This window comes from Nelumbo lutea, chromosome 5 (genome assembly GCF_056320005.1).
Source record: "Nelumbo lutea isolate HS-2025 chromosome 5, American lotus-T2T, whole genome shotgun sequence".
NCBI lineage: Eukaryota > Viridiplantae > Streptophyta > Magnoliopsida > Proteales > Nelumbonaceae > Nelumbo > Nelumbo lutea.
Window position 1 is genome coordinate 58999745 of NC_142688.1, and position 136972 is coordinate 59136716.

The 136972-nt window shown below is 36.8% G+C and overlaps 3 protein-coding genes across 14 annotated transcripts; all 3 read right to left on the bottom strand.

Annotated features, from left to right (window-relative positions):
• Positions 1-14780: 14780 nt before the first annotated feature.
• Positions 14781-71155, bottom strand: LOC148852625 (ran-binding protein M homolog). Of its 5 annotated transcripts, none has more exons than XM_088944385.1 (11): positions 71029-71155; positions 70272-70913; positions 67321-67467; positions 66982-67068; positions 66633-66678; positions 56847-56923; positions 54077-54239; positions 35816-35884; positions 20697-20756; positions 15890-15976; positions 14781-15372 (listed from the first exon to the last, which is right to left on the bottom strand). In XM_088944385.1, exons 2-11 carry the CDS (start codon positions 70616-70618, stop codon positions 15094-15096), a joined length of 1362 nt encoding a protein of 453 aa, XP_088800511.1. In that variant the 5' UTR covers positions 70619-70913; positions 71029-71155; the 3' UTR covers positions 14781-15093. The 5 variants fall into 5 exon arrangements, with proteins under 5 accessions (XP_088800511.1, XP_088800512.1, XP_088800515.1 ...); XM_088944386.1 differs by having other exon boundaries at positions 71026-71141; XM_088944389.1 differs by lacking the exon at positions 66982-67068.
• Positions 71156-82241: 11086 nt separating this feature from the next.
• LOC148852626 (uncharacterized) lies at positions 82242-83036 on the bottom strand. The gene is made up of 2 exons (XM_088945836.1): positions 82822-83036; positions 82242-82725 (listed from the first exon to the last, which is right to left on the bottom strand). Exons 1-2 carry the CDS (start codon positions 83034-83036, stop codon positions 82242-82244), a joined length of 699 nt encoding a protein of 232 aa, XP_088801962.1.
• A 25679-nt stretch (positions 83037-108715) lies between these two features.
• On the bottom strand, positions 108716-128872 carry LOC148852627 (ylmG homolog protein 1-2, chloroplastic-like). Of its 8 annotated transcripts, none has more exons than XM_088944373.1 (4): positions 127993-128872; positions 125776-125899; positions 125600-125698; positions 108716-109403 (listed from the first exon to the last, which is right to left on the bottom strand). In XM_088944373.1, the coding sequence occupies exon 1, from the start codon at positions 128817-128819 to the stop codon at positions 128052-128054; it is 768 nt and encodes a 255-aa protein (XP_088800499.1). In that variant the 5' UTR covers positions 128820-128872; the 3' UTR covers positions 108716-109403; positions 125600-125698; positions 125776-125899; positions 127993-128051. The 8 variants fall into 8 exon arrangements, with proteins under 8 accessions (XP_088800499.1, XP_088800498.1, XP_088800504.1 ...); XM_088944372.1 differs by having other exon boundaries at positions 125776-125904; XM_088944374.1 differs by lacking the exon at positions 108716-109403 and adding an exon at positions 111027-111714 and having other exon boundaries at positions 125776-125904.
• Between the last annotated feature and the right edge of the window lie 8100 nt (positions 128873-136972).

Here is a 136972-nt window from a genome sequence, read left to right on the forward strand (position 1 = left end):
TTTGCTTGTAATTTTTGTTGTCAGAACGGGCCATCTGTTCGAATTGGACGATCGAACCATTGGTTGTCAAAATGTAATTAACAACATTTATCAATAATAGTAAGTAATTATACTATTTAATTAAATAATCATTAATGATAGTTTTAATAATATTATTTAGTTATTTTTAATAAAATAGTAAATATTAAATTTATGAATAGGATTTATTAACAATATTTATTAAATTAAATTTACAGTATTTATTAGTAATAGTAATTATAATATTTTATTAAATAATCAATAACGATATTTTTAATAACATTCTTAATTATTTTTAATATAACAATAATTACTAAATTTATTAAAATTATATATTTATTAAATTACTGTAATAATCAGCAATTACTGTTATTATAACAATAATTACTGTTATTTATAATAGTAATTAATAACTGTTAGAATAATAATAGTAATTTAAACCCAGCCCAGGACAAAGGGTAGCTTAGCATTGACTGGTGTTGATCATTTTAAGCCTGGCCCGACCTGAAAATTGTGGGCGGGCCCGGGCCAGCAAATTTCAGGGCTGGGTTTAGTGTTGACAACCTTAATCAGGACGCAAACAAAGGCTCCATTAATCTGAGCTAAAGTTGATTCAGCATGGTTGGGCAGGTTTGTCACTTTTAACATGTAAATAGATCGGCTCATATAGTATATTAGAATTTGATTTGACACTGTTTATGTCGGATTTTTGAAATGAAGATCCGACTGGATTTAATTGGATTCGATTTGAATTCAAATACTATCGGTAAATTGGATTTTTGAATCTGATTCGATTAGACTTGTTTTCTTTAAAAATTAATAAACTATTAAAAAATGAAATATATTAATATAAATAAAAGAAAAAAGATACAAATATTTTTTAATTATTTTATCTTATATACATATTTTTTATAAAAAAATAAATAATATAACAAATTTATAAAAAAATATATATAATATATAACAAATACCCGATCCAAAGATCCAAATAAGAGTGATCCAAATTCAACAAAATAGAATCAGATCTCGAATCGGATCATGATCCAATCTATTTACACCCCTAACCTTAACCCTAACCCTATAACACAAAAAATCAAGGGATTCAACTCATTGTCTTTTAATCAACAGGGACCTCCCTTCACAAAGAGGTCGGTGTCTTAGACGTGAATAAGTAATAACCGCCATAAAAAGGCAGCCATTAGTTGTCATTGTCCAAATATGAGATTGGATTCCAACATTTTAGGTAGATCAGTATTATTGTCGTGTTAATCTCGGTTAATTAAATTGTTAACAAAATTCCAGTATATCATTATGCAAAAATTTAAAACAAAAATGAAAAGAAAAATGTGTGTATGAGGTTGATTGGCTCTGCCTCTCACTCTCGTTTGCATACTAACGCCATGAAGTCATCAACACTCATTAGCCTTGACATAGCCAATTTCATCCCCCAATCATGTTCAAACACATGGCACACCCATTGGTATCATACTCATTGTGCAGGCCTCGGAAGACGATTGTGTCATTTCCCATTCAACTTATTGAGGTTTCATTAGGATGTCAATTTCGTGGAAATTTTTGGGTATCCAATCGGTTCTGTCCCTAATAGGACCCAATTATCAAAATCCTATAGGGTTTGGGACGAATTTAGGTTTTAACTTTAGGGTATTCGATACTTGATACCTGGGACGCATATATATGAACCTATTATATTATATATCATGCAAAAATTTATAAATTTTAAGTACTAAGATAATTATTCTATTATTAATATTTTATTTGTATAAATTTTTTGGGATTAAAATAATCATTTGATGTAAATTTGGATTTGATAGATTATTTATTTCATATAGTTATAAAATGCTAATTATAAAATTCTTGGGATTAAAATCATATACATGCATTGATTGCAAGGTTCAAAATATCGGTATGCCCGATCCACCGGTATGGGTGTATCGGGCGAATCAATACAGATTTTTAGTGTTTTTATTTCTTTTTATTTTTTATTTTTTGCAATAGGTTTAGGGGAGCCGGTTTAGGCTGCCTCCACACATTGATCTGGTTAGACCCCCGATACACTCACTATAGGGGCATATCAGAGGGGTCCTGGAACTATATAGGCCAATACGAGTCGGTACGTGTCGATACTTTGAACCTTGATTGATTGTTTTGATGAACACAAAAGTTAATAAAATTTATATTATTTCATTAAATAACACAAAAAAGCAAGATGACTTAATGGCTTAAAGTAGTGTTAAGAGATTTGGTGTTATCATAAATTGATTTGGCTTCAAGTCACACTATTAGCATTAGGGAACTTTTTTTAGTATAAAACATTTGGTCAAGGGGTTTAATAGATGGGGCGGGTCAGGACGGGTTTAACGGGTTTGAGAAATTGAGGGAAAAAGTTAAATGGATTTGAAACGGATTTGGAATTAGGGATAGATAGGTGGATTTGAGAATGGGTAGGGCAATTAATTTTCACGGGTACCCTACCCGTTGCCATTCCTCGGTGCCATTGCACGGGTACAGCAATTAATTTGCACGGCCTTCACCAAGCCTTCCGGTGCATATATGACAGTAACACTTGGCCACGTGGTTATTGTCTTAATGGCACACCACATGTGGAACTATTACAGAGACCTTATGACGTTGCTTTGGGAGAGATCAACTATTACTACGTCACTCCTACTTGCTCTTACTATTCTCTAACATTGGCATCTCGGCTTTCTAAGACCTCAATTAACTTGACCGTCTAAGTCCTTGTCCTTAGGACCACACCTCGTTGTAGAATTTGACAGCATCAATTGGTGTTGTTTATGTAATTGAACTTTCAACTTGGTAGCATCCGAGGTGTGGATTGAATGATTTGATTAAGATCAAGATATTGGTTTATAATTTCTTAATAAATAAGAAGGCTTAAAATGAAAATTTGCTTGTTTAATGGTTAAATAGTGGAATTTTGTCTGAAATTTAACGTATTGGGGGTTTTTTGGGTTTCTAAACACAGTGGTGATGTTTAATTGGTCAAATAAGGATAGAATAATGGAGATACATGGCTGATAAACTCTAGTCAATGAAATTTGCTAAAATAAAATCTTGTTTGATGAAAGGTTATAAATGAGGGAATTTGTAGATGAAATTTGGTGGGTAATCATTTTTAAATGTCTTGAATTTGATGAAAAAGTTTGATATTTGATCAGAGGCATGATTGAAAGATTTAGTTCAGATCAAGATTTTGGCTTATGATTCGTCAGTTAATGAGAAGACTCAAAGTGAAATCTTATTTGTTTTGGAGTATATTGGATGAATTTAATAGAATAAGAGAGTGATGATTTGATTAAATGGCCAATGATCTATTTGGTTCTTTCTTACTATTTAAATAGGATACAAGAGATCAGATTTACAAGCTTGATTCTTATCTAATCTAGGATAGGATTAGATTGATTCCTATCTATGATAAGACTTATCTTATTAGGATAAGAGCTATCTTACAAAGATAAGTAATACAACATTAGAGAACTTAGGACTCTTGAGTTGGATATGTGCATGGCTCATTCACGTTTGTTGTGCATTATCGCTTACACCCCCCCTCAATCGTAGCTGTAGGAGAGACAATGAGCTTGGTGCAAAGTAGTTCAAATTGAGATTGACCAAGAGGCTTCGTGAGAATGTCTGCTAGTTGGCCAGCCAAGAGAATGAATCATACATTAATGGGCTTGGCTGCTACTTTCTTGCAAATAAAATGAATGCCTAACTCGATGTGCTTAGAATGAGAGTGAAGTATAGGATTAGTAGCAAGGAATTTCACTCCCATATTGTCACACCATAGCAGAGGAGGCACAGAGAGGGAGAGGTACCTAACTCTTGAAGAAGCATACAAAGCCATAGAACTTCAATAGCTATAGAAGCCAAACTTCAATATTAAGATTCAGTGCTAGGCTGAGCCATAGTCGGCTACTTTTTGGAACTCCAAGAAATTAGATTTGGTCTAAAGAACACACAATAGCCACTTTGAAAGTGACGATCCATGAGACAACTCCCCCAATCAGCATCAGAATAGGCAATGAGAAAGGATGCGCGACTTGGTCAAAGAAGCAAACCATAACTAATTGTACCTTTTAGGTATCGAAGTATTCTATTGGCAGCAACCTAGTGGACAGTAGTGGGAATTTGCATGAACTAACAAACTTTGTTGACTTCAAAGGAGATTTTCGGGCAAGTAATAGTCACGTACTAGAGAGCACCCACAATACTACGATAGAGGGTGGGGTCGGTGAGAGGTTCTCCTTTCGAATTCGTGAGCCGAGTGGAAGCAGACATAGGAGTGGAGAGATGCTTTGCATCATGAAGCTGAGCGCGATGAAGAAGATCATCAATATACTTGTGTTGAGATAGGTGAAATTTAGTCGATGATCTATAAAGTTCAATGCCAAGAAAGTAATGTGCGGGACCCAAATCTCAAAGAGAAAACTAAGAAGCAAGGCGCTGATTCAGAGAGCTGATGGTTGTGGAAGAAGATCCGGTGATGATGATATCATCCACATAGACAAGAACCATAACAATGCCAGAGGTAGAGGGAGAGATAAATAAGGAGGTGTCGGCTCTGGATTCGAGGAACATTAAGGATAGAAAAGAATCATGCAGGCTTGTAAACCAGGCACGTGGGGCTTGCTTCAAGCCATATAATGATCGATGGAGACGACAAACATGATTTGGAATCTAGGGTCAACAAACCCAACAGGTTGCTTCATATATATTTCCTCTAAAATATTGCCATGTAAGAAGGCATTGCTCACATCCAACTGCCGAACATCCCAATTGAATGAAACTGCAAGAGATAAAACTGTGAGAATAGTAGTTGGTTTCACCACAAAACTAAATGTTTCATCATAATCAAGGCCGGCTTTTTGAGAGTACCCTTTCGCAACAAGACGAGCTTTGAAGCATTCAATTCTTATTAGGAGGATGTGGAACAAGAGACCAAGTATTGTTATGAAGCAAAGCTCGATACTCATTAGTCATAGCAAGGACCCATCAAGTATCCTTGTGAGCCTGAGTATAACATGTTGGTTATGATTCCAAAAGTGGACTAGCAAGTAGAGCATACCTTGGATTGGGTTTAAAAATTCCATGCCAAGCTCGAGTGATCATGGAATATAAGGAGGAGGATGACAACATGATTAAGGAAGTTGAATTCATCTCAAAGTTGGTTGTACATCATACTGAGAGGGAGGCAGTGATAGTGGAAGTAATAAACAGAAAGCAATCCTCATTAAAAACAACATTGCAAGAGATAAAGATCCTTCCCGTGGGGTGATGTAAGCAAACATACCCCTTGTGAGAATTGGAATACCCAAGAAACACATAGGAAAGTGATCAAGGCTGCAACTTGTGTTTATTATATGGTTGGATATGTGGAAAAAGTTTACACCCAAAGGCACGGAGCCTGATGTAGTCAGGTGGATGGCCAAATAACTTCTCAAACGGAGAGCGTGATCCAAGTACCAAAGTAGGGAGCCAATTGATGAGATAGACAACAATAGAGAAAGACTCAAACCAATATTTAGGAGGAACTACAGCATGGGTAATACGTACAAGACCCATTTCGACAACATGTCGATGTTTGCGTTCAGCATGACCATTCTAAGCTTAAGTATGTGGGCATGATATTCACCGATAAATCTTAACATGGTTGAAGTAGCTTTCAACAGTCTTGAATTAGGAAACACCATCACTTTGAAAATATTGAATTTTGACATCAAAGAGTAATTCTACATTGGCTTTAAATTTTAAGAAGATATTGAATGCCTCAGATTTGCAAGTAAACAGAAATATCCAACAATAACGACTGAAACCATCAATAAAAAGAATGCAATAACGATAACCAGAAGCAGATGTTACAGGAAAAGGTCCCCACAAATCACAATGAATAAATTATAAAGGAGAGTTATTAATAGCATGATTATGAGGGAAGAGGAGTACATGACTTTTAGCTATTGAGCAAGTTGAACAAAAAGATAAATCATCACTAGAGACTATTGGTAAGCTATGAGAGGAGATAAGTTTTTGAGTCACTCTAAGAGCAGGGTGACCCAGTCGATGATGCCAAATGTCAGGGCTGGTATAAGTACCCACAAATGCAGTAGGACTAGGAGCCATAGTCAGTAATTTGATTGGAAGATGAGGCTAGTAGAGACCATTCTTATTTGTCCCTTAAAGAAGTATCATCCCGATGCGTCGATCCTTCACAAAGAACTCATGAGGATGAAATTCAAAATAAACATTATTATCGACAAAAAAGTGAGCCACATATAATAGATTGAGGGAAATTTGAGGAACATGAAAAATATCATTCATAACCAAATGATTTGGAAGGTAAAACAGATACAGTAGAAGAGCCATAATGAGTAATTGGAAAACCTAAACTGTCGCTAATGGAGATACGATCAGAACCATCATAGTCAGAGTGAATCTGGAGTTTATTCAAATCAGAAGTGAGATGATGTGTTGCACCAAAATCAGAAAACCAAATATCTAGGTTCGGCTTATCATGACTTGCTGTAGTAGTATAGGCCAGAGGCTATTGACGTTTAGGGTTCTTCAGATTTTCAATGTGTGCAAGAAGTTTCTGACAGTACTTGGCAAAATGATTTCGACCTCCACAAATCTGACAAGGATTATTACTATATTTGGAAGGTTTAGAGGACCCATTACCCGTCTGAGGTAGTTCAAGTTGATTATATTTTGGTTAAGTTTTATAATCTTTGTTTTTGGAGGCAATGTTTGCTGAAGGAGAGCTAGCCTGTGTAGATGAAGGTATGGAATGAAGTAAGCAATTCTCATGAGTTAAAAGCATACCTTGTAAACTGGCAAAGGATATCTCATCTATATGAGTAATAATTTTCATAGAGAATGCATCATAGATTGGTCCAAGCCCATTGAGTGTATGATGAATTAATTGTGAATTATCCAATGGTTCCCCAATTATAGCTAGCTTATCACTAAACATTTTGAGCCTTTGGAGAAATAATTAGACATGCAAAGATCATTCTTTCATAATGCTCCAAGTTCATTCCTGAGACCAACGACACTAGCTATACCTCGACGGGAGTATAGATTCTCAAGGGTTATCCAAACTTCTCTGTCTGCCTTGCTTCCTACGGCCTAGGCTAGTGTTGCTTCTATTAGAGAGGCTAATAGCCAAATGAAAATATAACGATCTTGCTTGACCCACTGCATATAAGGTTCTTCCATTGAAGTAGAAGATCCTGAGGTGGTTGAATTCACCATAGAATGAGGTGGACAAGGAGTTGTCCCATCGACATGCCCAAGGAGCTCATGACTCAGAAGAGCGTTTTCAACCTGAAAATGCCATATGATGTAGTTGGATCCATCCAACCAAACCGAAATCAATTGAGAAATATGATTTCCCGATGCACCAAAGTTTAGTTGGTTGATAGAGTTGGTCGACGTGGTGGAAGACATGGTGGAGGTCTTAAACTGAATGCTTATGGCTCTAATACCATAACATAATAAGAGAGCGATGATTTGATTAAATGACCGATGACTTATTCGGTTCTTTCTTACTATTTAAATAGGATACAAGAGATGAGATTTACAAGCTTGATTCCTATCCAATCTAGGATGGGATTAGATTGACTCCTATCTATGATAAGACTTATCTTATTAGGATAAGAATTATCTTACAAAGATAAGTAATACAGCATTAGAGAGCTTAGGACTCTTGAGTTGGATACGTGCATGGGTCATGCACATTTCTTGTGCATTATCGTTTCTAGAATTTGGATAGGTGGGTTATTTTGAGGATTTTGGACTTAACAAGAGGTGCTTGGTTGCTTGGGATATAATTTCTTGTGCAATTTAATCATAGCCATCAAATTGGTATATTTGTCGATCAGATGGTTGAACAAGGAAAATATTAGTTGAAATTTGGTCTATGGTTGAGATGAGTAGGGTGGATGGTTTAGATATGAGAAGGAATTTGTTAATCTTGGTTGTCTCATTTTATTCATTCAAGGTTGTCGAGGTGATGGAATCTTATCATTTTTTAGGTTAATCGTTGTAGAATTAGGTTAGGAATTGGAGGGTTGATTGTATCTTAATGTCCTTGAAGAAATGAACATGTTAGATTTGATTTTGTGGATTTAAGGTTTTAACATTGTGTGGATTAGGACCATTGGAGGGGAGATTGCTATGAACAATGAATCTTAGGAGTTTGGTTATAAAATTCAACACATAATTGCGGTGCTTACATGTGAAAGGGGACTTTTGTGTTTTGAAAAGTCTCAAGCTGGTCTGATTTTTTCATGTGTTTGGGGTCTAAAAAGATTCTATAAGGAGGTGGTGTGAAGGAATTGGGTAAAAGAATGAGTGCTGACAACTATTCGAGCAAAAATCAAAGAAGTCAAAGAGGATAGAGTTGATGCCTTTTTTAATCACCACAACTCAGCCAATAGGATGGAAGCCTTCATAAACAAGATCATTATGGATCCTCTTCCACCTGATTTCAAGGCTCCTACCTTGGAGACTTATGATGGAACCCCAAACCTAGAGGATCACATAGAAAGTTTTTGTGCAATCATGCTTCTCTACGAGTTCTTTGACACTCTAATGTTCGAGCCTTCTAAGATACATTCAAGGGTGCAACCAAAAGATGGTTGTCAGGTCTCCCTTCATGGTCCATCACTTCATGGGCCCAATTTGTAGACCACTTCATGTCCCAGTTTGCAAGTAGTTGACACTACTAAAAGACCTCAACAATGCTTATGGCCATAAAGCAGAAACCTAAATTACTTTGGAATTACATAAAGTGCTTCAACACCGAGGCACTCAAAGTTAAGGATCTTGATGTGGATATAGCTGTAGTGGTTGCCACCAATGGCCTTATGTCATCGGCCTTTAGTTTTTCTCTTGATAAGAAGCCACCTTAGAACATGGTTAAGTTCCTGACGAAAGATGAGCCAAGCAGGCCCCACCATCATATGACAACTACACTGCTTTGAATGCTAATCGGAGATACATCCTCATATAGGTCAGGAAGCAAGAGTTCATGTGGTGGCTTTCCAAGTTGAAGAAAAACCCCCAATGGGGGAATCAAGACAAGTATTGCCAGTACCACCACAGTGTTGATCATGACATGGATAGGCATCATGAAATAAGGAAGAAGCTTAAGACCCTCATTAGGAAAGGGTATCTGAAGGACTTCATTTCGAAAGATCAACCATCTAGGTCAGCCTCAAAATTAGCCAACCCCTAGCCAAAAGACTCCTAGCTAAGGTCATTAATGTTATTTCTAAAGACACAACATCATGCAGAGAAAGATATTCTGCTAGAAAAGCCTACACTTGAAAAATCTAGATTGGGTACAAGACTTAGAAAGAAAAACCAAAGGAGGTTATCACCTTTATTGAGGTGATTTACAAAGGGTCATCACCCCCATGATGATGCACTGGTGGTCACTCTCCTTTGCTGACATCTTGTTCTACGAGGTCTCTGAGAAGATAAAGTTATCATCGGATTGACATAATCCCACTAACGTTCCCTTAGTCAATTTCTCTAAGGTGACTAATCCAAAAGACAATATCACTTTAATTCTCACAGTGGGAACAAAGCCCCAACACACCACTCTAATGACTGAGTTCCTTGTTGTTGAGGTCAGTTCTCCATATAATGCCAACATTGGTGAGTCAATGTTGCATGCTTTAAAGGTAGCGATATCCTCATACCACCAAGTAATGCTATGGAGTAGCATAGAAAGGAAAGACCAAGGAAGCCTTTCTTATCAAAGGGATCGATGTCAAAGATGAACCAACTAGCCAAGGCTAACCTGTAGAAGACCTTGTGGTTATCCCCTTAGTACAAATTGGGTCCCTTCTCTTAGAGGATATGTGCTCCAAATTGGTAAGCTTCCTCAAAACCAACACTAATGTATTTCCTTGGTCTTCCACTTACATGCCAAGAATTGATCTCTCGGTCATGACTCACAAGCTTAAAGTGGATTCAAGCTATAAGCCAGTTCGACAAAAGAAGGAAAACTTTGCATTAGAGTGATAGGAAGTGATCAGAGATGAGGTGGACAAACTACTTAAGGCTGAATTCATCAGAGAGGTACACTACCCTAAGTGGTTAAATAATGTAGTTATGGTAAGGAAGGCGAATGGTAAATCTACATTGATTTCACAAACCTCAACAAAGCTTTCCCTAAAGACAACTTTCCCTTAACGAGAATTGATTGCCTCGTTGATGCCACCTCAAGGCATGAACTCTTCAGTTTCATGAATGCCTTCTCTGACTACAATCAGATTAGGATGCACCTAGACGATGAGGAGAAAATAAACTTTAATATCGAGTACGGCACCTACTATTACAAGGTGATGTCATTTGGGTTGAAGAATGTTGAAAGAATGCTGAAGCCACCTACTAGAGGTTGGTAAATAAGATATTCAAAGATTAGATCGGTCACAACTTTGAAGCCTATGTTGATGACATGTTAGTGAAGATCTCTAAGCCAACCAACACATCATTGACCTCAACAATATCTTCAATGTCAAGTAGAGATTGGATGAAGTTGAGCCCTACTAAGTATGCCTTTGGGGCGAGCTCGGGAAAGTTCTATGACTTTATTTGTGATACAACAAGGCATTGAAGAAAACCCCAAGAAGATCCAAGCAATCCTCGGCGTGGACCCTCTGAGGTAGACTACATTTGCACTTGCGACCTCAGGCTAAAAGGTAAGGCCTTACCACAAAGCCCAAAGTAGGCTATAGAGCATGGATTTTGTTACTTAAAAATCCATGTGTATCCATGTGTATTGATATGATTGGTACTTTATTTTTCTTTTACTTTTTTTTTGTTTACAATCATTAGAGGATCCCAACCCAACATTTTAATGTTTAAAATGTTTAAAAATGTTTTTGTATCAACGTACTCATTCATACCTGAACACATTGAATGAATACAATATGCCTAATTTGAGGTGTATTGTATCAATTTTTTTAATGATAAGTCAAATCCCTTAATACATCAACAATTTATGTCAAATGATGTTTTTTTTTTAACTTTTGGAAATTAAAATAAATACAAATAATAGAAAAAAGAATAATTATTTTACTAATTAAAATTTATGAAGTGCATTTGTTATATATCTTATAAAATTTAATGGATCTCATTTAAATTATTAATTATACTACAATAAATAATAACATATTTGTGGAAATAAAAAATTTAAACACAATAATAACTTAGTTTACATTAATTTTTTTACTTAGCTATATAACCATTAACTAGCATATTAAAATTTTGAGATTAAATTAACTTTCTTTGGTAATATACAAAAGTAAAAATGATAACACAGAATAATTTGTGTTTTGGATTTTTAGATTTATAAATCTTTTACATTCTCATGGTACTAGTATATTTTTTAGATTTCATTTTTATTAATAAACTAAATTAATTAATTAATAACACATCAATGGATCTTTATATTTAGCAATTTGCTATATAACATGTTCATTGGACACTTGGTTTATGCATTATCATTCAAGTTATTGAATGTTCTTTCCACTGCATGCATACATTCCTAAAGCTGTGTTTGTGGTGCAAAAACAAATATGTTCAGTACAAGCACAATATGCCAGTTCATGAGAATGCAAAGTTGGTTCAATTTTACATTGATAAATTTTGTATTCTTCTCAAGCAGTTTTTATTGTAATAAGTACAAATACAAAGTTCGAAGACTGGAATCCACATTTTCTACATTAACCAACTTTGAGTTTAAAGCTTGTATCCATTTTTTGAATACTAACTTTGCTCTCATTTTAAATATAAACATGTTTTGGAAGTTGTGATAACCATTATTTTCAGTAAACAAATGTATCCTTACAAAATGCTTTCAGAACTGAACCAAAGTACATACATCAAACCAACATTTGCACTGCAAATAAGAATATTACAATACATATCCATTTGCATGCTTACTGTTGTTAAATACACAAAATATTATGAACTATCTAACAATCCAGTATGTTGATTGTAATGTATTTCTTCATATTAAGTATTAAAGTATGTGTTTCTTATAATGTTTATACCTTATTTATAGCTATTTCAACCATAAATTTAATGTCACTAATGTATAGAATTCATGAATTTTCTTTTTATTTCAACGTATAGTTATTGATACATATCATACAGCATGTATTGTACAATACATATTAGTTTTCAAGGTACAAATGTAATATCCAATTTTATATATCTATGTTCATTATCAAAATGAAGGTATGATGTTGAAAACTTTGGATCTATACTTCCAACCATTTTTGGCCTTACTGATGCACTTTGTGATACCAAGTAAGTACAATCTGATACATATCAATACTTTTTATTGAGAGAAGACATCAGACCTTAGTTTCCATATCTTAATTTTTCTATAGTATCCATAGATATCCAAATTCAGATCCGCATCACTTGCAACAAAAGGCGTTCCAATATCCTACCAACATGATTGGACACCATGCATTTCATAGCCAAGGATTTAAATATTAATAGTATCGTATTGGTATTGGCCTATGCCGGTATAGGATACGCTACTAACAGAAGCGTATCCCATGAGTCGTATTGGTATAGGCTTGTATCGCATTGTATCGGTCGACACGAATGGATACAGGTTGATACTCATCGATACACAGTGTTTCTCTATAAAAAGGTGCAGACGTAGTGATTCGAACTCAGATCACCATAGCACGCCCAAAGCTTACACCTTAAATAAAATTCTAAGTTACTATTCCACCTTTGTCCTTGTGATAATAAATAAAATAAAATAGACTTTATTAACTTTTGTCTCTACATGCGATTTTTTCAATCTCTATTACAAAAAAAAAAAATCTCTAACTAAAACTTCAAAAGAATAATATTCAAAAGCAATAATTTATAAACTAATACAATAAATAATCTATCAAATCCATGTTTATATAAAAAGATGTTTTTAATATCAATAAAATTATACAAATAAAATATTAAGAATAGAATAGCTATTTTAATAGTTAAAATTTATAAATTTGCAAATGATATGCATATTTAAATTATTATATATTTTTACAAATTATTAATTAATATTTTAATTTATATTAATAAGTAATAACAAGATATTTATATGCCTTGGACTCTTTGATTGATGCATTATAAATAAAAATATATGATATCCATGCATCCTAATGTATTAAATATAATATATTTTTTCATATATATCACTAAAATACACATCTCCTATGTATTTATATACTATTTGTGATTATTTTGATATTAAATTTAATGATACTATTGTATTTATGGAATTTATATGTATTTTCCTAGCGTAATCATGCATTTTTCATATTTTTCATTCGTATCCAAGCATTTTCAAAGTGTATCCATATTCGTATTCGTATCCAAGTTGCCCGATACAATACCCAATAACGATACTTTAATCTTTATTTTATACATAACAAGTCCCACTTTTATGGTCGGTCCCAATTTCATGGTAAGATGTATGATGTCTGATCATGTTGGGAGAGTGTTGAAAGTCTTTTGTAGCAGGTAATCCCAACTCTCCAAATTCACCTTTTAAAATCACTCTTCTGATGTTATTTATAGTTCCATTACTTCAAGTCTTGTTAAATGTCATCATATGTAACAACGCGCCAAAATACATCAGAATTTAATAGTTTTCGATACTTCAAATCTTGTTAAATGTCATCGTATGCAACAATGTGCCAAAATATATCAGACTTTGGACTCTATTGCATGATGAGCAACCATATTCAAATTAGGATATTAATGACTTGGGGAGACTAAAAGCATGAACCAACCGACTACATACTTCTGACCTCAAAGTAGGAGAGACACGAGTCAAGCTTTTCACAAGCTATTCGAGCTTGGCTCATGAAAAACTCGATTCAATTTGATCTAAACCGAGCTTCATGTCAAGCTCAAGCCCAATAGAGTTCATCTCATAAGGCTTGCAAGCCTAATTGAAATAAAAAATAATATATATATATATATATATATATATATATATATATATATATATATATAATTTTTTATTTTTATAAAATAGTTGACTCACATCCCAACTCGCACTTTCGAGCTTGACCCAAACCGAACTCAAGCTCAAGTCTCAGAATTCACATTGGTGCACCTCACAGCGTATGTCAACCTTGTACTGGGAACATCTCCCAGTGACAAGTACAAAAAGATATTTCCAATGTACGGGGTGCTGATGTGATCTTCTGACCTCACGTCTCAGTTGTGGCGACCCTATATATTTAGGAGTTGGATGATGATAACTCTTGGTTGTCTGAGTTTTACTTGTACGATTAGAACCGACACTCTTTGAAACACTGCTTCAACGGCATACTAGTTCAGTGCGTGCTGTTGTATACTTGTATTAGGTGGAATCATGGAAGATCAATCACAATGCAATCTCATCGAGTAATAAGCGTTTGCAGTTTGCACTGCTCTTTTGTTCCCATTTTTCTTGTTGCCACATTTCTGATCCACAAAGTTGTTCTATGGTTTAATAAACATGTCCTCCCAAGTGCCAACATTTTGCATCCGAGCAATGCAACTAAAACCACTCATCATGGACCGAGCTGGCTACCAAGTCAAATTCAGAACAAAAGGCCACCTGGGGGCTGGGGCTAATCCCAATGGATCCTTTATAGATTGTCGATATTCTGAATGATAGAATGGAAAAGTATTCCAGCAAATAAAGCAATCACATCTACCATATTTAGAGGTTCCATTAACTCCACATCCCTCTTCAGATGTCCAACCAGGAAATGTCAATGGTTGTGACTGGTGTCCAAGGTTACAAGTTCTCAGACAACTACAGAGCACTCCAATTTTCCATGCATATCAGTTACATCCCATGAAGCAGAAACTAGAACATCTGAGGACTCTAGTGCTGTATACCAGAAGCTGAAGCAAATATGATCTATACATGTAGGCCATCATCAGGAAAAAAAAAGTTTGATATGTTAACAAGGAATATAAAGAATTCAGCAAAATAAAATAAAATAATCACTTCTCCCCCTTTCCACTTTGTAGAACTCTGTGCAGATGGAATGCTTCCCCTTGGTCCCCATTCAAGGACCTCCTCTCCAAGCAGCAAGCAGTTAGCTGCCTCAGTAACTTTTCAAGGTACGAATGTAAGCAATTCTGTGAATCTTTCATGTTGGGATTAGTCGACAAAACCATAGCATTGACTGCATCTGCCACAACCTCTCGCTGGGTTGCATCAAGTAGATTTCCAACAGAAGATTTCACAGGTTCTTCATATGCCAGCAAAGCAATGCAATCCTAAGAACAGGCAATTCAATGAGGGATTCCATCATCTGAATCCTACTCCCAAATCATATAGTATGAAAATATACAGCAGTCCAGAGATTAGGAATAAACTTCATTAAGCCCATTTATACGTACACCTTATTCAGAATTAATGCAATGAGAAGATATTTGTAAGTTGAATAGACAGAAATGTGTGTATAAGACATGTCAATGTATACTATAAAAGAATAAATATACAACATGAATACTTTCTTCATATCACCATATCAATGTATCTATAATTTTTGAGTTGTGATTAGAGCACATCATTTTTAATAAGGGGGCACATCCCTAGTGAATAGGCCAAAAGTGATATTCAGAAAGGATGTGCCCTAATTGTCACTCAATCCATATCAATTGCACTATTGCAGTAACTGAAACTCAGTTTTATTTTAATGGAGCTACTTGGTGGAATGCTAAGCTCAGTATGCAAACATCCACAAAGTTCAGATATAAATCAACATTTCTTGAATATGTACAACATTAGTACCTGAAGTAGAGTTGCTAATGGTTTAATCCCGAAAAACTTTGCCAGTTCAGCCCTTGCATATTTCACAGCCTGTTCTAGTTCCCCAGCCTAAGGAGCAAATATATGTCAAAAGACTTCTTGTCATAGTTTTCTTTTGTGATAATACTGACCATGTAAGCTGATAGCAAACATAAAAAATACAACTACATAAAATTTGCAGTTAAGAATGGAATAAAAAGGATGAAGTTAAATCATGTGGTAGAATTCCACATAAGCATTGTTGATGTGGCCTCTAAAATACTCAGGATGGACCATGTGGTAGATTTTCTAATTAAACAACCTAAGGTGAATGACCTTGTAGGTGATAAAATAAAGGTCATGCAATTCATTCACAACTTATCAAAATTTTCAGATCTCAAATTTATAATTGTCACTTAAGGCCTTGTCCCAACTATTTTGATGGTCAGTTGCACATCTTAATAATTAACTCCATAGAGCCATATTTTATCTTTTGTTAATGCATTAAATTTCTGACTTGTATCACCACCATAGTCCATGGATTTCAGGCTTTAGACTTGAAAGCTCTATGATGCTGACTGAAACAATCCTTCATCAGAAAAAAAAAAGAACAAGAATTCCTCCAAATCTTCAAGAGGCTTATGCATCCTTGTGATTGGGAGGCTTCTGTGCCATGCCCCATGCCTCTCAGTAGTGGAACACCTCATGTCATACCTCCGTGTTTTAAAACATTGGTAGTGAGTAGGGGTGTTCAAATTCAGTTCATAAACTGAAAACTGAATCAAACCAAACCGAATAAGCTAGTTTGGTTTCATTTTTTAATTTTAAAAAAATCAGTAATCAGGTTTTGGTTCGGTTTGGCTGAGATTTTCAACTGAACCAAACCAAAAACTGAATTATTAAATACTTAATGTTCTATTTATTACTTTATACTAATTAAGAATTATCTTTCCCAATGACCAATTTGGCAATTCCCCATTGGGCTTTGGGCCAATTCTAACTTTCAATTGATAATAGTTAATTAAAACCTAGACTAATTATAAATTGTTCAGTAATCATTAATTGATTGTAAATAATGGCCAATTTGGCAATTCCCCATTGGCATAGGGCTTTGGGCCTATTCTAACTTTTGATTAATAATAGTTAATTAAAACCTAGACTAGTTATTAATTGTTCATTAATCAATAATTGTTTGTGAATAATGGCCAATTCGGCAATTCCCCATTGGCATAGGGCTTTGGAACCATTCCAACTTTTAATTAATAATAGCTAATTAATTAAAACCATTGGGCTTTGGGGTCATTCTAACTTTTAATTAATAATAGTTAATTAATTAAAACTATTGGTTTTGGGGCCATTTTAACTTTTAATTAATAACACTTATTAGTTATTAATTATTCATTAGTAGTTGAATGTTTATCATTTATGTGGAATCAGGGCCCAACCGAACCAAACAGAACCGAACGTTAGGGTCGGTTCGGTTCTGAACTCTAATTCGATTCAGTTCAGTTGGAGAAAATGCTCAAACTGAATAGTCAGTTAGGTCCTCGGTTGTAACTGAACCTAACCAAACCGACCAATTGTACACCCCTAGTAGCAAGTGCACTTATCTTCCTTTGTTATGGGCCTTCAAATAGGTTTTTGGGCCTTTTTTTTCTAGTTACTGCCTACCTAGGGGCATAATTATATTTTACAGTTCATTTCCAGCAATAGCAATGGGTGGTAGGGGTGAGCAATCGGTTTATTTAGTTTAAACCTGAACTGAATAAACCAAAGCTTTAAATGAAAAAAAATCCAAAACCGAAATTTTCAGTTCAGTTTTTAGTTAAAACTGAATTTCATTAATATATTAAAATATATTAACATATTAATATATATACATATATATATATATATTATACATTTTAGTATATAATATAATATAGTATAATATAATATATATTATAGATAATATATTTATATATATTGTATTCAAATATCCCAGAAGCAATTTTAACTGATTAGTAAACATAAAAAGATTACACATGGCCCACTCCTAGATTCTTCAATATCATCATTGTTCTCCTCATCATCTAAGCAATTGACTTGTAAAGTAGCAATATGGAATGAAAAATGCAGTAGAGTTGAGAGGTAGAAAAAGGTTAAAGAGGAAACCCAAAACCATGGGAGCCACTACTTGATCATTAAATGGATGACCTAGGAAAACAGTAAATTTGTGCATTTTATCAGAATCTCCCATCTCCTGCTGAACCATAAAACTAGTGTTTTAAAAGTGCAAGGCACAAAAAAGGCGCAGGGGCGAATTTGCGCCAGAGGCACAAGCCCAAGGCACAAAAATAGAAAAAAAAATGCTAAGGACAAAAAAAGAAATGTCAAAAAATTCAAAAAAGCCAAAAATAAAAAAAATATTAATAAAAAATATAAACTTAAATTTTAAAAAACCTATTATCTAAAATTAAAATACATAAACATAACATGTAAAGTTTATCCAAATGAAAATTTAAAAATAAAATCAAACATATAAAACATTTTCAAGCATGTAAAACCCTCAATCTCTTTTTTTTCCTCAATTGCATTACTTAAAGTAGTTAATGTGATGTAAAACATATTACATTCCTGATTCTACGGGCTTGCCTTTGTGCCACACCCCTTGAGGCAAGCCCAAACAAATCCATGTTAGAGCCTTAAATTCTTAGTTCTCACACAAAAATAATGATTTTATAATTTTAATTGCTTTTTAAGAAGATATTTTATTAGGATGGATGAATGAACAACATTAGCAAATAGGGGGTTCTTGCAGGGGCGTGGTACGAGGGCCGGCCTAGCCCTAAGGTTCAAAAAAAGCAAAAAGGTGTGGAATTTTCAAAAGGCGCATACCTAGACTGAGGCACAAGGTGCATCAAGCACACGCCTAGGTGCACCAAGCATGCACCTTTTGAAAGGGCTGCGCCTAGGATCTAGGTGAGGTGCATACCCTAAAAATGTGCCTTGCCTGTGCGCCTAGGCGCACCTCTTGAACCACTGCATAAAACATGGCTTTACCACCCTCTAGACCATAGTTTTCAAGGTGCCGAGGCAAGGCTAGGCGACAGGGGGGAGCCTTGTTGCCTAGTCGCCTAAGTGGGTGCCTAGGCAATGGATTTTTTTAAGTAAAAGCATATATCCTAGGGTAGTTCCCTAGGTTCCATAACCATTTTCCTTAATAATTATCCATTATTTTCATAAGAGAAGCATAAATTTCATGTTTAAGTCTAGAAAATCAACATTTTTATGATAAGAAAAAGAACAAAGGAAAGAAAATTCAAAAAATATAGGAGCTGAACCCCTACTTTTGTTATAGGAAAAGAAGAAAAGAAAAAGATGGAAGAAGAAGATATGGAAGAAGAAAATGTGTCAATTAGACAAAATTTTAAGTTCTTCCCTTGCTTATTGGTTTAGGTTTTGAAATCTTTGAGGGTTCAATCAAGGATCAAAATTTCGATACGATACGCCCCATATCGGGTCTATTGTATTGTAACTTTGGGGTCCCGATACACCTGTTTACAGGTGTTTTCAGGGACCCATTTTTTAAAATAATATATATATATAATGAAATTGAAAACTAAAGAATTAAAAAATAGGGGGAGTATTGTTATAAGTACCAATACACCTCTGCAAATACATGAGTTTGAACCATGGGTTCAAAACAACAGTTAGCAATGTTTGTGCTGATTAAACCCTAGCAAATAAGAAATTAATAAAAAGAAATTAGTATATAAACACAAAATGAGTATTCTCGTTTAATAATGTGTATTTTATAATTATAATGTCAAAAAATTAAAAATATAAAAGTATTTTATAACACAATGCACAAAACTGCTTGGCGACTAGGCGAGGCAAGACTCCAAGGGTGCCTTGTCACCTAGGCATCACCTTGACAACTATGCTCCAGACATTAAGTCATTAACCAATGCTGAAAGATCGTCAAAGCCCAAAAAATACAACATTGAAAACACCCTGATTTCCACTCTTACTGTGATAAAATTTACATTGCATGTTATCCTGTTTTAGTCCTACTTATTTTAAAACCTCAACTTCAAAGGTATTCTGTTTTAATCCCCCTACTATTACTAACATGCTATATAATAAAACTATGCAAAAAATATCTATCAATCAGAAAAGCACCACTTCTATCATTGACTAATTACAAAAAAAAGAAAAAAAAAAAGAGTAGGATGTTTCACTCAGAATGTATTGCGATAGACCTCCAGCAATATTCCTTGTTTTCCCAAAGAAGAAAATTTCCATCAAGAAAATAAAATGGTTAAATGACTTTTGATATGTAACTTGACACCCTGGATAAATGAAATAAAATTTTTGATGTAGCGTTCTTTTTGTTTTTAGCCCCAAACTTTACTCCCAATGGAGGGGCACTCACCATAACAATTTATAAATTATAACCCATTGTCAAAATCAAAAGGAAAGCCGTGTAATACAGGGGAGGACTTAGACAGCCTTGCCCCAAAACCCAGATACAAATAACTCACTCTACATCTCAACCCTGCAAAAGACTCTCATGTAGCATTCTTAAGTCCTGTCACATGCCTTAAACGTCTTCTTTCAAGACACTTCAAAGTAAATTTAATATATATAATATGGCTGAATTAATCAATGATTATACCAGGGCAAGGCTGTCTAAGTCATTTCAAAACATTTCCATCCATTTTAAATATGTTAAATGCAAATGGAAATATTCTATAATACAAACATCTAAATTGATAATAATGTCCACTAAATCATTTATTAAACAAAATAAAGAACCAAAACTTACACGAACGAGCTCAATAAATTTTTGACTATGAAGCAGAAAGCAAATAGTTGAGGTGTCATTCTGCAGAAAATAAATATTTCAGTCATTTTACCTCGATTTAAGATATTGTAATGGTAAATGAAAAGAAAGCAACTAATTGTGTTTGTCATTAGTTATGCTGAACAACATTTTAATACGGACATTAACAATGCAAACGATGTTAAATCTCTAAAGAGTGACTGAGAAAGTTGATCAATGTTAGAAGTGCAGCAGAAAACAGTAGAACTATACATGTGAAGTAATAACATAAACATTGCTTCACTACTTTAAAGCCAAGCATGATGAAGCTACAAAGGTAAAATGACTCACAGAGTGATTTTTAATATCATAATTACCAGCCAATTTGTCATTGGATTATAACATTCGTATCACTCAAGGAAATGGACACTTAAATAAGAAAAAAAATGCATAATAATTGAATCAAACAATAAGCCAAAAATTTGAATTAAAAGAAGCTCCTAAATAAACACAATTGCTAAGGCATTTGACAAGCATCAACAAAATGAAAATCCAAAGGCACATAAACTAAATTTAAATGAAACATATATCTTCAATCGTTTTCAAATAAATCAGAAGCACATATGTCGTACTAAATGATAATAGATGCATAGCACTAGTTGATGCAGTATGGAATTTGGCCCAACTGGGTAAACAATTACTAAGTTGGCTTCGACAACCCATCTTAGTTCGTTTTCGCAGAATTTCTATCTTAGTTCGTATTTACCAAGTTAGCGTTACAGCAGGATTTCTGAATTTGTATTCAATTAGGATTTTCTTTTTTGAAGAGATTTAGTAGGATTATAATGAGTTTTTATTAGATTAGGAAACTTCTTGGTAGGAGGCATAAAGGTGTAAAGAAGTCCACATAAAGAGTAGTTAGGGCAAAGTTAGGGCAGTTTTTGGTGATTTTCTCTTAAGTATTCAGTGAAGAGTTGTTCTTCTTGTTTATTTCGGCTTTGGTTCTTTTCTTTGAAGCTTTTCTGAACATGATTTATTTTCCGAACTGTGCCATTTGGTATTAAAGCTTAAGTTTGACATTTCTTCGGAGCATGGCTCCCAAGAAAAAACAAGAGTTGAGATCAACAAAAACAGTGGTTGTAGTTGTCGTTGTGGATGGTGACCAGAAACAATGGAAAACGGCTTTCAAGATTGGGTTCCCAGAGTTTCATGGAGATTTCTCTACTCGACAAGCAATTAAACTGGTTGTAGTTGTGGGTGGTGAACATAAGCAATGGGAAACAGATCTCAAGATTGAATTCCCGAGTTTCATAGAGGTATAGCCTCAAATGAATTCATGGGCTGGAGTTCCATGGAAGAGTTATCCATTTCAGAGTTTAAAGGAAAAGTCAAATCTTATGACTTTATTGATTGTTTTAATATTGATGAGGATTGTAATGAAAATCTTGCATGGCCATTCTCCTCAACAATATCTGTTGAAGAAAAACTTGTTGATTGGAACAAACCTCCCATCTTTGATGAAGAACCAATTGCTAAGGAGGAATCTTCCATCATTCACAATGAATGTCAAAATGATGGAGACAACACTTATTATCTTGGGGGTTATGATCATATTGTCTTCATGCATGTCTACGGAGATCCTTATTGGCAAACAATTTTGCAATACTCTAAATGATTATTAAAGGAAGAATCATCTGATGTGAAGTGCAACAGATATATCTCAAAATATAAGATATGTGGTGAAAAAATCTCAATTCAAATTGGAGGTTTACATCATCAATTATCTATGAGAAGGTTAGAAACAAAAAGTACAATGGAAGTGCAACAACATATGTTGGCAGCCTCTCAAATGGTAACATGAATCCAAGGTTGAATTCTCTCCAACTCGGGGAGGATGATGCAGTATGGGGATTCGGCCCAACTGAGTAAGTAATTACTAAGTTGGCTTCAACAACCCATCTTAGTTCGTTTTTACCAACTTAGCGCAATCACAGAATTTCTATCTTACTTCGTATTTACCAAGTAAGCGTTAAAAACGGGATTTCCGAATTTGTATTGAATTAGGACTTTATTTTTTGAAGAGATTTAATAGGATTATAATAAAAAGTGTTTTATTAGATTAGGAAACTAGCTTCTAGGAGGCATAAGGGTGTAAAGAAGTCTATATACAGAGTAGATAGGGCAGTTTTTGGTGATTTTCTCTTAAGTATTCAATGAAGTCTTGCTCTTCCTGTTTATTTCAGCTTTGGTTCTTTTCTTTGAAGCTTCTCTGAACATGATTTGTTTTCCGGGTTGGCTGGAAGTAGCATCCAAGCCAGATTGTGATGATTGATGCTTCCATTGTTTTCCTAGAAGAATCTACAGTCCTAGAAGTCGAAAGAGGAAAAAGCTTGTTGCTGGTATTTTATGGCCGATGATGCAGAGAAAGAAGGGGGCAGACTGGATATTATATAGATGGGAAATGGGAAAGATGACTTTCACTATCCTCTTCTTTCTCTTGTATTGGTCATAAATAGTGTTAGAGGACTGAGCATGACCTGTGATTAGCATGGTGATCTACATGGGAGCAACAATGTTTCATTAGGGGTTAAGAGAGGCTTCTTCCCTGAAAATTAAGTAGAGGGAGGATGGAAGTGAGAGTACAACGGGTTAAGAGAGGGGATGGGTTTGTGGCTGCAGGACGGTGGAGGAGAATACTGAAGTTCGAAGCCAAGGAGTTTCTACTTGAAGAGCTGAAAAACAAAGGTGGGGCAAGCTTGAAGAATAAGGAAGGGAAGAAGGCCACAGTGCTGCTGCAAGGTATGGAAGTGATTAATTGGTTCAGGGAGTATGTGAATGAAGCATGCCTCAAAGGTAAACAAAGAAACTGGAAGGAATTGAGAACTCAAGAAGGGAAGAGGTATGTTGTAGAATGCAGAAGAAACTGTAAAGGGGGTTACTTAGCTCTCTCTGAATTCTTCGGGAAAGGAAGAAGGCAACTAGTCTGCTTTCCTAAAGGTAGACAGGGTCTTGGATGGAAGAAAATCAATGGAATACTGGAAGAGTTTCATCACTACACGGAAACCTTGCGATTGGATCTACTGAAGGAGAATGGTAAAACCATCAAACTCTCAACTGAAGATGAAGACCAGGTCCAAGAGCTACTAGCCTTTGGACAGAACAAGCTGGTTGGCTATTCCAGGAGAGAGGAGTGGGAAGATAAATATGTGGTTCAAGTTAAAAATCCGGTTAGCAACTGGAGGAGAGTTGCAGACCTGCTCGTATTACAGCTGAAGTTAAAAGGAAAGTTTATTCTAACACCTTTTGAGAACAGTAAAGCTATGCTTGATCTGACTGAAGATAAGTTAGAGCTCTCAGCTATCAGTTTTCAATCTGATTATGGTGTGATTACAATATCTAAGTGGAACTTTTCATCTAACTCTAAAGAGTTCTTCACTGAGGATGGGGTGGTGATACAAGTTCTTGGTCTGCCCTTTCATTTGTGGAAATAGGAAGTGGCCGCATCCATTGCACTGTTATGTGGTGGTAAACTTGCCAGAGCCTTTTGGGGGGACCTTCGATCAGAAGCTCTCCTATTGAACGGAGTGAAACCAGAAGATATACCCAGAAAAGTGGAGATAAACGTAGAAGGTTGCTTCTACTCAGTTTGGCTGGCCTCCTCCATAGAAGCTACACTATGGAGGGAGGCTCGCAAGGAAGGGGATGAGAAGGTAGAAGAATAGGCCCTACATGGAAGAAGCAGAGTGGTAATCTCAAAGGCTGATCAGTCTTTTACCGATTTGGATAAGCAAAAACTGGAGACTTTAAAAGAGAAGGGGCAGATGGGTGGTCAAATATGTGGAATGCAAGCTATCAGTAGGGAGTGCAGTATTTCTTATGCGCAGATGGTTAAAGGCGGTAAGAGGGAGATTTTAAATTCAAGTTATGAAGGAAGATTAAAGGTTTCAGACCAGGTCGAACCAAAAAAGGGTGAACTTGAGTTGGGTGTCCCAGGCACTGAGTGTGAAGTGGTAAAGCCTCACGTGCCAATGCAAGTTAGCACAAGTGGGCCTCAAAAAAGTGTTGGGCCTGTTAAAAAAACCAAGAGTGGGCCGTGTCCTCTTAAGTCGGCCCAGATCAAGCCTCACTTAAAGAGGGCAAGTGACTCACTTAAGTCACATGCACTTGGGAAGGGGGAGCCTCCTAGATGGTGAAAACCATCTATTTTCTTCTCCTTTTAGCCCCTCCTCTCATATCCGCGCACCAGTTGCAGGTTCGGCCACTTCGTCGCTACAGTGGCTTCCGACCAAGAAGGAAAACCATTTACCCTTGGATAGGCGGAATACCAGAAGCAGAAAACGGCAGGATCTAGACCTTGTTGAAGACAGTGCTTACTTAGGTGAAGAAGCTAGTTCAGCGAAGGTCTCCAGCTCGTTACAATGGAGACCGTCGAAGAAGTTGCCGCTTAAGAAACAGGATTGTCGTAATCGCAGGAGTGTGAAGAGCAATGAGGTCTTCGACTCTGATTCGGAAAGATTGACAGACGATGAAGATTTAGCTGTTTCTGGTTCAGATTTTGAAGAAACTGTTAGCTTGGGAAGTATCGATCTCCAAAGCCAAGAGATATATTGGAAGAGGGTAGTCTAAACACCGAACTGTTATTCCTCGAGGAGGATACGGATCCGCAAGATTCTGGTACTATCAAAACGCAAAGAAGAGTGAGCCTTAGCAGCGGAGAACAGACCTCTCCCAATCTGGGTATGCCATACAAAAGACAGGTGGAGTTGGGAACACCGAAAGAGGTAAGGCAGAGTGCATCCCGACCAATAGACGAGTCCATCCCATATGTGCAGCCTAGTCAGGACATCAGGCAAGAGAGACAGGAATCATCCTTGGAGCCTTACAAAAGGAATTACACAGAGGGAAAGAGAAGTGAAGCTTTCTTGACTGTAGAGGGTGAGGAAGTATTGGTTGTACCTAGTCCGCTTACACAGTTGAGTCCAGAAAAGTGGAAGGGCCTAGCCCTGATTTCAAGAATTGATACCCAGCAGCCGGTCCACATGCAACCACCTATGTTAATTCCAGGTAAGCCTGTCCATTTGGGTTTAGATACTAATTTGGGTTCTCTGCCTGTAACAGATGTCCTAGAATCCCGACCAGACCAACTAATTGGTAGTAAGGAAGTGGCCATTGACAATGATGGAGTCCAATCAGAGAAGAGAGTTGGCTTGTTAGAAAGGAAACAAGAGGAGCTAGAATGGATTTGGGAGCAAATTTGTGCCCTGCCAGAGGAATATAAACAGGAGGAGGAAATGTCAGAGGTGGCTCCAAAAAACCCTAAATCAGAGGCAAGAACCAATAGATTGAGGCAGGAATTAGGAAAGTCAGTGGGAAACAAGGGTAGGAAAAAGAACAAACAGTCTAAAGTAGAGAGACTAATTATGGACATCAAAGGGGATATCGAGTTCAGTGGTAGAGGGGAAAGAAAGAGGGGTTCTAAATGAAGGAACACTTTACTAGAGGGCTAAATTGATGAGAGGTAATGAAGATAATAAGCTGGAATGTAAGGGGTTTGGGTAGTGCCAGAAAAAGGAGATCGATTAAGGAGTTACTTATAAGAGAAAGACCTGATATTGTGATGTTATAGGAGACAAAATTAGCTGAATTGGATAGAAGGTGGGTCAGGGAGATCTGGAAAATAAGAGGGGTAAGATGGTGCTCAGCTCCGTCGTGGGGGGCATCGGGGGGAATAGTAACTTTGTGGAGGGAGGACTTCGGAGAACCAGTATAGGAGCTAATAGGAAACTTCACTGTATCCCTAAAATTCAGAATGGTGGAAGATGGTTTTACTTGGGTGCCAACAAATGTGTATGGTCCAAATAATCACAGAGAGAGGAATGAGCTTTGGGAGGAGCTTCATGGGATTCAAGGTCTGTGGGAAGGTCCTTGGTGTTTGGGGGTTGATTTTAATACAATAAGATTCACAAATGAGTCAAATAATCCTAGGCAGGCCATTACAACTAGTATGAGGAAGTTCAATTACTTCATAAATTCCTATGAATTACGGGAGCTTTCTCTACTACAAGCTACCTACACTTGGTCCAACTTCCAAAAAAACCCAATCTGCTCAAAGCTTGACAGGTTCGTATTTAATGAGGGTTGGGAGAGCCACTAGAGAGGTTTGGTGGCTAAGGCTCTACCTAGGATAACCTCTGATCATTACCCTATAGAAGTAGGACAAGAACCTCTTGGCAATGGACCTAGACCATTCAGGTTTGAAAATATGTGGCTGACACACCCGGACTTCTCGCCTAAGGTTAAGGAATGGTGGAGTGAAGAATTGAGAGAAGTGAAATGGGAAGGGGTTAGATTCCACAAAAAACTAAAAAGGTTGAGAGGCAAATTAAAAGAATGGAATAAGGTTCATTTTGGAAGAGTGGAGGAGGTAAAAACTAGATTATTGGTTCAAATTGAGGAGTTAGATGCAAAAGAATCCCGAGGGATGATGGATGAGCAAGACAGAGAAATGAGGAGGAAACTGAAAAAGGAGCTAGAGGAGACTTTGTTGAGGGAGGAGATTTCTTGGAGACAAAAATCCAGACATAAGTGGGTCAAGGAAGGGGATGGGAATACCAAATTTTTTCATGATTTGGCTAATGGGAGAAGAAGGAAAATTTTGATACTAAAGCTTGAGATTGAGGGTGTGGAGATAACCCCTCAAGAGGAGATTGCCAATAGGATTGTGGATCACTTCAAATCCATCTATCAAAGACCATTAGAGAATCGATTAATAGTAGGGGAGGAGAATTGGCCAATTTTGAACCAAACAGATAAGGGATGGCTGGAAAGAATGATTGAGAAAGAGGAAATTAAACAAGCTGTTTTTTCTATGGATAGGGCTAAAAATTTTGTGAGTCCTGAAATTTGAGGATAAAAATTCCAGCCAATGGCTTCAAATTCCATTTACGATGGAATTTTATCAGGACTGTTGGGACATAGTCAAAGAAGACTTAATTGGAGTATTTAGAGAATTTGAGGATAAAAATTTTTTGAGTCCTGGAATCAATGCCACCTTTATAGCCTTAATTCCCAAAAAGAATGATGCCAGACACCCCAAAGATTTTCGGCCAATTAGCCTGGTGATAAGCATTTACAAGATTCTGGCAAAAGTGCTCTCTAGGAGGATCAAAGTTGTTCTCCCCTCTCTCGTTAGCCAAGCACAAGGAGCCTTTATTCAGGATAGACAAATTACAGATCAGATCCTTATTGCAAACGAGAGTGTGGAAGAGAGAAGGAGATTGGGCAGGAAAGGATTTGTTTGCAAATTGGACTTGGAGAAAGCCTATGACTTAGTGGATTGGAATTTCCTGCTAGAGATGTTGAGAAGACGTGGTTTTGGGGATAAATGGTGTAAGTGGATAAGAGGATGCTTACATTCTTGTCGTTATTCAGTGCTGGTGAATGGGATGGTTAAGGACTTTTCTCCAGTCAATAGAGGCTTAAGACAAGGGGATCCACTCTCCCCTTTCCTCTTTACACTTGTTGCTGATGTTTTTAGTAGGATGATTTCCAAAGCAGATGAGGAGGGCCAAATAAAGGGATGGAGAATAGGGAGCGGAGGCATTCCAGTAACTCTTCAGTTTGCTGATGATATTGTTATTTTCTATGAAGGGAATGAGTTAAGCAAAGTGGAGAACCTTAGGATCTTAATAAGTACCTTTGAGAGGGTCTCCAACTTGAAGGTAAATCTTGATAAAAGTTGTGTGGTTGGAGTAAACTTGAAGAATAGGGAGATTGAATCCATTGCAAAATGCTTAGGTTGCAATATTTCTTCTTGGCCTTTGACATACTTAGGACTACCCTTAGGAGCCAACCCTAAAGAAAGTAGTTTATGGGCCCCTATTGTGGAGAAATTTGCTAAGTGCTTGGCGGCTTGGAAAAAGAATTACATTTCAATAGGGGGTAGGCTGACTTTAATTAAGGCTACACTTGCCAACCTTCCAACCTACTTCCTTTCTGTGTTCAGGATTCCTCTAAGGGAGGCTAAGAAACTCGAGAAGAGAATGAGGGACTTTCTATGGGAACCAAGAGAGGTGAAAAAGGATCACTTGATCAGATGGGAGATAGTTAACAAACCAAAGGAAGAAGGGGGTTTAGGGATAGGGAACATAGTGTTGAAGAATGTAGCCCTTCTAGGGAAGTGGCTATGGAGATAGCCCCGAGAGAGAGAGATTATGGCATGAGGTAGTGGCAAGCATTCATGGTTGTGCAGGAAATGGTTGGGATTCCGGGATATCTCGTCAAGCTACCCTTACTACACCTTAGAAGGCTATTCATGGTATTCTCCCTCGCTTCCTCAAATTCATCAGCTATATGGAGGTGGAGCCTTTGTCTATTTGGAGGTAGGTGGTCTCTGCCTTCTGATTTAAGCTTGTTATTCAACCCATCTGTCTTTGTTTGGCACACTAGAAGAGGTAAGGTCACGTGGAGATGTGTCAGGGCAGCCACTCTGTGGACTCTTTGGGAGGAAAGGAATGCAAGAATTTTTTTAGAGAAGGAAAGAGGGTTAGATGAAATGAAGGATTGTATCCTAACAAGAGCAATCCTTTGGCTGAAAACTGTGGATATCTTTGATGACTTCTCCTTTGATGATTTGTGGAGAAATTGGCTAGTAATAGCCAACACTTCAACAAAGAAGGATAGAATTCTGTCAGAATGGGTTCCGCCTTTGGAAGGTGTCATTAAGCTGAACTTTGATGGAAGCAGCCAAGGCAATCCCGAGCCTTTAGGTATAGGGGGTATCCTGAGAAATAAGGACAGCAACATAATTTCCCTATTCTCAGGACCGGTGGGAGTGGGGGATTCCACAAGGTCAGAAATACTTGTTGCAGTACAAGGAATTCAGATCGCCAACCAGCTTGGGGTGGAGCATCTCCTAGTTGAAGGGGACTCTCAGGTGGTAACCAAATGGCTCCTAAACTTGGATACCACCATTTGGGTCTACAAAGATCTCATCAAAAAAGTAGTGTGGTTAACCAGCAATATGAGAGTTGAGGCAAAATGGGTTAGTAGGGCTGCTAATTCTTTGGCTGATGCTCTAGCCAAACAGGGGGTTTCTAGGGAAGATCTTTTTTGTGCTTCTATGTAAGTTGTTACTAATTCGGAAATCTGTACTTAACCAGCCCGGAGAGGTTGCAACTCGTACCTTTCCATGAGGACTTTGTACTATTTTTATTGCTGATTTATAAAATTATTTAAATTATCAAAAAAAAAAACATGATTTGTTTTCCGAACTGCACCACAAACCAAGCTATCCAAATTATGTGAAGCTAAATACAGAGCCAAGACTAGAAGAATCACTAACCTAATGCAACTAAATAGTTAGTTAAAGGGTTGTAATCCTTTAATGATACAATCCAATCATGAAGTCAGTATCTGCAACAAGAAAACTAATCACTAAAAGCCAACTGACAGATATATAATTATACAAGGAAGAAGATTGTAAGGTAGGAGAGAAAGATCATTTGATGAAATGAGAAGTTGTATGCAGACAAAAGGATAAAAGGTGTTTGGGTATTCTCCCTATTCTTCTGAACCTCAGTATGATGTCTACACAGGAAATAAAATCAGATGTTGTGAAGACTTGGTGGAGGATTTGTACTTTGCAAGATTGCCTTCCAACTATCTATCCTCTTTCTTCATACAAGCGCTGTTGTAAAAATTCATTTTGTATTCTTCTAATGGGTTTGTTTCAGTCCTTGGTTTTGGAAGGGCTTCGAGAGATTCAGAAGTTTCTAGTGTCATTTAACTTGTAGAAGGTTTTGGATGATATTTTTCTTGGATCCGTCCATTCCAAATACTCATATTTGGACAACTAATCTCTTGGGGTCTTTCTCATGTGCTCCCTTCTTCCATGCTCTTACCTCTTCCCCTGTGTAATTGTAGACTTTTCCAATTAAAGAGATTTCGAGTGGACCAATGCACCCTAAAATCAGGGTCTTCTGTAGGCAGGTATTTGATGGAAAAATTAATATTTCTAAATCTTCAAAAAGGTGGCAAAATTGGTGGTTATCCCCTTGTGTGTCTTCTTTGCAATGCCATAGAAAGACATCACATCATTTACTAATCTATTGTTCATTTGTTTCTTGTATATGGGAGTAGTTTTTCTAATTCTTTGGTTGCAAATGAACAATGAACACCTCCATCAGACTTGGCCAGTTTATTCTCTTTGACCACCTTCACAAGGCCAAGAAGTAGAATCATGTGGCAATGCACTAGGGCAGTACTTTTCTTGGACAATATGGAAGGAAAGGAATGTAATAGAATGGATCAAAAAGGATGCCCAAGGTACTTGGCAACATAGACATACATTAAGGTAGACTAAGCAGCTAGCTAAATAATTAGATATTGCTTGGAGCTAGACTTACAGATCTACAAACAATGTTGCCAACTCATTTGCAAGGAAAGAAGTTAATAGGGATGCTTTACTTTTGGGAAACATGATGTAATTACAACTGTACAACAAGAGATAGGTAGTTGAGGCAAGCCTATTTATGTAATTATTGTTGGAAATGATATTTCCATGTATTCATTCCAAGCCAAATGTCCTTATTTTTACATTCTCTTTGCTAACCAAAGTTACTTTTTCCCAAGGCAATGTTCTGTAGTTATTTTTTCTCTATAACTATTGTGTCCTTTGGCAGTATTGTAGGGCATCCAAACAATAGATGAGTTCTATCATGGGAGATCCAGATAGCCTGATTCCTTATAGACCTAAAACATCCTAACTATGGGACTATGGATGAGCCTGGACCAATTCTGATATTGATTCATGATAGGGTTCTAGTATCCAATTATGATACACACTGATATGGGTGAGCCTGGACCACTCACTTTAAAAGTTAGCACATGGATAGTTTCTACTAGGTGGAGTGGTGGGATCTTGTCCATTGAAGTGAGACTTTAGACTACCATGTGGGTGTAATCTGGGATACACACTGACATGAGCCAATTCTGATATTAATACATGATGGGATTCTAGTAATCAACTCCCAAAAGCCTCTGAGATGAATATGGGAAGAGTCCTTGTGGCACTAGGACTCTTAGGAAAGTTTCTAGGGCTTGTCTTACAATGTCCTGATTGATCTGGGAATCCCTGATATACCTGAATGATTGATTGCTAGCAGCTACCTTGAAACAGTTTCAAAGCAAGAAACTGAGTTTCAGGTTTCCCAATTAGAGCAGAACTCTTGGTTAAATCCCAACCAAATTTGAACACTGTTGTGCAAAAAGACTGAATTGTTTTTTATCTTTACAATGAATCAAATCAATTTATTTCCTTCAATTTCACTTTCAATTTTTATTGCACATTACTCCATTTTCAATAAATATACTTTACCACTACCATTTAAAAAAAGGAATTCAAGATTTATCAACAAGAATTGTACTAAAGAATCAATCATACAGAAAATTATAATCGAAGTGGTGCATTGGGTAAGGACAATGGACATCTTTGTTCCCTTTTCTATGGCTGGTATTTGAAGATCGCAAATGGTGGCAGACTCAAGCATAAGAAAGTATAAGCAGCAACCATTCAGAGCCACCTGGTAATGACCAAATAAAGCTAAACTTGGATAACAATTGAATTAGGAACCTCAGACCATCTGGGATAGGTGGAGTCTTCCAAAAAGGAGATGGTACCAAACTAGCAATCTATTCAGATCCAACAGGTCATGAATGCTCCTTGGCAACTTAAATGCTAACTGTTTTGCAAGATTGAAACCAGACAGAACACTAAACTTCAGGAAAATAGAGATTGAGATAGATTCAAAAGTAGTGGTGAACTGGATGAGGAATAGCAGCTGGGCTATGTGGCTATATAGAAATGTGATGAGAGAAATTAAATGTCTAGTAATGGACCTTGACACAAGAATCACATGGACTCTAAGGTCAGCAAATACTCACTGACCAATTAGCAAAGCAAGGTTTCTACAGGGAACAACTTTTCAAGGTCCAATTGTAACATATATAGTTTAAAAGGGATAGATGATTTCACTTCCAGCCTATGGAATAAATGTAAAGTAAGATATACTTAATTTACACAAATTAGTCTAAACGGTTGCCAATAAAAAAATAACATATTGTGCTCAAAAATTAAATGGGCATTAAAGATCTCTGCTTATAAAAATAATTAATTCAGTTTTCAAGCTAGCAAGATAACTGGCATCTGTACTAAGATTGGAAGTGCCAAAGAGACTGGTTTGCAAGATTTCTTGTTTGTTAGTGAACATTCATGTTCTATTCCCTTGCTTAAAATGCAACTATGTAAAGCAAAAACTGAGATCTTAACAAATAAGGGAAACAAATCATTTTGATAATTTTTCATCACAATTCTTCTGCATATTCTTCTTGTTGTCTATTTCTTTTCTTTCTTTTTTCCCTCTGGGGGTGTGGAACAATAGGTAACAGCATTTTTATTTCATCCAGATACAAGGCATTATGCAATTTTACCAATTCATGGCAATCTTCAAAGAATATGCTAGCAAATAGGCCATACCACTACCAAATGAAGGTAAATATAACCACAAAGGCATTGATGTAATATTTTTTTTATCAGTAAATATGTATTTTATTAAAATTCAGATTGTAAGCAGTTCATACAACTTGATGATGAGACTAATGATCCCCTTTCATCACTCTATTCACCCCTCATTATAGTGTAGCCCAAAATAATTGCTATCTCAATGCCCCTTGTTTTGCTAATCCATCAGCTAGCCCATTTGCACTTCTTCTGACCCATTTAAATTCCGCCTCAACCTCTTTTGCAATCTTCTCCACTTCCCTAATCACATGTTTAAATGTCCATGAAGACATTGATGTAATATTAAGTAGTTATGTTTGGCTACACAAGACTATAAATGCCGCCAGCCAATACTTTTTGCCTCTCTAATCTCTTTTCTCTTCTTCTTTTCTCCCTCCTCTTCTTTTCTTCTTCTTCTTCTCTGAAATCATGGTATCAGAGTGGGATAGGTCTCTGCAAATCCTTCTTTTCTTTTTGATCAAAGCCCCCTCTACTCTTCTTTGGACTGAGAACGGAAGAACAACCTAGCCCTGAGATCACTTCGGCTGTTTTTTCTCCTTCCACAACTTGATCAGAACTCAGTAAAATTGATCCCAGGAATTAGTGGATGACTGAGATACTTCTAAGAGGTTGGTAATTATTTTTTCCTGGTTTTCTTATTATTCTTGGATTGCAAACTCCAGAAATCTACTCGGGCTGAACAAGGGCAACAATCAAGCCTTTTTTTTCTTTGGTTCTTGGTCTGGTTACCAGGAAGAGGCAGTGGTCTTCCTTGACCGAATGGTATAAGGGGAGTTAGATACTTTCTTGTGGATCTGAAGATCCAGAACTGTATAAATGTGGAACCTCAGTAGGTCATGGGTGACCTGGTTGAGTTTGTAGAAGTACTGCAGCAGCTCTATTGAAGTGTTTGTGGCTCGTAGTAGCTCTGGAGAGGTCTGGTAGACCTGCGAATATTTGCAACAGCAGGTGCTGTCTTTTTTTGAAGTAGTTTTGACACATAAAGTTCTCTAGAAGGAGAGGGCTGTTATCCTGTGTGTGTGGACTGTAAGAACAGAATTGTTGTTCTCTTAGAAGTGATTGCTTATGGCCACTAAAGACTCTAAAACTTCAGGAACTACCTCTAGTCAGGGTACAGTGGTCATGATAGATTAAGCTTCCCAGTGACTATTACTCCCTCGGATGGCAGAAATTACTTGACTTGGTCCAAAGAAATGCGACTGTATATTACAGTCAGGGGTAAGGCAGGATATATCAATGGGAAAGGAACCCAGTTCTGGTACCGCTGAACATGACAAGTGGGACCAAGAGAACTGTATGATTATGTATGTCATGACTTTTGACATCCATATTACCCTCTGTTAAGCATAATTTTATGTGGGCTGACAGCAAAAGAAATATGGGAACAAGCAAAGGCAACATATTCGGAACAAAGACATTATACTAGAATCTATCAACTTCAAGTAGAATCTTCAACATGGAAGCAAGAGGAAAGGAGTCTATCAGCTTATTATTCTGCACTCACTTCAATCTGAAAAGTTGAATTACTACCAAGGTATTGAGTGGGAAAGTGAGAAAGATGCCAAAGCCTATAAACAGTTGGCCTCTCAGCAACATCTCTTTGCTTTTCTATTGGGATTTAATCCCATGTATGAACCCATTCATGTACAGAATTTGGGCAGCAAGGACCTTCCTTCTATCCAAGAGGTGTATTCCCTAGTACAATCAAAGGAAAGTAGGAGGTTGGCTATGAATGCTCCTGAGGGGGAGACTATTGCTTTAGCAGTGAGAAACAACACAAGTTCAGCAAGAAAGGGGGAAGGCCAAAAAAGAGTGGATGATGAAGATAAACTGAGCAAGAAATCAGCACAGGAATAGAGTAAGAAACTAAATCAGAAGAAATTCACCTCAGCAAACTTAGCATCTCATGAGTGTCAAAATGGTCTTTCTACCGTGAGCTCTTCTCAAGATTGCTCCCAAAGTTCTGAAGAACAACTGGCAGATGTTCTGACCAAGGGATTTAACTCCTTGCAGCATTATGATCTTTGTGACAAGTTGAGGATGATTGATATCTATGCCCCAACTTGAGGGGGAGTGATGTAATATTAAGTAGTTATGTGCCTTAAGGGACACTTTTGTCTTTTTATCCTATTTTATTATGTTTAGCTACCCTAGATTATAAATATAAAGTTGGCGCCACCAACCAATACTTCTTCTCTAAAATCAGACATTATTATAAGAGAAGCTAAAAGTGGTTCGGGTTGATGATATGTTGGTCATTAGAGATAGCATAGAACTATCCAGATCCCTCTAGCTCTACCTATAGTATAACACCATGAAATTGCATTTTCCAACTAACAGAGTAAATGCATTCCAATAACAGTCAAGTTCATTATAAACACTGTAAAATAGTTAAATGGAAATAATCAAGAAGATCAAAACCAGATGAATTTTACTATTTGAAATATATATATATATATATATATATATATATATATATATATATATATATATATAAATAAGAGGCAATTAGAATTTACTCTATCAGAATGAGGCAGTCTACCTGCACAATCTGAGGGTACCAATCTCGAAGTTTACCAAATGCAGAATCAACATCTCCACTCCTGATAAGCTTTATTGATAGAGAAAATAGATTAGAGAAAATTAACATCATACACAAAAAAAAAACCTGAAAATATGAGTCTAAGGTAACACTAGTATACAGTTTATCATAAGATGCACAAATTCCAATTAATCCAACAGAAAAGGGTAACATATCAAAGTTTTTTCTTCTGATCAATTAACATATCAAAGTTTTTAGTTGCCATCAGATTGTCAGTGTGTTTCTGTGCTTTCATTGAAGTTTTGTGGTCCTGGACTCCTAGTTTTCTTTCACAAGCAAGTAAATTACAAAGAAACTGCTGGTACTCTTCCCAGAATGCAATCACATCCACTGACAGACCACCCGGCCTCTCCAGAATTTACAACCAAGATCTCACCATCTCATGTCTCATGTGTTGTCAATCTCCAAGTAGCTGCTAATAAGTACTGAATAACATGAACAGTTGGAAATCCCTCCCTCCCTCTTTCTCTACCTACCTACCTACCTGGTCCTGGAGGTTGGCTCCCTCGAAAGAACCCTGAGACAAAGCAGTTTTGCATCACAGAACAAGAAACCTCAGTTACAGTGGTTATGATTTTAGATTATGACTGCTTGGAGGAAGATACTTTCGGTAGAGAGAGAGTTTTTTGTTCGAGTGTCAAGGAGGAAAAGTTCTGAAGTTTGAAGAGAAAGGGAGATCCACGTTTTTCTTGTCTCAAGTTGTGGTGGGTTGAATTAATGGTTTTATTGATGGGGCAATCCATGCAGTTGACAAGACCAGGCTAGTAGAGTGTTTGGATAAAAGATGGGGTTCTCTTTTCAATTGAGAAGAAAGTTAATAGTAAAGGATGTTTTTGAGACTGGATGAAGTGTTGGGAGATGGAAGGAGACAGGATATTTGTTTGCTAGAAGGGAGGAATGGTCAGGGCTGGGCCATAGTTGCTAAGGTGTTGCACGAGTTTGAAGAATAGTGTTGGTTGAAAAAGGAAAATTTGTAGAGTTTGGGGGGTTAAGAAGATGTTTCAGGGAGGTTCCAAGGAGTAGTGTACTACCAGGCTCATGTTGGGAGGTTGCAAGGAGGATTGGAGTAAAACGACGGTTGTGATAGCCAAGAAGAAAGTAGTAGATTGGACAATGATCCTTAATCACGTTATGATCAGAATTCCAACTTTGGAATCGGCTGTGCTCATCCCTTTTGATGACAGTAACGCTGTGCTGGATTTATGGAAGGTTCAGGCAGAATTTATGAATGTTGAAGCATAGGAAGCCATGGTTACCATGGTGAACTGAACACCTTCCTGCAATGAAATTTCAATCCCTGAAGGAAGTGTGATATTGAAGGTTTTTAGACTTCTGTTCAACTAATGGATGGATCACACCTTTGATAAGATAGCAGCAGTGTGCGGAGGAGTTCTGGAAGATGTTTGTACTGCTGATCTTCATGACGCAAAGATTAAAATTGCTGGTGCTAAACTGGAAAGGATCTCCCGTTTGATTGATCTCTTTGTTGAAGGAAGATGGTGGAAGCTCTGGGTGGCATCGGAAGATGAAGTGCTTCTGTGGTCCAGGGGGAGAGAGGTTGAAGATGATACCGATTGGGTTTTGTGGAACCCACGTGATAAAAACAAAGTGGAAGGAACAGAGAAAAAGGAATAAGTTGAAGGGATTGGTGTTAAAAGTTCGATGCTGAATAATTTGCATGTTCAATCTTCAAAAAAAAAAAGGTGATGATGGTGCTGATCTCGAGAAAGGGGAGATTGGAAAGGGAGAAAGAGGGTAACTTACAACTGGTTGGGCCTGTCATTATTTTCCTAACATGTGATTCTCTTGGGGAGCACGTGGGTGAAAAAGAGGGAGATAAGCTGGGCAGGAAACAGATGGGCTTTGGGCAGGATTGTAATGGTGGACCCAACAAAATTAAGTCACTTAGTTCTGGGCGGAAGGGTGGGCCTGTTTACAAAGGCACATTAATCCAAGATTTTAAGAGGCTTTCTGGGGTTGAGCTGGTTGATGAATACAAAATTTTTGAGTTGAGTAGTTCAACATTGAGGCAAGTGACGACGGAAGGTGGTGAGTGCGCTGTTGATCAATCAGATGGTTCAATGTCTAAAGAAGTGTCAATAGAAGAGGTTACAGAGGAAGCGATTTGTGATGCCAAAGGTTTCGTATGGAATATGGCAAATTTTTTCATTAAAAATAACAACAATTCAATGACCTTAGAGAAGGTTGATATGGGTGAAAAGAGGTGTATAAAAGAGAAGGGTGATGGTAAGCTGGATTTTGAAGTCAGTTTTCTTCAAGAGAAAAAAAGGGGAGGATGGGGAAGACATCTTGGACGCCACTGATAATAAGGAAAAAGTTTTGGAAAGGATTGAGGGAGAGGATTGGGGAGGGCAGAGAGTATTGGTGGAAGAAGAGAATGGTGCAGAGTCTATTCTGACTTTTCCGGGAAGTAATGAAAGTAGAATCGCAGAAGAGGGGGAGAGCAGACAGGGAGGTGAGGTGGATAGGATTGAAGGAGCAAAGAAAACGAGAGATGTGGAAGAGTTGTTGGGGAACAGAGAAGGGGATGGAGGATTAAAATGGGGGGGGGGGGGGGGTTAAACCATATAAAGGAAAAAAAAAACATTTCCCTTAGAGAAGAACAGAAAGGAGGGAAATGGAAGCAGAATCAGGGGAGGTAAGTGAGTTTGAACTGATGATTGATGAGACTCGTAAGGTAGAGAAGACTTGTGACATCGAGAAAGTGGTGAATAAGGGAGTGGAAGTCAGCAAAATTCTGGGTCCGCTTTTCCTAGGAGGGGAGGAATTTGCAAAGGAAGCATTAAGATCTGTAGAGGAAAGGATAGAGGAGAATAAAAATACAGTAGCTCCAGTGGTTGACTGCAATTACGATAACTCAATAATTGAAGAGTTGGATGCAGGTGTTGGAGGTTGCGGGGATATCACTACGGAGAGAGAAGAAGAGTTCGAGGGGGTGGTGGTTTCAGATAGGGGTCAGAAGTCTGCAGGGAATTTGGAAGAAGCTGTGGGAACTCTGAATACAGTTAGAAGATTCACAGTTCAAAGGAATAAAAGAAATCAGCAGCAGATCCCAGTTTCTAAGGTTTTTGCGAGGATAAATGGAGGCCTGTTTGGTGTTGGGCCTAACAAGCTTGTCAAAAAACCCAAACGATTAGTCAGAAGACAACAAAAGGATTGCATTCAAAAAACTGAGAAGAAAAGTTAAATGTGTTGGAGTACCATTATGGGGGCAGGGTGTTTTTCTTGGGTATCTTCTAGATGTCAGGGTGGTTTTGGTGGTTTTGGAGTACCGTTTTGTTGCTTTTATGAGGGGTTTTCATTAGTTGGGTTTATCTTTAGCAAGTTTGGAATTGTTTGTTTGGGTTTTATCAGCCTCCTTTTCGTTTAGTCTTTTGTCTCGGCTGATTGCTTATCACCCTCCTTGTATCTTCCTTTTTATTTCAATAAAATTTTCTTTTATCTTCAAAAAAAAAAAAAAAAAAGAGCATCAGCTGAACATATGCTAACCTGATAGCCTAAAGGAAGAATGCAGGCTAAAAGATAAACATCTAGCTACCCAAATATGATGATGAAAATGCAAAAGCCTGTAACTACCCAAATGATGGTTGTATGTAAATGCCCTTACATCACAAGGTTCTTATACCCCATAAAATTTTCCCTCAGCTTTGTAGGTAGCTCATGTATCTTTGTCCCATTTCCTGTCTTGTTGTATATGCTTTTCTTTTTCATAATGAATTGTAATTTGTGTGAATAGTAAACAGTGCAAATTGCAGGTACGACAAAATTTTATTTTTATATAATTTTTGTTACATAATGTACTTGGTAAGAAATAATGCTTTCCATATTCTTACAGAACAAAAAAATCCACTAACAAGAATTTACCATTTTAAGTTTTATCTGAATTGTTTTAATTTATCATTTTATATATTTTATTAGATAAAACATTTTAGATGCCTTGAACAATGCTATTCACACCAATGTTGAAAACAGCTTTCATTCATTTAACCAACTTAACTCTCAGGGAACCTCTCTTTTACTTGTCACCTAGCAAAACATATAGAATAAATTTGAATTATTGATATTATGTCCTTTTAATTATTTAATTGTTTAGATTGCATTGTCATATCTTAAATGCATGAACTAAGCCTCTGACCAATTGAAGTAACAATCTTAATTATCTAATGGGCCTAATAAATCAATTAACTTCATTTGAAATTTTGAATTTCAAGTTCATCTTTTTTAATAAACATAGATGTATTTTCTTGTAATTTTTCTGATTTTTTTTAATTTTTTATACGTATTTTTATATTTTTCTAATCTTTTAATTATTCAAAAGTTTTGTGCACCATTTTCAAAACACCTTAGGCACATTTGGACCCTAGTGCTTTTTGTGCACCTCTTGCACTTAAAACACTAGCACTCACACCAAAAGGACCTAAATTACCCAAACTGCTCCCATCAAAGTTGAACTTTAAGACACCTCTGCAGTTGTTAGTACAATTGAGCCATAGCCCTTTTGGAATAAGTGTTTTCCATTTCTCTCCATCGCCTATAAATGTTATCCATCAAGAAGGCTAAAAATATACCTCCATGGCTCCATGGATTTGATTCAATGCACCCCACTCACTGTAATAAACTCAATTATGGCTGCCTTGGTTTTATTCTGCTACTTCAAAATCTTTGCTTTTCTTTCTTCCCATATTATTCAAATGACTGATGCTCAAGTGTACCTCCACATAATTACTCACTCTTTCTTGGTCACTTAAAAGTTAATGAGCTGAGCCAATATTTGATTGAATACTTCATGCTGCAGCCAGAAAAAAGATAAAATCCAAGCCCAAATGGAGGTAACAAATGGACAGAAGATTAGTGAATGATAAGAAATCTCCCCACTTGATTTGTAAAGACAAATATGTGGGGATAAATACCAATTAGACCTACTCTTTTGGAAAAATCATAAGTATTAATTATCTCATGGAAAACCTACTAGCAAAATGCCTCAACTTTAGGACAAGTTTACTCCACATTTATTTTATAGAAAAAATGCTGCAAAAAGGGGAGGAAGAGAAAAGGATATAGAAGAAGGAAGCACTAGAAAATGAACCAAAGGGGTGGAATGTGACCATCAAATTTATGTTGGTAAAAAAAAAAAAATCCCTTCTAAGACTTGCACAAAAAAATGGCATTGAGGGCTTCTGAGTTTCTAAGACCTCTTTTAAAGCCCAAATCTTAATCAAAACCAAAAGAGAACAGAAGTAAATGAGTTTGGACACAGGCTCCTTCAGGATAAGGAATACAAAGATGGAGTTAGCGTCTTGGAAGAAAAACTACCTATCTTTGGGGGGTAGGATAGCTCTGATTAAGTCCACATTGGCTAATCTCCCTGTTTACTTCTTGTCTGTGTTTAAAATTCCTATGGGAGTGTGCGAAGTTTTGGAAAAATTAATGAGGGACTTCCTATGGGAACCAGGGGAGGAAAAAAGAGATCATAGAGTTAGGTGGGATATTGTTACCAAAGCCAAGAGTGATAGAAGGCTCGGATTGGGTAATTTACAGAAAAAGAATGAAGCCCTATTGGGGAAATGGCTATGGAGATTGACAAAGAAAAGGGATAATATGTGGACTCAAGTAATTCTAAGTATCCATGGACAAGCAGCGGACGGTTGGAACGCGGGAGTCTCATCTAGGGCTACAAGAGCTTCCCCTTGGAAATCCATCCATGCTATTTTACCCTCACTCCTTCCGCTCATCAGGTAAAACGTTTGTTCTGGTAATTCTGTGAAATTTTGGAAACATACGTGGGTAGAAAACTCACCTTTGAAAGAGCAAATTCCAGCTTTGTTCTCTCTCTCGAGTTTTAAAAATGAGCCTATCTCTACCTTTATATCCCCTACCTTGTCTGTTCCTTACTGGAACCTGGGCTTTAGAAGGGCTCTTAGAGACTCCAAGTTGAACACCATTTCAGATTTGCTTAAGATCCTAGATGAGGTGGTTATTGATCCCTCTAGTAGGGATAATAGGATTTGGGTTCCTTCCCCCTCGGTGTCTTTACTTGCTCTTCCTTTTTCAAAGAGTTAACCCAATCCCAATCGGCTTTAGGACACCCTTTCCCAGTCTTGGAAATTTGGGGTAAACCAATTCCTCCCAGAGTGGGTGCTTCTGCTGGGAAGCTTTCTTAGAAAAGTGTAACACTTGCGACTTACTTCAAAGGAAAAGGCCAAATTGGTGTTTGACCCCGCACTGGTGCATCCTATGTAAGGAGAATGGTGAGAGCTGCTATCTCTTAATGGTTTCCTGTCCCTTTGTATCAGAAATCTGGTGCTGGTTTTGTTCTCTCTTTGGTTGTAGGTGGTCCTACCCTCCAAGTGTGCAGAGCTTATTTAACACTACACTAGTGAGAGGGTTAAAAAAAAGAGGTAAATTTCTGTGGAGATGTGTAAGAGCAGCATTATGTTGGACAGTGTGGGAGAAAAGAAATTGAAGAATATTCCTTGAAAAAGAAAGAAATAAGGAAGCTATCATTGAAGTAATTTCCATTAGGGTGGCTCATTGGGTTAAGACCTTGAAGTTTTTTGAAGATTACACAGCAGGAGATATCATTAAGAACTGGAAAGAAATGGCTTGGTTAGCTCCTTTGAAATTTACCCCTTCTCCAGTTTGGGTTCCTCCACCTTTGGGTTACACTAAGCTGAACTTTGATGGAAACAGCGAAGGAAACCCAGGTCCTTCAGGTTTAGGTGGAGCTTTCAGGGATGAAAAAGGCCATATTATTGCAATGTATTTGAGGCCTATTCGTTGGGGGGATTCTCTGAGGGCTGAAATACTGGCAGTGTTGGAAGGAATTAAAACTTAAAAGAGCATGGCAGCTGAATATCAGAAAACTGGTGGCGGAAGGTGACTCGAGCCTGGTTAATAGGTGGCTGCATAAGGAAGACTTCAGTTTGTGGAAATACTTAAATGAGAAAAATAAAATTAAACATTTGACTCAAAATATGGAAGTTCAGTTTCAGTGGACTAAAAGGTGTGCCAATTCCCTGGAAGATTCTTTGGCTAAGCAATGGGTGGGAAGAGCTTTTCTTTTCTGGGGAGTTCTGTAATATGAAGTAAACTTTTAGGGAGGGTTAAGAGATTTTACCCCTCTCTCCCGTTGTATCCTCCTTTTTAATCTTTTTATTAATAAAAGTTTCTGTTATCTATCAAAAAAAATACAAAGATGGAAATCACTCATGAGTCTTCCCAAAAAAGGGCCTTGTAAAGTGAACAAACATCATATCAGAGAAAGTTTAAGAAAAGTGGAATAATGTCATGGATTTCCTTCAAAGGAGAAGCCAAAGTGTCCCTTGAAGATAAGCTAGCATCCCAACCATTATCCATCCATCAATGCTCAACACTATTTTATGCCACAAAATGCCCCTCTCAAGAGGCAATCTCCACAACCACATGCCCAGCAAAGCCATACTCTTATTCCCCAAGTTACCTAAGCCTAACCCTCCTTATTCTCTCCTCCCACTTAACAATTTCCACTTCACCAAATGATCCTGTTTTCATCTTTAGAGTTCCCATAAGAAACCTCTCATTATTTTCTCCATTTTCTTGACCATTAATTATCGAATCTTAAAAAAAAAATGCAAGTATATATAAAGAGATTAGCCATGTTTGGATTTGTGAGAGTAATTTGACCACCCAAAAAAAGAAGTATTTCCTTTTCTACAAAGCTAGCTTCTTCAAGAATCTATTAAGAACAGGGTTCTAGAGCCTACTTTCCTTAAGATTGGCACCTAAAGGGAGGACAAAGAATTTCATTGGCCAAGAGGTAATAATGCAGCCTAGAATTGCAGGAAGAGGCAAATTCATCGGTCCTCATATTGATTCCTACCAAGCATCTCTTATCAAGATTCTTTTTTAGGTTTCATATCACCTTGAACAATTTCATCACTAACCTCGAATTCTTAACATGTTGACCCCCTATCTAGATGTAAACGTGGAAGCAAGGAAAGAGTTCTTGGGTAAACAAATCAATGCTGACCCCCTAAATAGAATTCTTAGCATATTGATTCCTACCAAGCAGCTCTTATTAACATGTTGACCCCCTACCTAGAATATTAACTGTTTCGGTTATTATTTTCTAGTTCAAGGTGCATTAAGAATAACGCTCTATTATTTTAGAACCTTATACATTAAAAACCAAATCTCTAATTTGACACGGATCCACTAACTTGAGTCTATAAATAATCATTGTATTGCAATCTAAGAAGAGTTAATTTGATGAATAAACATTGGTATACTGAATTCTGGTTGTTGCCAGGAATTTTTTTTCTTTTACCTCTCTCTCTCTCTCTCTCTCTCACCTATTTCTTTTTATGACTTATGATTGATCTGTCTCTTTCCTATTTACCTTAACAGCAAGAGTTCTCCTCTTTCTATCTAATCTATTGATCATTCTTTGGTAGAAAGAAAGCTATCTACTTTCTAGGTTCACAAAATATTATAAACCGAGTAAACCAACCAAACCAGACCAATCCAATCATAGATGTCTGGTTTTATAAAAGCTCAGTCAGTTTCCATTTTGATAACAGTAGAAACCGACCATTCGGTTTGGTTACAGTTTATGTTTTCATGACCTGACTTAACACCAACCTGACCTGATAATATATACACACGCAAAATGGCGGATGAGAGAAGGTTCAGAGTAGTAGGAAGGTGGGGTGTTGATCGAAGCCAAGACTTTCAAGTTCGAAGAGGAAAGGATCAAAGGTGAGGATGCAATGAAAATCAGAGAGAATAACAGGGCGACTGTGTTGGTGTCAAAGGAGGTCATTGTCTGGATGAAAGGTTTCATAGATGGGGCTATCAACTCTGGTAAGGTGAATGGCTGGAAAAACTCAATGTCAGTTCTAGGTAAGAAATATGTAACAGAATTAAAAAGAAACAGAAAGGGATGGTTTATCTCTGTGGTGGAGTTTTTTGGAACAAATGGAAAGCAAATGCTATGTGTGCCGGAAGGGGGATTACGGAAAGGGTGGATGGATTTTGTGAAGGTGCTACAGTTTTTCCTTGTAGCCTTGGAAGTTAAGAGAGTGGATGGGGTGAAAAGAACTGGTAAAAAATCCAAAGACCAGGGTCAAAAAGTTCAGGAGGGGGCAGTTTCGATTAGTTCCTCTGGGAGTGTAAAAGTGCAAGGCCTTCCGACTGAAATGGTGGTTGCTTGCGCTTCTATTCATCATAGATTATTGGTAGGAGCAGGGAAGGATGAGTGGAAGAAAAGAAGGGTGCTAGTGGCTGATAAAGGAGTGACAGATTGGAGGAGGGTTCTGAGTACAGTTGCAGGGGAGATAGGTATTGGGAGTGAAGTTATGCTGTTCCCTTTTGCAGAGACGAAAGCCGTGCTTGATGTAGGCGACCAGGATCTAAGTTTTAAAGCAGTTGTGGTGGATGGAGGTCTGATACAGGTTCAGAACTGGAGCCCAATTTGCAATGAAGTTGAAGTCCAAGATGGGTGTGTCCGGCTGAAGCTTGTAGACCTTCCATTTCACCTCTGGCGAGGCTCTGTTCTTGAGCACATTGTGCAAAGTCTGGGAGGCATCTTGGTGAAAGCTGATAAACGAAATCTGGATGCCGTGGAGTTACGGGTAGCTGGTGTAAGGCATGAGAACCTGCCGAGGTTCTTTGAAATCTGCTCGGATAAAGCCTGGTACAAGGTATGGGTGGCTTCCGAAGTTGAACGGTCGTGGTGGGAAGGTGCTCCTAAGGTAGAAGATGATGAGCTGGCTGGGTGGTGGACACGTGGAGGGCAGAGGTTGGGAGATGAAAAGGTGGAGCAGATGAAAGATATTTTTGGGGTTACTGAGCCGGTTAGGGAAAACCAAACGACAAGCAACCTAATTAAGGAAACTAATTCAAATGGGTTTGAATTAAACAAATTAATGGCGGGCTCTTCTTCTTATGCTGATGTAGCAAAGAAGCAGGATGGGTTGGGGAGCAGAAAGGTTTGGTCCGAGCAGTTGAAGGAGGCGGGTGGGTCGGGCGGGACGAAGGTTGAGCCGGGACAGCGATGGAAGGGCCCACGTGACAACTTAAAAGGTCACGCGGGCGGGCCGGGTGGGTGTAACACTGAAAAGAGGCTCCACTTGAAGGACCCACGTGATAACTTAAAATGTCACGTGGTTCGGGGTATGGGGACTCTTCTTGGGTCGCTGATAGACGATGCTAATGGTCTATCATCGTCCCAAGTCGTGAGAAAGGGGGGATTGCATGCAATGGCGAAAAATGGACAAGAAGCGGGATTTGCAGTGGGTTTCCCGACAAAGTCTGGAGAAGCTTAGCCCCCTGTGACACTCCTCAGAGAGGCTGAATCCAAGATACGCTAGGGAAAGAACTGAAGAGAGGGAAGAGAAGGATGAAGGTTGGGTGCAGTGCAGTGAAGGAGATGAAGAATCGGAGGACTTTTCTGTTGTTGGTACTAGCGTGGGCAGTGTAAACGACGAAGGTAGTTGTGCTAGAGGTGACATGGATGGGTGGAATATTGCAAGCTTATTTCAGGATGAAAATTGCAATCGGTTTAACTCATTCCCAAGACTACAAAGTGTGCAAGGATTATCAGAAGGGGCAAACCAGGAGAACCGGAAGCACAGCAGGAACACACCATATGGGGGTGAACCAGGGGTAGAGTGGAAAGATCACCAGGATAACCAAAGGACAGAAGTACTTCCCAACCAACTCAAGCAGATAGATGGTTACCAACCTCTAGAACAAGAGAAGGAGGCCGGGAGCAGTCCTTTTATAGCTTGTCCATCAGTCCCAGGTAACCAAGTGATTTCGGTTTGTGCTAATAATGTGTCTCCTGTGTCTTTGGTTCCAAATTCCGTTTCTGTTCTATGTCCTGTACCCCATGAATATGCAGTCGAGCTAGCAGTCGGGCTCTCCGAGGAGGGGGAGAGGGGAAGGAAGGAAAGTGGGAAGGTGCGAGAAGGAAGGTATAGGAGTGAAAAAGTGTGGGAAATCATTGAAAGAGTGTTTAAGGAAGCGGAAGGGAAGTTGATCTGGAGGAGGGAAGGGGAGGAAGGAAGAGGAGAGGGGTTAGTGGAGAGGAGGGAAAGGAATGAGGGTAGAGATGGAAAGGTTTACGGGGAGAGAACAGGGAAGGAGGGAGGTAACAGGAGAGGGAGGATGGATAGAGAGGAAAGAACAGAGGTGGGACCAGAGGAGTGGAAGAAAGGGCATGTGGAAAGAGATGGAGGGGATTCTGTAGGAAGGGTAAGGGTGGAGGACTCGGTGAGAGAAGACATAATAGCAAAATTTGTAGGGAAGTTGGGTTGTAGGTTGGAAGATTTGAATGTGTTGAAATAAAGCTTACAAAAGAGGAAGAAAGAGATCAGAACAAAGAAGAGGAGATTGAGTGAAGTAGAGAGATTGAAGAGAGATGTAGAAGGAGACAAGAAGCTCGGGGTAAAAGGAGATAGAAGGAAAGGGGAAAAGTAGTGGGTAGGTGGCAAGGGGTTTAAAAAAGAAGCAGAATGAAGATTCTTAGTGGGAATGTGAGGAGAATTGGGAGTGCAAGGAAGAGAGCGACAATAAAAGAGGTAATAAGACTGTATGACCCAGACATTGTGTTGTTGCAAGAGTCTAAGAGAATAGAGTTTAATAACAAATGGGCAAGGAGTGTATGGAAAGCCAGGGGGATTGGCTAGGTGGCTGCTCCCTCATGGGGTGCTTCCGGGGGGATTGTAACAATGTGGAAAAGCGATGTGGTTGAAGGTTTGGAGGAGTTGATCGAAAAGTACACGATGTCCATGAAGTTTAAGCAGCAAGAGGATGATTTTATGTGGGTGCTCACAAATGTTTACGGGCCGAATGACTACAGAGATAGGAAGGAGTTGTGGGAGGAATCGGATGATGTTAGAGGGTTGTGGGATGGGCCCTGGTGCATGGGTGGGGATTTCAATGTGATCATATTCTCGGAGGAATCCAATAAGGTTAATCAGAAGGTGACAAAAAGCATGAGGAAGTTTAACAGTTTTGTGGATGCCTTTGAGCTTAAAGAGATTCCCCTAGCCCATAAGACATTTACATGGTCAAATCTCCAATCTATACCCATTTGCTCTAAGTTGGATAGATTCCTGTTCTCTTTGGATTGGGAAGAACATTGGGGAACCATGGCTTCTAGAGCTCTCCCAAGGGTGACCTCGGATCATTGGCCCATAGTGTTATGTAAGGAGGAAAGAAGGTGCGGAGGTCCTACCCCCTTTAGATTTGAAAATATGTGGTTACTTCATCCAGGGTTTACTAACAAGTGAGGGAGTGGTGGTATGAGTGTAACCCACTGGTGGAATGGGAGGGGATGAGATTCCATAAGAAACTACAATTCTTGAAAGGAAAAATCAAGGAGTGGAATTTGGTGGAGTTTGGGAGGGTAGAAGAAAGAAAGGGAGATCTGATGGATAAGATTGAAAGCCTTGACTCTAAAGAAGAAAAGGGAGAATTTGGAGAGGAAGACGATGATCTCAGGAGAGATTTGAGAAGACAGTTAGAGGACTGCCTACACAAGGAGGAAATTAGCTGGAGGCAAAAATCTCGGTGCAAATGGTTGCGAGAGGGAGACAGAAACACTAGGTATTTCCACTCTCTAGCAGATGGCAGGAGAAGGAAGAACTTTATCTCCAAATTGGTAGTAGATGGAGTTGAGTTAGTACAACAAAAGGAGATTGTCGGGGCTTGTGTGGAACACTTCAAATCTATCCTAAGAAGGCCTATGAGTAGAAGGGTGTGGGTAGAAGGATTGGATTGGCCAGATGTAGGGGTGGAGAATAGGAGAAGGTTGGAAAGAAGCTTTAATTTAGAAGAGATCAAGAAGGTTGTGTTTTCTATGGATATAACAAAAGCTCCAAGGCCAGATGGGTTCACAGTGCCTTTTTATCAAGACTGTTGGGATATCATGAAAGATGATCTTTTGTAGGTGTTTGAGGAGTTTTTCAAGAGAGGAATTGTCAATCCGGGTGTGAACACTACATTTATAGCCTTAATTCCAAAAAAGAAAGATGCATCCCACCCGAAGGATTTTAGGCCAATTAGCTTGGTTAATAGCTTGTATAAGATCATTGCAAAAGTGTTGTCTTTGAGGCTGAAGAAGGTATTGCCAGATATCATTGCACACTATCAAGGAACTTTTGTGAGTGGAAGACAAATTACTGATCGGATTTTAATTGCTAATGAGAGTGTGGAGAACTTTAAGAGGGATAAGAAGAAGGGAGTGGTCTGTAAGTTGGACCTGGAAAAGGCTTATGACTTGGTAGACTGGGATTTCTTGAGGAAAGTTTTGACTAAATTTGGGTTTGGGGCTAGATGGTGTAAGTGGATCATGGGTTGTGTCCGGAATTATCATTATTCAATGCTAGTGAATGGGACAGTGGTAGATTTCTTTCCAGCCAGTAGGGGTATAAGACAAGAAGACCCCCTTTCTCCTTACTTGTTCATTCTAATTGTGGAGGTTTTTGAGAAACTGATTAACAGAGCAGATTCTAGGGGGCTCATTAAAGGCTAGAGAGTTGGGAGGGTGGAAACCTCCCTCACTTACAATTTGCTGATGACACATTTCTGTTTTGTGAAGGCGGTAATGTGAGCTTTATCAGGAACTTGAAGTCGGTGATACAACTGTTTAGGCAAATGTCCAACTTGAAGGTTAACCTAGGGAAAAGTTGTGTAGTGGGGGTGAATTTGGAGGAGGGAGAGATCAGGGAGAGTGCTTAAGTGCTGGGGTGTGAAGTCTCGGGGTGGCCTTTGAACTACTTAGGGTTGCCATTAGGTGATAATCCTATGAGAGAGAGCTTTTGGAACCCGGTGGTGGAAAGGTTTGAAAAAAGACTGGCATCCTGGAAAAAGAACTACCTCTCTCTTGGTGGGAGAATTACACTAATTAAGGCCACGCTTGCTAACTTACCCATCTTTTTCCTGTCAGTGTTTAAAATCCCAGTGAAGGTTGCTAACAAATTGGAGAAGATAATGAGAGATTTCCTGTGGGAGCCGGGAGAGGAGAAGAGGGATCATAGAATTAGCTGGGAGATAGTCTGTAGGAGTAAGACTTGTGGTGGTTTGGGGCTTGGGAGTATTAGGAGAAGGAATATGACTATTGGGAAAGTGGTTGTAGAGGTTTCCTATGGAGAAGGAGAAGCTATGGGCTAGAATAGTGGCAACTATACATGGGCTGGAGCACAATGGATGGGACGCTGGAATCAGAGCTAGGACCACAAGCAATTCTCCTTGGAAAGCCATTCAAGACCTACTACCAATTTTCTCCCCTAATATCAGGTATGATTTGAATTCCGATAACTCCATAAAATTTTGGGAACAAACCTGGGTGGGGAGTGCCCCTCTAAAGGATCAATTTCCTTCTTTGTATGCTCTTTCTGATTTGAAAAATGAGCCAATCTAGTCTTTCACCACCCTGTCCTCTTCCACTTCTGGGATTGGGTGGAACTTGGGTCTAAGAAGGGATTTGAGGGACTCAGACTTCGACAGTATTTCGAGCCTTATTGCACTTCTTGATAACGTTGTCTTAGACCCCACTAGGGCGGATTCTAGAATTTGGACACCTACCCCCAATGGCATCTTTTCTTGTGCTTCTTTCTTCAAAGTCTTAAGTCAGTCCACCAGTCCTACTTCCCCCCTTTCCCTGTTGATGAGGTTTGGTGCAGAGCAATACCTCCTAGGGTTGGTAGTTTTTGTTGGGAAGCCTATCTGGAAAGAATCAACACTAGTGATCTACTCCAAAAGAAGAGACCCAATACTTGCTTGTCACCTCAGTGGTGTGTTCTTTGTAAAGTGGATGGGGAGACTGGTTTTCACCTACTGGTGTCTTGCCATTTTGCGAGGTCAATTTGGGATTGGGCTTTCTCCCTATTTGGATGTAGTTGGAATCCTCCATCAGACTTGCAGGACCTTTTTTCCCCTTCTTTTTTCAGGTGGCGAATAAAAAGGGGAAGGGCTATGTGGAGAGAACTAAGGGCTGCAGTATGTTGGACACTTTGGGAAGAAAGAAACTCCAGGATATTCTCAAAAGCTGAGAAAGGAGCAGCAGATCTGAGGGCTATCATACATATTAGGGCGGTACAGTGGCTGAAATCTTTGGAGCTATTCACAGACTACACGATGGATGACATGTTGAGGAAGTGGGGTGAAATTGCAAATTGCACACAGACCAAGTCAGTAATGTGTGTGGCTTGGACCCTCCACCTGGTGGATTCTTGAAATTAAACTTTGATGGGTGTAGTAGGGGAAATCCGGGACAATCGAGGATTGGGGGTGTTTTAAGGGATGAAAACGGGGCCATTTCTGCCATTTTCTCAGGCCCAGATGGAGTGGGTGACTCCCTTAGAGCTGAGATCTTTGCAGTTATGGAAGGAGTCCGGAAAGCTAAGGAATTGAACATTAGGAAACTCATAATTGAAGGGGATTTAGAGGTGGTGATAGGGTGGCTGATTAAATATCACAATGGCTTATGGAAGTACAACAATGAGAGGAGGAAATTCAAGTGGCTGGTGCGGGAGATGGAAGTCAAGACATGTTGGATTAAAGATCAGCTAATTCCCTAGCTGACAGTTTAGCTAAACAAGGAGCAGAAAGGGACTCACTGTTTTGGGCTAAGCTGTAACTTTAGTGTTTTTTTCTTTTTTTTCCTTTTCTTGAGGTTCTTTGTTGCTCTTGGAAGATAAGTGTGTTTGTCTTCCTCTTGTAAATCTTCTATTGATGATTTAATGAAAGTGTCATTGATTGTCTTCCTCTTGTAAATCTTCTATTGATGATTTAATGAAAGTGTCATTGATCAAATATATATATATATAAATATATATATATATATATATATATATATATATATATATATACACACACACGCATGTACACCACAGCATAAAATTCTGGTCATCAAAGGGATTTTTAGGTCACTAATACAATCTAGATTCACCTTAGTTTATTCAATGGGACCCATGTTCCACGTGTTTGGATGGAGTGAACCACATATAAGAGCATAGTATGTGGGAGACCACCTATGTGCATGGGCCCCTTGCTAGTCATTTCATTTGTCATCTTTTATGAAATTGTGGGATATAGCTGCCTAACCATCTATAAAATCCACCCCAGTTTGATAGTAAATCGTGTCATCAAATTTATGCACCTCAACTTGACACATGGCACACATGTGGATATAACTATCTATAAAATCCACCCAAACAAACATCACCAAATAGAACGTGTCATAAAATAAGGAAACATATAAATGGAAATCGAAAACAATTCGTGCATATCAAAATATTCTTTTTTAACTTGGACCCCACAAAGGAGAATGTTGATTCAGTTGAGTTCAAACCAACTAAACCGACCTCAGTAATATCTAGTTTCAGTTCAGTTTTAAATTAATTTCGGTCGGTTTTGGTTGGTTTTAAATCAATCCAACGCGATCGATGCAGTTGACAAAAATGGATAAAACTGAACCGAACTGATCAGTGTACAGGCCTACTACTTGCATTTCTATCCCCATTCTTCATTCCTAATCATCTATAGCCTTCCTTTCACCTTATAAATCCCACCACCATATCTAAAATTAGTAGGACCCCTACCCCATCCTGTATCACCCCCCAATCTCCCATCACAAAGAATAATATCATCTGCATAATGGATGTTTGTAATCACCTAACTATCTCTACCTACCCTCTATCCCTTAATTAGTTGCAGTCTTTTCGCTCTCAAAAATATTTTGCTAGAGCCATCAGCTATGAGGGTGAAAAGAAAAGGGGATAACAGGGCTCCTTGTCTCACTTCCCTTGACGCAAGAAGAAATCTCTAACCTCCCAATTGACCAGGATGAAATAACAACATGACCGCAAACACCCCAAAATCCACTTGCAACACCTTTCCCAAACAAGCGATAGAAAACATGACCAACTAGAAACGAAAGCATCTCTTTGGAAACCACTTCAGAAAAATATATTTTATGATGATAACACAAGCAGGCCTTGTTTAAAATGAGAAGACTACAATGTCAATGGGGTATTTATGGCTGCCATTGGGAAGAAACCCCAAATCCATTGCATTTGAGATCCAATCATCGATAGGTTCTAAAAAAACATGGAAAAGCCCTGTATATCCTTTGGGGAGGTCATACCAAGGCTTGTTGGCATGGAATTTGTTGTAGAGGAAATCCATGACTTTCTAGCATAAAAGGAGCATTTAGGGACTCCTATGAAAATACCTTGGCAATGTTTTGAGAACCTACTGGCCAAGGTACTAAAGTATCAACATACCAGCAGAGGTAACGACTGTATCGCAAGGATAATGGGTTATGGGTGACTAAAACTTGTAAATTAAGAAATCTGATAATAGAAGGGGATCCCAAGGTAGTAGTGCAATGGGTGAAGAATTAAGATGACTCCATGATCATACAACTAATGAAGTGGTGATCGATGTACAATGGGTTTATAGATCAGCCAATGCCCAGTGGACTGGCAAATTCATGGGCAAAACAGAGGCTAGATAGGTTACAGCTCTTTTAGGGTATCTATCTCCCGTTCCAGGGATGCCTGACATCTTTGTATAAACTGATTCTTTTTTCCTACACTAATAAATTTTACTGTTAATGCAAGGTGCCTACCAGCTGATTGGGAAGGCCTCCTGCTGGTCGTAGCAGAAACTTGGGATCAAATCCCGCCTGCACCTGGGTATCTATCTCCTGTTCCAGGGATGCTTGACATCTTTGTATAAACTGATTCTTTTTTACTACTATAATAAATTTTACTGTTATTGCAAGGTGCCTACCAGCTGGTTGGTAAGGCCTCCTGCTGGTCGTAGCGGAAACTTGGGATCGAATCCTGCCTGCACCTGGGTTGGGGGATTATGGGTTGGGGGATGGGCTACCCCCCGTTGTGTAGCTCTTCAAAAGAAATCAAAAAAAAAAAAAGGTTTTACTGTTATTCATCGAAGATGAAAGAAAAAAAGAGGGAAGATTATAACAAACATGCTTAAAGAATCTTTCAGACTGAAAATCTCATATAAAAGGTCAGTAAAGAAAAAGAGAAGTGCATTTCTACAATACTTGTCATTTCATTCTATCAGAGTGATGCCCTCTGTTATCTGTTACTCTCAACCAAGATGCATTCATAGTGAAACAGAACTATTCAGTTAACTGCAAACCAATAATACCAATTTTCCTACCTGACGCAAAATTCTTCTGTGGCCTAGTGCATACATCTCCCCTTGCTCATTAAAGCCATTTTCCTGAGCTACAGGAATAGGAGGAAGTGTACTTTTGCTTGCCATATCAAATGAATTAAGTGTATCTTGGTACCCATAATGTAGCAAGTAGGAGCGAACAATCCTGACAACCAGACAAATGGGAAAAAAGTTAGTCAGCCAACTAGTTGAGAAAAAATAATGGCCAAGCCCTCCAAACATGAAGGAAACAGAGCCTCAAGAGAAATTCTACATGTCCAACATCTAGTACAACTATGACAGGTAAACAAAAGACTACCTAGCCGAGGAGGGTTAAGCCCTAATACAATTCACTTCTACTACATGCTGGTAAATTAGCTGATTTTTCCCTCTGAATGAGTTGTACACTCTTAATGCCAATGATTTAGCTTCTCTGGCATCATGTCTAAGGGATCATGGACCCACATCTTCACTTACACAATTTCGGGTTTATTTATGTTGAGTTTGGATAATTGGAAAATTTTGAAATGAATTCCATTCCTGCCTTGATTTTATGAAATTGAGATAAAAGCCCTGTCAAGGAAGTGAAGGATGTTAATTCTGTTTCTGCTTCTAAATTCAGTAAGGAGAAGGTTTCGAACTACTTGTGGTGACAGGAGCTTCCCAATATATTGATGATGGTAAATGACATTTTAGCTTTGCAATAAGCTATGATTTTTACATTCATTTTGGTGATACAATGAAACGAAAGAAGGCCAATGTGCAATTGTAATTGACTTCTATCTTTGTTCTTATCAAAAACAATCAGAAATGCATATGATGAAAATGATTAAAATCATCCCGCTACAAGGAAACCTAATCTCAGGGGAGCTAATGAAACCGAAGTACAAAACAGCTTAAAGATGAGTAAACAGAAAAGCAGAAAATTAAGACATAAAGGCTTGTTGGTCTGCCTCTGCTGCCTGGAGCAACCCCCCACCCCACACACACACGCACACAGAAAATGTTTATTACAATGTAGTTTAAGCATCACATAGGCATTGACCAGGTATTTTGGAGGACAATCGTGGAATCGCCTAAGCAACCAACCAGATAGGCAGTATAGATGCAACCATCCTAGTGGCACACAGACACACACACACACAACTAATCATTCATTTCTGTTGCCTAGATGATGCCTTGTTGTTGATACTTTACCAGCACAAAATAACACTATCACCTACGCTCCTACCACCTTAACTACACTTAATTAGCATGCCCAACCCTCCTCTAGCCAAAAAGTTGGCTAAGGCATTAGCAGATCCAGGAATGACCTCAATAAGCTGTTTCAAGAGGGAAGCAAAAGTTTTTGCCTCTCCAAAGAACAAACCTGAGAGACCATTAAGGTTCAATTTATCAGTACTTGGCAGACATCTTCAATCAGAAAACAATTAAATTCTGAATAACAGAACAGCTTTAGGCCTTGCAAATTGATTTTGCAAAAGAAAGCAGAATACTCTTGAGTATTTATTCAACTACACAAAATTTATGACATCCAAAGACTGTTCAGATAACAGAAACACAAAAAGCTTTGCCCCCCAGATACAATAGGTCTCCAAGAAGTACAGTTTTATTCCGTAAGTAGTGCTTGCAAAACCTGACAATTCAAGGATCTTAAGGCATGTTTGTCATTGTCTTAGCAGATTTTCAAACCCATAGAGATAGTCATTTGAAATAGTGGATTGAGGCAGAATAGATTTTAACATGCATGACACAATTTCCTTGAAACCAACATAATTTGTGTCAGATTGACAGGTAGCATTAAAACTTTTGCTTAATTCTTATGAAAATGGATCCTCAATCAATATGATTAATAAACAGCCTAAAGTATTTGCAAAAGTAATGGTGGAAATCAATTAAAGGATCTGCCAACAATTGGTCATACAAGGGGTCATTGGTTGGTGCAATGGTAAAACCTCAGGCAGACAAGTGTGAGAAGGGAGATTCAGGTATGAGAGAAAACACTTTGTAAAAAAAAATGCCAAAGGTTAGGCACATGTTCATTCCACCCTCCCAAAACCCGGATGACAAGGACCAATATTGGGTAACAGCCATTTATCAAAAAATAAAAAAATATTGGGTAACAGCCCTTCTTGAAATGAATGATTACACTCCTGATTTATACCAGATTATATACAGTGGAACAATGCTACCCAAAGATACAACACTTTTCTTATGGCACTCCATTTCAAAAAGATATAAGCAAATCAGATATGGTCACCCTTGCATCTAAGGGGTAAACCAAACCAACAGTAAACTTAAGCTAACTGCTTAGTGACTTGGATGATATTTAAATAAGTGACATTACCCTTGTATTTAAATGAGTGACATTACCCTTGATGTTTATAATTTAAACCCAATTTATCCATCCTACATACACGTAATATGTATTAAATTCTTAGTTTCTCTTTTGAAAAGGTGTTTAAAAGACATTGATCCATGTAAAGAACTACAAAAAGAAAAAAAAATGATTGGTATATCCCCCTTGGTTGCATTATATGGACACCCTACTGGTCAGAGGGAAGAGATTACATTAATAGATAGTTCTTAAGGTATATTAAGAATCAGATAGAAGGATTACAATTATAAATTTACAACTAAAAAAGATAAAATCCAATGAAAGTGACTCCCAAGTTTTTATTATTAAATGTGGACTACTTTAACTGAACACCACCACACCAGAATAGCAGAGAAAGTCTTATCCAACTGAAGCTGCACTCTACAATTAGCATACCAATGACTGACATGAAGGGGCAACGATATCTTTTCAATCATCATCTGTTGCTTCAGTCTTTCCTCCAGAGCAAAAGCCTAATCAGGAGACACCAAGAAGAAATTTACATGTAAAGAGAAGTTTATAGATGGAAATATGCTGAAAAAAGCAAATAGATAAAATGGCCAAACTATCATTTCAAAACAAGTGGTAATTAGGCATCTGGTTAATAATATTATTTCATCTATGGTAGCTCATTTTGTTCTCTTATCCTAAGACAGGGTGACATGAAAAGCAAATGTGACCTTAAAATCATCATCACCATCCAAGCCTTATCCCATAAGCAAATGAACTTAAAACCAAAATTGAAAATGAATTACAAATGCTTGAAATTGAAACCAGAGAGGAAACATATACAGTCAGTCAATATACTTGCAGCCAAATTTTGGAGTGCTGAAACCTATCTCTATGCCTAACTTTTTAGTCTCAATTAGAAAGCTTATTTTATTATCTATCAGACAAGCCCAAAATCATGCAATTTGGACATGAATTGAGCAGGTTGAGATGATTTAAAGACAATCATAGCAGTATCCTTCTGTTTTCCTTGAGTCCAAGGTTTTTTTTTTTCTTTTTGGAAGGTGGAAAAAAAGTAATTGTAATAAGTATAAAATGTATGAGCGGGAAAGAAGCCCTCAAGCTATAACAAAAAAGTGTGCTTGTATTTATGCACATCACATTACATTCATCTTATGTACATAAGTTCAAAATAAAATGGCACCAATGGTCTGAGAAATAGTTAGCAGGAACTCCCATAAACAACCTTGAATTTACCAGCCCACCTCCGCAGGTTCCACTCCACCCTGCTAATAATCCCCTCAGATGCCGAACCACAGAGAGAAGACATATTCTTTCCTTACCCAGAAGCCACAGTCCACACAAAAAAGATAACTTTCAATGCAACCTGAGTTTTCCAAATCCAGAGTTCTAGTAGTTTTTTTTTTTTTTGAAGAAAAAAACTACTTTTTCTTTTGTTTTGAGTTAGAATTATTTTTTTATGGTGAGCAACACAATGGAGGTAGCCCATCCCCCAATCCCTTAAACAACCCCACCCAACCTGGTGGCAACAGGAATAGATTCCCAGGTCTCAGCTGCAGCAAAGCAGCGAATGTACCAACTTGGCCACCAACCAGTTGGTTTTTGAGTTAGAGTTCTTTTAGTTTAGGGATTTACATTTCTTTGATAACAAAAGGAAATTCATTAAGTGAAAAAGAACATCAAAAGGTTACAAGGAATCACCCACAAAGGAAAGAAGAGACAAAAACCACCAATCATTTCTGACAACAATAAACCCCACCATAACCAATCCCAAAAGCCGAAAAAAATACTCCAATTGCTAAAGTTGGACCAGATAAGAGGACCATTGCTAAGAAATTTGGCAACCTGAAATCTCATAGCTCAACACCCATAACCACCCTCCAGCAGACAACAACCAACAGGAAACTTCTTATATGGATTCCTGCAACAGCTACTTCTCATCCCATTCTCGACATCATCATACCCCCAACTTTACATCTATGGCTTTCAAACCTCTCAAACTCCAGGAAGAGACTTGCTATACTAAAAACATCCACAATAAACCTACTCCCCCATAAGAACTTTTTTTTCTCCATTACTACTCTCTTGCATTCCTCATAAAAGCATTATTTATGCAACACCTATATCATTCCAATAGAACTTATGGTCAGTTTTGAAGTCAGCCCAACTTTAAAGTTGAAGAAATTTAAAATAAATCTATAAAAGAACAAAATTTTTACCACAAAAAAAAAGTAAAAAATGTGAAATACAATTTTGCCTTTGGCTTAATTTTCTTCTTCAGACTGCTGATTCCCTCAAGAAGCTATTAGGTCCTGATTTCTAGGAAAATCTAGGTACTAATTCCTGCATTATTTTTCAAGAAAAAGAGTAACTTTATAAAAGAGAGAAAAGAGAGTACATGAGATGATGTACAAAGGCTAGTCACAAACAGGTTACAAAGGCATTATACTATTACTATATAAGTTTTCCCTGTGAGCACCAGACTTAGCTAATTTATCTGCTACAGAGTTTAAATTCCTGGGAATCCAGATTAAAGATGCATTCAAGGAGTATAACAGATCTCTAGCCTCGTCTAGATAGTGAGCCAGTCTCCAAGGTCCTCCTTCCATCTCCCCAAGTCACTTTATTGTGTTGCTAGAATCACCTCTAACCACCAGGTTGGTCAGGCCTAGTCTTCTTGTGATACGGAGGCCATTTAACACTGCTACGACTTCAGCCGTTGTAGAGTCAGCTGTCCCTAATGGTCCACTAAAGAACCACAAAGGACTACCATCCCTCTTCATAAACACACAACCACAACCAGCTAGACCCAGGTTCCCTAGAGTACTTCCATCAATGTACGAGGTCACCTCCTCCTCTTCCCTTGATTGGGGAAGATTAGTATCTCTTATAGCACTAGGTGAAGAGAACAGCAGCTCCACCGGGTTCTGCTGAAGCATGTTTAGAGAGAAGTCTTTGTACATCTCTGAATTCAGCACCCACAAATTGCATAAGTGAGAGATATGAAAGCTTAGGTCTTCCAAGGTTCTAGCTTTGTTGTTAAAAATGTGATTGTTTCGTTATTCCCAAACACCCCAAACGATTGCTTGGGCCACCATATTCTAGTAGAGTTTGCCCCTTTGACATAGCCCTCTCCCTTGCCATTGCCACAGAAAATCTATTAGTCTCCTTCCTTCAGCCATCTTATTCTAGATCTTTACCTCCAGTACACTTCTTCCCTCCTAACTACCTTCTCCCAATCTTTTTGAACTTGCCACTCTTTTTCTTCTAGCTTCGTCGTCCAAAGTCCCATTTTGCTCCTTCCCATCTAAGCTCATCCAATTCATTAATCAGTTTGCTTTTTTCCTTGGTGAAAGCTTTGAATTCCTCTTTTCCCCAAATTTTTAACTTCCTCTTAAGAAATTCCAACTTCTGTAAGAAACGGAACCCAGCCCACCCTTCTAATTCCTGCATTATCATCCTGCATCAAAGTTTAGGTGCTAGAAAGTTCCTTAAAGATGAAAATCAACCCAAAAGAAGAATAAGGATTTCAATGTGAAAGTAGAAGAAAAGAGGAAGAGATAGCAGAAATCAGAAGAGGAAGAAGATGATGAAAGAAGGGAGAAGGAGAACAGAGTTTGATCTAATCCATCGCCTTTCTCCTAATCACTTTTATTACTCTAATCTCAATGGACACAATTACAAAAATGCCCTTAATGGGACAGCCAGATCACAAACATAACATAAAAAGAATAAAAAGCAGTTAACATGCCCATATGGACAAGGCCCATCATCATAAACATAACAAATAAAAGAAGAAAAGAAATAAAAATGGACAAGGGCCCATTTGGCCCAGTCTCCCTACACTCCCCCTCAAGCTGATTATAGAATCATGCCTAGCTTGCTTGTATAGTGTAGTAGCTTCCCTTTTGGAACTCCCTTGGTCAAGACATTAGCTAATTGTTCTTAAGAAGCAATAAATGGAAACAAACTTCCCCTTAGGTGGCTCTCTCCCCTATGAAATGTCTATCCACCTCAATATGCTTTGTTTTATCATGTTGAACAGGATTATGAGCAATGTTGATGGCCACTTTGTTATCATAGTATAACATCATCGACTTCTCATAATCAATGCCCAATTCTTCTAGAAGAGATCTAAACCACATTAACTCAGACACTCTATGGGCCATTGCCCTACACTCTTCCTCAGTACAAGATCTTACTACCATAGACTACTTCTTACTCCACCATGAAACAATGTTCCTTGCCACCATAGCATAATAACTTAAGGTGGATCTCCTATCATCAAAACAGCTGGCCCTATCTACATCTGTATACACCTCTAGCTTCACATATCCATGTTTGGCAAAAGGAATACCTTTCCATGGACTTCCCTTCAAGTAACACAAAATTCTCTCAGCAACCGTCATATAGGTATCTCCAGAAGAATGCATTAACCAACTAATTAAACTTATTGCATAGGAAAAACCCAATTGAGTCATGCAGAGATACAATAACTTCCCAAGCAGTCTCTGAAACACTCCCCTATCAATCAATTATTCACCATCGGTGATCAAGAGTTTGTAATTAAAATCTATAGGTGTAGATGCAAGCTTAGTTCCATGATTTCTATTCTTGGTAAGAAGATCAAGGGCATACTTTTTCTAACGAATAAATATATCCTCCTTAGACCAAGCAACTTCTATTCCAGAAAATATCTCAACTCCCCCAAATCTTTAATTTCAAATTTAGTGTTGAAGAACTTCTTGAGGTTGCGAACTTCTTCTACATCATTACCAGTAACCACAATGTCATCAGCATAAACAATAAGAAAGGTCAAACTAAGTCTATGTGTATCCAAAGGTGAAAAGGGCAGCCTGAAATCTTTCAAACTAAGCTCTGGGTGACTGTTTTACTCTATTAAGAAACTTCTTCAACTCTCTTTATAAGGATTATTTGACTCCATTGATGTGTTTATTCCCTTACTATGGAGGAGACTATTCGACCATCGATTCACAAGGTCAGGGTGTACACCAGACATGATCGACATCCAGAATCATCACCAGCAGTTGATCTAGTTCTAGTGTTTGACCCACCACCAGAGTCTTTGTCGTTGACAGATCCACCACCACTAGATCTTGATCTTCCTATTGCTCAACATAAGGGTAAGCATGCTTGCATAGATTACCGCCTTTCTCGGTATGTCTCCTCTGCTTTATCACCTTCACATCAAGGATTTATTTCCCTTTTATCCTTTGTTCCCCTATCATGTTCTATACAAGAAGCCCTCTCATCTCCTAACTAGAAGAAGGTGATGGATGAAGAATTCCATGCTCTTCAATCCAACAATACTTGGGATCTTACTTCCTTACCTCTTGAGAAGGATGTGTGCTATAGAACAACATAAGCTAGGAGAGGACCTTTTTTTCTTTTGAGTCATCATCATCATCCATGCCTTATCCCAACTATATGGGGTCAGCTACACAAATCTTATTCCGCCAATCCATTCTATTTAAAGCCATATCCACTATTTAAATTGTTAGTGCTTGAATCATTTCTTACTACTACTACCCATGTCCTTTATGATCTACCCCTAGCTCTTCTAGGCCCTTCCACTTGTAACAAATCACTTCTTCTAATTGGAGCTCTTGGTGATCTTTTATGCACATGACTAGACCATCTTAGTCTACTCTCTCATTTTATCACTTATTGGAGCTACTCCTAGGTTTCTATGGATGGCTCCATTCCCAATACTATCGTTTCTAGTTATTCCACTCATCCATCTTAGCATTCACATTTCTATCACACTCATTTTCTAAACATGTTTCATGACTGCCCAATACTCTACACTATACATGATACAACATAGCTGGTCTTCCAACTGTTTTATAGAATTTTCCTTTTAATCTAAGTGGTATTCTCCTATCACACAAAAGTTCAAATGCACCCCTTCATTTTTCCCAACCTGCTCTAATTCTTTGGGTGACATCCTCTTCAATCTCTCCCTTGTTATGAATTATTGAACCAAGGTACCAAAAATGGTCAAAATGAATTGTCTCTTGGTCTCCAATCCTAAGTGTATCCTGGTTTCCACTCCTATTATTATTAGATTTGCATGCCACATACTCTGTTTTAGTCCTATTTATTTTAAAACCTCTTGTTTCTAAGGCACCTGTCCATAAGCTTAGTTTTGCATTTAATCCTTCATTAGTTTCATCAATTAAAAACATTGTCATCCGCAAACATGCACCATGGAACATCTTCCTGAATATGTTTAGTCAATTCAAATATGATCAATGCAAATAGATAAGAGCCAAGTGCTGAACCTTCATGAAGACCCATCATAATTGTAAAACCCAAAGTCTCTCCGACTAGTGTTCTAACATTAGTTGTTGCCCCCTCATACATATCCTTAATTAGGTTTATATACCTATTTTGAACCCCTTTCTATTCCAAGACCCACCATGTTATCTCTCTAGGAACTCTATCATAAGCCTTTTCTAGATCAATGAACACCACACAAAGATCTTTCTTCTTCTACCTAAACTTTCCTATCAATCGATTAAAAAGAAATACAGCTTCCATGGCTAATCTCCCTAGCATAAATCCAAAATGGTTCTCTGATACACTTGTTTCAAATTGTAATCTTTGTTCAACTATTCTCTCCCAAAGTTTCATAGTGTGGCTCATGAGTTTAATCCCTCGATAGTTAATACAACTTTGTATACCACTTTTGTTCTTAAAATAGGCACCATACTATTATTTCTCCAGTCATCAGGTTTTTTTTCTAATAGTAAAAGAAAAATTTTATTAAAATAAAAAAGGAACTGAGTACAACTACAAAGAGGTGTTAAGTAACTACAAAGATGCAACCATCACCACACTTGTAGGCTATAGGGATGTTCTCATATAAAGAGAGTAAAGCCATGGTAATCAGTGCATCCATAATGACTCTCCTAACCAAAGATCCTCCCACAATCTAAACCAAACTGCCCTTCTCTGGGTCATATCTAATGAATATGGAAAAGGTCAACGATGGAATGAATAATTTTCCAAAGGAAGGCCATAGTTAACAAGGCCAGTTTATGTCTCATTTCATTAGGATGAGCATCACTAATACTAGTGATTACATTGAGCTATACATTGTATGAGTTAATAGGAAATCTTTGAAGCTACTTACCCATCAAGAAAGTACTCCTTTGAGTAGTGTTTTAAAAGCACAAAGGGCATTTTGCACTTGAGGTGCATGCCTTTTTGAAATGAGGCACAATATTTTTTTAAATTTTCAAAATGAAAAGTGTTAAAAGATTCAAAAAATATTAAAATATTATTAATTAAAAGATACATACATAAATTTTAAAATAAATGTTTTAAAAAGTCTATTAGCTCATATAAAAATACATAAACATAACATATAAAATATATTCAAAGTGGCATCAACGTTTTAAAACGTGAAGGGATGACACAAGGCATTCCACTACCTAGAGGCGTGAGGTGGTTCAGAACATAAGAGGCGTAAGCCTCCCAAACACAAGGAGTCGTAAGAGGAGGGGGATGAGGAGGAAGAAGAGGAAAGAGGATCTCATTTTTTTTATTTTTAATAAAAATCTTTTATATTAAGAAGAATGAAAATGCATAGCATTAGTTGAAAGGTTCTCTTTTCTTCTTTTATTTCTTTCTTTTTCTTTCCCTTCCCTTTCTTTTTCTTTCTTTCCTTTTTTTCTTTTTTCTTTCTTTTTTTGTCTTTTATATGAGATGCATGAGGCGTATGCCTCTAGCATGCCTCATGAAAAAAGCATATGAGGCGTACACCTTTTGCACCTGAGGTGTACGCCTCAGACGTGCCAGCGCCTCTGTCATACGCCTCAGGACATTTTGGGAGCACCTCAGCTGGCGGTGCACCCCCAGGCATACGCTTCCCATGCCTTTTAAAACACTGTGTGGCATCTGAGAGGTCTAACAATACTTTTCAGTGGGTTTCAAGGGCCACTAATGGGATATAAGATTCTCTAGCAAGGCAAGGAGTTGAAAGGGAACAATTATTTTGGTCTCAGCTGCTTTAAGGAGCAAGTGTTCACCTGCTCCTGTGAGCAAGGGATGGGTAGGGAATGATTGTCTTGGGCTTAGTTGTTCTATCTGTTTTTAGGGGTACTCATACCCCGGTTGTAATTCTCTGTATATTCTTGTTTATATTAATATAATACTTTCTGTTGTCTATCAAAAATGTATATAAATGAAATTAAACATAACATATATAATACATTCAAGCAACCGACAAATCAAGCATGTTAGGCTTTCAATCTTTTTATTTCTTTTAAGTGCATTACCTTAATTCTACAAGCCACTTTGTACTGAGCCCCTTGAGGTGAGCCCAAACATGTCTATGTTTGGGTCTTGAATTCTTAATTCATACATAAAAGATTGTTTTTAATTTCAAAAAATGTCTTGTATTAATAAAGATGAATGAACAACATCAGTAAAAAGACTAGCATGGACATGTTTGGGCTTGCCTCAAGGTGCATTTTTGGGGGGTCTAGGGGCAGAACCACCATGCTTAAAAAAAACAGGTAAAAAAGCACAAATTTTAACCAAGGCACATGCCTACGCTAAGATGCAAGGCGCACTAGGTAAGCACCCTTTGAAAGGTGCTGCACCTGGGCCTAGGTGTGCCTGGACACACCTTTTAAACCACTACCTTAAAGCTAATCTACCCAGCCCAAGGCCACCTTCTCCCTATTCATTCATTCACATCATCTCCCATTGGATCAAAAGAACTTTATGCAAATTACCCACTCCCAAAGGAAACCTCTCAAGATTATCTTCATATACTAATCACCTATATTGAGACTAAAAAACAAAAGAAAAGATACATGGAAAATTGGAGAATGTGAGTTAGCAAGTGTTACCCTCCTCCAAAGAGACATGTTTTCATTTCCAAGAGGCTAATCTTTTCATCTCTCTCAAGAATAAGACCCTAAAGGTATAAAGATCTAGGGTTTGCTTCTAAAGGAAGTCCCAAATTCATTGGCCAAGAAGAGATTGAACAACCTAAGGTACAGTATATCCCAACAATAAAATTGACTCATTCCCTTATTTTAACCCTGCCATGTTTGTCAAGATGGATTTTCGAATTTAAAACCTTTTCAAAACACGGAATTGGTGCTACAAGATTTAGCATTCCTTGTTCACCCCGATTCTAGCTAAAGATAATAATCTCATCAGCAAGTAGGAGGTGGGAAATAGGCATTCTCTCTGAGCATGCTCTGAAAGGCCAATACCCAATGTTGGTCCCATCTATCTAGGGTCTTGCAAGGGGTGGACTTGATACAGACCTAACAATTGGCATTTTTTAGTACAAATTTGAACCTATGTTGTCACACTTGTCAGCCCAAGCTTTTACCATTACACCAAGTAATGGCTTCTTATCTAAGCCCACCCTCAAAAACACCTAATTAAATCCACCTTATCTTTGAAGGTGAGCCTACTGAACACATCAACCACCAAATTGAACAATAAGGATGACATTGGATCTCCTTGCTAAAGGTCTCACTTAGCAAGAAATAAGTCTTTGGCCAAACAATTGATTAAGATGAAGTAATGTTTTTTGTCCCAAGGCAGATCCTAATCCAAGATCTACACCTAGTCCAAGCACCTAATCCTAGAAAGACCGATCAATATTATCATAAGGCTTCTCCAAATCTAATTTGCATGTAAAGCCTTTGTTTCCAGATCTAACCATTTCGTGGACATGTTCATTGCAATGAGGAGCTGATCCATAATTTGTCTCTCTTGAATGTACACTGGATGTAACTGGAAAACAAATACTAATGAAACCAAGGGAAAAAAATCAACTATTTTTTATTAATCATGTAAAAAGGAGGAAAGAGGTTAAGATCAAATAACTGTTCCAGTGCAGAAGACCTCCAAATTCAAAGATTGAATAATTTAGGTAGAACTACCAATTGAAGAAATTTAAAAAAAATAAAAAACTCAAAATAAGTGTAGCTTGTATTAGAATCAAGAACAAAAAAAAAATGGCACAATTATTCCATACGGAGAAGAGGGTGCACTAGCTCCATATGTATTTGTTCAGCCTTGAAAAGATTCTAAGTGACTGCTTTAAACACTGTATACAAAATATGCTTAAGAACAAGAAAAATAAATAAAAGAAGATGGCTAAAAAGTTGCTATAACTGAGAATCAGGACTAAAATGAAAGATAGTTATCGCCTACCTCAATATCAAAAACAAATGGCTGCTGCCCAAAGTTGACATTTACCCTGACAAATTAGCACCATATATACACATATAAGTACTGGACCAGAGACTTTGAATTTCAAAATATTGCAAAGAAATCTGTGACATTGAAATCAGTATCCAACGGTGTACAAATTCATCATGTTCAAGGAGCATTTCAAATGAAAACTCACATAAACCAATTCTTATTACATAATGACTGCAATGTTACTGATCGGGAAAAAAAACTGCCTCCACTGTTTCTAATATTTCCTTAATAACAGGTGTATCATGATTACAGAAGAAAAATAAGAACATAGTTACATTCTAAAGAAAGTGGGGCATACTCTTCATTTTGGCTATGGACAGCAACAGTAGGAAACAAGGGACCTTTCACATCCTTATACACTGTTCCGACCAGTTTTCCATTTTTGCTGTGCATCAACGTTAGCAGCATTTGAATCCATAAGAATCATTTTGAGTAACAGAAAAATAAAACTAGTAATGCTATGAACGAGAAAATTAAATCCAGCTACCAAAGACTAGAGATTGATTAGGGACCATCAAAATTAGACCTAACAACTTAACAAAGTTGACATGAAATAATTATCTATAGAAACTAGACACACCATTATAACAACAGCAAAGAAATAACTACAGTTTAACACAATAGGCAGCAATTGTACGTGAAAAAGAACTCTTGTGAGGCATAGTTAATGCCACCGCCAATTGTATCACCGGATGTAAAGGTAGGACCAAAAGCTTCTCCCTTTCCTTGTCCACGGTAAAGTAGACCATCATCTCCATGATATCCATAACTGTTTGCTTCCCAACTGTCATATGAAAGGCAGAGATTATTGTACAGTATTATCATAACAAATAAGATCTGACTAATCATCATGAAATGATCCTAACAAAAGAAAACAGGCATTAATAGTGAGTATTAGTAACATTTAGGAAACCCGAAGTACAATTTCCTACAGAAAACAAGATAATAGTCCAAGAAATACCAAAGTACTAGCACTAAAATCCACACAAAATCAAGAGCAACACCATGCTTATCTTAATATCATTTTCTTTTTTGTTTTCTTTGAGGCTTATCTACTAGCAATTTCATTTTTTATCTTTCTGCTTAATTTGTAAAAGTCAAAAAAGAAAAGAGAAGTTAGAGTTCCACATGCACAAATATCACTGATTCTTTTCCCTACCCTAATTATTTCTGTAAAATTTCATTGATGAGAAACAAAAAAAAAAAACAAAAAAGGTGCAGAAGCTTCACCAAAACCATCACTTTGCTGGCTTGTTTATGCTTTTGTGACTGGTAACCTTGCCTCTATTTTCTTGATAAGCTTGCCACTAAAAGTGAACATCTCAGTCAATGGGTTTAAATGTTAGCCTTTTTTTCTTTTGATAAATGAATGAAAAATTTATTAATCAATGTTAGCCAATTCATTAGCAGATTTTCTTGCAAGGCAGGGTGTGCAAGGATGGGTTTATTGGGTCCTGTCATCTTGGGATGCTGTTGTTGTCTTGTAAATTTTAATGTACTAGCAAATGTGCACATGACAATTTTAGAAGATGATGATATTAATAATGTCCAAATAGTTTTGTATTCTTATGTGTATGAAAATAATTATTATTTACCACGCTTATTTTTTATTTAATATGATGAATTTATATATATATATATATATATATATATATATAATATGTATGTATGTATTTTTTTCATATTTTTTTATGTTTTATCCTTTTATTTTTATTATTCAATTATGACATCATGGGTTGACCCATTTGACCAGGATAGTTGAATGCTTATGGTCAAGAAGAACAGTTTCATTTTTTATCAGTTTTAAAAAACATGGGTAATTATATTGTCAAAAGTATTGGATAAGGATCTAATCAATACAATTTATTGGTGAAAAAAATACCTTAAATATAAGATTTAATGAGATAGAATGGGATTTATTCCTTAAAAATAAGACTTTGTAAGAGAGAATTCAAACAGATGAAAATTAGTAGTTCAAATTACATTTTATGATCACATAATGGGAGAGGACTAAATTTAAAAATAGGGGGTACTTTAATCAAAAAATTCCATAAGCTCATTCGTACTTTTAATAGTAGTATAGATATAGATATAGGTGTTTTCAGCTTTTCTACAATTTTTCATATTTCTATATGTATAAAAATAATTCTTATTTATCACAATTATTTTTGTTTGATATGATGAATATACAAAATTAGAGATGTGCCCAAATGTTTTTTGCAAAATTTGTGTATCTTTTCATTTATTTGTGTTTTAATCTGTTTTTAAATTTTTATTATTTATGAAATCAAAGGTTGACACATTTGACCCATGATTAATATAAAATAGCATAGGCATGCCCAATTTTTATAGTTTTTTATTTTTTATTTCATTTGAAGGGCTGCAATGGGGGGTAGCCCATTCCCCAACCCAGGTGCAAGCAGGATTCAATCCCAAGTCTCCACTACGACCAGCAGGAGACCTTACCAACCAGCTGGTTGGAACCTTGCTATTTTGTATTTTTTTTCCATATTAAAACTTTCATTATTTAACTGACATCATGACCCATTTGAGAGGAATGAGAAGAAGAGAAGATTATTTGAGAATAAATTGAAGAGGATTGAATTAATTGTAGAAGCAGTGGGTAAACTTGTAATAGAATGGGTTTTGGTCCTTCCAGATTTCAACCAATTAATATATCTGATTTGCTAGAGAATTTCTGGAATGTTCTTGATTTGCAACCTTGTAATGGAGATTCATTTTCAGTTTGATTAGTTGTATTAGATGTTTTGGTGTGTCATCTTGACAACCAATCGGTCTGTAGTGTTTCTTTATTTTATTTTAATGAAAGTTTTCCTTTACTCTTCAAAAAAAGTTAATCATTGACAATATCTCCATCAAGCAGCACATTGGGACAAACATTAGAGTTATTTGACTCTTATACAACTGATGATATTATAAGAAATTGGAAAGAGGTTGTTGAATCTGCCCCAAGTAAGCCAGTAGTACAAGTGAACTGGTGAACACTACAGACATTTAATTTTTAAATTGAACACTGATGATATCTGCTTGGGCAATCCAAGTCCATCAGGTGTAGGAGTGATCAGAAATCATTTGGGGAACATATTGCTTCTCTACTCTGGTCCTATTCGTATAGGAGGACTTAACTAGAGCAGAAATGAAAAGCAGATGGGTTGAAAAAACAGGGGGTTACAAGAAACACAATGTATTGGGGACATATAGATCAAGGGGGACATTCTACTTGATGGTTGGTTACTATGGATAATAATAATAATAACAATATGTAAAGCATGCAAAGAAAAAAGAAACAATAATAATAGTAATAATAATAATATATAATTATGCACAAACCATCTTATCTCCGCTAGGAGCTGCAACATGTTTAATCATTTTTTGTCTTAACTGTCAACTTCTTTTCTCAACTTTCAACAAGTATGACAAGTAAGCAACTTCTCTAAAAAAAATCAATAGACCTATTAATTACATCATAGAAATAGAGAAAATTCTTATTTGAGAATCATGACATTAACACAAAAAAAAGGCAAAGAAAAATATATAGAGACTTCAAGAGACGAGTGAAATGCTCACCCGGGTTGTCTTCGCATCTTAAATTGCTCAGTGGTAAAACCAATTGCAATCTGTCCCTTCGCCCCAGCATTCTTTACAAAAATCTCGAAATAATAAACAAGCCTTCTCACTGGTGCCGGGCAATTCGCCTGTACCACACCGACGTCGTGCCCGTGCAAATTAACATTGGTATACTGAACAGAGAGCTTATCCGTAGACACCACCAGAAACCCACCGGAACTATTTATAGTATTCAGATACCTGGGAACCTCCTCTTCATCCTCCATGTCTATGTCATCACCACCTCGACCCGCTCCGAACTGAGAGAGATCAATACAGCAACCACCCGAATCGTGATTATTTACCATTTGAATAGAACACCAATCTCTTCCTCCTATTGCTTCTCTCCAGTATCACAATCTCAACTGTTCCTCTCCCGTACTCTTAACTTCAAACCAATTCCAATTGAAAGGATACAGATACTCGGAATAGAATTTGAAATCTGTACAGTACTAGGACTCTAAATTCTCCTCGATGAATATAACCGATTCACAGGGATTGCACTTCAGGTCTGTTCTGAGTGTGAAGTGGATAAAAAACCCTAAATTCAAGGCTGTGACTAAGCGGACATTTGCGTGGAAGAAACCCTCATCAGAAAACTCTCTGCATAGATCGAATTGTGGAAGAGAAATTAGCAAAAACTCCAATAAAAATGTACAATTTGCAGAGGAAAGGATTTCCGGGACTGAGAAGGAAACGAAAGGAAAAAATTTACGACTTTTCTTGTTGCTGAAGAGAGCGGCGAGAGAAGAGAAGAATCTTGAAACGAAAGGAAAAAATTTACGACTTTTCTTGTTGCTGAAGAGAGCGGCGAGAGAAGAGAAGAATCTTGAAACGAATTAAAAAAATGGTGCTATTATGAAACATGAATTTGGGCCGAATTGAACAGGAAAAACCCAGTTGGCCAAACCCAATCCAACCCAACTTTCGGTTGGTTTGGGCTTGGGCTGGCTTCTTATGCCTGGCCTAGGCCCAGAGGCTTGTATTAAATTTAAATCAAACGTTCGAAAAGCCCGTGCCTGTCCACAGAGCTCTACCTGCGTGACACGTTAATAGTGCATACTCAAGAGGGTGTTTGGTATTGGAGCAAATTGGTTGTAATTCACATCTTTTGAAAATCGTTTTTTCATGTTTCTTGTTACGAAAAGCAGCTTTCTTACGTAGAATTTATTGATTTAATAATGTGCATGTGTTTTGAGACAGGAATAAACAGAAATAAACAATAAAACTTGGGAATTTATGTCAAATTTAGCTTTTCTCCTGATTTTTTAAGCAAACTTGAACAACTGCTTCAATACCAAACATCACTTAAGCTTTACGTGAATGAATCAAGGTTTTTAAAACTGAATCAGACAATGAACCGGTCAAGGGTTCAGTTCTCGGGTCAAACGGTCCGACCATTCAAACTAAATAAATGGCCTGTTTTGGCAAAAAATAAAAATAAAAAATGACCAAAATCATTGGACGGTTCAAATATTTCAACCGCTCAGATCAGCAATTTAACGATTTTTGGCAAAATAATACTTCTGGGGTAAAACAAAACCTGACCGATTCCCGATTTTTCTAGTCCTACCGTCCGGTCCGATCCAATTTTGAAAACCATGGAATGAATTATAAGAGACTAACCACTTTTGCTGCAACAAAGATTAACGGGTACCAAAACCACGAATTCAAAAGCCTTTGACATATTGCAATGGCAACTTGTGAAAAGCACCAGAACGTGGACAGCCAAAGTTCTTTCATGATCGTACACATCATACATTGAACTTTTTTGTGAAGAGATCCAATTGTAATTATCCTAATATTATAGTTATATACGACCTTTTGATAAAAACCAAAGTAAACTCCAAAAACTCCCCAACTATATGATTGGGATGTGATCAAATTGAGCTTTAATTTAACAATTCAGGCTCAAATTAGATTAAACTTATTTGAGTTCAATTCTAATTGACTTTAAATATTTGACTCATAAAATATTTAGCTTGAATTAATTCTCACAAGCCTGACTTTTATAAAGCAAAATACATTGTTTAGTTTTGCATCAAGAAATCACTAGCTTGCTACTTTTCAACCTTTTTCTCTCTTAGTGCTTTGCGAGAAATGGTTGTTCAGCAGGCTGTGGAACCAATGATAATGTTTTGCAGTGGAGCCAATGAATTTATTACTGGTGTGGGGTATTATGATTGGTTCCATAGTCAATTGAACAATTATCATGTTCAACTAATCTGAACTACTCTGTTGTAACCCATAGTGCCATTATACCTCTTGCTCTTCCATTTTTGCCACTAGCAAAGAAAAAATGAAGCCCTCATAAGAATGTCTCCTTGTTCCAAATTAAATGAATTCAAATGGAATTGTATACCTCTCTTTGTGTTTTTTACCTATTTTTGCAAAGTTTTGCTTGAAAAATACTAGATTTTTGGTATTAATCTTTTTTCTTCTCTCCATTACTTTCTAATAGTCTATTAATTTTTGTAATTTTTTTTTTGTTATAGGTTTAATCAAATGTTGATTCGGAGTTTATAGGTAGGTCAGCCCCCATCAATTACTCTCTCAATCTCTCTCTTCCTTTAGGTTTAATCAAATGATAATTAGCATTTATGGTTCATGATGACCATGAATTGGATGTATGTTAAGATGTATTTTTATTTTGGTATTTGTGTTAATATTATGACATTATTTATGATCTTTATTACTATTGGATTTGTAATTTAAAATTCAGACTTAGGTTTTTGTTTCTTTGATTTAGTTTCATTGTATGCTTGGGGATTTGGGTTACATGTTGTAATTTTAACTAATAAATGGAATTTATGCAAATCAAGTGCTAGGTTTCAATTAAATTTGAATCACATTTGTAATTGTAGCTTCTACAATGTTAGTCTATTTCTCCATTTTCCCTTTTAAATTTCTATTTTATTTTGTCTAAAAGGAGAACATTAAACATCAATTTTATTGCATGGTACTAATTATCATGATATGACATTTGATTTCATTGGATGACTAGTTTCTTGTATGCTTACAAATGTCATTCACTTGATGATTATGATACAAAAGCTGATCATTTAAAGAGATCATTACATGGTTAAATCAAATACTTGAATAAAATTTTTCTTCCTATCTTCATTGGTTGCCATTTAGTGTACACCATAATGTCACCTAAGATTGTCTCTTAAATAGTGAAAGTTAGGGAGTGTGAATTGAATAGAAGTAAATTGAATTAACCATTGAAATAAGAATTGAAAATGGCAAATAGATTGTTTATTTTCTCAATATTCTACCATGTCCATGTAGTAGGATGAAGTTTATGATCTCATAACAAGGTTGTTTTGTTTCCTTAGCAATCTGATTTGTTCTAAGCTAAGGATGAGAACATAATGTGGCTACTTACTTATTTTTTAATTAAATGTGAAGTGCAAATCTGAAATGATAATAATCTATATGCATTTAATCCTCAACTTTTATCACATGATTTTGCAACCCAGGTTTTAAAAAGATAGTTGCTTGTCTTATTTTATCATGGGACTTTGAAACTTGTTTAAAAAAATAGTTTGATTGTCATATTTTTTGATTTTTTATTTGAAAGAATTAGTTTTATACATTGAAAGAATTTGTTTTATCATGTGTTTTATAATATGATTTTAAAAGAACTAATTGCTTATGTTGAAAGAATTAGTCCTTGTTATAGGATTTTATAATATTATTTTGAAATAATTATTTGCAACATATATATAATGATTCTTAAGAGATTAAGGGTTTGTTTTGTAGTGTGGTTGAGAAATTGGGTGGTGTGTTCTTAACCACACCATACCATAGTAGAATAAGCATTCTATGTTGTGATCAAAATTTGGTAGCCTGAATAACACCACACTTACATAGGTGTAGTTCAGGCCACGCCATGTATTTTGTTTTTGTGTATCTCATATAGACAATGTAGGTGATCTACATCGTCAATCAAGAATACTATTTTTTTTTGTGTTTTTAAGCAAAACACAAATCAATAATTTGAATAAATTTAATATGTGATAAAGTAATATAATTAAAAATTTTTAAATATAAAAAATTTAAAATTGAAACATTAATACTATTATTAATAAAATAGTAATTAAAATTAATAATACTAAAAATAATTTAAAAAATAATATTTATCAAAAAATAAAAAGTAATAAAAAATATAAAACAAATACATAAGAGGACTAATAAAATAAATGATGTTGCACGACCTAGTAGCTCCCTATTGGCAGACAACTCAAACGTCGGGTTGATGAGATCACTTGGTCGAGTTGCAAAGAATAGTGTCAGAGTGTCCATGTTGCTATACCCAGGGTGGGCATCTGATGCTTAAGTTAGTGAATTGATTAATAGCTTAGGAAGCGAGAAAGCTAATAGAATTTGAGAGCTAAATCACATGTACCTTCTCTAAGGAAGATGATGCATTTATATAGGCTAACTACCGTGAGTTCCATGAAGCATGTCCGAGATCACCATCCCATCTAATTCGAAGGTAGTTCCACGCTTTGAAACGGATTCCTCGTAAGCTGATAATGCTTATCTAGTCTCGTCCGAAGCGGGAGGGAGCAAGATCAGTTCTGTCATCATGTCATCATGGTCCCAAGGGATTCAGAGACGGTAACCTGCTCAAGAAGGAAGTCGCCCGTTACATTGGGCAGGTTGATAACTAGATCTAGGCTTGGTCGATGGAGGCATATCGCCTCTTCACATTGACATAACATCTCCCAGGTTGTTCGTAGGTCATCCTATCGAGGTGGGGCTAAGGAGGTTGAGACAGGTGCCAAGTGTCCAAGGTCTGCTTGCATGGTACCGAGATGCCAATTGACGGTACTATAGTGTCAAGTGTCATGATATCACTAGAGGACCAAATCACCTATCGTCACTAATAACTAATAATAAAATAAAATTAATTAACTATTATTTAAAATATTAAAGATAACTATGATCAAACATTGCTCAGTTGCCAATTAACAACATATAGCCAACAATCCATATAATAAGATACATGTAGGTTTACAAGTTAAATACAAATAGTTTCTTCCAAGTTTAAAATCTAAAATTTTGTTTCACCATCAGTAATCTATATTAAGTATGCTTTTACCAACATCTCTAAAATGGTATCACAAGCTCACTACTAGGATTTAAACATAGTAGGAGAGTGACATAGAGCAATATGGCAATATCTTCTTTGCATAAATGAATATGCCTCCTGGTTTCATGATGGTCCACGTATTAGTGACAAAGTGTATAATCTACACATGGCATCCAATTGGCATCGTTTTCGTTAAAAATATAATTTACACATGGCATCATTTTCATTAAACTCATCTACCCAAAAAGAGGAATTAACATGGTTATCCCATTTTCAGTAGCAAAAAAATCATTGTCCATAATTGGCATTTGTTCTTGTCATAACAAATTCCGTTGACCCTTTGCCACATGAACACATTGGTGTACGCACATGACCAACCATCCCTAATATTAATTTAATAGTATAGCATTAACACCAAATATTGACTATAAATCATGCATATAATCAGGAATAACAATGCATAATATTATAATATCACGGTAATGTCTAGTGTATAGTCAAACATGATGTCTAAGTGAATGAGAGACATTTTTGGCCAACATCTACTCATATCCAACTTCATGTCATTTTCGAACTAAGGGATTATCAATATCAAATGAACACACTACTAATACATATGTGGTGTATTGTAACTTTCTTCCCCTATATGGTATTTTCTCTTCTAGTGGAACCCATGCACTTATATGGGTGCCATCTATTACACCAATACAACCTTATTCAAATATGCACAATGTCAGGAATTTGAATTCAATGGACCCTTGGGTTCACGGTGTGTGTGAATCCTCCAATAGAAAGCGTGCACATCATCCCTTTGAGACTCCCTCGTCATCTTTACGTTAAGTACCCATTAATTGGTTCAACCAGGCAAGAAGAAAACAAAAACCAAAAAAATTGAAGACACCCAACAATATTCATTCGTTTGAACTCCCATGTGAGCTTCAGAAAGCTCTTGGCTGGCTCAAAGAGTTAGAGTCACCACCCATTTTTTAGAGGAAACGGGCCCTCACTTTCGAGTTTGGAAAACAGTTTATTAGCCTTGATAGTGACCCCATTCTCGGCCAAGGAAAGGTACTGAACTGAAAGGCTTTGGGTTTAAAGGATTAGGAGAGGGAAGGTGTTAGGCACTCTTCTCCAAGCAGCTATAGCAGCCTATTACGGGAGTAGTTTAGGCTCAAACTTCGGCAAAACACAAATAAACAGGATTGCTCAAAGATTCTAAAATCCGGTGAAAACATTCCCAACTTCGCCCATAATTGATTTAAGGTGATGTTATCGGGTCTTAGGTACTATTTTCCCTAAAACTCTTGCCTCTCTACCTCTTTTTCTTAATCTAGAGGAAGCTAGGAGTGCAAGTTTCCCAAGATTTCAGGTTTTTAAGCAACTTGAAACTAAACTCAAAACAGAGAGATGGTGGAATAAGAGGCTTAGCTCTAGTATATGACCTTGAAACAAGCTTTCCAGTAGCTAAAAGGACCTCAAACAAAACTTGAACAATGTAGGAGCTAGGCTCGACATTTCTGGTGTTGAGTCTAGAGAACATGGGGATGAAACTTGAGTTTAGCTTCAGGAATTCCGGGATTTCGAGCAAGCTAGGTGTATTACAGGAAAGCTCTCCTCCTTCCTCAAGCTCGAGCTGAACCTCTATTTATAGAGAAAATGGAGGGAGATGGGTCTAAAACTTGTCTAGCTACAGTGTCTATAGCTCAACAGAGTTTTTTCATCAAAATAAGCAAGGATTTCGAGAGAATGGGACTTGCAGTTGACCATTCCTTCTTTGTGCAACAAATCTTCTTGATTTTGGGTGGTTTCTCATGGGTTTCGTGCGTCCAATGAGGGACTGGGGCATACCAGACGTTGTAGCCCCGTATTTGGGGCTAACAGTGGCAAAAAACATAAATTTGATGAGATTTTAAAAGTGGTTTTGTCCTTTATTGGTTTTAAGTGGGGGCCTATTTGGTATTTTTGGCTTTTTAAGCCTATTAGGCTCAAAATCATTGGTCTAGGTGTTTTAAAGTAAGGATCTGATGTCAGTCCCCACCCACTTAAGATCCTAGGTTGCATAGCTGATGTGGCGGTTCAATTGGGTGTGTTAAAAAGGTATCTCTCTGGTTTAATGGTCAAACGGATGAATCTAGTAATGAAATTTGGTGTGTTGGGGTTTTTTGGGTCTCTAAACATAGTGGTGAGGTTTGATTGGACAAACAAGGTTGAGAAGATTGAGATCTGTGGCTAATAAGTTTGGATCAATAAGATTTGTTGAAATAGAATCTTTGTTTGATAAAAGGTCAAACAGAGGAATTTTGGTGGGTAGGCATTTTCAAACATACCAATCTAATGGAAGTGATGGATTTTTGATAAGAGGTGTGGATTGACTGATTTAGTTCACATCATGATCTTAGCTTATGGTTTTTCAATCAACGAGAAGGCCCATAATGGAATCTTGCTTTTTAAATGTTAGATGGAGGTGTTTAGTCATAAAATTTGACATGCTGGGATTTTTTGGGTAATTGAACATGGTGGTGGGGTCTGATTGGTCAAATAAGGCTTGGATGATGGAGGTTTGTGACAGGTGAGCTTTTGATCAATAAGATTCGCCAAAACAGAATCCAAGCTTGATGTTAGGTCAAATGAGGGAATTTTGGGTTAAAATTTGCTGGGTAGATATGGATTGATATTATGAGGCTGTTGGAAGGGTTTGATTGTGTTAGATATATACAGATCATGAGTTTTAGGTTTGAGGAGTGTCGTAGTGTTATATGTGTCAAAATGGGATCTTTGATGGATGATTGGCTAAATCCAAGAATTTAGGGATGAAATTTTGCGTAATTGGTTCTTTGAGGATTTTGTTTCACATGATGGATTTTGATCGGGGATCAGGCATGGTGATATGGCATAATCAAGACCATCAAAAGGGAATCAAGTAGATTTAATGGTGGATTTATGGGCATTTGGGCTAAAATTTGGTTTCTTAGTGTTTAGACATGTTTTAAAGTGATTGGTGTGGTTTGATCGAGCATCCAAAATGTAGGAGATAGGTCAAAGAAGGGACCAAGCAAAAATTGGGTGCTAACAACTGCCCCTCTTTGTTGGAGGTAGCGAGTTGCTGATCAACAAAGACAAAAAAGAAGCATCTAAAGGTTTTTGTGAGGGACAAGAGGTTAGGGGAGGATATTTAGCTGTTGGAATATTGATCAAGGTCGAATTTGATATAGTGCAATACCCTCGCTTAGAAGGTGTAGTACCATCCTAGGCCTTAGCGAGTAAATGCAACCATCACACAAACAATAAAGTGGCGTCATCCCAGAATAAGTCATTGATAATTTTTATATCTGTTGACTGGATTTGATAATTTTTTTAATTTGATTTGAATATTTGTAACTTTGGGATACATGATTTTGAATTTTATCATCTAATGAATTTTTGTATTTGATGAGTCTTATTCTCGATTTGTTGGTAACTTGGATGATTTGATTTAACTCAATTTTTGATATTTGGTAACTTCTATTGATCATTTTAATTTGATAATTTCGAGGTTTGTTATTTAATGAATTTGATTTAATAATTTCAAACTTGATCACTTGGATATTTGATGAATTTGTTATTCGATAACCTAGATGAATTTGATTATATGATTTTGATTTTTGATATTTGGTATTTTGATGTTTGATAATTTAATGAATTTGATATATATTTTTTTTATGTTTGATATTTGATATTTGATGAATTTCATGCTTGATTTTGATTTGATGTTTGCTGAATCTGTTATTGGATTTTTGATGATTTGATAATTTGATATTTGACGTTTAATATTCAATGACTTTGATATTTGACGATTTGATATTGATTTGATATTTGATATTCGACGATCTGCTAATTTGATAATTTTGATATTTGAGGGTTCGATTTTGATTTGATATTTGATGATTTGTTAACTCTGATATTTGATTTTGATATTTTGACATATGATGATTTGATTTTGAATTTGATGACTTTGATATTTGATGATTTGATTTTGATTGATAAGTTGATTTTGATATTTGATATTTGATATTTGGTTATTTTATGATTTGATTTCGATTTGATATTTGATGATTTGATAATTTTGATATTTGATGAATTTGAAAACTTGATTTTGATATTTGATGATTTGATTTAATATTTGATGAATTTGATAACTTGATTTTGATATTTTGATATTTGATATTTGATGATTTGATTTTGATTTGAATTTGATATTTGATACTTGATAAATTTGATATTTGATGATTTGATTTTATATTTGATGAAATTGGATGAATTGATTTTGATATTTGATAATTTGATAACTTTTGATGAATTTGATATCTTTGATCTTTGATCATGCTATTTGATTTTTTTTGGAAGAAAGTTGCAAGTGCATAACCTTAGAAGAGGGGAAAGGTCAAGGTTAATTTTGTCCAGTCATGAGCCCTTACATAATCTTGGGCTAACTTTAGTCCCACTGTAATTCTTGAAATTAGGAGGTGTGTCAAACACTGAAGTAAGGTTCTTAGAGAATTAAAAAAGGAGAAGACTTTGCACTCTTACGAATAGAGGAGAGAACCTACTAGCGATAGGATTCCCCGACCTACTGATAAGTTGGACTCCTCTTTTTTTTTTCTTTTTTTTTACCCTTTTTTGCCCTCAGTGCCCTAATCTGGGTTTTCACCGAGCTTGGGTGTAGCCTAATTGTTGCGCACTGGAGCCACTATTGGTTTTCATTTGGGTCGGCGAAATTGGATCTTGCCACAACTTGATACTTTTACTCAGAGCGCCCTTTCGGGTTTTCACTCTGTCCTTTCAAGCAGCACAATTCTTGTTATTTCTCTCCACTCACTCCTTCCCCCATCATTGCCATAAGGGAATGGGGGAGATGATTTCTTTGTCATCCGATTCCACGTTCATATTTTTATCTTTGATTAGGGAGGTCTTAGTAGTAGAAGGAAATGTGGCTAAGGCTCAAGAGTATGTGGGATACTATCACAACTTGGCTCAGGAAGCTAAAATTCTTAAAACCTTGTTAATTTCCCCCTTTTCTTCATTTTTTCTTTTTTTTTTCTTTCTTTTTTTTTCTTATTTTATTCTTCTTCCTCTTTTTGTTTTCTCTTTTTCATTATTTTGCATTACCTTCCAAGACTGCCAGTATCCAAATATTAGGACGTTCTTTAGGACATTCGAAGAAAATGTCACAAAGCTCAACTGTCTAACTAGTGAATTATATAGATTGCTAGTATATATGTACCGGACAAAAGAAAAGGCAACAAAAAATGACCAAAGATGGCCTCTGTTCATTTCATTGATAAAAATTGATACATGGAATGGATTACAATTTAAGCATAGTACATTTTCACTTGTTCTAAGTTGACTGGCTATGGGAGGTCTTCATCATCCATTTTGTTGAGTATTAGTGCTCCTCTAGAAAACATCTTTTTAACAATGTAAGGGCCTTAATAGGTGGGAGTGAATTTGTCCCTTGTCTCTGGCTGATTCGGAATGGTTCTTCTGAGCACTAATTCACCCAGTTGCACGTCTCAAGGCCATACTCTCTTGTTGAATGCATGTGTTGTTCACCTTTGATAGGCTTGAGTATGGGCCATAGCTCTTAGTCATGCTTCATCTAAGAACGCTAACTGCTTATAACGTGCTTAAGCCCAATCTGTCTCTGGAATCTCTAACTCTAATATCACACGTAAAGATGGCACTTTCACTTTTGCTGGTAGGACCGCCTCCATGCCATACACTAAAGAATATGGTGTTGCCCTAGTTGATGTCCTAACTGACACACTGTAAGCCAAGAGAGCATATGGTAACATGTCTTGCCAAGACTTGTAGGTAAGAGACATTTTCTTTAGAATTTTTTCGATGTTATTGTTTGCAGCTTCTACTGCTCCATTCATTTGAGGTCGATAAGGGGATGAACGTAACTGCTTAATCTTGAAATAATTACAAATGGCAGTGACTTCCTTTCCAACAAAATTCTTTCCATTATCTGAGATGATCTCGCAAGGTGCTTCGTATCTGGCAATGGTGTTGGTCTTGATGAATTAAAATGTCTTGGTCATTGTTGGGTGGGCTTTGGACATTGCTTCTACCCACTTAGTGAAATAATCAACAGTGACTAAGATGAACTTATACCCATTCGTTGCAGGTTGCAGTGGACTGACCATGTCAATTCCCCATATTGAGAAAAGGCCAAGGTATAGTGAAACAATATAGCTCTGAGGGAGGTGCACTTATCTTTCGATCAAAGACTTAACAAGCATGACATTTTTGCACATGTTGACAACAATCCTCATCCATTGTCATCCAATAAAATCCCATTTGGAGCAACTTTTTGGCCAACATATGCCCATTCATGTGAGGGCCACATATGCCACCTTGTACCTCTTCCATCTTTCTTTACACTTCTTCTTCATCTAAACATCTCAACCAAGGTAATCTTGGGGACTTTCGCTACAATATCCCTCCTACTATGATGAAATGCCCTACTAGCCTAGTTATAGTTCTTCTCACCTTGAGATCTGCCCCTTCTAGAAATACTTGGTGCTTTAAGAAAATTTTGATGTCATATAAACATGGTTTACCATCTGACTCCTCATCTTCTATTGTGATTGCTAGTATGCTACTCATGTAGGTAGGCTCACTATCCCAACTTAAATCAATTGGTTCTATTGCCATGTTGGGAGGTAAATGCATGGCTGATCCAATGGAGGCTAAAGCATCCGCAAAGCAGTTGTCTTGTCTAGGCAAGTAATTGAAGGAAATGCACTTGAACTTTTTGATCAACTCCTTGAGACAGTTATGATACAATGCTAGTCGCTCATCCCGTATTTCCAGTCACCCTTGGCTTGACTAATGACCAAGAAAGAGTCCCCATAAATTTCCAATTCATCGATGCCCCAATCTAGTGCCATTTTGACTGCTCTTAAGCATGCTTCCCATTCACATGTATTATTGGTGTTGGGAAAGTCTAGGCAGATAGACAAAGAAAGGTGAGTGCCTTGAGGGTCCACAAGAACCATTCCCGCTCTCCATCCACTTTGGTTTGATGCTCCATCAAAGTATGCCTTCCACCTTTTCCCCACTTGTATTTTCAAAATGGTTTCATCTAGGAAACTTGTTAGGATTGCCTCATACTCTAAGGTGGGGTTATTAGCTAAATGGTCTGCAATGGCTTGCCCTTTAATTGCCTTTTGGATCACATACTTGATGTCATATTCAGAAATAAGCATGAACCAATGGGAGACTCGACTAGTAACTACTGGTCTCTCAAACAAATACTTGATGGGGCCCATTCTAGAAATGAGCAATATTGAATGAGCTAACAAGTAATGGCGTACCTTTTGACAGGCCCAAACAAGGGCTAGACATGTTTTTTCTAGCATGGTATACCTTGTCTCATAGTCATAGAATTTCCGACTTAGGTAGTAAATGGTTATTTCCTTTTTACCTATCTCATCATGTTGCCCCAGTATGCATACAACAAAATCTTCTTGTATTGACAAATACATAAGCAAGGGTTCCCCATGCCTAGGGGGAGCTAATATTGGTGGATTGGTCAAATACTTCTTAATTTTGTCAAATGCTTCTTGACAGTCTTCATTCATTTCACCGGGGTATTTTTCCTTGGCAACTTGAAAATTGGCTCGCATATTGGTGTGAGTTATGCTATGAATCTACGGATATATTGCAATTTTCCCAAAAAAATTTCTGACTTCCTTTTTTGTTTGGGGAGAAGGCATATCAACAATGGCTTTGACCTTAGCAGGGTCAATCTCAATCCCTTTTTGACTAACAATAAAGCCCAATAGCTTTCTTAATGATGCCCCAAATATGCATTTTTGTGGATTTAACCTAAGGTAGATTTTCCTGAGTCTTTCAAAGAGCTTCTAGAGGTCCTTTAAATGATTCTCTGCTTTCTTGGACTTGGCAATCATGTCATCCACGTATATCTCCAATTCTTTATGTATCATGTCATGAAAGAGTGCTGGCATTGCTCTTTGATAAGTTGCCCCAGCATTCTTAAGCCTAAACGACATAATCTTGTAGCAAAAGGTTCCCCATGGTGCTATGAAACCCATCTTTTCTTTGTCGTCCTTTGCCATTTTGATCTGGTTATATCCCAAAAATCTATCCATAAAAGAGAACATTTCGTGTCCGATTGTGTCATTAACAGGAATGTCAATGTTTGGTAAGGGAAAATCGTCCTTGCGACTAGCTCTGTTTAAATCCCTGAAATCCATGCACATCCTAACCTTCCCATCATTTTTAGGTACTGGTACAATGTTGGCTAACCATTTAGGGTAGGTTGCCACTTCTAGAAATCCTGCTTCATACTGCTTCTTGACTTTTTAAATTTTAAGAGACCACTTTGGATGGAGCTTCCTAAGCTTTTGCTTTACTGTCTTTGCATTGGGATATATGAGAATCTTATGTACCACCAAGTCGGTGTCCAATCCTAGCATGTCTTTGTAGGACCATGCAAACACATCCTTAAATTCTTTCAACAATTCTATTATGTCAAGTTTATGCTTTGGGATTAAATGGCTCCCAATTTTTATCAACTTTGGATCATCATCAATTCCAAGATTAACTTATTTTGAGTCAATTTTTGGTCTTCTTTCCTCTTGCCGTTCAATCTGATCAAGGATATTTTGAGGGATCTCTTCCTCTATCCACATGAGGGCAAAGTCTAACTCAAGGTCGAAGTCATAGGCTGGTGAGATGGGTTCAGGTTTCTGAAAAATGAAAATGAGGAATAAACATGGGAATTGGAATTGGACAAAAATGAGATTTTTCAAAAAAAGTGGTCGGGCCCAAGCTGTGAACCGAGGTTGCCTATGTACCCTTTTGAGGGGGACCAAGCCATTCATAGTTCAACAAAAGGATTTTCACTTCATTTGGACCAATGGAGTACAAAAACTGCTTTTGGGGTTAAGACACAGGGTAGAAAGCATTGACCCCCTAGTCCGAGAATTACAGCTTAACAAACCTCAAGAGAAAGGGCCTCTAGGCCCAAGGTAGTTGGAGAGGACATTCAATTATGAACAAGTTTTTGCAAAGGGACAATTGATTGGGTAGGGTCTTCCATGAATTCATTCCTTATCGCACATACATTCCCATCAAAGGATTCACTATAGTAGAAATGGGTATTAGCGACAGCTTTTTAGCTGGCACATGGGACTAGAAATTCTAAGTCTTTAGTGGTAGTTGTCGAAAACTGTCGCTAACATCAGATTGACTGACCCCAACAAGTACAGCCTTTTCCCACCCTCCCGCTTCTCTTTTCCCAACTTTTCATATTCCCGCCCTCCCCTCTTGCTAGTGCTCTCTCTCTCTCTCTAGGCGTGGAGTGTGCCATAAATGAGCTTTCCTATTGATCAACGTGCGCATTCATATCACCACCATCACTTCCAAAATGCTTTATGCTTCAATTCTCCACTTGTTTAGTATTTGCAATTTGTTATTTAAAGTGGGAAGCTGCTTGAACCTATGCATAAAGATCAGTCAATTCCCCTTGCTTCACCGAGAGATTCAACTTCATGTATGTTCCTATTCATTTATCATCTGGTTTCTGTATATCTATTAGAGCATTAATTCATTTAGTCAATTCTCTGTCGTTCAATTTATAGTGCTTAAAAGATTAGTCACTCATCTGTAATACACATCTCCACTCAACCATCTATGACCTAAATTACATTTGAAATCGATATATTTTGAGTCTGATCAGCTTATAAGCTTTAATTTAGTTTTCAATTTTAAAAATCTCTTTCGCATTTTGGCCATGAATTATTGGTTTTAATTGACAAAAACGTTCTTTTTCTTCTATTTTTTAGCAGAAACTGGAATCTTGGAGAGTCTTTACTTCTCCTGGTATGATGATAAGAGTTATATTCTTCAATCTCCTTGTTGGAGCTTTAGCCTGTTTAAGCGTTTTCCTGCTAGTCGAAGCAGAAGACCCTTACATATATTTCACCTAGTCAATGACCTATGGAACAATATGTCCTCTTGGTGTTCCTTAACAGGTTGATCGGTTATCAACTCACCCAGTTTAATGTTCAGTGTAAATTGAGGTAGACAAATGATAGTAAATATTTTCTATTCTAGGTCTCAAGAGAAGGGAGTTTAGGTTTGATATGATCTTATTGGTTGCTTATTTTTCCTATTTTGTCTTTACAAAGTGTTGTCTGGGATGATTCTTTCTACTTGTCTTTGTTATGGGTGCTTTCTCCTATGTCCATGCCCGTTAGTTCTTTCTTCTACCTCTATGAGTTCAGATAGGTATGTTCTGGTTGGGGTTTCTTTGTATTGATTGTGTATCTCCAAAAGCCCTAGCTAGGATACAGCCAAACAATTTAACATTTTAATATTGAGTAAAAGCATACATTTATTTCTTTTATCTACCATGCATTATAATTTCTTTTGCAATATTATTGTAGGTTAGAACCTGTAATTGTTGAGCTTTGATGTAATGACTTCTGGTCACGTATCATTTTTTTGGCTAAGTACCTCATCATCTCATATGTTCCCAAGTGGCCGATGACTTAGAGGCTGAAGTGGAGCTCTTTAGTGTAGTGCAACCCGGCTGCTCCTTGTAAGAGATGATCTGCTCATCTTTGTAGATGGCGGGAACTGAGGAACCCATCCTCCCTGCAGGAGATGATCGGCTCATCTTTGTAGATGGCGGGAACTGGTTGCCTGCAAGAACTAAATCAGAGAACCCGGGGTGGCTTACCCGACGGGGACAGTCCGATGGCTAAGCCAACACTTAATAGTGAGCTGAAAATGATATTAGAGAACGAGAGAGCTAGAGAGCAAAGATCACCCTTCTTCATTTTTTTCTCTCCTCGCCCTTGGGGGTGAGGCCTTTATATAATGGAGTCCTCGTGGGTTTGGTGGAGCAGTTCCTGGATTCCCACTATGACGAGACCTGTTTTCGTGTTAGTTGGGGATAACGCCACCAACTGGTAAGGTTGCCCACTTCCGTCTGAATCGGGGAGTAGGTGAGCTAATATGGCCATTACAAGTCACAATCTTGTAAAATGCGGGGTACGGTGACAAGATCCTCGGGGTTGCCATGCGGAGGTCGGTCTGACTAGGAGGTGAGCTGCCTAGTGGCGAGCTGCCAGGCTGCCTGGTGGCGAGCTGCCTGTGAGGTGCCAGGCTGACCAGGTGCCGAGCTGCTTGTGAGGTGCTGGGCTGACCAGGTGCCGAGCTTCTTGTGAGGTGCTGAGCTGCCTGTGAGGTGTCGAGCTGACTAGGTGCTGAGCTGCCTAGGTGCCAAGTTGCCTGGTGGCGAGCTACCTAGTGGTGAGCTGCCTGGTGGTGAGCTGCCTAGTGGCGAGTTGCCTGGTGGCGAGCTGTCTAGTTGTCATGAGGCTGCACCTAGTTGTCACGAGGTGCTAGGTGTCATAATGTCATTGGAGGGCCAAATCCGCCCTCATCATTTGCCCCCACTCCCGAGCTGAAAGTAACTCGGCGAAGGGAGTAGATATCTCCTTTTGGCCTGAAATTCTATGAGCTCATAAGCGCTGATTCAATTTCTTAGGCTCTGGGAGCTGCTTGGAAGCGAGCTGTCCGTATGGTGTCGAGGTCTCTGCCAGTTCGATACTATAGCCCTTAGGCTCTGGGGGCAACTTATAGTCCCAAGGAGGCAACTGGGACTAGCTCGCCCATGCCGAAGAGGCAACAGGGTCTTAAGGTTCCCTGCCAAGGATGCGACTGGGATTTGCTCGAGTGCCCATGCCGAGTAGGCAACTAGGACTAGCTCACCCATGCCGAAGAGGCGACTGAATCTTAAGTGCCCATGTCGAGGAGGCAACTGGGACTAGCTCACCCATACTGAAGAGGCGATTGGGTCTCAAGTGATGAGGAAGTCTTTTATCAGTTCGTTAGTTCGCGCCTAGGCCAGGCTGCCAGGTCGGCGCCCGCACCAGGTCGATACATGTGCTAGGCCGCCAGGCCATGTCAAGCCGCGCCAGGCCGCACTAGGTCACCGGGTGGGCGCCTTAGAGCTATGATTGCGTTGGATTAGCTTCGTAATGTCGGTTACCCACTCCTACAAGAAGCCACTAGGAGCTCGACCTTTGGGGGTAGCACTACTAACTTTAGTTCGCCAGCTCACATGGGAGCCTTGGAAGGCTCAACCAGCAAGGGCACCCATGTAGTCTGTTGGCCGCCAACTCCCGCGGAAGCCACGAAGAGCCCATGTAGTCTATTAGCTCCCTGCATAGTCTTTGAGTTCATAAAAAGTAGAAACTATAAAGCGAGAGTTTCAGTTTCTAAAAAATGAGGACTTAGCTTTCTGGGAGGAGGACTTAGCTTTTTGTAGGATGATAACTTAGCTTTTTGTAGGATGAGAACTTAGCTTTTTGTAGCGTTTCCCACAGACAATGCCAAATGATGTATCGATTTTTTGTGCTAAGTACTCGTCATCTCGTCTGATCCCATGTGGCCAATGACTCAGAGGCTGAAGTGGAGCTCCCTAGTGTAGTGTAACCTGGCTGCTCCCTGCAGGAGATGATCTGCTCATCTTTGTAGATGGCGGGTACTAAGGAACCCATCCTCCCTGCAGGAGATGATCGGCTCATCTTTGTAGACGACGGGAACTGGTTGCCTGGAAGAACTAAACCAGAGAACCTGGGGTGGCTTACCCGGCGGGGACAGTCCGATGGCTAAGTCAACACTTAATAGTGAGCTGAAAATGATATTAGAGAATGAGAGAGCTAGAGAGCAGAGATCACCCTTCTTCATTTTTTTTTCTCTCCTCGCCCCTGGGGGTGAGGCCTTTATATACTGGAGTCCTCGTGGGTTTGGTGGAGCAGTTCCTAGATTCCCGTTGTGATGGGACCTATTTTCATGTTAGGTGGGGATAACGCCACCAACCGGTAAGGTTGTCCACTTTTGTCTGAATCGGGGAGTAGGTGAGCTAATATAGCTATTACAAGTCACAGTCCTATAAAATGCAGGGTACGGTGACAAGATCCTCGGGGTTGCCATGCGGTGGCCAGTCTGAATAGGAGGCAAGCTGCTTGTAAGGTGCCAGGCTGCCTGGAGGCGAGCTGCCTGTGAGGTGCCGGGCTGATCAGGTGCCGAGCTGCCAGTGAGGTGCTGGGATGACCAGGTGCCGAGCTACCTATGAGGTGCCGAGCTGACCAGGTGCTGAGCTGCCTGTGAGGTGTCGAGTTGACTAGATGCCGAGATGCCTAGGTGCCGAGCTGCCTGGTGCCGAGCTGCCTAGTGGCGAGTTGCCTATGGCGAGCTGCCTGTGGCGAGCTGCCTAGTGGTGAGCTGCCTGTGGCAAGCTGTCTAGTTGTCATGAGGTTGCACCTAGTTGTGACGAGGTGCTTGGTGTCATAATGTCATTGGAGGGCCAAATCCACCCTCATCAAGCTTGAATGCCAATGTGCACCTATTGTATTGATCTCTCATCAGGTTATACATTTATACTGAAGTCTATCTTTTTTCGAATTTTTGAAGCTTCAAAAGAGCTACCCTATGACATGCTATTTTGTATCTATATAGGTAGAACTGAGAACATTATGTGCATATTTTGCGGACGGGCCTATGAAAGAAATTCCACACATACATTAAGGTAACTCAGAAATACTGAGTACGCACTCCTAGAATGATTTGGTTTTGGTATTTTGTGTAAGATGCAAAAAATAATAAGAATAAGCCATTGTTTGTGCTTGTGCCATACATATAGATGCATGCATAATAAGAATATGCACTCTCAAAACTATAGATCTTTCTCTTCAATTTATTGTATGCCCTTGTCTACCAAGCCAAAATAGATAGGTGGTTCATGTTTTGGACAAAATGAAAATATTTTTTATTTTATTAGTTAATTTCTATAGAAGGATGAGATAAGTTTTGAAATGACTATTCAATGATGAGCATAGCCCTGAATAAAGGCCATTACTTGGGAGGGGTGGACTGGGTAAGGTCCTAAACTTTGGCACTTTTTTAGTACAAAGTGGCCACCCTCATATTGGAACCCGTGTTCCCACACGTTCGTATTCTTATCTTTTTTATTCCAATAGAACTATCTGATTTCTTGTCCCCTTAACCACTCATTGTTAGGACAGTAACTCTCTATAACTTTTAGTACAATTTATCTGGAAAAGTTTTATTCAACCTTTGTATTCTAGAAGTTGTCTTGGTTAGTTTATCAAAATTTGTTCTAATAATTGATTTACCTTATGCTCTTGCCTAGTTAATTAAAATTATTATATTATTTGAGAGTTTCCAATGTATAATCATGGAAAACATGAAGGCAATGTTATGCTTAGTTTTTCAGGCCTAGTGGAACAGGGGAAGTCTTTGAGAGCAGAACTATTGTCATTCCATATTTGTCTTTTTAATCATTTTTTTATCAATTAAAATATTGTTGGAAGTATTCCTTCTTTTCACTGCTTCAAGATGTCCTTTGCTTTTGTCAAATGTTGTCCTACACTAAATAAGTTGAGGAGGGATTTGATTCAGGATGTGAACTGCAATATTCTGTTCTGGTAATAGAATGGGATTCAATTCTTTTAACTTAGAAACTGTGTCTGTCCTCTTGTTTGAACCGTATTTGTTAGTTTAATAACAAGTTGTGGTTACCTACAGTCCAAAAATAACACCCCTGCTGCTCAGGAGAAATGAATTACCTACCTATTGTTTTATCATTTTGGCATGACTTACCTGTTATGATTCTTTCCTATCCTTTCTTAATAGGTGAAGATCAATAAACCTCAACAATAAAAATAATAAACCAAATGAAAAAAAAACTGAAAAATATGATGCGGGTAAAAACATTAATTGACTTCTACTTTGTTCCGCATTTTGAAGAACCTCATACCTCACTCTTGAGAGCAGAAGCTGCATTTCCACAATCTGTAGGATCTATAGAAAGCAAGCCCTAAAACAGCAGAAGGGAAGTCTTTAAATGTTTCTAGAAAACATCCATCTTTTGGTTGTTGTGGTTTGAAAATGGGTTGTTTTTGTATTTTTGTGAGATGGTATGTGCCCTAAAAAGGCCTCAATGATCTCAGTAATGTTCAATTGATCTAGATTTAATGGTGATGACTAACAGGGGTTGCCAAGCTGAGTAAGCAGCTGGTTTCTTTCATGAATTGGTAGCTACATCTAACTAAAATCACAACTTCTCTAGCTATGATTTATCTTCATTCATAAGGTTGTAGCTTCTCCAATCCTTACAGACATCAAATTGTTAAGAGGGAGTTGCCTTGAAGCCATAAATCATGGAAGCTAAATCCCATTCCATTGCCAAACAAGTGTTTAATAAATTAATAGGATGTTCTACAACATGAATGTTTTTATTTTCATTTTTTTTTTGAAATTGCCACATCAGCAAAAACAAAAACATGTTTGTCGAACAATGGGTTAAAGTATCTATACACCCATATGGTAGGCTGAGGGAGAATATATCACTTTTTTCTTGTTGGACAGTCCATGGACAACCAACTGTATCAAGCATATGAACTTTTGATATTTAATAGAAGTTGATAGAAGAAAATAATATATATTACAACTTCATTTCTTTTCTTTCTGGTGGATGATACACCCACATTTGTTCATTCTTCCACTAGATTCCAAGGGGCCAGAACTATGTCTGCCATTTACACACGTTCATACATCCTAGCATACCCCATTCTCATATGTGATCCTCTATGAGTATTAACAGAAGCATTAAAATTAACTGAATATCAAACTAATATTGAGTTCAGTTGAGACTGTAATCTGATGGCTATTTATAGTATACAGGTAATTAGATTTAGCTACTAGAATCTGTATGAGCTCAGATCTTCCATCAAAATTTAGAGAGCAAGATTGTTTTACATACTTAGGATAGTTTCAACTTCAAGTATGTTGAGTATTCCCATGTGTAGAGTAGGGATAAGAGTAGGATAACAAAGAAGAAACAGTGTCTTTATCCATGTACCATGAACTGGACAAACTGAATGAGTAAACTTGTCGTTTAGTGAATATGGGCTCTGTACTAAATTCAATGACAAGATGATTTTGTACAGTCTCTGTTTTTAAACTTTATGCAATGAACTTTTGTATCATAGAAAAGCTTCAACTTAATGCTGTAACGCAGAATCATAATCTCTCCGTCAATGTGGTTTAGGGGTTCCACTGCAATTGTACTTTTGAAGCCTTACCTTACCACCGATGGATTGCCAATGTTGATGGTGCAGGCCCTTGCTTTCTCCAAGATCAGCACCATCAAACTGTATACTAATGCCCAATTGGATGGCGTTCATATTTTTGGTTGGGCATGGTTAAAATTGTCTGATCCCATCTGAGATTGGCTCTATACAATTGATGATCACATATATATGCTCTGACATTTACATGAGCCTCCAGGTTTGTTCTCTGGACTGAACTTAGCTTGTTATTATGCCCATGTGGTTTAAAATGAGATTTTCACTCAACAACCACTGGATGTTCTCTTTTCTTGTTTTTTTCATTGTTTTTGATATTTAGGATTGAATCAATCAATATCATTTGAGATTGGAGTATAAACTTAGAACAAGGTGGTAATCTTTGCATGGGAGAAAAATGCCAGATTTAAGAAGTGGAGTTTGCCAGGCCCAATTGAGATCCAAGCAGGTCAATGATCTCGAAACAACTCCTACTATAAATCCAGTGAGAGCAACCCGACATGGTACTGGAAGGGGAAATGGCTCAAATGCTCCCATACTTAAACCCTGTTGCCAAGGAGACTACTACATTCTTGTGAGTTGAACCTCTACAATTGTATATTGGTTATTGAAGTTCGTGATCCGATGCTTCCATCTATATCTAATGAGTATTCTGTTCTACTTTGTTCTCAGGGGCACAGTACATTATGCAAGTGTGCATGTTCATTTGGGTAGGACAGGGAGCAGAAGGGATGACCTTGAGTCATTGGCATACACCCTGATATTCCTCCTCAGAGGAAAGCTTCCCTGGCAAGGGTTTCTTGTAAGTTATTTTATCCTTTAACTGTATTGTCTCTTGTAACTTAATAATCTATTTTTTTTCTTTAATATATTGTTTGAATGGTCTATCTACATGCAGGGAGATAACAAAAGCTTTCTTGTTTGTGCGAAGAAGATGGCAACTTCTCCTAAGATGCTTTGTAGCTTCTGCCCACTCCCATTCCAACAATTTCTTGAAACAGTCACCAATATGAGTTTTGACGAAGAACCAAACTACTCAAAGCTTATTTCCCTTTTTGAACACATGATTGCATCCGATGCATCTCTGCGGCCCATCAAAATTGATGGTGTACTCAAGGTTTCTTTTTTCTGGTCAAAGTTGAATTGTTCACTGTTTAAAGAGAGTGGATGTTCTAATTCTTTCATGCATCACTATAGGTGGGACAGAAAGTTCGGATGGGTACTCCTGCTACTCAGAGGATTTCAGTCTATAATTCTAGATCTCCCAAGGTAATTTAAAATTTTGACCAACAATGCAAGCCATGAAAGGTGTGGAGACAGACCCGAGTATGAGGGGGCCCTCCTGGTTTTAGCAATATACCTTCAAAAATGGGCAGATGTTGCCAATGTTAAAACTGATATGTGTAACATTGGAGATCCAATCGTGGCATAAAGAAGTTACCCAAGGTTCTCATAGGCTTCAAAATACCATGTTGTCATACAGGAGTTTCCTTCTAGTCCAAATCAAGGAAGAAGGGTCAAGGCCAAGTGGTGTCTTTAACCATGCATGGTGTTTGCTATCTAGAGCTGTATCTTCTTTGTGTTTATCTTCTTAATATACACTATTTGAACAATTTTGAAAGAAGATAAATGGGTTGCTTGATAATTATTTATTTTTAATGAAGATCTTCAAATATTATGTTAATATTCTCTTCCATGCAGTTATTGGTAATGTATGCTTCTCGAATAAAGAGATTAGAGGTGTAGGTGATTTACAACTAAAGCTTGTTAATAAGCCAGCTGTTGGAAATGTACCTAGACATCCACGACAAGGACAACAAATTGCCATTGTTATGGTTCTTATCCTTTTCATTTTTCTAGCATGATTGTATTTTTTCCTCTTCTTGTATTTAATTTTTGACTCTTGTATTTCTATCCTTTGATGCGTATTAAATGATTATCTGCTGATTTCTGTTATCATGTCAATGCCCACCTACCTGCTAAGGGCATGGACGTGTGCCATGCGAATTTTTCAAGCCTCTTTGAATGGGGGAAAATATATGGAAAAAGGACTCTTAATCTGGTCAAGAAGGGAAGTTCCCTACATGACTTATCCTCTTTTTGCCACATAGAGGGATGATGTGGCTATTCAAAACCATCCACAAGGAATGGAGCCATTTGCAATATGGATTGTCACAATGCCCATCTACATGACTTTTTTTTTTTTTTATTACAAAAGTTGACTATTAAAAATGCTTATTTTGGACATGTAGTCTGTACAAGAATTTTGGGTTGAAATTTGCCCCATAAATAGAGGGAAAAACACCATTTCAAGTTGGGGAATAAGTTTATTTGGAGTGAAGGATTAAACATGTGGTCAGTTGAAGAATAGGAGTAAGTTGCGAAGGAAAGCTCCCTAGTCCCTACCCAATTAGAAAACCTTTTTCCCATGCACTTTATATTTGATATTACAAATTTTGTTGGTTCATGTATGATCTACCCATGGAGACATGGCATCACATCTTGAATCCAACTTCATAAATACTTATGCAAAATCAGTACACTTGCCTAATACTATTAGAACCATTCATCATACATAAATTGCATGGCATGTCTAGCTCCTTTCTGGCTGCATTTCATGGGTAGTTTTATATCTTATTAACTTTTAAATTTTAATTTTTTCCTATTTGTGCAGGAAGTGCAGAAAGAAGGGTTAAATGTTTCCTTGAGGTCTTGCAATGGATTTCTGATATTCTTTTTAATCATAACTGGTTAATGAAGGAAGTGAAACAGAAATCATGGACATGTTTTTGAGGATGGAATTAGCATGCACACTATGGTGATTCAGAAAGTTGAAAGGATTCTTTTCTTATGGTTGCCCATGTTGGAGTTCAAAGGGCTGGCAATTGCTAATTTTTGTTTGGATTGAAACTCTACCATCTTTAATTGATTCTATTTTTGATGTATGATGTACAAGTTGTTGTATATGCATCACAAAAATATATGGTCATATTACAATTTTGTAAATGGGTTTTACTTCATGTTTACTGATACAATCAATATCCTATAAGGAGAGAGAACCTTGACGCCAAAGCATAATCATTATTTGTATTTGTATCATCCAAATATAACGTCTTTGATTTGTTTCTACTTTCTAATAAATGGTTTCATTTTGTATCAAAAAAGATTTAAATTACCCAAACTCTAGCTTCTCCTATTTCTAAAGAATGTGGTTCCTCTCATAGATGGATCTGAATAAGAACATCAAGGTTATGCCCCTAAATACCGCTAAAAGATCATGTACCAAACTTATAGCAGCAGTTGGCTCAACTTTTAGCGATAAGCCATAGCTGCTGTTAAAAGTATTTGTTGTGGCAGTCGAATCAACTTTTAGCGTGGTTGCCGCTAAAAGTATTTGTAGCGACAGTTTTTTGTTTATACTGGTAGTCAAGAAAACTGCTGCTAGAACTTTTAGTGACATTTTTTAGCGGCAGTTTGTCGATTGCTGGTAAAGTTTCTAGCGGCAGTTTCAGAAACCTTTTTGTAGTGATTCCCAAATGGCACGATCCTCGAGCTTGTCAATTACCTCTAGTCCGATAGGGATTTCCACCTTGCCCCAATCGATGGGATAGCAAGGCATGTAGATTACCTCAGTATCCTTTTCCTCTTGTGCCTTTGTTGATGAGCCGATGTCCTTTCGGTCTTTTTACTCTTTTAGAAAAGTAGTGAAATGTCTAGGATGTCAAGGGGGTTTTCAAGGTTGACTTAAGTGGTTAGTGATGGCTTAGGCATGGTTATTGGGCTATTGGGCTTGACAAAATGGAGTGGTGTTAAAAGAGGTACACCTTTTTTCTTCCCACCTTGTGGGCTAAATAAGTCACGTTCATCAGGTTTATAGCCCACTCCAAATCGAGAGAGAGAGATCCCTTAGCCTTAACAGGGTTCAATCTCCCTTGTTGCTTGATACTAACCCTTTGTTGGGGTTGAACTTCATATGAGCCATCATTCGGAGGGGTGGCGCTATTCTCCCTTGAACTTTTCTTGCCTCTCGAACCTTCTCAATGGAATTCACTTCTTCAAACTGATAAGAGAAGAAACCTAGACCTTCCTCTAGGTGCTGAACTGATTATTTTGTAGCTGGTGCAATCTGACTGTCCCCAAGGACTGTGACAAGTTCATTATCATGGACCAACTTTAATCTTTGGTGGAGAGAAGATGGCATGGCTCCAGCCAAATGAATCCAAGGTCTCCCCAGTAACAGGGTGAAAGATGCTTGAATGTCTAAAACTTGGATCTGAATATGATAAGTAACCTTTCCAACAATCACATTAAGTGTTACATCTCCCAAATTTGGCTTAATTGAATTGTCAAAGGCCCTTACTACAATGGGTCTCTTCTTCACATCATGTATACCCATTCTAAGTGCTTGTAGTGTTCCTAGAGTGCAAACATTTAAACTGGACCCATTATCCACCAAGACAATAGGGACCCTCATTCCTCTGCAAGTCACTGTAATATACAATGAAAGATTGTAACACCATCTATTAGGATCTCATCATCTGAAAAGGTTATGACTCGAGGAGCCCAAATCATGCCGACTATCTGTGCTAGCCTTTTTGGTTCTATACTTGGGAGGACAAGAGCCCTCTTGAAAACTTCCATAACTTGATTCCTATGATGTTCTAAAGACAATAACAACCCAAGTGTTGAAATCCGTGCTGGTGTTTTTACCAGCTGATCCACTACGTTGTACCGAGACTTTTCATTGGCTCTTAGAAAATCATCCTTCTCCTTATTTTTGCTCTCTTCATCTAGCTCTTCCCCTATCTTAGCCTTTCCTTTATCTGCTAACACAGTTACCTATCTCAGGGGCAAAAATCTTCTAGATCTTAATAAGGCTCTGTGCTCTGAATTAGTTTGATCAACGTGTGCTACCACTGGCTCAGTGTAATAGTTCCGTGGGACCTTGGATGAATTTCCTCCACAAAGTTATGGGTAGGGAATGACAAAGGGTTTTTGCGGGAGGTTGTCATTGGATACAATGGAAGGGGTAACAAGGTTATTGGTAGACTATGTAGAAAGGACTAGGATGAAGAAGGGAGGTCTGATAGTGCAAATGGTGGTTGAATGCATGACATTGGCACTGTGGGTAGGGTCCCTATCAGAACAATCAACATTCTAGGGCCCATGAACTGCCTCTCTTCTTCGATGCAATGAATGCTATTGATTGGTCATGCTCCGTGTGGTGGCATGGGATTTCTAGTAATCTCCATTGGTTTCTGCTTCGGTTGCTCTGCTTGAAAGGTAATGTGTCCGTCATCAATCAACCTCTAAATTGCATACTTAAGTTGCCAACACCTATTGGTCACATGCCCTAGGCCTTGGTGGAAGGCGCAGTGGGCATTTTCATCGTACCCTCTTGGCTTTGGTTCCGACGGAGACTTCTATGTCAACAAACTCAAGTACCCTTCTTTGACCAATGTAGGCAATAACTGAGAGTGAGGGTATGGCAGGGGGTAAACTCAAGTACCCTTCTTTTACAAACTCAAGTACCCTTTTTTGGGTAACTTTTTTAGATCTATGTGTCCCAAGGCGCCTTGTCCTTCTATTTGTGCGAAAAACCCCTTTTTAGCCTAAAATCACAATTTTTAATATTTTTATAAATAAAAAATTAAAAATTGAATTAAAAAATAAATTAAATATAAAATAATACATATAACATATCTAAAACATAATTGTACAATATTTATTGACAAAAAATGTATTTGTACACACACAACACATATATGACTTAAATACATAGATGATGATGTGGCACGATTTAACCCGTTCCACCCAAATGGTCGAACTAGTGACCTACGACCCAGAGGCAAAAACGGTTCAGCCTTCGGGTCAGTTTTTAAAATATTGATTTTGAGTATGAATTTCAATCTTTTCTAGGAACACTCAAGTATCCTAAACCGGAGTAGAACTAACCATCAAAGTTTATATTCCTTAATAATCCATCCCTAAGCTAGCACAGATAAAGGCATTATCATGGCCTAGTACTTTGCCAATTGAAAAAGGAAAGGACTAGAGGCCATCTCTAGCCAATTAGTTCCTAAGTGACCCTATTATCTATTAAAATCCACTAGTCAACCCAATTGAGTTTATACATAGATACCTTTTATTTGGTGAACTAGTTAAACTCCAAGGGTGCACTTTAAAAAAAAAGAACAAAAAATAAAAAAAGAGAATAAAGAAAAGAAATGAAGGGAGCAATGGAGAAAAGTTGGGGCACAAAATACAATTCAATCATTCTAGAATTCGTTGGATTGATTAGTATTTGTTTTCTAATTCTCTAAATCAATTTACATTTCGCCATGTAGTAAAGTCCTCCCTGGGAACATGGTTTATATTAAAAGTTGTGAAGAGAAGGAAAAATAAAGAAACATGAAGAGAAGATAAAAAATGATAAGGAGCAAATAACAACCCTACATAAAGGTCAAGCATCCAGTTTCCTATTGCAAATAAGTTTTTAGTCATTTTACCCTTCATTTTAGATTCATTGTCCAATGCCATGTTTCGTTTCATTCACTAAACCACGTTTCTCTTATCAAGCACCATTTTTTCATCAACCCTCATTGCCAACTAAAAATTGGGGTAGTCCCCTAAGATTTGGGGATTTCCCAAAGTGAACATTTGATTGACAGTTTTGCATTTCTGATGCACATCCCATTGCAAGTGTTAGGGTTTTAATTATCTCTTTTGAGGTAAAGGAAAATTGCTTTGGTCTGTTGCTAGGGCATAGCATGGGTCCCATTGGACATAATTGTTTTATCTTGATGTGGTATTAGTGGCATCCCCTGTTTCGATCTCATAGCCTCCTAAAAAATGTACAAAAGTAAGAAGAAAATTTCTACTCTCCTCTCCCTTTAAGGCTTTTTTATCTTTCTACTTCAAAAGTTATAAAAGAATGATATAAAAATTAAATAAAAAATGAAATGAGGGCATCCCATGGTGTTTGGAATCTGAATTAAGCATGTTTTAGTGGTTCAAATAAGTCCTATTCAAAGAGAAGAAGAAGAAGAAGAGAAGAAGAAGAAGAAGAAGAAAGCTATTGAACTAGAGAGTCTAAACCCTCCTAGTCAACCATAATCTCTATTATATTAAAATAAGGGTACAAAGTCAAATATACCCTACTTAAGTATGGGACAAGAGAAATAAAAAAATAATACAGAATTGCCACATCACTACACTGATTAAACTATAATGAAAGGACTAAGTTACCCTTACTCAACCAATTCTAACACTCCCCCTCAAGCTGGAGAATGTATTTCATATAATCCCAGTTTGTTACATATATAGTTCACTCTCCTTGAACTCAAACCCTTTGTGAACAAGTTTGTCCATTGATCACCTGAATTCACGTGTTCTTTGCTTATCAATCTAGTAAGGACTTTCTCCCTCACAAAATGGCAATAAACCTCGATGTGTTTTGTCCTTTCATGGAAAACTAGATTAGATGAGATGTGGATTGCAGCTTGGTTGTCATAGTACAATCTCATAGGATTGCTCATTGAGAATCCAACTTCTTGCAAAAGATTTTTCAACCATACTAATTCACATGTGGTGTGTGCCATGGCCCTGTATTCAGCTTCAACACTACTTTTTACTACAACAGTTTGCTTCTTACTCTTCCACGTCACCAGATTTTCTCCAAGAAACGTGCTATAACCTGTAGTGGATCTCTTGTCAAACATTGAGCCTGCCCAATTTGCATATGCATATCCAACTATCTTAAGTCTTCCCCTAGTTTGTACAACAATCTGTGACCTAAAGCTTCCTTTAAGTATCATACAATTCTAAGAATTGCATCCCAATGAGGTATTAGGGGATTTTGCATAAATTGGCTCACTGAACTAACGACAAAGAAGATGTCTGGTCTACTAATGGTTAGGTAGTTCATCTTCCCCACTAACTGTCTATATCTTCTAGGATCATCAAACATTTCACTTGCATCATTGCTCAACTTAGCATTTGGTTCCATGGGTGTTTCAACTGGTTTAGCACCTAACAACCCTAATTCTTCTAATAGATTAAGAACATATTTTCTTTGGCACAAATTTATACCTTGTTTCAACCTGGCAACTTCTCTACCCAAGAAATACTTCAACTTCCCAAGATCTTTTGTTTGGAAATGGTCTTGCAGGAAGGCCTTTAGCCTGTCAATCCCTAGTCTATCACAACCAGCTATAACTATATCATCCACATAAATGACTATAAAATCTTTTTGGTTTCAAAATTATAGTTGAACACAGAGTGATTGACCTAACATTGTTTCATTCTGAAATCTTTCACCAATTCACTGAACCTTCTGTTGATGATCCCATTCCAACTATTCCTATTATGCCTGAGCCTTCACCTCCTCCAATGCAAATTCCTACTGAACGACCACGAATCCGGCAAGATAACACAATCCACCAGATTCATTCCCTCCACCAATCTTCTTCACCATCTTGAGATCCTAAAAAACACAAGATGAAGGGTAAAAAGTGATAGAACAATGAAAGGCCTTAATTAATTTACTAACAGACATATAGAATAGAGGATATAGAAAGAGATGTAGTATCAACATTACCAACACCACAAATGGGAGAAGAAGAAATATTGACTAGGGTAACAGTTTGGGATGTGGAAGTTTCAGAAAGAGAAGAAAACACCTGGATTCCTAGTCATGTGATCAGAGGCTCCAGAATCAATGATCCAATGAGAAGGTTTGGATGCCAGATAAGTCATACCTGAATGAGCAAGGATAGCAGTGTTCTATTGTGAAGTGGCCTGAAGGAACCTCTCATACTCATATCGTGGTAAACTCATATTCTCTTTCCCGAAAGTAGATGTAGATGTAGAATGTGCTTGATCTGTCTATTGATTATCACTCACATCACCACTACTAGAAATTGCATGGTTAGCCCATGTGGAAGGTGGGCCATGTAGATCATAACAGAAACTAATTGAATGTCCTTCTTTGCCACAATGTGTACACTTCCTAGTAGTGTGCCCTCTTCCTCTACCACAACCTGCCCTTGAGTCACGACCTCCACCACTTTCACTACCACGGTCAAGCATGGGACAACCATGACCTCATCGAAATGCATGGTCTCCCCCTCTATTTCCACATCCACCTCCTTTCGTTTTAACAAACACTTATCTGCCAGAATTTGTGGTACTCTCTATGGGTCCCAAGGAAATCCTACAGAACCGAGAGAATACTTCCTCAAGTGTAGGAAGAGTAGAACATTCCAATATTTGTGCTCTACCTGGTCTATATTCTGATTTCAGCCTTACTAAAAACATGGTTACAGCAACGATGAGGATAATAGAAAATTTCATCACATTAATAATAATAATAATAATAATAATAATAATAATAATAATAATAATAATAATAATAATAATAATAATAACAATAATAAAAACATTATTATTTTTTTTTACTTCAATATTTTGATACGTTCTATATTAATATGGGCAAGTCGTTAAAGCCACAAACACATAGGATTAACTGTATAATGTGTTCTTTTCTTATGGATGTAGTCCGATATGGTTTTAGTCACATTTGTTTCTAGAGAATAATGGAGAATATAAAGACCATTCTCAAGTTCTAAATGAGTAAGGAATTTGTTATTCAATTTAATTGTAATTTTATTACTAAATAAAATAGAATAACAATCCTTACATAGCTTAGAAGTTGAAATCAAATTTCTTCTAAGCTACAGAACATAAAGACAATAGTTTAATGTAACTATTCATTCTCTAAAAATTAAATCTACTGTTCCAATAGCAGCAACTGCAACAGTTGTAGTTGTCCCTAAGTAAAGCACAACCTCATCATCATTTAGTCTTCTGCTTTCCTTGAACCCCTGCAATGTGTTACATGCATGGAGAGAAACTCCAGACTCAATACACTAGGATGCAAAAGTGACCAACAGATTGGTTTTTATGACCTATGTTTCAAAATTACTATTTTTCTTCTTCTTGAGGGTTTCCAAATATTGAGGACAGTTCCTCTTCCAGTACCTGTTACTGGCAATGTTATCCAATTTCTTAGACATGAGCAATAGGTTAAGGTTATGTATCCAGCTTGCATAGTTGGGTCCTTGAGTTTGTTGTCATTTAACAATTTAGCGAATTGTCAATGTGCCATATCTGATAAAATGCATGATTAATTAGTTTACGACCTTAATATTATTTCATGTTATATTTTATAGGATGAACTTTTATCTATGTTCTATCTTCATTTGTTCATCTCTAAGATTTTCCTCCTATCTCAATCATGAGGACATAGTTCATGTCCATGGAAATGTAGGAAATCATATAGGTGCACGAGGCCAACTGTTTTAGTTGCATAACCCTATCACTTTCAGTGAAGGATCACATATCCACCCATCTAATGAGCTTTCCCTTTGGCCTCTACCAGACAAGGTTGATTGTCATTTTAGGTTAAACCTTTCTAACTAGTAAGTGTAGACCCATTATATCAGGAGTCCCATGGTACTATAGAAGAGTTTTCCATTTTAGGATATGCCCCTCCCATTAGTCTATGATGCCCCTATTATCTCATGAAGCAATCCCACTAACTATCTCAATGAAATGGATAACACAATTTTATGGTGCATCTCTACCCAGCAATTCATCATGTTTTCATTCTAATGACAGAAGACTTTTAGAGATATCATCTTATAATATTCCCTTTATCATTGCACTTATATTAATCATGAGGGAACATGTATAACAATCCCTAGGTCAGATATAGGTCATACCATGGTGGCTCCCACTAACTTTTATAAAGTTAGATTCAAATGAGCCCTTAATGGGCTAGAGTTCTCGTGAGGTTCCTCTTAGAGAGGAAGCTTTTGCGGGAGCCCATTAGAAAAGGAGATCATGCAATGATCTTGTGGCATCATGGCAATAATGTGCATTCAATCATGATGATCATGGAGAGCCACATAACCCAATTTAAAACTTATAAAACCTAGATCCTTTTAGATTAGCACATGATCAATCCATTAATGGACCAAGTTATCTAATAATTTTATCTTGGTATATGGGTTAAACTGTAAAAAGCAGTTCAGCCTATATAGAAGTCCATGATGAAGTGGGTTACTCTTGCTTTAATCTAATATAAAGGGGTTTTTCAAGTATGGGCTGAATTGTTCTATGCAATGGGCCATTAAACCCCTAGCCTAGATCGATTTTGGGTCACTTAAATAGTGATCCAAGGAGTTGTGATCAGACCCAAAACAACCATGGGTTCGACCCAACAAGATTGGACCAAAACTAGGTCAGACCTAGGGTTTGGTGTCCAAAACATGCATCAATTCAAATAGGCAACGATATGAAATTATCAATTATGACTTACAATCATATAAGTAAATAAATAGCAGATAATCAAAAATAAATAGCTAGGGTTGATAGTGTGGTGCTTCGAATCCAATCTGGACAAAAATGCATCCCTACAAAACTATAATCTATAGATCGATCTCCATCTGCAATCTTTGTGTTCTCTACAAGCTCTAATGATTTTTCCAATGTAAAAAAATAAAAAACCCTAATTTCTACTCCTTAAATCAGAAAAACCTAATACATTCTTTGTAGAAAAGAAAAAAAATTAATTACAGAGCACAATAAAATTTATAAATATGGGAAGCAAAGATCTTGTCACCATTAAGAGTTTGAACTTCACCATACTTTTAGCCCAAGATTTCAAGAATCGATAATAGAACAATTTTATAATATATCAAAACATATATTTAAATTCCAGATCATTGGCCCACTTTAAGAATTGAATTCTTAGAGATTTTTGTTAACTTCTTAAATTAGTTAGACTGGTTCTTGGTGATTTGAGTTTTGGTTCAAATCTGGTTTGGGTAAGTCCTAGGGCTAAACTTAGTACTTTGATACCACTATTGGAAGGGTTTAGATCCATCTTATGAATGGCTGAGCCATGATAGATGGTTGGGCAAATTTTCAAATTTTTTTTAATCTTTTTGGGAATTGAATTCCCTATGTTTTAAAAAATTGCATTTTTTCCAGATCATTGTTACACTAAATTGAACCAGATACAAAACCAAACAAAGAGGGAGATTTGTACTTGATATGAATACCACAAATGCAAATCCCAAGGTGGAAGTTCACACCTAAATTAGTCATAAAACCTACTTCCACTGAAGATGGCGCAGTGTGTACCTGAAGTCAGTTCAACAATACAATTTTTTTTGTAAAACTGAGATCCAACTACTTAGATTGAACTAAGGTGATGAGCTTGATATTCCATGAATTTTTCTTGCAAAAAATCAGAGGAAAATTGATCTAAATCAGTCTTAGATAGCTGATGTAGAACTAGGGAAAAAACTAGGAGACAAAAGGGTGTAGAGAGAACCAGAAGCTGCAAAAAGATGAAGCTGTCTTGGACTGGTCTGCCACCTCCTCTTTTATAATCTCTTATGGAGCTATCTCCTAATCTAATTGGGGGATAACCCAGATCTAAATCAAATATTGACTCTAATTAGAGATATACCTTATATTCTTATAAAATTAGGTGCTTCATACCTAGATCCAAACCCAAATTCATCCCATAACACATGACAACCAATTTAATTATGAACCTTAAGCCCATCAGCTATAAGGCTTACGACCCAAGGGTATCGCGTGGCCAATTTAAGCCTGATTTATATGGTGTGGGACCCCATAATGACCTCACATAAATTAACATGGGTTCGGCCCATCATCTATGAAAAGGCTTGGCCGAATTCACTAATAAACGTAGTGAACCTCTAAGAATATCACTATGGGCTCAACGTGGGTTTAACATTTACACTTAAATGATCATTGAATTCAGCCATCCTATGAAGATGTGAGAATAATGGACCTAAGTAAGATAAAGCCCATTAGGTAATCAGCTCTGTAATGGTCTCTTACACTTAACCTCTCGGCTCATAATGATAAAACACTACCCGACAAGGAATAATCTCTCCCTTGGCTACAAGGTGCAGTGTCACACTCTCTATTCGGATGAATCCCGAGAATTGAAATATTTTACAAAAATTTTACATAAAACAATATATATATATATATCCAAATCTCAAACACATTTGAAACCCACTACCGACAATTTAGGTTTCCATCAGAGAGAGTATAAGCTCTACCATTCACTTTATCCAACAAATGGGTCAATCCTATCACTATGATCACCCACTCAGATGAATTCTTAGACTGCCCTAACATACCCAAGCTTTGACCCTTGATGACATAACTGATTGGTATATGAAAGATAATCCAATTGAACACCTAATGTAGTACCATTATCAAGTCTAGGGTTATGTGTAACTTTTTAGTTTTGCCAATTAATTTTCAAGGTCTAGGTCATAACTGGAAAATGGTCTAGGTTTAGTATTTCATCCAAACACAGACTAGATGTGCTTTGAGTCTAACCCTACCAGTTGAGACAAGCTGCCCTAACTTTTTTGGCAGCACATTTATGTCAGCCTTGGTAGGATAAACTCCCCAAACCTATCCAATGGCTGAGAACATTCTAAACTAACATGAGTCTCATAAGTGTCCAGTTTAAGGGGTAATTACATAGAAATATATCGATATCAACATGGAACAATAATATACTTTTATTCATTTACAATAAATGCATTTATACATCAATATGATTGGAGCTAAGGGCATACACTATCTAACAAAACCCACTTTCAATTTGTTAAGTGGATCAAATTCTTGTCATCTGACTTGTTTCAAAGAAAGTTTCTTTGGGATCTATTAATTTCATCAATAACGTTGTTAGTAAGTTTAAAGCATCTCATAAGAAATCGAGTTATCATATTTGTTGTAGCTTTGAGGAGCGTTAATCTCCTTGCCATAGATAGGGTACTCTTCTTCCACCCAACAAGTTTTCTACTAATTTTATCCTTTAAGATGTGTTTGAAAGGAGTACAAATGCAAATATGTAGAGCGCAAAACCTTATATTTTGTATTATTTTGTATATATCTATGCTGTACATATTTGCATTTGTACTGCTTCCAAATTGAGCCTTAGGTCACCAAAAGTACTTTTTATAGCCCTACCATTAATGGTGGGGGCTCTCAAATAAAAATTGGTGTTTCATGAATGAGAACTCTTAACATTATAGCTAGAATTTTTTTGTCTGTTGGGGATATTTTTTGAAATTTGAATAGTTTTTGAAAAAATTGGACTTTGACTAGAGGCATTTGAAAAATTTCTAATAACGATCTTAATTTTGAAACAAAGAGGGAAAGTAGTTTTTCCAAAAATTAAGCAATTATCAGCAAATTGTAAAATCGGGATTTTTGGACCTTCTCTTGCCATTCTACAGTCGATAGGGTTCCCAGGCTTAGGGACTTCTCTCTCTAGTTTTGCTAAAGCTTTAGCACACGGAGCAAAAATGTATGGAGAGAGAGGGTCACCCTCTCGGATCCACTTAAAGGGAACAAATTCCCTGGTGGGAGAGCCATTAAGAAGAATCTAATAAGAGATTAATTTGATATATTCCATGACTCACCCAATCCATTTCTCACCGAAGCCAAATTTTCTAAGAACTTTTTCAATGAAATTCCACTCAAGTCTATCATAGGCTTTCTCCATGTCAATTTTACAAGCCAAGTCTTTCTTATAGTGTGAAACATCTCTTGATCTATAAGGATATTATTATTTATTTGTTTATTTTGTATAAAGGCACTTTGATACAGAGATATAATTTTGTCCAAGATAGGTTTTATTCTTTAACCACTTTATGAACTGTATCTCCTATCACATTCAGTTTTTTTTTTTTACCAAACAAGTTTTTTAACTCATCTGGCCCCGATGCTTTGAGGTCTTTCATAGAATGGAGGGCATTAATTATCTCATTTTTTTGCTTTTCTTATAGATGCAATTGTATGGAAAATTTTGTTATTTTTATCCCCAATATTTATCCAATCAATCCCTAATTTTTGGGCCCAATATGCTTCTTTGCAGATTAAAATATTATTTTATTTTTTTTTGTAGGTCTCCTTCCAAATTTGATAGAGATATGTTATTAGTGTCCTGCATCAAAGCCTTTTGGGTTTCTTCAAGTCATTGAGGAATATCATGCTTCTTTTTAAAAATATTCTTGTTCCACTCTCTAAGTTTATAGACCAAGTTATTTCTCTTTTGCACAAATTGCATAGCTCTAGATCCCATAGCCTTCCAGGCTTGACTAATAATATCTTTATAAGTTTGGATCTAAGCACCACATTGATTTGAACCTAAACGGTTTAGGTCCATTTGTAAGAGAAGGATCAGTTTGAAGAATTAGAGGAGTGTGATCTGAAGACAAAAAATAGAAGATTATACAGAATAAAGATCCCTCGAAGTTTCATTGACAAGAGCATAATCTAAGGAATAACAAATATGAAAATAAGGGCCTCCGTTCGTAAAATTTGTGAAAAATGTCGACTGATCCATAGGCGGAAATGAATTATAGTAATTTGTTTCAACCCGAGACATAAACAAAGACAAGGATAATCTTTCTAAAAAGGCTCTCTAAAGAATCCGATGTACAAATAAAGAATCTTTTTTGACATGAAATTGACATATCCATATATCTCTAACTCATGTTTATGAGATGATAAATTGGAGACCTTTCATTTTCAAATCCATAAGACCACATTCATTTATAAATGTATTGATTCACGCCTCTGATTAGATTGAACGTCCCTCTCACCATTTTTATTTTCCCTTGATCTGAAATTATTAAAGTCACCAATAATGTAGCATCATTAATAGTTTCAGCAATTTCACTTATCCACTTCCAAACATGGGCTTGTTCATTTCTGTTTGGAGGGGCATAGACAAAGGTGCAGGACCACATCTTTTGAGAGGAGACTTCATTCACACAAACATGAACTAGTCTATCATACAATATGATTTTTTTTGTATTAATTTTATAATATGATTTGGAGGTTATAAATATTTTTTTCTCATAAAACCCAAAGCCTTCCAAAAAACTCCACATAATCATCAAAAAGTGTCATAAAATTGAAAGGATCTAATATTTTTTTCGCACTTGGGGTTGACCCTAGTCTCCACCAGAAAATACATGAACCCGCCAACCAAAAATGACCCCATCGACAACTCAAGAAAATGAATAATGTTAACAATAAATCAACCGGTGGCAACAATAAATCAATGTTACGATTTGTTTGTCCCATGTTAGTAGTATGGGATACTAATGTGAGGTATCCCACATTGGTAGAATGAGATGCTATTGTGGGATATATATATATGTGCTTGGGTTCCCTCTTAACAGTTAGCTTTTAGGGATGAGTTCTCCTAAGTTATGTATCAAATGGTATCAGAGCCTATACTATGCCTCCCAGTTGCAATCGTGCGGCACAGGTGGTGATGTCGGTATTGCAGTGTTCGGCCGATACTAAGTGGACTAGTGCAAAGTGAGGCCACGTGGGCACTGGGACTGTAGAAGCATGATGGGATGTTATGATTCATTTGTCCCATGTGATAGTATGGGATGCTATTGTAAGATATCCCAATCAGTAGAATGGGATGCTGTTGTGGGATATAAATGTGCTTGGATTCCCTCCCTCTAACAGCTAGCTTTTAGGGGTGAGTTCTCCCAAGTTACGTATCAATCAACCGGTGATCATTAGTCATCATCTTGACAAAAAATCAACCAGCAGTCATTAATCATCATCATCATCTTCTTCTCCTCTCCCTCCTTTAGTCTCTCCTCTCTTCTTCAGCTACGGCTTTCGTCCGATCACTTCTTTATTGTTAAAGAGAATGAATCAGAGTCCTTTTCTTTCATATTTTTGCTCGGAACCTGAGTTTCTCCTTGATTCTTTTCACTGTAAGTCGTTTGATCTTGTTTCTTTTGTCCCTGCGCTTAGCAATGGTTTTTTGTTTTTGTTAGTTTGTTCAAATTTTTGCCTTTTCTATTATTGCAAGGTATTCACTCCCCACCAAAATAAAAAACATTATATTTCCTTTTGTGCAAGGTTTCCACCGTACATGGTGCTTGATCTTTGAGGTTTTTTGGTCAACTACAAATACTAAGAGAACTGTGCAATGCAAAACTGTCTAGTTGATTTGAATACAAAATCGGCTTGGTTTTCCATGTATAAAATGTTTCAATCTTGTTTGGCATAGTGCATGCAAAACACTTGATCGTTGCTCACCCACAATTCACACTTCAACCTGTAAATTACAACTGAATCACCCTTTAATTCACGCTTCAACTCGTAAATTACAACTCTACACGTTTCAACATGTAAATTAACCACCCTCTGTTCATGCTTCTGCTTGTAAATTACAGCTAAACCACCCTCAATTCATCTATTTAAATACAAGTATTTCCCCTCAATTCATCGATTCTTCAACATGTTAAATTACAACTGAACCACCCTTCAATTCATGCTTTAGCCTTATATTAGAGCTGGTAAACCACTTGGCTAAGGCCCAAAATACCTGCGAGCACCTTTGTACCCATTAAATAAATTCAGTTCTGTTAAAAATAGGGGTTTTAATAACCGTTCAGTCGACCCCCAGGTAGAGCTACTAGTAGACTAGGGGTGGACTGAATCCCGCCCGTGGATTGATACTGGGCAGGAAGCGGTTTATACGAGGGGCTGCAAATTCAATTTCTGAGGGGGGATTGCAGTCCAAAAATCCCTTAAAAATATGGTCTTCAAGCAATAGACAGAAAATGGTGGGGAAATAATTCTTCAACTCACCCCATACCAAGCAATTTGGTACAATTTCAATCTTCTCATCTGTAAAATGTAAATATCCTCTTGTCACATTCAATTTGATATTGAAAGATATAATCTATAAGATGTTGGAAGGGTTAGGATCCATCATATAGATCGCCAAACCATGTTAGATGGTTAGGCAGAATTTCAAAAATTTTCTGATCCTTCTATTACCTATGTTTTGAAAAATTGCATTTTTCTGGATTGATCTTGCACAATCGGACCAAATTTGAAACCAAACAAAGATGGAGATGTGTACCTGATACGGATACTACAAACGCAGATCTCAATGTGGAAGTTCACGTCTAAATCGGTCTTAAAACTAACATCCACTAAAAATGACATAGTGTATAGGCGAAGCTTATTTGACAACATAGTTTTCAGCAAAACTGCAACCCAATTGCTTGGATCGAATTAGGGAAGGTGAGCCTAAAATTCCTCTGAATCTTTCTTGCAAAAATCAAAAGAAATGTCTAGTAGTCATCGAAAGCCTAGGTCATGATAGGGTTTCTTGAAAGACAAAAGAGAATGAGAGAGAATAAGAGAGAGTGGTCTTTTAGTCCGGTTCGCCCTATTCTTCTTTTATCTCCATATGGAGCACTCTCTTAATCAAAATAAGAGATTATCCAAATTTAATTTGGATTTGAACTCTATTAAAAGATAAGCCTTATCCTCCTAAGATGATGGGTACTCTACCCATTTTCAAACTCAGATTTGACAGTTGTCATGTAGCAACTTACTTAATCTTATTAATAATGGGCCTTAGGCCCATTTTCTTCAAAGGCTCATGACCTAAGATGGCCAACTTAGGCCTGATTTGTATGGCGTGCGACTCTACAATGACTTTACATAAGTCCACATGGGTTTAGCCCAACCTCTATGAAAAGGCTCGATTGAATTCACTACTAAATGCAATGAACCCCTGAGCACATCACTATGAGCTCAATATAGACCCAACATCTACACTTAAATAATCCTTGAACTCAACCATCCTATAAAAACCAAAGGATAATAGACTTAAGTAAAATAAAGCCCATTAGGTAATGATCAAACACTGTCTGATAGGGAAAAACCTCTCCCTTGACTACAAGGTATAATGTCACACTCTCTACTCAGATGGATCATAGGAATTAAAAACTTTTGCAAACATTTTTTACATCTAATTTCCATCAGAGAGAGTGTAAATTCTATCATTCATTTTGTCCGACAAAGGGGCCGATCATATCACTATGATCACCCACTCAGATGAATTTTCAGATTGTCCCAACATATCTAACTTTTGACCCTTGTTGGATTTCATTTATTGGTATATCAAAGATGGCCCAATCCAACACCTAGTGTAATACCATAATCAAGTTTAGGGGTTGTGTAACTTTCTAATTTTACCCATAAATCTCCAAGCTCAAGGCATAACTAGAAAAATGACTCGGGTTCAATGTTTTATCTAAACGCACACTACATGTGCTTTGGGCCTAACCCTAACAATTGAGATAAGCTGCCCCAACTTCTTTGGTAACACATCAGTATCAGCCTTGGCAAGATAAACTCACCAATGTCTATCCAACGGCTATAAATATTCTAGACTAACACAAGTCTCATAAGTGTCCAGTTTACGGGGTAATTTCACAAAAACATACTAATATCAGCATTGGACAATAATGTACTTTTATTCATTTACATTAAATGTATTTGTACATCAATCTAATTAGATCTAAGGGCATACACTGTCTAACATAATAAACATGTAGTCAACTTGCAAACATTTAAATGGTTTGAGGCTTATAGATCAATTGGAATATTGTAAGAAGAGATCAAGAACAACTAGTTAAATGGAATCCATTGCTTTATAAACAAAGCACTATACAGGGAAGGAACGAAGCAACATGTACTTGATCAGGAATTCAGGATAAGCCAATTAGGCATGCCTTGGATAACATGTAGTCCAAATATGACAGATTCAGAAAATCAAATGAACTTCAGCATTTGAACGATATAGGTTCATAAGACAAATTTGTCCTTCCAGACTACAAACCATTCAAGAAATGTTTCTACCATCCAGCATCAACTGAGCTGTTGATGGAGGAAAGATGATTCAAGAATGAAGAATTTTGTAGAATGGCATCTCCAATTATGACATCATATGATAAAACTTGCCTACTGCTTTGATGACTTAAGCTTGACAATGCTGACAACATGCTTTTTCTATGAACTGAGGGACAAATGATCTCACAACAACCCATATTGTCAAAGAACCTGAATGCCATCAATGACCTAGAGCCTTTTAAAGTATCCCACAAGAGGAGCCAAGTTTGTAACAGTTCCTGCCATTCTACTGAGATGTTTAAAAAGGATCAGTTGAAGCATTAATACAAATCCTATCATGGTTACCTAATCCTTGCTTGTGAAACCTTGGAGTGACTTTTAAACCATTGGATAAATACAAATCCTATCATGGTTATAAGACTGAACATTAACTGAAAAGTAATAGAACAACCACAAAGTAGAAAAAACACAAAGTTGGGAGGAAGAAAGTGAGAACTTAGATTTCTTATAGAATACGAACACTTCATGGGAGCTAGGAAAACCATTCTAAACAATTACCCTGCCCTAGAGGATGGCTAGGGTGTTGACCCCACCCAAGATTTTGTCAAGTTTCTGTTTAGTTTTCTTTGCACATTCTTCTCCTTTAAAATGATGTGTTTCTATGTTAGTCTTTCTTTTAACCAGCAAAATAGAAAAATATTTTTTTTCTGGGACAGATAAGAGAGGTTCTCTCTCCTTGTGCTTATGCTTAATTTGCTTCCTTATTAATGAATTATTTTTGCTGTTGTTCAAAAAAAAGAGATTAAAAAATATAAAAGGATTACAACAAGAAGTTGTGAGAAACCACAAACCCATTACAAACCGAAACACCCTAACACTATTACAATTGTGACCAATACACGTCTTTGAACCACTTGCTTAGCTAAGCCTGCCACTGCCAAGCCATTAGCATATCATTTAACCCGTCTTATATGAATGTTTGTCTCTCACTACCAAATTCTATCTTCTAAGGCTCCTACAGAAAGTCATGATTTTTTTACCATGATAATATAACTGCATCAAAGTCTAAATCTATCTTCAAGATCAAGTAAAATTAACTTCTAGGGTACTCGAAAAGAGTTCGCAAAGTGCTACTTTAACCATTAAAAATAATGCCACCAATTAAGAGTTTAAAAGTAGATTCCTGTCCCCTTCCTTGGTGAAAAATTTTCTCCATCTATACGCTTTTAGGTTCTTTTTTACCTTCAATAGACCTCTCTCCTTCAGCTTCAACTTCAACACCTTATCAACTTATAGCTTCCAACCTCTCAATTTCTCATGCATTTCTAGGGGAAGAAAAGTATGACTTAATGCAATCCTTTGAAATCTAAGATATATACATACATACATACATACATATATATATATATATATATATATATATAGGCTACAACCCCCACCATTTAGACATGTGGCATTCTCATTTTTCTGGAAATCTAGACACGTGGAATTTTTTGAGAATTTGTTAAAGCCCACAACCCATAACCACTATTTAGACAAGTGGCATTCTCATTTTCTTGAAAGGTAGACACATGACAATTTATAAGAAATTTTTGTTAAACCCCATAGCCCATTACTAGGCTACAACCCCTCACCATTTAGACATGTGGCATTTTTTTAGAAGTTGCCGCTAAATTTCACAACCACTACCACTATTCAAACACGTGGCATCCTATTAATTCAAGAAATATGATTCAAAAAGTGGGTAATTTTACTCCTAAACATTCTCAATAAACAGTTATTTATTAGCGTAACACATGTTTATCCATAGTCTATTAAATACAAATGGTGGGACCTATTAAAAGATTACCATAAACCCATGTTTGTTTTTAAATGGTTTTTTCAAAAAGAAAATACTTTATTAATTACAAGCCTAACTTAACTTTTAAAAATAAATAACTCAAAATAGATTTATTAGATAAATAGTAAATACTAAATAAAGTGGGTTATTGTTTACAAATAAGATCTCGTTTAATATCTTAAATCAAATTAAAAGAACATAAATTAATAATGATTTTCAAAAAAAAAGATCAGAATAGATTGTTAATTAAAAAGATGCAAGACCTATATTAGTTTTTTTAATTTAATTTTTGATAACTAAATAGTAAACTTCAAACTAAATTATACACACTTAGTTATAGGTCATGGAAGGAGTCTGATCTTTCATGACAAAGAATGCTATTCAAGGTGATAGGACTAGTTATAAACAAGGATTTAAATATCAATATATGAGCACGTATCGTATCGATATCAAGCAATTGCGATGCGGGATACACTAGTGTATCTGCATGTTGTTTATATTGAACTGATACGGATGTGTATTAACCTGTATCGCATTGTATCAATCGATGCACACCGTACGGGTCGAAATGCACGATACACCACATCCTTCTATTGTCTACAAAAGCATAACATAGTGATTCGAACTATGGCCACCCAAAGCGCAACAACTTATGGTGGGCCTCTAAACCATCAAGCCGCGTATCTTGTGGTACTAAATAAAATAAAATAAATTTTAGTATCTTTTTGCGTCTACATGCAATTTAAATAAAAAAAAAACACATTTATATTTAATAACTTTAACCACTCAAAACAATGATATTCAAAAATAGTAATTTATAAACCAAGATAACAAATAATCTACCAAATCCACATTTACATAAAAAGATGATTTTTAATATCAAGAAATGTATACAAATAAAATATTAATAATAGAAATTTATACAAAAATAGTAACTTTCCACATTATATGCATCATAAAATTTTTATATATTTTACAAATTATTAATGCATGATTTAGTTTACATTAATAATTAGTAACAATATATTTACTATTTACAACAAATAAAAATATTGGTTATAAAAATATTGAAGAATATAATATTAAATTGAATTTATCAAATCCACTAATCTACATTTATTTAAAAAAATGATTTTTTATTTCATATAATTTATAAAAATAAAATATTAATAATGGAATAATTATTTTAGTAATTAAAAACTATGAATTTATATACGATATGTATCTTAGAAATTTTACCAAATTTGATATACTTTAAGTTAAGATTATATTTTTATAAATTATTAAATGATATTTTAATTTGCATTTGATAATTTAATATTTAGTTGATTTTTTTAATGTTAAAAAATTAAATAATAAAATAAAAAAAATTGATATAATAATTAAAATATAATATGCACATGTCTTTACTGTCTTGGACTCTTGACCAATGTTTAAAGTATCGGAAACACTAACTGTATCAAAAAGGCAATTTTGAGAGATGTATCGGGATACACCTTGGGTACACATGCACATCACATAAAAATTAACATACTCAGATACGCATAGAAACATTATAAATACTTCAATAAATCATAAAAAATACATAAAAAATACTAAATATAAGACCTCAATGAGGTATAGATACATTAAATTAAAATCTTTTAATGGCTTTACGAATAAATACATTGTAGTTAATTATAATTTCATTAAAAACCTATGCTTAACTATAATTTATAAATTAAAATTCGTAAGTTTTATGGGATGGGAAAAACGCAACTCTCCTATCTACCCATAAAGCATTCATTGGCATTTCTAAATAAAAATATTCTTAATAATTATTTATTATTTAAATAATTATTATTTATTTTTTATTTTTAAAAATTATAAAAAAAATTAAATAAACATTATATACTATATTCAAAAATTAGTCATTAAAGAAGAAATTTCAATTGATTAGTGGATATGATAGATCATCCATAGAATTATAATATATTCAACCATTGTGGTCAAATGATAAATTTTAATTAATTATTATTTATTTGTAATTCTAAAAATATAAAAGTAAAAAAATAATTATTAAAGAAAAAATTTCAATTGCTTTGTGGATACTATAGATCATCCATAAAACTCTAATATATTCAGTCATTATCATCAAATGGTAAAATATAATTAATTACTATTTATGTTTTAATTCTAAAAATATAAAAAAAATCAAAAAAAAATATATAAAAGAAGAAATTTCAATATCTCTATGGATGTGATAGATAAATCCATAGATTGAAAACATATTAAGTCTTTATAGGAAGAGAAAAAATTACATGTTCACATTTTTTGTTAATTTATATTTTCCCCAAATATCTTCATGAAATTTCAATAGATCTACTCATAACACAAAAAAAAAGTGATTTTGAATGTAAGAAATGTAGATCAATATAGATTTAAACATTCAAGAAGAAAAAGAAATTACAAGATATTATAAAAAAATTGAACCTATTTTTGCCATATATTTTTTTTAATTTAAAAAATCTTAAAAAAATTAACGATTCACGCTTGTTTCTTGTGAAGTTTTTGCATATCTAGCACTCTAGGAATGAGCTTTGGAGTTTTAGAGTCATTTGGGGTGAAAAATGCTTATTTAAGGGGAAAGAGGCTGGCTTCCCCCCGCCCCTTTTTTTCAATTTGATACAACCCTGATATCCCCCTGATACGATAGAAAAATGATGATACTGCCAATTTTCCATCGAATCTCGTATCGAAATTTTATAGTTGGGCGTATCGTATCTAAAACCTTGGTCTTGACTAATGCACTAATCTCGTATCGAAATTTTATAGTTGGGCGTATCGTATCTAAAACCTTGGTCTTGACTAATGCACTAGAAATAAAATTATATGATATCTACACATCCTGGTATATTTATTATAATATATTTCTTCATGTATTAAAATATATATTTCTATGTATTTATATACTATTTGCGACTATTTTGGTCTTAAATTTAGTGTTATTAATGTGTTTGTAGAATTTGTATGTATTTTCCTAACATATCCATGCATTTTCATATTTTTTGTCTGTATCCATACATTTCCAAAGTGTATCCATATCCGTATCTGCATCTAAATTGTCTAATACGATACCTGATGCCGATGCTTTAATCCTTGGTTATAACTGGTACAGATCTATGGTTCCAATTGTCATTATTCTGAACATATTTCATCACCCTAATGGGGTTGGTGAGCAAATAATACCAATACAGTTAGCAATTATAGGTTCTTGGAGGATCGATTTTAGGTGTAAGGAATGGCTCCCTAAGGAGATAAGTTTCACTTATCATCAAAGACTTGCAATAGCAATAGCAACAGAAGCAACATCAACAAGAGTAATAATAAAACCAATTGTCATTATTCTCAACATATTTCATCACCCTAATGGGGTTGGTGAGCAAATAATACCAATTCAGTTAGCAATTATAGGTTCTTGGAGGATCGTTTTTAGGTGTAAGGAATGGCTCCCTAAGGAGATAAGTTTCACTTATCATCAAAGACTTGCAATAGCAATAGCAGCAGAAGCAATATGAACAAGAGTAATAATAAAACCAATAGTAATGGTAGTGATGACAGCTTATTTTCAGGTGGAGTTGTATAAATTACATGCTACAGTAGCAATACAAATAGGTATAAGATTAGCCTTTCTTAGTCTCTAGTTCTAGCTTTACCCCCTTTAGCATATGAAACCAAAGTGGGCCAAAAATGGGTCTGGGGTTGGTTACTTGTGTATGACATGTTTAAGCTTTTCTCCCATCATAGTAAATGCAAATCAAAATCTTTTGCTTTCCATCTTTTCGACTCTTCAGAAAGTTCAATTTTAAGCGAAAATAAATAGCCTATTACATTTTTTTGACCATCTAATCCATTGACTATCTCTAGCACTTCGCAAAATATGCACAAAGGTCAAATTAAGCCATGGCCTTGGATTTCATTTCATCATCCATTTCAAGAACATTTAACAATTCCATGCTTCTAGGATGAAACTCATGATAATTTCCATGCCAACAAAATCCAAATAAAACTGATCCCATTAGATGCTAACATCTCATGATATCTTTCTATATATCTGAACAAAAAGTCACACCTCTACTTCTCTTTGTTGGGAGATATGGAATGGAGGATTGCACCAACAGACTGTGTGATAGGCCCCATTTACCAATTATCATTTCACAATTAACCCACACCCCCTTAGTCATACCACAGCTAAACCTCCTCAATTGATAACAGCTATCTTTTGTTTTTTGGATGATTAACTGATAGGCTGGTGACGAGCAGAAAAGCCTTGGTCTTGATCGCCCAAACCCGCGTTATGCAAGGAACAGAATGGAAGAGAGGGAAGAGGAAGACAAAGGATAGATAAGCTGCAGCTTAGAGAATGATTGTGATGAAAACTCAGAAGAGTTTGTAAGTTTGGGCAGCTCGGAAAATGAAGATAATGTTGAAGATCAAAACAGGGGAACGTTAAATCTGGAACTTCTGTTTCTTGAGGAGGCAGTGGGGGAACAAAAAGAAAAAGGGGAGGAGTGGGTGAATGAAACAAACACCTATAACAGAGCAGTCCTTGGCCCAAAACTGGGCGTGCCCCTCCCAAGTTCTAGTGTCTTGCAAGAATTCGAGGAGTCAGCCTGAGTTTACTCTGAAATGAACAAGAGTACATCACAGAGAGGTAAACAATTGGGTATAGGAAGAGGTCTTTGTGCAGACCAAGTGACGGGGATTAATTTCCTCCAATCTGAGGAGATAGAGAGCTCCAAATTCTCTGAACAGGAAGTGACAACCAATGTTCCTCGTTTGAATACCCTCTCCACCTTCAGTTGACTTCAGGTATTTCTATTAACTCTGTCAATTCAGTTTTTTCTACTGATGAATGCTCTGTGTCCCTTGTTCCAGATTCCTTTCCGAACCAAGTGTCTGAGGCCCATGGTCAGAAAGCCATAGTGAGGGAACAAGGGGATAAGGAAAGGGGAGGAAGTGGTGGAGAAAACTTGTAGGGAGACAGATTTGGGAAATCATTGAGGGTCTAATGGGTGAAGTGGAAAGGAAGGAAATGCAGAGGGGATTTACAGAAGGGATAGAAAGGACAAATGATGGAGGAAATTAAATAAGGAAAGGAGTGAGAAGATCCCTGGGAGTGAAAAGAGAGGAACTTTAGATAAGGAGGAAACTAGCAAGGAAGAATCAGTTGCAGAATTTGTGCAAAAGTTGGGGTGTAGACTGAAGAATCCAAATGATCTAAAAGTTTATCTGCATAAAAAAGACGATAGCAAGGTAAAGAAAAGAAAGTTGAGTGAAGTAGAGAGGTTGAAAAGTGATATTGAGGGGGACAAGAAGTTTGAGGTGAGAGGGGAAAGAAGGAAAGGGGTTAAGTAGAGGGTGGAAGAATTGGGATTGAGCTTGAGAAGTTAAAATGAGAATTCTAAGTTGGAATGTGAAGGGCTTGGGTAGTGTTAGGAAGAGAGCAACAATTAAAGAGGTGATTAAGAAGTTTAACCCGGCTGTGGTAATGATCCAGGAGTCTAAAAGAATGGATCTTGATTGCAGATGGGCAAGGAGTGTGTGGAGAGATAAGGGAATCGAGCGGGTGGCTGCTCCATCTTGGGGATCCTTAGGCGGGATTGTAACACTGTGGAAAGAAGATATACTAATCGGTTTGGAGGAGCTAATAGGTGATTACTCTGTTTCCCTAAAGTTCAGGTAGGTGGAAGACGGGTACTAACAAACGTTTATGGCCCCAATGACTACAGGCAGAGGAAGAAATTGTGGGAGGAATTGAGTGATGTTAGGAGCCTCTAGGAGGGACTGTGGTGTGTGGGAGGGGATTTTAACGTAGTGCGGTTTACAGAGGAAACCAACAACCTTAGACAGAGAGTGACAACTAGCATGAGAAAGTTCAACCATTTTGTGGATACTTTTGAGCTTAAAGAAATTCCACTCCTAAATAACAACTTCACTTGGTCCAACCTTCAGTTGAGGCCAGTATGCTCCAAGCTGGACAGATTCTTGTTCTCAACAGACTGGGAGGAACATTGGGGTAACCTAGTATCTAGGGCACTCCCAAGAATTACTTCAGACCATTGGCCTATAATGATGTGCAAGGACGAATTGAGAAGTGATGGACCCACTCCATTAAGGTTGAAAATATGTGGTTGACCCATCCGGGATTCAGTGAGAAGATCAGGGAGTGGTTGGAGCAATCTAATCCGGTAGTAGAGTGGGAGGGAATGAGGTTCCACAAGAAACTTCAATTTCTAAAATCACAATTAAAGGAGTGGAATAGGTTGGAGTTTGGGAGAACAAAGGAAAGGAAACAAGTCCTGCTAGAGCAGATTGAGGATTTGGATATGAAGGAAGAAATTGGATCCTTTGGAGAGGAAGACAAGAAAATGAGATGGGAGTTGAGGAGGCAGATGGAAGATATTCTGATTAAGGAGGAAATAAGTTGGAGGTAAAAATCAAGGTGCAAGTGGCTAAAGGAGGGAGATAGAAACACTAGATTTTTCCATTCAATGGCAAAGAGGTTTGATTCGGAAGAGATAAAGGCAACAATATTCTCAATGGATAGGACAAAAGCTCTAGGCCCAGATGGCTTCACAATGGCTTTTTATCAGTATTGTTGGGATATAGTGGAGAAGGATCTTAGGTCAGTCTTCGAGGAGTTTTACAATAGGGGAATAATTAATCTGGGCTTGAACTCAACTTTCATTGCTTTGTTCCCAAAGAAGAAAGAGGCATCACAACCTAAGGATTTCAGACCTATTAGTTTGGTGAATAGCTTGTATAAAGTAATTGCAAAAGTGTTGTCCCTCAAGATAAAGAAGGTCCTCCCCTCTATTATTGCACCCAACCAAGGAGCATTTGTAGAGGGAAGACATATCACTGATCAAATCCTCATTGCAAATGAGAGTCTAGAGAGCTTCAAGAAGTCTAAGAAGAAGGGAGTGGTATGCAAATTGGACTTGGAGAAGGCTTATGACTTAGTGGATTGGTCTCTTTTAGTGGAGGTGTTGAGAAGCTATGGGTTTGGAGAAAGGTGGTGTAAATGGATTTGGGGTTGTATTAGGACTTGTCACCATTCTACACTGGTGAATGGAATGGTGGTTGACTTTTTTCCTACTTTGAGAGGTATAAGACAAGGAGACCCACTCTCCCCCTTTCTTTTTACACTGATGACTGATATACTTGGGAGATTGACCCATAGAGCATCAAGGAATTTAATAAAAGGGTGGAGAGTTGGCAGGGAGGAGGTACCACTGACACATCTCCAGTTTGCACATGACACAATTTTGTTTTGTGAGGGTGAAAATATAAGCTGGATCCGGAATTTAAAATTAGCAATACAACTTTTTGAGTAGATGTCTAACCTCAAGGTGAACTTTGATAAGAGTTGTGTGGTGGGGGTGAATGTGGAGGAGGGAGTTAAGGGATTATGCAGGCGTTAGGTTGTGCAATATCAGATTGGCCTTTGACGTACTTGGGCCTCCCTTTAGGAACCCTAAGAATGAAAGCTATTGGACTCCGGTAGTGGAGAGATTTGAGAAGAGGCTTACGTCCTGGAAGATAAATTATCTTTCCTTAGGAGGGAGAGTCACTCTGATTAGGTCCACCCTAGCTTACTTACCTGTTTATTATTTGTCAGTGTATAAGATCCCCACCAAGGTCTCCAACTTATTGGAAAAATTAATGAAGAATTTTTTGTGGGACCTGGGAGAGGAAAAGAGAGATCATAGGGTGAGATGGGAGGTGGTAATTAGATGTAAAAAACTAGGAGGTCTTAGGATTGGAAACATCAAGAAAAGGAATATGGCATTGTTGGGGAAATGGTTGTGGAGGTTCACAGTGGAAAAGGAAAAAATGTGGGACAAAGATCGTGGCTAGCATACATGGGATGGAATACAACGGTTGGGATTTTGGAATTATGGCAAGGGCTACAACTGCTTCTCCGTGGAAATCAACCATGATCTGCTTCCAGTTTTCTCCCCTTGGATCAGGTACGGTGTTAATTATGGCAATTGAATAAAATTTTGGGAACATCTTTGGGTTGGGGTTTCACCTCTAAAGGACCAATTTCCTTCCTTGTATGCTCTATTAGATTTGAAAAATGAACCTATCTCTTCTTCTTTAGTTCCTTCAGACTCCACTTCTGGTTTTGGGTGGAACCTCGGCCTGCGAAGGGCAATTAGGGATATAGACTTGGACATCCTCTTACCTTTATTAGCCATCCTTGAGAATATCTTCCTTGATCCTAATAGGGAAGACACCAGAATTTGGATCCCTTCTACTTCAGAAACCTTCTCTTGTGCTTCGTTTTTTGAAACCTTAACTCAGTCATCTGTCCCTCCTGGTGTGTCCTTTCCGATTAAGGAAATTTGGAGCAAGCCCATTCCTCCTCGAGTTGGGTTTTTTTGTTGGGAAATTTTCCTAGAAAGAATAAATACAAATGATCTACAAAAAAAGGGACCCAATTCTTGTTTACTTCCTAATAGATGCTCTCTCTATAAAGATGATGGGGAATCCGGTTACCACCTTTTGGTCTCTTGTAAGGTTACTAAAACTGTTTGGGAGTGGGTACTCTCTCGCTTTGGGTGTACTTGGAACCCTCCTGAGAGTGTCCAAGGTTTGTTCTCCCCTTCGTTTTTCAGATGGCCTAAAAAGCGAGGGAAGATGATGTGGAGTATTAGGGCAGCCGTGTGTTGATCACTATGGGAGGAAAGAAACTCTCAAATATTTTCAGAAAAGGAAAGATCCCTGGAAGAACTATTAGATCTAATACTTTTAAGGGCTGCCCACTGGATAAAAACTATGGAACTATTCTCAGACTTTCCTATAGTTGACCTATTAAGAAACTAGAAAGAGATAACAACCTCTACTCTGTGTAAGAGGACTCTTAGTTCCTTGTGGTCCCCTCCTCCCTCTGGATTTATAAAAGTGAACTTTGATGGCAGTAGCACAAGGAATCCAGGGCTCTCTGGGATTGGGGGAGTTTTCAGGAATGAGGAAGGGATTATTGCTTTGTTCTCAGGCCCTATTGGAGAAGGAGATTCTATTAGGGCTGAGATCCTTGCAGCTTTGGAAGGGGTTCAAAGAGCAAGGGAACTAAATATCAGTCGGCTGATTTTGGAAGGTGATTCAAAGGTGGTGATTAGCTGGTTGAAGAAAGAGGACAGTGGCTTGTGGAGTTACAATAATGAAAAGAAAAAAATCTTATGGCTATGTAAGGGCATTGAGCTACAATACAACTAGGTGAAAAGGACTGCTAATTCTTTTGCAGAGGGGTTGGCCAAGCAAGGGGCGAATAGGGAGGCTATTTTTTGGGCTAATTGTTAATCTTCTTTCATTGTAATTTACTGATGGGGAGATAAGACTCTTTATCTCCCCCTTATTGTACCTAAAGCTTCATAAATCTTAATAAAGTTTATGTTATTGATAAAAAAAATAAAAAAATTGATAGCAATTATCTTATCATCATATATTCATGCCATGTAAGTGATGTCAACCTAAGACAGCAATAATGATTTCCAAATCTAATCGTTACCAGACAGAAGTATCATGGAACACATATAAAGCCTATAGATGCAGCATAATTTTCAAGGTACCAAGGTGAGGCTAGACAACAAGGAGGCACTTTGTCACCTAGTTGCCTAGGCGATGGATTTTTTTAAGTTAAAACCACATATCCTAGGGTAGTTCCCTAGGTTCCATAACCATCTTTCCTTAATAATTATCCATAATTTTCATAAGAAAACTATAAACTTTATGTTTAAGTCTAGAAAATCAACATATTTATGAGAAGAAAAAGAAGAAAGAAAAGAAAATTCAAAAAATATAGGGGTTGAACCCATATTTTTGTTATAGGTAAAGAAGAAAAGAAGAAAAGATGTGGAAGAAGAAATATGTTGATTAGACAAAATTTTAGGTTCTTCCCTTACCAATTGATTCAGATTTTGAAGTCTTTGAGGACTCAATATAGCAGTTAGCAATGTTTGTGTTGATTAAACCCTAACAAATAAGAAAATAGTTTATAAACACAAAAAATGAATATTTTTGTTTAATATGTCTATTTTATAATCTCAAAAAAAAAATAATATAAAAGTATTTTATAAGACAGTATACAAAACTGCTTGGCGACTAGGTGAGGTTAGCCCTCCAAGGGTGCCTTGTCACCTAGGCATCGCCTTGACAACTATGAAAAACAAGTTTTGGCATCAATGAATTCCAAATCTAAGACAGCAATAGTAGTTGGGTTCTTGAGGTCTTAGTTGGGATTCTAATGTCTTTATTTTGCAAATTCAAGTGTAACAGAGACTATATTTTGAAGCTTTTTTTTGGAATTCTTATTTGTATTGTAATAGAAATTTGTTTTCACTAATTTAGGGTGAAAATGTCGTTGATCACAAGGAGAATTCAATTTTGAAATTTAAAATCAAATTAAAAATTGTATGCTATTTGAATTTCCTTTTAATTTATATTTCATTTTTAGGAAAAATGCCTAGTAAATTCAAGGTTTCAAATTTCGATACGTATCGTATCTTTAAAAGTCCAATACGAGATATGGTGGAAGATCGACAATATCACCTTTTTTCCACTGTATCAGGGGTGTATCGGGAGTGTATTAGGGCATATCAATAGCATATCGACCGATGCGCTACGAAAAAGATATGACCAACAACTGGAAAAAAAAAATAAATAAAGGGGGAAAGCAAGTTTCTTTCCCCTTAAATAAGCATTCTTTCACCCCCCCCCTCCCCCCTAAATGGCTCAACTCCAAACCTTGTTCCTGAAGTGCTAGATATGCAAAAATTTGCAAGAAACAAACGTGAATCGTTAATTTTTTTTAATATTTTTTAAATATTGAAAAAATATGGCAAAAATAGGTAAGTTTTTCAAATTTTTTATAATATATTGTGATTTCTTTTTGTTTTTTCTTGAATGTTTAAATCTATGTTGTTCTACATTTCTTACATTCAAAGTCACATTTTTTTTTGTGTTACGAGTATATTTATGGAAATTTCATGAAAATATTTGGGAAAAATATAAATTAACAAAAAATTTGAAAATGTAATTTTTTTCTCTTTCTATAAGGACAAGATATGCTTTAGATCTATGGATTTATCTATCATATCCATAGAGAAATTGAAATTTCTTCTTTAATCAATGTTTATTTATTTTTTATTTTTGTTTTCTATAAATTTTTAAAATAAAAAATAAATAATTATTAATTACATTTCCACATAGAAGTTGTGCCAATGCATGCTTTATGGTTAGATAGGTGAGTTGGGTTTTTCCCATCCTATAAAACTTAAGAATTTTAATTTATAAATTATACTTAAGCATAGGTTTTTTATGAAATTTTAATTAACTACAATGTATTTATTCATAAAACCATTAAAATATATTAATTCAATGTATACATACCTCATTAAGGTCTTATATTTAGTATTATTAATGTATTTTTATAATTTATTGAAGTATTTATAGTGTTTCCATGCATATCTATGTGTATCTTAATTGTTCTCCGATATACATGCGTATCCAAGGCATATTCCGATATGTCTCTTAAAATTGCCTTTCCAATACACTATGTTTCCAATACTATAAACCTTGAGTAAATTGATCTATATTTCCTTAATCCACAACAAGGTCTCAAATCTCAACACATCTAAAGCCTTGTTAGTCAGGAGAAATAATGATAAGATTCTTAATCCAAATTTTGATTTTATGTGGATGTAATCTTAACCTACTGCAGTCAAATTTCAATGGAAAATCACAACTGTTTTCTTTCCTTCTTTCTTTTTTTTTTTCCTTAATTGAAGAATTTAGAAGACTTTTGGCTTTCTTTTTTTATTTTTTATATTCAATAGATTTGTGTCCAACTTATAACAGTTTTAGAAGACTTTCAGTTTTCTTTCCTTATTATATCTAGATAATGTTTTTACTTGAAATGTTAGAAACCAAGAAAGGAAAAAAGAAACATGAATTTGAGATATATTTGGATGGGGTTTGAAAATCCATAATCCTAATTGTGAAATGACAGTCCAATATACGATGAAGGCATCCAGTCTCTTTTATTGCAAATTCCAATATTGTATCTGCTTAGGAAATTTCTCCCAATCTACTCAAAATCACTCGGAACTGGGAGGAAAACTAAGAGAAATGGCAGAACAGAGGAAAAGGAAAAGTGAGAGGAAAGAAAAGGCAGAACAGAGGAAAACTGAGAAGAATGGAAGAATGAGAAAAAATGGCTCAAAAACACTCGGAGAAAGGGAAATACATAAATATAGGAACTGTAGTGGCTGAGAAAGGGAAAAACCTTAGATCTGCAACCAATGAGGATTTTGCTTCAGATTCTCCAACTACTACGATGGATTTGAAGAATAAGGCCAGATCGCTCTTCCATCAAGGTAGGCAACTGGAAAATAAAATCAAAATGAGGAACCAAAAAGAAAATCAAATGTGGTACAAGCTTGCAAGTGCGAATTGAGTTACCTCTCTCAGTTTTCAAAGATTGAAGGCAGTAGTAGATCTAACGGAGTTCACAAGCTTGGTTGGATTATCAGTTTTCAGAGATCGCCAATGGCAGAGTTCGTAGTTCGGAGCCGTTGTCCCCTCCCTCCCCTCCCAGGCAACCAGAAAACAAAAAAAAAAAAAAAAAATCAAAATGAGAAACAAAAAGGAAAATTGAATGTGGTACAAGCTTGAGAGTGAGAACTGAGTTACTCTCTCAGTTTTCAAAGATTGAAGGCAGTAGTAGATCAAACGTTCACAAGCTTGATTGGATTATCAGTTTTCAGAGATCGTCAACAACAGAGTTGGAAGAAGACACCCGAGAATGGAATCAATGGATGCAAAACGACATGCTACTTACTTTGACCAATAATGATATCAAAGTTTGCTTTAATTTTTTGAAAGCTTAATTTGCTCTTCTTTTCAATGCCAACCCTGGGCCATATGCATTTTTGGATCAATTTTGAATGATTTTTGAACTCTTACCAAACAGATGCAAACCTGAACCAGAGTGCAAATTTGCAACAGTTCAGTGTATGCAACCAAACGCAATCTAAGGCTTTGGCATTCTTGACCATACCCCTGATAGGGATCAACTTAAGGCATATCAAAAGAGAACCAAAGCTGTTACTGTGCTCATTTGGCATCATTACAAAGACATGAGGCCCACATGGGAGCTGGGTTAGCAGTGGATCAACTTGAGAAGACCCTAGAGTCTTCAATCCACCTTAAGATAATCTTTGTGTGGTTCAGTTTGCTACTGGACAGGACATTTCTGTACAGTAAGGGTATTTTTGAAATTTTGCATGTTTGGGGGGGAGGGGGGGGGTTATGTTTGGGAACAGGTCTTAGTCTAGTAATTCCCCTTTTCCATCTCCTCTCTTCTCTTCTCTTCTCTTCTCTTCTTTCTTTGTTAGTTCTTTGTTTGTGCTACACATCTAGACCTAAGTTGGTTGCAAGAATAGTGCTGAATCACAAAGATCCTGCATCAACCCCTGAATCTCCAAGGCAGTTCCTCATGTGAGTTCAGCAATGAAATAATAGTTAGGCAGTCCACATACACATTCACATTCCTCCAACCCTGCTGTAATTTAATGCCCTGAGTGACAGTTCTGATCTCAGCTTTCAAGGAATCTCCACAGCCCACATTTCTAGAAAGAGTGAGTATTAATCTCCCAAATCCCATCTGAATCTCTCACCACTCCCCCCACACCATAAGCTCCAGGGTTGCCTAAAGAACAGCCATCTAAATTAAGCTTTAATCTACCAACTTCAAGAGGTTTTCAAACTGCAGAAACCCTTTCTCATTAAGTCATCTGTCATGACAACACCTTGGAACAGTAACCTAGTCTCTCTCTCTCTCTCTCTCTCTCTCTCTACAAAACTTGTGATAAGGGGCTAATAAGCCTCTCTCTCATTAAGTCTCCACTCTCCACGGGACTGCATGTAGATAGCCTTCCATATATTGCCTCACTCTCCTAGCTTGTAGCCTCTACATTGGAGTAGCATGTCTATTAAGTATTCTGGGTCATTGATTGCAATACAAGGAGCCCCAAGAATGACCCGCAAATATAGATATTATGTTTGTAATCCTAGATGTAAAGCTGTGGTCAGGAAGTCATAAATTTTCTATTGTTGTCTTGGGAGAGCTCCCTATCCAGTGAAGGTGAAGATTACCAGATGAGGGCCTTCAAATGCAATTGAATGCTTCTTTTCAAACTTCTTCAATTAAGCTGTTCAATTCCCTAATTCAACCCTCCCAGAAAGAACGAAGCACATGCAACAATAACCTATTAAAAAATAACTTTCTACTCATTTAGTTTTCAACAAAGTGCACAGTATTCAGAGGCTAAGCCGGTCGAACCTGTTTTGGTTGTAGCAGAAATGGAGACACCAAACAAAGATTTCAGCTCTAAGAAAAGGTCATTATGTAACACTCGCCATGTATTTCATTTCTTCTGGATGAACCTTTTTTTTTTGTCTTTTTGACGGGAAAATCTTCTTAGATGAACATTAACAGTTTGAATCACAAGGCATCATATACATAAGAAAGGAAATGAAACATATAACATTTCAGCCATGATAATCCCAAATAGACAAGTTTCCAAACCAGTCTTTTATCATACGAAGAAGATGATATAATAGAATCTCCAAATTAGAAAAACATAAGATCTGCATACAAAATTGTAGTAATCTCACCCTTTCCCGAACTACACTGATACAAAATAATAAGAATGGTTGCTCAGTAATCTTCATCCTCAATAAGTTCCCCGACTGTTGTTCAGAATCGAACCAAGAGTCCCCAATACGGCAAATGCTAGCAGAGGGCTGACATCCAGGGCATCAAAAATCGGCGGGATTATATTCCGAAACAGATTCAAGTAGGGATCGCATAGGTCTCTGATAGCCGATAGAGGCTGGCGGTCCCATGGAATGTTGGGGAACCAACTAAGCAACACCCGAACCATCAGTACTCCACTGTAGATGTCAAGCCACTTCGCCATGCCTGAAGCGACGACGGTAAGAGGCGTGTTCAAGTACCCACTAGGGCGATCACGGAGAGCAGCGAAGAACAAGGGTCCCACCGTGCAAACCAAGCTCTCTTGGATGGTCTGAATTGTGGCCACCTCTTCAGGAGATGGGGTCAAGCAAATTTGCCTCAGTTTTAGAGCGAACCCTCGAATTGCCTCTGCGAATAACTTCGATAGCGTCAAAGCCACGGCGATGACGTTCGTGACAGTCCGGGTCGAATCAGATACAAGGGTTGAGGGAGTAGCATTCGAGGGTTCCACCGACGGGTCGGTGGGAAGGACGGGAGCAGCAGAGAAGGCGCAAACTGTAAGTCTTGAGGTCGAGCGAAGAACGTCGAGTTTGGTTCGGTGGAGAACTAGACCGATAGGAGGTTTAGGAGATGCGAAAAGAGAGAGGATTACACGGTTGGAAGAATCCGCTCGCTTGGGTAGGCGAGGGTAAGGGTTACCAGACAAGGTAGAGATGGAAGTTTGGGAAGCCATGAGAGCTGCCATTTTCTCTTCCGCTCCCAATACCCAGTCGGAACCTCAAGTTTGTAGAAGAGAGATAAGAAGAGATTTAAGTTGCCATTATATAGAAGGGCATTTTGTTATTTATCAAAACTAACGAGGGTAAATTTGGAATAAAATTACCCCTCACTCCCTCCCTCGGTTTTTTAAGCCATTCTCATTTTACAAAGTTGTGAGTCGTAGTTTTGATCGAGTAAGGTTGTGTTTGGTCCCATTTCAGTGAGATAACGTTAAATAGATTAATGGACATTGCTAATTTACTCCTTTACGGTTTTTTATGTTTAACCCAAAATTATCCTATCATTCTTCAACCCAAAACCCTAAGGCTATGTTTGGTTTAAAGTAAAAGTTTTACAAATCTTATATAGGTTTCTCTGCATTTCCCTTTCTTTCCCTACTCTTTCCTTCAAACCAAACATAGCATAATAGTTTGAACCTTGTTGAAAGAGAAAACCATTGCCACTACTTCCATCGTATGAGAACAAGACCAATTAGAACAAAACCACCATTTGAGAACGAAACCAAGTCTGAGAACAAAACGACGATAGTCACCGTTTGAGATGGTCACCATCTGAGAACGAATGAGAGGAATCGACAACATGTTGAGACTTGAGACCTCTGATGGCATAGTCACAACTACTGTTTTGGTGGTTTGCTGAGCACAACCTATCGAATATTGAAAACCCAGGAAGTAATTAACACAATCACACAACTTTAGTGGTAATGCGTCTTTGAAAAACCAAGCAAAATGATTTGCCAATTCTGGTCGTTTATCTGTTTCCTGGGAAGAACATGCTCAACACAAAAGAATATTTAAATAGCAGTGTTTTCGGTGTTCAAGGTAAATTAACACAATCACACCAACACTCTTTTCGTTTGTTGGAAGAACATTTAAATCTATGAATGCCAAAAAACGACATAGATTTGCTTGTTTGTTGGAATGAATTTCTTATCACTTGTTTTTCTTTTGCATAAATTTCTTGCTTCTTTCAAGACCAAATATCCCTTCATGATCCCCCACCATCATCAAAGTTGTCAAACTATATTGATTTTTTCCAGACCCAGTACTGTGATACAGAACAGTAAAAAAAACAAACTTTTTCCTTTCTTTACAATAGTAATAGAGAGGGTTTGCACTATGCAAAAGCATATCCAAATCCAGTATAGGAAGAAAATTTCCCTCTATTATCTCTAGACTAAGTACATTAGAATCTCTCTCTATTCTTTTCAGACTCAATACATTAGAAAACAAACTGCATTTATTGTTTGATTTCTGGGCACTGAACAAAATAATTGGGTCAACCTCATTAGAAAGCTTTTCCATAACAATTTTTTCCACTATATTACTCTCTTAGACTTATTGTTTAGTCACTGATAGCATGGTTCTTATGAATTTAATATATCTAATTTCTAGGCATGTTGTAGTAGATGATAATGAGTATGCCATAGAGATACATTCCACACATGTTGATGATGGCATGGATAGTCAGATAGATGGTGGTAGCAACTCAGACTTTGGTGACACTAGTGATGCTGATTATGAAGCTGAAATGAGTGAAGATAATACAAATTCAGAATGCAATGCTACTCTAGTTAAAGAGGAGTCTGAGTTTAACATTTGTGATAAAAGTGGCACTAGTGAGGTCAATATTGATTATCTATCAAATTATGAGCCAACATCTGATTGTGAGAGTTTAGTTGATTCTGATGATGAAATACACAAAAATGATATTTCTCAATTGGATGAGGAGAAACCGGAATTGATAGTTAGGATGATGTTCATTAACATAAGGGCTTTAGATGGGCAATTAAAGACTATTGCATTGTCAAGGGGGTTTCTCTAATAAGGTCTAAGAATGATAAGGATAGGTGTATCTATAAGTGTGCAGCAGAAGGTTGTCAATGGTGGATTTATACATCAACTATACAAAATGATATTACCTTCGTGGTAAAGACATTATGTGGTGAGCACACATTTCCTAGGTTGACTGTAAATAAAGAAGCTAGTTATTCTTGGACGGCTAATAAGATAGGGGATAGGATATGGGCAAATCCTACAATGTTAACTAGGGCCATGGTTTCTTACATGAGGGAGAAATATGATGTAGATATTAAGCCTTAAAAGGTTTTTAAAGCTAAATGAAAGGCTATGGAGCAAATTGATGGCATGCATAAGGAATCATATCAAAAGTTAAACTATTGTAAGGCCATTTTGAGTTCAAATCATGGGAGCATTACTAGAATTCATGTTGATATCAATGCCTAGTATTTTTAAGCGGGTTTTTGTGAGTTATGATGCGATGAGGAACAAATGGTTATCAAGATATAGGAGATTTATTGGATTGGATGGGACCCACTTAAAGGGTTGACTTAGTGGTTCCTTACTTGTTATAGTTGGTCTTGATAGTGACAATGGTTTGTTTCTTATCACAATTGGTGTAGTTGAGATGGAAAATGGTTGGACATGGTTCATGGAGAAACTACAAAATTCTACTATGATGGATCTTAGTTGTAAATTCACTCTAAGATCGACAAAAGGTATTCTTTAACTAACTACCTAAATTATTTATGTGAATTTAATGGTATTTGCTATTAATATTTTCAATTATTTATTTATTTTTTATTATGGATTATGCTTATAAGGATTGGATAATGCATGCAAGTTATCATGCCTAATGTTGAGCATAGATATTGTGTTAGACACTTATATAGTAATTTCAAAAGGCTACACAAAAGAGAAGCACTTAAGCGCCTTTTTTGGGCAATTGCTAGAGCATACACAAGACCTGATTTTCTAAGTGCAATGTAGTTTATAAAGGATACAGCCTCGATGCTTACCAATGGTGCAGTGAAATTGATCCAACCCTTTGGTCTAGGCATGCATTTCCCATTCATTCCAAGGCCAATGACATTATGAATAACTTGATAGTCATTTAACATGTGGATTATATCATCTAAGTATCTGCCAGTCATCCAATTACTTGAAAGCATTAGAAGGAAGTGGATGGAAAAGGTTGAAAACAGATGTAATGATCTATGATTGGTAATACTACTATCATGGGAAATATACAAAAAATGTTAAATAGGAGAAGCTCCAACTGCAGGTATAAAATTAATATTTCCTCAATTCCTATTCTAGTTTTAATTAATTGTATTAGCTTGTTTACTTATATGACCTACTTATAGGGCTTATGATATCCTGTGCTCTGATGAAAGCGAATATGAAGTGCGGTACAATTCCAGTACCAATGTTGTAAAACTTAATATAAGGTCATGCACATGTCGACAATGGGATTTAAGTGGATTACCCTATGTTCATGCAATTGCTTGTATAAAGCAATAGAGGGAGAACGTTGAAGATTAGTGTCACGAGTCGTATATTCAAGTGTTGTATTTGCTATCCTATAGTCATGTTCTGCATCTAATCCTAAAGGAAAAACATTGTCCTACATTGAGTTGGGTCAATACAAGCACCTAAAATCCCAAAGAAAATTGGGAGGCCAAGGGTACGATGGCATTGTAATGCAGATGAAGGTCCTTCAACAATTAATCATGGCAGTTAATGAAGGAGACAATGTTGTTATCATTATAATGAGTATTGCCATAACTCAATGAGTTGCTCCAAGACTAATCAAGTAGGGCAAAGTACTACAACCAAGGTTCAAAGTATCAGATACCCTTAGCGTATTGGGAAGTTAATTTTAAGATACCTATTAAGATATGCTTTGGATACGCATGTGTATCAGAGAAAAATTAAGATACACATAGATACACATAGGAACAATATAAAAACTTCAATATAACATAAAATACACCAATAACACTAAATATAAGATTTTAATAAGATGTATACATTAAATTAATACATCTTAATAGAATTTATGAGGAATCATATCATATTCAACATATGTGAACATCTAAACAATGTTTATTAAAATTATAATCACATCAATATTTAATAATTTAATTCAACACATACGACATAATTCAACACAAAATATTAATGTCTAAAATTAAAGAAGAATCATTTAATAATAGAAGTATAAAACATACATTCATGAATGATGATATTTGTTAATAACTTATATAACATACAATTCAAAAATAATTAATAAATAAATATTAAAATCATAATAAAAATTAATTATTTGATAAGTTTTTTACTTATATACCTAAAATCAAGTGATAACAAGTTGATAATCAATAATTCAATATCATATGGAGTTTCTTGTAGACTCATAATTGCTTATATCTACATTGTATTGATCTTTAACCAAAGCGGAATATTTGTCCCAACTCATTCTATTAGAGTATGACATTGTATATATTTATCTAAATGCTCAAATTGTTTCTTAGTACAACAGTTCAAAATATCGATATGGACATATCGGGCGATATCAATACTTGTTTTTTTTTTTACTTTTTTTATTTTTTTTTCAAAACTGGTTTAGGGAGGCTGGTTTAAGGCTCCTCCACCCCCCTGAACCAGTCAGAACCCCGATACACCCACTATAAGGGCATATTAGGAAGGTCCCAGAATGATACGTATTGTTTGATATGTATCGATACTTTGAACCTTGATTTGATTCATATTTTTCAATAAAACCACAAAAAAGCCAAGAACTCATTGTAGTTCTAAGAGTTGTAGTTGTACGACCCGTGTCATATGACTCATATCTGTACTGAGAAAAGTTATAGCCATAATTAGAAGTTGAACTCAAACTCATGCTACTTAATCCAAACATCATCTCATTACTTTCCATGGATCTTCCATAATGTTGGTTTCATTCATCTGATCTTCCATAACCACAAGAACCATAATTAGAACTATTCATTAATTGCATGTCTCTATGACTTGGATGGTATTGCTCTTGACTATGTGGTATTGAATCATCCACGGGTGGTATATATTTGACAAAATTACCACTAGCATCACTTTCATTGTGACCACTTATTCTATCATAGCCACCTTTATCATATTCATAACTAGAATTAGATCTTACACCGCCATCTCCATCACTATCATCACCACCATCATCATCAGTAAACTCATTATCATTAGTAGTTCCACTATTGTCAATCTGTTCTCTGATCCAATCATCAACATTTATCCCCATTTGATTAACAATATAAGGATTAGGTCTTGGAGGATTACTTGGTTCACCTAAGACCCTTATTTCTTTTTCAATATCTTATAACCAAGATATCACTAGATCTTCTTCATCATATATATCATCAAGATCAATTGGGTTGAAGTAAATTTCTAGATGTTTTCCATCTCTAATGAGGTGTCTAAACCTCAATCTCATGTTATAGCGAATAAATACCAACTTTTTCAAAGTGTCATAGGATAGACGATTCCTCTTCTTTGTATGAATAAGGCCGAAGGTACTCCAATTTTGTTTAAAACCACTAGAAGAAACCATTTGTGATAATTCTTATATTGCTATTTTATGAAGATGTTGGGCATCTTGGTCATAAATCAACCACCATTTAGTTGAAAAAACAAAAAATCTATATATTTTAATATAAACATAAAATGTATAATATTAAAAATAAAATTAATTAGTTAACAACTTAATAATTTAACATTAAAGAATAAAAAAAAATCAAGAATATATTAAAATTTTAATTTACTTAGGTCGGTTCTTTTTCTTGCTTTAATGGCCATAGGATCTACGAAACCACTTATTGCTTCACAGAATATTTTTGCCTTAATTGAAAATAACAGATATTAGTATCATGTTATCAAAATATATTATTATACAATTTATCAACTTACACAATTACATTTTTTTCTAAGGCAAGGGCAACTTTGGTTTCATTTGGCTCTAGCCTTGCAATGACTTTTCTCAAATATGACAATAAATCCTCATTCACAAACAAGATCTTGATCATATTAGAAGGCTAGATTTAAATAATATACTGATATTTAAGAAAAAAATAATATTGTTAATTGAAATCTTAAATACTCATTTAACAATTAACATAAAAATATAAAATATTAGAAATTAATGATATAATTATATAAAGTAAAAAAAAAAAACCTACTTTATGCAAATGGTGAATGAGTTGTGCATTCCATCTCTTGTTTATAATGTTCAGGATGTACTTATTTGAATTTGGAAATTTCTCTTCAATCATCTTTTTCACTATACGTATTGCCTAGTATACAATTCCCATTTTTGCTTTTTTTTCACCATCAACAATTTGAAGCATTTTTACAAGGGGTTCAGTCATCAAAGCATATTGTTGAATTAATTTCCAAAAGTTGTTGCCATTGATAATTTTCTCAAATTCTTCTCCCTTTTTTGTTCTTGCTTGTGGTAGTGATTTCCATTCATCTGAATCAACCATGTGTCTTAATATTGTCTTCTAAGAATTTAGACTTTTAAGAGCAATATAGTGAGTGACAAAGTGAATTGGCATTGGACGTATTAACTCTCTGTTATTTGTGAAACTCCTCATTAAATTGAGAACAATTAAGTGATTATAAATGAAATTGGTAATCGCTTTTTCCCCTTTCAATGACTCTAGACACCATAGAAACTTTAGCGGTGTCTTCTAACATTAAATCAAGGTAATGGGTTGTACATGGTTTTCAATACAAGTGCTTTATTTTTTGTTTTAACATTTTGCCATTTGCTTTATAAGCACTTTCATTATTAGTTACAATTTGAACAACATTTTCTTTATCAACTTCATCAACCACTATATCCATCAACTTAAACAAATATTGTGCATTATATTGATCACTAGATGCATTAATGGATTTATGAAACATTGTTTACCAATTACAATACACATAAAATTGATGATCGACAATCTAATTGGTCCTATCCAACCATCAAACGTTATATTGAGCCCATATATTTCACCTTTTTGGAAGAATGTTTTGAAATGACTTTTCAACTCTTCAACTTTCTCATTTAAGAACCTCCCTATAATTTCATAAGGTGTAGGCCCTCGTACACATTTTCCTACTTTTACAATTTCATCTATCATGATTTTATAATAGGGAGAGGTTGCTGCATTTGCAAGGATATGATTGTATAAAAAAAAAACTTTGAAACAACTCTTCTAACATCATTTTCAGATCCATGGTGATAACACTCCTTAATTTTTTTTTGTCCAACATCTCTATCTCTATACAAAAATCTGTCCATCTCTTCCATACTAAGGTGGCGTTTGATAAATCTGAAAAGCTAAAAAGGTATTTTTTTTGTCTAAAATCTAAAAAGAAGCATAGGTGCTTTTCTACTTATTTGAGGTTCTGAATCCATAAGTTTGTTTGTGTTGGATCAACCCTTTACCATTTAAAATTTACTAACTTTACTATTTTACCCCTAGAACATACTATTTGGAAATGTTGAGTTAAATTTGCATTATCTCATAAAAAATATTTTTTAGCCTCAAAATAATATTGAAACAATACAAATAAAAATAATAAAATAATAATTAATACTTAATAAATAATACAAGTAAAATTAATAAAAATAATTAATTAATAAAAAGATTAAAAAAATTAATAATTAGTAAAATAATTTATAATTAATAATAATTATTGTTATTGTTAATTATTACTATTTTAATATTATTACTCACCCAATCGTCGTTGCTGGAAGTTGCAACAGTAGTGGCGGTGGTAGGAAGACAAGGGAGCGAGAGAGAGAACCACCACTACAAACCCCCATCTCCGTCCTCCCGCTCTTTCTCTCTTCCTTCTTCTTTCCTTTGTATTCTTTTTTTCCTTTCTTCTTCATCTTCTCAGATTCACCGGAATACACTATTCAACATTGTGCACTCACCCCTTCCTCTCGATAGTGGTGGCAAACCAACAGTAGGTCTCCATTCGTTCTCTCTTTCCCTCTCTTTCCTCTTCTTCTTCCTCCTCTTCTCCTATTTTCATCACCATCGCTGCAAGTGTTGTAGTGGCAGATTCAAACTCGACAGCGGCTACCCGTCTTCTCGAGGTCATTTCTCCCTTCCTTTCTCACTGACATCTCTCTCTAACTCTTTCTTCCTTATCATCTCCTCCTCCTTCCTTAATAGTTTGCCCTCCTCTATCTCGTCGCTGCAATTTTAGGCATCGGTAGTTCTCTGCCCATCCCTCTCTTCCACTCTCTCCCTCTTTTGTT

What these genes read in the sequence shown, in the direction of transcription:
- LOC148852625 (XM_088944385.1), bottom strand. Translation starts at nt 70,618, where the DNA reads ATGGTAAATAATCACGATTCGGGTGGTTGCTGTATTGATCTCTCTCAG. An exon ending in TCACAAGAGTTCTTTTTCAC is followed by an intron (nt 67,069 to 67,320) that starts GTACAATTGCTG and finishes GTTGATGCACAG; the next exon opens with CAAAAATGGAAAACTGGTCG. An exon ending in ACAGAAGAATTTTGCGTCAG is followed by an intron (nt 35,885 to 54,076) that starts GTAGGAAAATTG and finishes CTATCAATAAAG; the next exon opens with CTTATCAGGAGTGGAGATGT.
- LOC148852627 (XM_088944378.1), bottom strand. Translation starts at nt 128,819, where the DNA reads ATGGCAGCTCTCATGGCTTCCCAAACTTCCATCTCTACCTTGTCTGGT.
- LOC148852626 (XM_088945836.1), bottom strand. Translation starts at nt 83,036, where the DNA reads ATGAATGAAGACTGTCAAGAAGCATTTGACAAAATTAAGAAGTATTTG. An exon ending in TTCTATGACTATGAGACAAG is followed by an intron (nt 82,726 to 82,821) that starts GTATACCATGCT and finishes GCTCATTTCTAG; the next exon opens with AATGGGCCCCATCAAGTATT.